General features: G+C 45.3%; 4 protein-coding genes, 1 long non-coding RNA gene and 1 pseudogene across 20 annotated transcripts; 3 read left to right on the plus strand and 3 right to left on the minus strand.

The window, feature by feature from the left end:
- The first annotated feature begins 3,642 nt into the window (after nucleotides 1-3,642).
- LOC141581800 (uncharacterized) lies at nucleotides 3,643-33,171 on the plus strand. Its single transcript, XR_012514545.1, has 3 exons — nucleotides 3,643-4,061; nucleotides 32,280-32,474; nucleotides 33,091-33,171. It is a non-coding gene; the product is annotated as an uncharacterized LOC141581800 (long non-coding RNA).
- MYH3 (myosin heavy chain 3) lies at nucleotides 19,214-69,483 on the minus strand. Of its 6 annotated transcripts, XM_074388177.1 has the most exons (43): nucleotides 69,395-69,483; nucleotides 63,063-63,116; nucleotides 49,542-49,603; nucleotides 46,636-48,531; nucleotides 45,385-45,596; nucleotides 43,251-43,394; nucleotides 42,686-42,842; nucleotides 41,457-41,484; nucleotides 40,988-41,096; nucleotides 39,656-39,748; nucleotides 38,521-38,584; nucleotides 38,343-38,441; nucleotides 36,811-36,914; nucleotides 36,585-36,723; nucleotides 35,429-35,547; nucleotides 35,196-35,345; nucleotides 33,668-33,838; nucleotides 33,259-33,565; nucleotides 33,082-33,152; nucleotides 32,429-32,516; nucleotides 32,229-32,346; nucleotides 31,718-31,841; nucleotides 31,488-31,624; nucleotides 31,145-31,400; nucleotides 30,705-30,947; nucleotides 30,447-30,623; nucleotides 30,191-30,336; nucleotides 30,020-30,110; nucleotides 29,213-29,602; nucleotides 28,960-29,086; nucleotides 27,176-27,294; nucleotides 26,808-27,004; nucleotides 26,286-26,469; nucleotides 25,464-25,629; nucleotides 25,053-25,177; nucleotides 24,215-24,523; nucleotides 23,553-23,756; nucleotides 23,351-23,476; nucleotides 21,707-21,877; nucleotides 21,511-21,615; nucleotides 21,252-21,347; nucleotides 21,018-21,155; nucleotides 19,214-20,090 (listed from the first exon to the last, which is right to left on the minus strand). In XM_074388177.1, exons 4-43 carry the CDS (start codon nucleotides 46,733-46,735, stop codon nucleotides 20,064-20,066), a joined length of 5,931 nt encoding a protein of 1,976 aa, XP_074244278.1. In that variant the 5' UTR covers nucleotides 46,736-48,531; nucleotides 49,542-49,603; nucleotides 63,063-63,116; nucleotides 69,395-69,483; the 3' UTR covers nucleotides 19,214-20,063. The 6 variants fall into 6 exon arrangements, with proteins under 6 accessions (XP_074244278.1, XP_074244277.1, XP_074244276.1 ...); XM_074388176.1 differs by having other exon boundaries at nucleotides 46,636-50,155; XM_074388175.1 differs by lacking the exon at nucleotides 69,395-69,483 and having other exon boundaries at nucleotides 49,542-50,155; nucleotides 63,063-69,222.
- On the plus strand, nucleotides 56,863-63,832 carry LOC141581932 (protein GVQW1-like; annotated as a pseudogene).
- A 98-nt stretch (nucleotides 69,484-69,581) lies between the features above and the next one.
- SCO1 (synthesis of cytochrome C oxidase 1) lies at nucleotides 69,582-86,648 on the minus strand. 2 transcript variants are annotated; one of them, XR_012514544.1, is made up of 7 exons: nucleotides 86,247-86,648; nucleotides 84,767-84,857; nucleotides 82,065-82,262; nucleotides 80,994-81,086; nucleotides 75,959-76,074; nucleotides 71,595-71,794; nucleotides 70,410-70,496 (listed from the first exon to the last, which is right to left on the minus strand). XR_012514544.1 is itself a non-coding variant. In XM_003929246.4 (6 exons), exons 1-6 carry the CDS (start codon nucleotides 86,646-86,648, stop codon nucleotides 70,362-70,364), a joined length of 1,035 nt encoding a protein of 344 aa, XP_003929295.2. In that variant the 3' UTR covers nucleotides 69,582-70,361. The 2 variants fall into 2 exon arrangements, 1 of the variants encoding a protein (XP_003929295.2); XM_003929246.4 differs by lacking the exon at nucleotides 71,595-71,794 and having other exon boundaries at nucleotides 69,582-70,496.
- ADPRM (ADP-ribose/CDP-alcohol diphosphatase, manganese dependent) lies at nucleotides 86,613-102,737 on the plus strand. 8 transcript variants are annotated; one of them, XR_012514541.1, is made up of 5 exons: nucleotides 86,613-86,691; nucleotides 91,283-91,909; nucleotides 92,831-92,947; nucleotides 96,817-98,046; nucleotides 98,172-102,737. XR_012514541.1 is itself a non-coding variant. In XM_074388180.1 (5 exons), exons 2-4 carry the CDS (start codon nucleotides 91,309-91,311, stop codon nucleotides 97,134-97,136), a joined length of 1,038 nt encoding a protein of 345 aa, XP_074244281.1. In that variant the 5' UTR covers nucleotides 86,613-86,691; nucleotides 91,283-91,308; the 3' UTR covers nucleotides 97,137-97,159; nucleotides 98,172-102,737. The 8 variants fall into 8 exon arrangements, 5 of the variants coding, with proteins under 5 accessions (XP_074244281.1, XP_039331910.2, XP_074244282.1 ...); XR_012514542.1 differs by having other exon boundaries at nucleotides 96,817-97,896; nucleotides 97,969-102,737; XR_012514543.1 differs by having other exon boundaries at nucleotides 96,817-97,896.
- TMEM220 (transmembrane protein 220) lies at nucleotides 100,028-118,740 on the minus strand. Of its 3 annotated transcripts, none has more exons than XM_039475980.2 (6): nucleotides 118,500-118,732; nucleotides 117,713-117,742; nucleotides 111,605-111,665; nucleotides 110,030-110,153; nucleotides 108,205-108,264; nucleotides 100,028-100,193 (listed from the first exon to the last, which is right to left on the minus strand). In XM_039475980.2, the coding sequence occupies exons 1-6, from the start codon at nucleotides 118,569-118,571 to the stop codon at nucleotides 100,058-100,060; spliced, it is 483 nt and encodes a 160-aa protein (XP_039331914.1). In that variant the 5' UTR covers nucleotides 118,572-118,732; the 3' UTR covers nucleotides 100,028-100,057. The 3 variants fall into 3 exon arrangements, with proteins under 3 accessions (XP_039331914.1, XP_039331912.1, XP_074244284.1); XM_074388183.1 differs by lacking the exon at nucleotides 100,028-100,193 and adding an exon at nucleotides 101,548-102,837 and having other exon boundaries at nucleotides 118,500-118,740; XM_039475978.2 differs by lacking the exon at nucleotides 117,713-117,742 and having other exon boundaries at nucleotides 118,500-118,733.
- Nucleotides 118,741-141,421: the final 22,681 nt, after the last annotated feature.

Here is a 141,421-nt window from a genome sequence, read left to right on the forward strand (position 1 = left end):
GATCTCAGCTCACCACAACCTCCACCTCCTGGGTTCAGGCAATCCTCCTGCCTCAGCCTCCTGAGCAGCTGGGATTACAGGCACGCACCACCATGCCTAGCTAATTTTTTGTGTTTTTAGTAGAGACGGGGTTTCACCATGTTGACCAGGATGGTCTCGATCTCTTGACTTCGTGATCCACCCGCCTCGGCCTCCCAAAGTGCTGGGATTCAGGTGTGAGCCACTGTACCCGGCCCAATATAATCTTTTATTTTTACTAATGATTATCAGATAATGAAGCATGGAACTGAGGTGACATTGTGAACAAAGTAATCCTAGGGCAAGATGCTCTAAGCCCCCTGTCGTGCCCGCATCAGGGCCGCTGGAGGACGCCTCAGCTGTGCGGCAGCGGCTGCGCTGGGAAAGCATCTGCTCTATAGTCAGCTAGGGAAGATGTCCAAAATGGCCGAGACGTCTCCTTCCTTGGGGGAGTGAGGAGAAAAGTCCACTCCCCCAAGCTCCTGTGGTGGGCCTGATGGCTGTCAGGGAGACCCACAGACATCCGGGGGCTTCACTGTCTCTGTGTGACGCTGCGCTTCAGCGGTCACGTTCCATGTCCACTTTCAAGTTCTGCTTCTGCACCTGGTTCCTCTTTTTCTTAGAAGACAAGAATTAGTAACAGCAACACAAATCTTAGTGACCTTGTTATTTCTCGACAAGTAGGAAAAAAGTGCTGAGCCTTAGGCTTTCTCCTCCCCTCGGCTGCTTGAGAGTCCTGGGCCCCTATATTCAAGACACGTGATTTACTTGACCCTATCACTGACCACCAATGCCTCGCCCTACCTTCCCTGCCCCTGCTTTGTACTCAGTAAAAGTCAGAACGTTCAGGCACTCGGGGCCACTGCCGGACTCCATGCTTTGGTTGGCCATGGACCCCGGGCCCAAACTCTTATTTTCTCTTTCTCGGTGTCTTGTGTCTTTCATTTCCACAGTTTCTTGTCTCCACACTTGCAGAGAGGGGCTCATGGGACCCTGTAGGGCTGGACCCTGCATGGAGAAGATTAACTCTTGGAGGTAGAGTTTTGAGAAATCCTCCAGGACCCAGTTCTCAAAGACTGGTCCCTGGACGAGTAGCATCAGTATCACCAGGGAACTCGCTCGAAATGTAAAACCTTGAGCCCCACTCCAGGCCTGAGAATCAGAACCACCTTCCAGGTAGGTTTCAGCCAACAAGCCCTGCAGAGGATTCTGGGACATGTTCAAGTTGCGAATCACTGATTCAGAGCCACGCTTGTCAAACCCCGCTGCGTCTGCCTGTCACCCGGAGATCTTGTTAGAATGCAGATTCTGACTCAGTCGCCTAGGGAGGGGTCTGAGACTCTGCAGTTCTGGCAGGCTCCCAGGTGACACAATACTGCTGGCCTTTGTAGGAGATCGGGGTCAGTGTGGTGGGAGAAGGAGCAGGCCTTCTCAAAGGTTCGGGGGAGAATAGCTGAAGGCAGCTGTTCTCTAAGCCTGAGGCAGAAGGCAAGGAGCAGGTACAAGGGAGTGTAGGAGAATTTATCTTAAACAGGCTTGTTTACTTATGTTGTCCAGGAACTGACCTTTGAACATATGCTGATGGTCGCTAAAAGGGGAACAATAAATGTTAATTACCCGCAGACTGTGTTTGCTCCATGCTTTCAGCATTGTGCCTGGACCGACTGAAAGTAAGCAGCTCCGGCTTCTCAAGGCTGCTCTTTGGCCACTAGAGCCGGACTGTCCCCTAGCTGCCCTGACACCGCTTTCCTGCGTCTGAGTACTCATTTCATCCGTAGGTCGGCCAGGGTCTGCGGGACAGACCCAGCAGGTCTTTGGAAAATTTTGTGTAGCAGGGATCTAGGCCTGTGCTTCCCAGGCAAGCTTTATGATGAAAGTCACCTGAGTACTTATGAATTATACAAGTTACCAGGTCTGTCCCCTGGAAATGCCTGTTTTGTGGATCCAGCTTCTGGCCCAAGAATCTGCTTTTTAAAACATCCACTCCAAGAGTTTACCTTTAGGCAGATCATGAGAATCACGCGGGAGCCTTTAAATGCAGATTCCCAGGGTCCAACCCAACCTACTGAATCCAAACCTCTGACAGTGCAGCCCTACATACTGATTTTTTTTTAAAAAAAGGTCAACCAGGCAGTGCTGATGCCCAGCTAGGTTTAGAGACCCTTGGAATAATAGTTCAGGCCCCTCCTTTGTCAAGTGAGAAACTGGAAACCTGGAGGGTGAGTTGCCAAAGATTATGAAAGACACTGGAAGGAAAGTTAAGACTGGAACCCAGATTTTTTCTCATTCCTACTTGAGTGTTCTTCCAGTGACTGTGTGTGTGTGTGTCTTTGAAAATACAAAGTACTGGAAATAGGAACTGTCATACAAACAAAGGTAAGTAAGACAGCGTAAGTCATGACTGCTACTCAGGCAGAGTAAAGGGAATTTTTTTTTTTTTTTTTTTTTTTTTTTTGAGTCAGAGTCTCGCTCTGTGGCCCAGGCTGGAGTGCAGTGGTGCAATCTCCGCTCACTGCAACCTCTGCCTCCCAGGTTCAAATGATTTTCCTGCCCCAGCCTCCTGAGTAGCTGGGACCACAGGCACACACCACCACACCCAGCTAATTTTTGTATTTTTAGTAGAGACGGGGTTTCACCATGTTGGCCAGGATGGTCTTGAACTCTTGACCTCATGATCCGCCTGCATCAGCCTTCCAAAGTGCTGGGATCACAGGCGTGAGCCACCTCACCCGGTAGAGGGAATTTGAAATGCCCCTAGAAAGGTGCGCAAAGGGTAGGGGTGTAACCACTGGTGGGTGAGGACGACCCAGACAGCCTGAGGTATGTTAGGATTGCAGGTGGAGGTGGCCCGGTGGGAGTAGCCAAGGGGAGCCAGGTCCGCAGGCACGCGGGAAAGGCCAAGTTCAGTATCCGTCTGAAGCAAGTGTAGTGATCGATGGGCCGGGCGAGAGCATTCACAGTGTCTGGCAGAGCAGCAATGAGTCAGAGTTGTGTTTCAAACAGGCCTGACTAAGGAGGACTAAGTTTTATTAACTAACTTGAGTGGACTCAGCTGTGATATTGTTTGTCTTGAACACTACACACTTGGGGCCAAATGGCTGGTGAGCCATGTGTACCTCAGACCACCAAATCTTTATATACCAGCCTTTAAAAGTCAAAAAGTGGTTTCAGCTAAGCCATGACATGCAGTAAGAGGCTGCCAAAATGGCTTCTTCCTTCCTCCGTAAAACTCAGTATTCAAACTGGCTTTATAACTCAGCAATACGAGATGATCGTATTAACTTTCCTTACAGAGGTGGCAAGAGCCACCCCAACAAACACACACAAAAGCCCACGTTCATCTCCACCCCCATATTTCAGACAGTGACACAAAGGCAATGGATTTCTCAGGATTACAAGGCAAGACGGAACTTGAAGAAGGCTGGGAGGAAACCGAGGTTGAATGAATGTGGACTCTGCTCAGCCCTGAGCTGGGAAGCGGTGGAAACGCCCTGAGCCCGGAAGCGGTGGAAACGCCCTGAGCCCGGAAGCGGTGGAAACGCTCTGAGCCCGGAAGCGGTGGAAACGCCCTGAGCCCGGAAGCGGTGGAAACGCTCTCAGCTGGGAAGCAGTGGAAATGTCCCTGGGCTGTGAGCCAGGAATTCAAATCCCAACCTGTAGAGCTGTTCTGGGGTTAGAATTTTGGGGTCCCTTGTTTGCTGCACCCATTCCAGGTTTGGGGCTGGCACTGCCCTTCTGACCCCTCCGTAAGGTAGGCACAGGAGAAGTAGCGGGGAGAAGAAATAGGGGTCAGAAGACACCCCCTCGAGGACTCCCTCTGCCTGCAACAGGAACTGCTGAGGTTGCAGTGCCGGCTTCCCAGAGAAAATGACCCTCATTCTCAGGCTGAGAGTGAGCCCCACGAGGCTGCGTGCCCTTGGCCATGGGAGAGCAACTGTGGCCTATCAGGTGTAATCAGTGTGTATTTACGGGTCACTCACCGCATGCAAGACCAGGATACAGCCGGGATTTACTGTGGGGCTGAAAGCAAGTCACTTAAAAAGGTAAAAATTCATGTCCTTTTATTAATCTACCTTTCAACAGGGAACATCGAATCTGAAGGCTCTCAGCCTCTGCCTGCCTTGTGGGACGGTGCTGGAAATTATCCTTGGGTTTACATAGCATTCTCTGCGAGTGGCTGCTGTTGTTTCTGTTGTCAGCACAGTCAGGTGCTGGTGTTACCAGACTTTGAGGTGGGGTGGCAAGCGAGGGCCAGCTTGTACCTGTGTGGCCTTCTCAGGAGCAGAGTGTGATTGTGAGGAGAATGTGTGCTTCAACCCTTAGCGGTGCAGAGAGGGGCACGCAGCCCAAACCTATCCCCTTCCCAGAAACCTGCAAGTTCGCTGGGTCCACCTGTGTGATGAGGCAGGCTCTGATAGCCACCGGCTGGTGGGCCGCTAGGGAAGCAGATAAGGAATTCCAGCTGGAGATAATGAATTGAAAAGCTGGCCTTTGTTTCTGGAAATGATGCCCCATTGAGGGAGCCCCTCAAAATAAATGCCTGTGTATAATACTCTGTGCTTCAGGTCTCAACACCTGCTGTCCTTGGGACAGAGACCCCAGGCCCAAAATAGGCACAGCTGCTGTGGATGCTCATCTCGCCTTCCTGGAGCCGAGGCTGCGTCATATTTGGAAATATGTCTCCCTCCGTCTCCTCCTCCCAACCTCATTCAGACCCTTAGGGCTTTAAGACGTGAGCTCTCTCCTCGTTCCATCTTCCCAATCTTTCTTGGGTATCTCTGCGTCTCCCATCCCCTGGGCATGTCATAGGCAGTTGGTAAGTGACAGATGATTGAATACATGTATAAGAAAATACAGACCTGGGCCAGGGGCGGTGGCTCAAGCCTGTAATCCCAGCACTTTGGGAGGCCGAGGCGGGTGGATCACGAAGTCGAGAGATCGAGACCATCCTGGTCAACATAGTGAAACTCCGCCTCTACTAAAAATACAAAAAAAAATTAGCTGGGCATGGTGGCGCGTGCCTGTAATCCCAGCTACTTAGGAGGCTGAGGCAGGAGAATTGCCTGAACCCAGGAGGCGGAGGTTGCGGTGAGCCGAGATCGCGCCATTGCACTCCAGCCTGGGTAACAAGAGCGAAACTCCGTCTCAAAAAAAAAAAAAAAGAAAGAAAATACAGACCTGAAATTTCGAGCAGGAAGCTCTGGCTGGCCTGGGCTTTTTGCTAAGGTGTCCTGGCTTCTCATGGCAGCACCTCTCCCCCAGGGTCTTTTCCAAGATGATCCTCTCTTTAGGCTTCTGAGCAATGTGAATTGCAAACAGCCATGCCCACTCCCCAGGCCAAGGAAACCAAGTTCAGGGCCAGGATTGCTCACAGATTTGTAAGGAACTGCTTCTGCCTTATTATTCTCCCTGTATTTATTTATTTTTATTTATTTATTTTTTTTTTTTTGAGACAGAGTGTTGCTCTTGTTACCCAGGCTGGAGTGCAATGGCACGATCTCGGCTCACCGCAACCTCCGCCTCCTGGGTTCAAGCAATTCTCCTGCCTCAGCCTCCTGAGTAGCTGGGACTACAGGCACGTGCCACCATGCCCAGCTAATTTTTTTGTATTTTTAGTAGAGATGGGGTTTCACCATGTTGACCAGGATGGTCTCGATCTCTCGACCTCGTGATCCACCCGCCTCGGCCTCCCAAAGTGCTGGGATTACAGGCTTGAGCCACCGGCGCCCGGCCTATTTATTTTTATTTTATTTTATTTTTAGTAGAAATGGGGTTTCACCATGTTGGCCAGGCTAGTCTCAAACTCCTGACCTCAGGTGATCTGCCCGCCTCAGCCTCCCAAAATGCTGGGTTTACAGGCGTGAGCCACCGGGCCTGGCCTATTCTTTTTATTACCAAAATGCGGAGTGAGAAAGTCAACATAGAAAGAATTTTCCCCAAGGGCACACAGATTGCTCCAACACTTTACTTTTCCTGCTAGGAACTCAACCCAAGAGGTGAGCTTTCTTCTGGTCTCCGACTATAAAAGCATGTCACCTGGTCGCTGTCATCCATCACGCAGGACTCCTGTGGGTTTGGTTTGGTTTGGTTCTTTCATCATTATTGTTTGGGAAGTTATATTTCCTTTATTGTCCTTGAGTGTGAGGCTCTACCTGTCTTGTCCTGTGTCGGTGACATCTCTCCATGTGCTTTTCCTAAGCTGCCCCTTATCTCAGCAAGCTCGAGTCAGGCTTCCCCAGGAAGGCGACCTAAGGGTGTCTATCATCCCCCTCCTCAATGTCCCCAGGGCTTTGGAACAAGGGCCATGTCTCATTTAATATAACACAAAGAAGACTCATCAAAGCCCAGGAGCTGGGAGTTCTTGCTCTTCACTGTCATGGAAAGCTTGAAATGTCTTAGATAAAAATAATCTGGACCATCCTAGACCCCTGGCTCCAGATGGCCTGTGGTTGGGGCAGGAGCACCTCCAGAGTGTCTCGGCGTTGCTGAGGGTAACCTGATCGCTGCTCGGATCCAGCAAGCAGCCTCAGAAGCTCCCCGCCGCTGTTGTTTTTAGCACCGGGATTATTGGTAGGGGTGTAAATAGCCATCTGTGCTCTGGGTGGCTCGCTCACCCCACATTCTTAGGCACTCTCATTTTATTAAAGCTCTCAGCTGTCGGGTGACCCAGGCCTGGAGAAATGAAAGGCTGCCCTCACCAACTGGTGGCAGGGCTGCAAATGGCAACCAATTTTCCCCCATAAGGACATGTTACTCCTATTAGAAACCACATCCCTCACATGTCCTTAAGAAGGGGGCCATCTGCCAATCATAAATCAAGATCTCATCTGTTTCAAATAAGGAGTCTACCTCCTCGCTGGCAGGCCTTTTATAGTTGACAGATCTTTTTTTTTTTTTTTTTTTTTTTATTTTGTGCATGGCCATGTATTTCTCATGTAATTAAAAAATTATAAAAGGTAATAAAAAATACTAAGAGATTTAAGACTCAATAAAAAAAATTCAGAAAGCCAGAGGTTTCTGGATAGTGTGAGGATTACAGGGAGAAAGGTAATAAATTTCATGCCTCAACACCAGAAAAAAAGAATAAAAGAGAAAAAGCAAGACTATTTATGAAAGGGAAAAGCAATTATAAATGACTCTCAATGGCCGTGTGGTGCCTCATACCTGTAATCCCAGCACTTTGGGAGGCCAAGGCTGGTGAATCATGAGGTCAGATGTTTGAGACCAGCCTGGCAGACATGGCAAAACCTGTCTCACTAAAAATACAAACAAATGAGCCGGGCATGGTGGTGCACGCCTATAGTTCCAGCTACTCAGGAGGCTGAGGCACGAGAATTGCTTGAACCCAGGCAGCAGAGGTTTCAGTGGGCCGAGGTCGTGCCACTGCACTCCAGCCTGGGGAACAGGGCAAGACTCCATCTCAATAAAAATAAAAAAATAAAATAAGAAATGGCCATTAATTTGGAGAAAGTGGGATTCCACCCAAAGAAGTGAGCCTGAAGAGAAGGCGTCCGTCATTCTTTTTGCCACCCTGTTCTGGAGCCTGTGTAGGAAAGAGCCAGTGGATATTGCAAATGACCTAAAGTTACCCAAGTTCCTACCGAATGGTCGAAGGCCCTGGGAGAGGCTCTCTGAGGATGGGGTGGGCTGGGTTGGTGGATAAGAGGTGGGTTATAGGGAAACGCCTGGAAGATGCTAACAGAAACGGTCGTCAAAGAGAAAGCGAGAAGTGTGCTTTGGGTTCTGTAAGCCCAGTTTCAGCACACCTTTCCCCGTGCTCCACCTCCTTTAGGGATTTCTCCTATTTGGCCAGCCGCTCTGGTAGAAGGTTTAATGCTTTGTAGGGTAAAGGAGTCTTAGGATCTAGAGAGAATCCCAGCTCTGCCATTTCACCTTTGAGCAAATCACTCAGTGTTTCATCTCTTCTTCATCTCTAAAGTGGGGTGACGGGTCCATCTCTTCATCACCGAGTCTGCGTGCCGAGGGCACATGTAGAGTTCAGTAAATAGTGGCTGATTTCATCCTCCTCCTCCTCCTCTCCATCGGTGGACGAGACCCCCTCCCCTGCTCGTACGGCACAGCAGCTCCTGATTTGGAATGGAATTCGTGCTTTCATTTTTCTCTTCTTAATGACGCGGCTTACATTTTCTATAGTAGTGGGCATCCGTTGTTTTATGGGATAAATGAACACTAATGACTTTGGTCATAATAGTCACTCCTAGAAAAGGAATCTTTTCATTTAGATCCTTCACAAAATCAGAGCCTAACAGAGATAATCGTGGGTCACTTCCAGCACCAAACTCCACACCCTCTCCTTTGTGGGAAATGTCACACTTTGCCAGTAAGTGGACGTGGGGCTCCCATGGCCCCAGATGTCTGCAAGTTCAGAGGCATTCCAGTTCTGCATAAAATGTATCAGGGGCCTCTTTCATTAATTCTTTAAGTCTTAAATTCTGTTAAAAAAAAAAAAAAAAAAAAGCTAACTTCAAAAATCTCTCACTCTTCCTTTCTGATCTGTACACATTTTGCTATGTGTATTTATTTATTTTTCTTTAAGCCAATTAATTAGAGCTCTTTTTTAAAAATATGTTTTCAGTAGTGAAACATTGTGTACACAACACGTAAATACATAACATATTTGTACGACCCGCAGAGACCCTTCCCAAAATAATTTAATCTGAGGAACCGTTGGGCCGAGTCCAGGTTTATTTGGGGTCTGCGGGCAACTCGAGCGGGAGAGGGAAGAGCTGCACCCAGCAGCTGCCGGAGAGGGTTTTTATAGGGGCGGCGGCCTGTTTAGGCGAGGTGTCGTGGAGTGATTGGTGGCGGTTGGACATGGGCGGAGGGGGAATATCGTGGTGTGCAAGGGTTGGCTTAGCTTTGGCGGGCTAAAGGGGGGAGATGATTGGCTTGCCTTGTTGCTGGGTAGACTGATCTCTAGAGGCGGCCTGCCGAATGTGGGTCCCGGATATGGGGGATGGGCTATCTCTACCCAACATTCCCGACTCCCTAAAAAGGAAAAAGGACGACAAGGTCATTCTGGCTACTTCCTGCTGAAGGTGGGCGGCGGAGGGGTTTGATTTCTTAGGGAGCCTGAGAAGTGGGCAGAAGGGTATAGTTTTCTGGGGAGGTTGGTGGGGGAGTGGTGTAGTTGTCCTGGGGGACAGGCGCTGGTGCGGTGTCATCGTAGTTCGGTTCCGGGAGGGGGAAGACTGGTTGTAGCATCATTTGGTTGATGGTAACTTGGGTTAGTTCTTGAAGCCGTCGCTGGAGGAACTGGAAAAGACAAGTAGCAATGAGTAGAAGAAGACAGATTATTAGTAAGGGTCCAAGTAGTGGGGATAGGAGGGTATACATGGAAGACGACCACCATGCGGAGGCCTCTGTTGAAAACTTGTAATTTTGGAGGCTGGTTTTGATTTTTTGGAGATTTTCAATTCGCGTTTCTACCAGTCCGGACTCATTGACATAGTAGTAGCATTCCTCTTGTAGGAAGATGCAGGTTCCTCCACGCTCCGCCGTAAGTAGATCCAGCGCCCTCCGATTTTGTAGGGCTACCTGGGCGACCGAGGTGATCTGTCGTTGGAGAGATGCTAGAGACGCCGCTGAGTCCTCGATGGCTGCCTGAAGTTGTGAGGAAAGGCGAGCCAGAGCTTGGAACAATGAGAATGGAACAATGCCCCTCCTCCCAACCCAGCGGCCAGCGCGGAGCCTGTAAGGGACAGGCCCACAGCCACCGGGAGGAAGGCCGCCCTTCGGGCGCGATGAGACGGAGCCAGTGGGACCTGTAGTAGGAGGAACTCGGCCGGAGGGTAGACAGTGAGCCGAGGTACTAGGGTGACTGGAAGGCATAAGAGGGTTGGAGGCTGGCTAGAGGACAGGGTTTTGGTTAGGGTGCCATTGCACCAGAAGAAAATGCCCCGTGGAGCGGTTAGGTTGGTTGAAACCTGCCTGGTGTGGTTACAATGGGAATAATTGTGGCCTAGGGAGTAGCAGGCCGGGAGCTGAGACAGGTAGAGCATAGAGGTGTACGTTAGGAATGGGAGTAAAGGGGTTAGACGGTTCCGAGGTATTACGCGGGAAAGGAACCAGTACCGCAACGAGAGGAGTTTGTCCTAGAGTGGCACACAGAAGGCAGGAGGTTAGATTAGTAAGTCCGGACTGATTGGCAAGTGCCAATCCCTCCCTGAGGAGGGCGATCCATGAAAAGGGAGTGTTGCGGGGTTGGAGCTGATTGGTTAGGACTTGTTCCTGACTTCGTATGGAAGAACGAACCTGTGCGGGGGTAAGGACATAAGTGCGCCATATGTACAGGTGTGAGGACGGGAACTGTTGTTTTGGGAAGTCGTAAAGGGCTGCTTTTTGAGGACTGGTCCATCTTTGGTCCCACGGGTTGGAAATGGTTAGAGTGAATTGGTTTTTTCCCGTTGGGGTTCCCTGGGGGTTTAATTGTGGAGTTCTGATTATAGGTGAGAAACCGTTTTTACTGTTTGGGTATGGTGGGACTTGGTCCAGGGTACAGGATGACCAGACACAGCCCAGACAAGAGTGCCAGGAAGAGGCCTTACAGCCATCAGGCTGTTTGTCGTGGAAGCAGAGTACAGGGCGGGGGACCTTGGAGTTAAAAAAGGAGGAAAAGTTGACCTGAATGGGGTGTGAGCACCCCGCAGCGGGACAGTCCGAGGTGGCTAGAAGATGATTGTGAGAGTAAGGGGAGGAGTCACAGATATGATGTGTTTTGGTATAGTTTTCAGTAAGGAAGAATCTCCAGACATACTGAGAGGAGTTAAGTTTTGGTAAGTTTGAGAGATAGAGGGCCAGTAGGAGTACACTCCCAGCGGGGAGAGGGGGAGCCATCAGGACACTTTTTTACTCGGGACAAGTGGACCCACGACGGGATTTGTGCAACTTTAATGGCTGAAGGGGTGGCGAGGATGACTGTGTAAGGGCCCTCCCACCGAGGAACTAGAGGCCTTGGGGTAAGGGTTTTTATGAGGACTGAGTCTCCGGGGGAGATTCCCTTGGAATTGGTAGGAGGATTAGAGGGGTGGGGTATGGAGGAATTTGTGTGCTCCCTGAGGAGGTTCCTGAGGAGGGTGAAGTAGGGGAGATAATTTTCCAGGGGGGTTGTGTTTGGAGGTGGAGGGGTGGATAGCAGAAAGGGGCGCCCGTAAAGGAGTTCGAACGGGCTGAGCTGTGATGAGCCCCGTGGACGTGCCCGTAACCTGGCAAGGGCTAGGGGAAGCAGGGTGATCCACGACTGTCGGAGTTCTAAGGAGAGTTTGGTGAGCTGCTCCTTGATGAGCCCGTTGGCTCGCTCTACCTTACCAGAAGATTGAGGATGGTAGGCAGCGTGGAGTTTCCACTGGATTCCTAGGGAGGTAGAGACAGCATTAGTGACTTTGGAGATAAAGGCGGGGCCGTTGTCGGACTGGATGGTAGCTGGGAGTCCAAAACGAGGGATAATGTCCTGGATCAGATGGTGGGCCACTTGGTCAGCCGACTCAGAGGTGGTAGGGAAAGCCTCTATCCATCCTGAAAAAGTGTCAACCAGGGTTAACAAATACTTAAAGTGTTTGTGTTTAGGCATATGGGTGAAATCAATCTGCCAATCCTGACCCGGTAAGAACCCGTGAAGCTGGTGGAGTTGTTGGCGGAGGTGACACACCCCTTGAGAATTGGTTTTTGCACATGTGAGACAGCTTGTGTGGACTTGGTGGATGGTTTGAGCGAGTCCGCTGGGGTGTAGCAGGGGTGTAAGGAAGTGGAGTAAGGCTTTTGGTCCGATATGGAGCGAGTTATGGATGTCCCGTATGATTGTGGTTTTTTGGGACTGGGGAAGGATAAGTAGGTTATGTTTAAAGGCCCCATCCATCTCTGAAGGCAACACCAGGGGTTTGTTGTAGGGTTTGGAGTTCGGTGTCAGAATACTGAGGATTGTAACAATGAGATAGAAAATATATTTTGGCTGGGGGTGGACAGCTTCGTGCAGTGTCCCTTGCTGTCCTATCGGCAAATGCATTACCGAGTGCCTCAGGAGACCCCGAGGACTGATGTCCCCGACAATGAATGATGGCTACTTGTTTAGGCAGTTGGATGGCCTCGATGAGGCCAGCGATAAGCTTGCCATTGATTACCGGGGTACCCTTGGTGGTGAGGAAGCCTCTTTCCTTCCAGATCATACAGTGAGAATGTGCAATAAGGAAGGCATACTTGGAGTCTGTGTAGATGTTGACGACCTTGTCTTTTGCCCATTTAAGAGCTTGGGTGAGTGCGACAAGCTCTGCCTATTGGGAGGTGGTACCTAAAGGTGGGGAGTGGGTTTCAATGACTTCAGAGTGGGTGACAACGGCATACCCAGCTGCACGAGGTTTGGAGGGACGTGAGAAAGAGCTGCCGTCTACGAAGAGGGTTACAGCTGCCTTTAGGGGGGTAGACTGTAGATCCGGTCGTGGGGACTGGGCCTCAGATAGAACCTCAGGGCAGCTATGCTCGCGGGGGGAAGCGGCGGGATCAGGAAGAAGGGTGGCCGGGTTTAGGGCAGGACAGTGGGAAAGAGTAATGTTGGGATTTTCTATAAAGAGTAAATGCATGAACTGGATCCTAGAAGGTCCCAGGTGTGGCAAGGACTGATGAGAAAGGAGTTCCTGGAGCTTATGGGGGGAGAAGACCTGAAGTGGCTGCTGCAAATTTATTTTGAGGGCTTCTGGGGTGAGAATAGCGGCTGCCTCCAGTGCCCGGAGACAAGGCTGCCACCCTTTTTCGGTGGGTCCCAGTTGTTTGGAGAGATAGGCTAAGGGAAGAAGGGTGGGGCCAACGGGCTGCGCTAAGACTCCTAGGGCCACATGAGCCCTTTCATCAGTGTACAAGTGGAAAGGGAGGGTAGGGTTTGGTAAGGCCAGGCCTGTGGAGGCGCATAGAGTTTGGAGTAAGGTGTGGAAAGCTTGTGTGACCGCGCCTGGAGAGGACAACGGTGCCTCGGGAGTGTCCGCGGCGGCTTGGTATAATGGTTTAGCCAGGAGGGCAAAGTTCGGGACCCAGTGGCGGAAGAACCCAACCATCCCCAGGAAGGAGAGTATTTCTGCTGCTGTCTGGGGCGGTTGGAGGGACCTGAGGGCCTGCAAGCGGTCAGCTGTGATAGATTTTTTTCCCAGGAGTTATTTGCAGGCCCAGGTAGGTTACAGAGGGGGTGGCTATTTGGGCCTTTTTGGGGGATACACGGTACCCCCTCGCGCCCAGAAAGTTCAGCAAGAGGGTGGTGGCCCGAACACATTCAGGGTGGCTGGGAGAGCAGACCAGCAGGTCATCAACATATTGGAGGACAACAGAAGGAGCGAGGTTGCAGTCAAGGAGGTCGGCGGCCAGAGCTTGCCCAAATAAGTGAGGGCTGTCCCTGAAGCCCTGGGGGAGGACCGTCCAAGTGAGTTGTTGAGAAAGGTCCGTGTGCGGGTCCTCCCAGGTGAAGGCGAAAATAAAGTACGAATCAGGGTGAAGGGGAATGGTGAAGAAGGCGTCCTTGAGATCCAGGACTGAAAAGAAACCAGTGTTGTGGGGGATTTTTGAGAGTAAGGTGTAGGGGTTGGGGACAACCGGGTGTATGGGGATGACGGCATCGTTGACCAGGCGGAGATCCTGGACCAGTCGATACTCTCCAGGCGGTTTGCGAACAGGGAGGATGGGAGTATTACATGGGGAGTTGATGAGGATGAGGAGGCCGCGACCTTTGAGTCTGTTGACGATGGGAGAAAGTCCAAGGCGGTGCTTCCTGGAGATGGGGAACTGGGGACGACAGAGGAATCTGGGAGAATGTTCCTTAAGGGAAATTTTGACAGGCTGGTGGTGTTTGGCAATTGTGGGTGTTTCAGTGTTCCAGACCTGGGGGTTGACGTCTGGGAGGAAGGAAAGAGAGTTTGTGGGAGTTGACGTAGGGTCAGAACTGTGGAGTAGCGCTAGGAAGCTGCAGTTGGTGATGGGAGAGAAGGTGATGTTGGCGTGGAGTTTGGCAAGAATATCGCGGCCCAACAGGGGCACGGGACAGGAAAGGATGACTAGGAAGGAATGACTAAACAAAGTGGGACCATACGAGCAAGTTAACGGAGGGGTTTGCCGTGGGACGTGGGGGGCGCCATCAATTCCCATAACAGAAACCTGGGAAGGACGAGTCTCGCCATGGTAAAAAGGAAGTACGGAATAGGTAGCCCCCGTGTCGAGTAAGAAGGAGACACTTTTACCCACTACCTGAAGCGACACCCTGGGCTCGGCAAGGGTAACCGGGGTTGAGGATCCAGGGCCTCTCTAGTCGTCTAAGAGCCCCAGCAACTCGGGACAGAAACCTCCGGAAGAATCCGACTTCCGTGCACTCTGGTCGGAGACCGGATCATCCAGGGTTGCCCCACGTGATCCAATCCCTCTGCCAAGGGCGGCTGAGGCCTTGGATGCACTGGGGCAATCCGACTTCCAGTGTCCCGTGAGTTGACAAAGGGGGCAAGGCTTAGTGGGCGGATGGGGTTGTGGGCAGTTGGAGGCCCAGTGACCCTCATTTCCGCATTTGAAGCAAGCTCCCGGGGGGGGCCGCTGACGGCCACCAGATTTCCCACCTCCTGCCAGCCGCAGAGCTGCCACCAAGGCTTGGGTTTGTAGAGTGACTTTCTGTTTCATTCGGGCCTGGCGGGCTGCCTCTGCTGCATCCTCCCGGGCGTTAAAAACTTTAAAGGCCATTTTTACCAGGTCCTGTATGGGGGTTTCCGGCCCATCTTCAACCTTTTTTAGTTTTTTTCGGATATCAGGGGCAGATTGTGAGATGAAATGGGAGGCGAGGACAGTCGCCCCATTTTGGGACACGGGGTCCAGCCGGGTAAAACGGACAAGAGCATCTTGTAAGCAGCCGAGAAAGAGAGCGGGATTTTCATCTGGCCTTTGAGTTATTTCTCTAAGTTTGTCATAGTTCACCACCTTATTGGAGACAGTATCCATGCCCCGTAGGAGATATTGGAGCATGCGGTCACGAGCTGGGATGTGAGATCCTGGCCCCTCCTGATAAATCCACTGGGGGTCTGTGCTAGGGAGAACTTCAGCTCCAGCGGGGACCTGGTTGGGGTTTATAGCATGATCCCTGTCAGCTATATGTCTAGCCGCCGCTAGAATGCGCTCATGTTCTTCTGCGGAAAGAGTGGAGGTGCAAATGACACGGATATCGTGCCATGTGAGACTATAGGCCTGAGTAAGGTACTGAAACTCCCTAATATAGGTGGAGGGATCAGCCGAGAAAGATCCAAGTCGGCGTTCGATTTGAGCCAGGTCTTGGAGGGAGAAAGGAACACGAACTCTGACGAGACCTTCTGCCCCGGCCACCTCACAAAGTGGCACCAAGACAGCCCAACCTCCGCCTCCTGGGTTCAGGCAATTCTCCTACCTCAGCCTCCTGAGTAGCTGGGATTACAGGCACGCGCCACCATGTCCAGCTCATTTTTTGTATTTTTAGTAGAGACGGGGTTTCACCATGTTGACCAGGATGGTCTCGATCTCTTGACCTCGTGATCCACCCGCCTCGGCCTCCCAAAGTGCTGGGATTACAGGCTTGAGCCACCGCACCCGGTGCCTTTTTTTTTTTTTTTTTTTTTTTTTTTTAAGACGGGGTTTCACCATGTTGGTCAGGCTGGTCATGAACTCCTGAACTCAGGTGATCCGCCCGCCTTGGCTTCCAAAGTGCTTGGATTACAGGCGTGAGCCACCGTGCCTGGCTGGCAGGTATTATTAGTACCAGGTCTCCAGTACAATTCTAAGTAAGAAGTTGCTCCTTCTAATATTGGGGGCTACAAAAAGTAAAGACAGGCAGGTTGAGAAGGAGTGCTGGTATACCGGGGAAGTTAATTTGCTTGGTTCGTCTGTGTCCTAAGTAAAGATGAGACGCACAAGTGTAGAAATTCTGAGAAAGCTGGAAATACTGATTCAGTACATGGATGAGAGGTCAGTGTTTAAAGTAGAGATTTGAAAGTTGTTTAGCCGGTGGGTGGGAACGAGTATGGACCGCAACTGGAGAACTTAAAGGGGGTGGCACCGCAACAGCAGAAGGGGAGGAGGACGAGGAAGGAGGAGGAGGAGCTGTGGGTGTGGGGGCAGAGGTAGAGGAAGTTGGGGGAGCGGGGGCAGGTCCTGCAACTGGCGGAGGCGGGGGTTTGGGGTGAGTGGGGCGGGGGCGATAGATAATCAGGCAGCTCCTCCTGCGGTTCATAAGGAGGGGGAGAGCTGACCTTGGGAGGGGTGCGAGCTAAGAGAACTTGATGAGTGGAACAGGAGGAGCAGAGGTCGGGGTGGGAACGCAAATCCCAAAAAGCCTGGACGTACGGCACCTCGCGATCCTTGCCAGTACGGCGACAAAAATTGTCTAGGTCTCGTAGGACGTTAAAATTGAAAGTACTAGTCGGAGGCCAATGTGACCGGTTATCAAGCTGGTATTGGGGCCAGGCCACTTGGGACAGAAAGATAAGCTTCTTTCGTTTGAGGATCTGGGAGTAGCCCAGCCGAGAAAAGTTGAGGAGTAAGCACCCGAGAGGGGTGTTGTTAGGAATTTGAGACTCCGTGTTCCCCATGGCGCGTGTGGCGGGACCTTCCCTTTAGCGGGATCAGGCTAGAGTGGTGTGGAAAGAGGCGTCCCGTCTGTCCCACAGCCCCTCTAGAGGGAAATAGGAAGAGTCAGAGGAGGTGTCCCCCGTCTGGCTGCCCCTATCATGTGAATGTGCGTGTGGGAAGGACCAGAGGAGGCGTCCCTCGTCTAATCACTTCCAAGGCTCCTGGAGCCTGGTTGGAGGATCTGACTCGGGCCGGCCGGCGCTTGGCGAGGGATCCGTGGAGTGGGAGACGCGAAAGGAAAGGAGGCCACCACACGCACCGCGGGGAAGATAGGCAAGCAAATGGACTTACCTTATCCGGAGCGTGGAGGCCAATTCAGAGGAAGGGGGTCGCCAGAGGGAGGGGGCCGCTGGTGGACCAGCCACCCACACCTCCCGGGTTTCGGCACCAAATGTACGACCCGCAGAGACCCTTCCCAAAATAATTTAATCCGAGGAACCGTTGGGCCGAGTCCAGGTTTATTTGGGGTCTGCAGGCAACTCGAGCGGGAGAGGGAAGAGCTGCACCCAGCAGCTGCCGGAGAGGGTTTTTATAGGGGCGGCGGCCTGTTTAGGCGAGGTGTCGTGGAGTGATTGGTGGCGGTTGGACATGGGCGGAGGGGGAATATCGTGGTGTGCAAGGGTTGGCTTAGCTTTGGCGGGCTAAAGGGGGGAGATGATTGGCTTGCCTTGTTGCTGGGTAGACTGATCTCTAGAGGCGGCCTGCCGAATGTGGGTCCCGGATATGGGGGATGGGCTATCTCTACCCAACAATATTAGCCATGCCAATAGAAGTGCAACGTATGGACTCATAAAACCTTCTTCCTCCATCATCTTAGACTTTCAGATTCTTTTTTTTTTTTTTTTTTTTTTTTTGGTGTGGGGGGTGGGGGACAGGGTTTTTCACCATGTTGGGCAGGCTGGTCTCAAACTCCTGACCTTAGGTGGTCTGCTCGCCTCGGCCTCCCAAAGTGCTGGGATTACAGGTGTGAGCCACCATGCCCGGCCTTACCAGGTTTTTTGTTTTTTGTTTTTGAGACAGTCTCACTCTGTCGATAGGCTGTAGTGCAGTGGCACAATCTCGGCTCACTGCAACCTCTGCCTCCCGGGTTTAAGTGATTTTCCTGCCTCAACCTCCCAAGTAGCTGGGACTGCAGGCACACCCCACCACGCCTAGCTAATTTTTGTATTTTTAGTAGAGACAGGGTTTCACTATGTTGGCCAGGATGGTCTCGATCTCTTGACTTCATGATCTGCCCGCCTCGGCCTCCCAAAATGCTGGGATTACAGGTGTGAGCCACCACTCCTGGCCTTTATCACGTATTTTTAAAAGATAAGGACTATCTTAGAAAACATAATCACAATATTGTGTTATACCTTAAAATTAAGAATAATCTCATATCATCATCCATATCCAGTCACTATTTAAATTTACCAATTGGAGTGTGTGTGTGTGTGTGTGTGTGTGTGTGTGTGTCTACTTTTTAACAGCCTGTTTGTGCAAAGCAGTATCCTAACAAGGTCCACACAGTGCAATTCGTGGATAGGTCTACTAGGTCTCTTTTAATCTACAGGTACCCCTTCTATTTCTTTTATACTTTCTTCTTTGCAGTTAATGTATTGAAAAAGCTAAATGATTTGTTGAGTTCCCCCACATCCTGGATTTTATTGTTTGCATCTTGTGTCTCTGTCCCCCAGATTTCCTATAAATTGGTAGTAGTCACATCTAGAGGTGTGAGCAGACTCCAGGTGGATGGAATTCTTTGTAGGTGATGGTGTGTACTTCTGTCGGGGTCACATATGCCTGGTTGTCTGTTTTTTTTGTGATGCTGGTAGCCACAGTTCACTAAGCGTTCCTAATTCTGGTGATATTTGTTACTCCATTCCTTTTTGACTTCTCATGTGGAATACCTCTGTAATGAGAAATTTCATTTGCTTTCTCTATTGCTGGCTTTCCTTGGAAGGAGTTCTACAGAGTCCTCGTAAATTCCGAGAGGACCTGAGTGACCGTAGGTCCTTGTGTCACTGGTTCTGGCCAGGGCATGGGTCAGACTTGTTCTAACTGTGGCAATCTCCTCTCGGCGACAGCCATCACCAGAAGGACATGCCATTTTTTTAGTCACAGTGTTGCCATCAAGTATTGAAAGCAAGTGATGTGGTCTTTGAGAAAAATGACTTGAAGTTACTGACAGGCCAAATCTGACATGGATAAGTTGACCCCTTTCTATTATAATGGCAAATCCCAGGAAATGCTGAACTTGGTGCTGGTAGCTGAAGAAAACACCCCTTGGCCTTTAATTTTCACCTGAATCAAACTGGGTCCCTTAAACTTCTGGAATCAAAGAAGGGAATTTGGCAGCTACTGCGAATAAATTTAATGATGACAATAAACAAAGGATCCCAGCTACAAGATGCTCTTTCTAGTAGCATGTCAACCAGGTGGTTACTTGACTTCCTGCTTTTTTTTTTTTTTTTTTTTTTAAGACAGATTCTCACTCTGTCACCAGACTGGGGTGCAGTGGCACAATCTCAGCTCACTGCAACCTCTGCCTCCCTGGTTCAAGCGATTCTCCTGCCTCAGCCTTCCAAGTGGCTGGGACTATAGGCCCACATCACCACGCCCAGCTAATTTTTGTATTTTTAGTAGAGACAGGGTTTCACTATGTTCACAAGGATGGTCTTGATCTCTTGACCTCGTGATCTGCCCACTCAAAGTGCTGTGATTACAGGCGTGAGACACCACGCCCGGCCCCTTCCCTCTTAAGGTAAAGACAAGGGTACCTTGGGTCAGGGGTGGGATTTTCTGTCGGGCAGCTTTGAAATAGTGCACATTTAGCTAAGATAACAGCTGTGATTTAGACTGAATGTTTGAAGGGTCAGCCTCTTTTGTATTCATTTGTGTATTCCTGATAGCACAGAGATTGCATGAACAGCTGCTCAACACATACTAGATTTCAGATGTATTTCCCCAGTCGAATGTGAAGAAGGGGAATGTGGACCTTCGCTTTATAACCCGATTCAACCGAGAAAGCGCTTTTCATGAACCTACCTTTGTGTTCCCTTCATGACATATTAAGAGATGACTCTTTTGAAAGGTCTTCCCTGCCACTCCCCACCAAAGCAAAGTTTAACCTGGAAGTGTTTTTCCCCCTTTTGATTTAAGTAAAAAAGCCATCTCTCCCTCTGCACATACACACGCCAATGGGATTTACCGAGCCATCTGCTTACAAACATTCTACCTCTGAGCACAGAAACCATCAAACTAGGAACTGTTTCCACACGGGAAAGAGGAAAACCAATACAGCAAAACAGCCCCAGATGGACACAAAGCAAAGTTTATCGCATGTGAAAGAGTCACGTGGACATTAGGTATCGATGGTCAGGAACCAAGAAAATATACATTTTGCATATCTTCTGTCCTGCTTCAGAAGGGCTGGCTCACTCTTCACTCTCGTGGACCACCATCTGGGAAGAAAGTAGATACCTGGAGTCAAGTCGGGTGGCAGAGATTCCCGCCCCCCACTTCTGCCGGCTGGCATCAGGGATTTGCTTGCCTACTCCAGTGGGACACAGGACACTGGACCTTGGGAAAATGCACGACTGTATACATGGAGTCACTCCATAGCCTGAGAAACTGGTCCTCCGAAAGAACAAGCCCTGAAAGCTGGACAGCTGGGCAACCCCGAACCTACTGTCTGATGTTGTGAGTTCAGTGGGCTCTGGAGGGAGCTCCTGCAGCAGCCTTCTGGTACCAGCAGGGGGCGCATGAACGTGCTCAGTGGGACCCACTCGCTCCTTTTCAGGATGGCAGGATTTTGTTTTTTGTTTTTTTAATTTGTAGTCTGGGATACATGTACAGAATGTGCAGGTTTGTTACATAGGTATGCATGTGCCATGGTGGTTTGCTGCACCCATCAACTCATCATCTAGGTTTTAAGTCCCGCATGTATTAGATATTTGTCCTAATGCTCTCCCTCCCCTCTCCCCTACTCCCCGACAGGCCCCAGGGTGTGATGTTCCCCTCCCTGTGTCCATGTGTTCTCACTGTTCAACTCTCACTAATAAGTGAGAACATGTGGTGTTTGGTTTTCTGTTCCTGTGCTAGTTTGCTGAGAATGATGGCTTCCAGCTTCATCCATGTCCCTGCAAAAAACATGATCTCATTCCTTTTCATGGCTGCATAGTATTCCATGGTGTGTATGTGCAGGATGGTGGTTTTCACTGTGACTCACAGCCTGGATCCTAGTGAAGGTACAGTCAGCTAAGTGGCTTTAAGCACTTTATCTTCCTGAGCCTGAGATTCCCCAGTTCTAAAGTAAGGGGTTCTCTGAGGTTCCTTCCAGCTCGGAAGTTTCCACAGTCCCTGGGAGCTCTGCCAAGTCAGCGCCTCACCCTGCTGGAGGTGAAGTCTCGAGTCTTAGCACGGAGCTTGTTGACTTGAGATTCTGCAATATCCGCACGTTCCTCGGCCTCCTCCAGCTCGTGCTGAGCCTTTCGGAATTTGGTGAGATGAGCATTGGCTTGTTCATCCTAAAACCAAAGAGCCCAGGCAGGTTAGGTCAGCACAGAACTCCCTGTGGGGAACAGCCTGGGCTGCGTGCCGCAGTCAGCACTGATCTCACTTACCGCCTCCTCAGCCTGCCTCTTGTAGGACTTGACTTTGACTTGCAGTTTATCCACCAGATCCTGCAATCTCAGCACATTCTTCCTGTCCTCTTCACTCTAAATGAGAAAGTGGGAATGTCACGGGAGAGGAGGGGGCAGATTGGCACACGCGCGCTCCGCTTTCTGGGCTCACGTGTTTCTTTCTGAGGTTCGGTGGAGAGTCTGGGGTGGCATTTGCACTTCACAGAGGACATGATCATGGCATTTGCCTTCCGCTTACCTGGTACGTCAGCTCCTTGACCCTCCGCTCATACTTCCTCAGACCCTTAACAGACTCTGTGTTCTTCTTCTGCTCCCCCTCAAGCTCAAACTCCAGCTCTCGGATCTGGGGGAGAGGGTGGGGAAATTAGTCTGGGGCTGGAGCATGATCAGGAGGCTGGAAAGGGCAGCACAGACAGGGTTCCTCCTGCACACACCCTCGTCTCCAGTTTCTGGATCTGCTTCTTCCCGCCCTTCAGCGCCAGCTGCTCGGCCTCATCTAGACGGTGCTGCAGGTCCTTCACCGTCTGCTCCAGGTTCTTCTTCATCCGCTCCAGGTGGGCGCTGGTGTCCTGCTCCTTCTTCAGCTCCTCCGCCATCATGGCAGCCTGAAAAGCACATGGGACTTGCTAGGATGCCGAGGAAGCTCCAGTGCCTCAGAACTGTCAAAACCCAGGGACCTCAGCGGACTAGAGACCGTGCTAAAGAAAAAGGACAATAGGTGAGCCTGTGACTGAGTACACCCTGCTGCCCTGGAAGAGTGTCAGAGCTATACCCAGTAGATAAAATAACCTAAGCAATGAGACCTTCAGGGACAGGCTGGGAAACAGTTTCTTCCCCTTCTTAAGCTGGCCTCCTTGAAACCCTCCTCTGCCCCAGGGAAATTCTTTTTTTTTTTATCAATATATATTTTCAAAAGAGCTTGAGACTTAGAGTAGTCTGACTTGATACCCAGCCTCACAGATCTGGTGATAGTGAGATTAAGGGAAGACCTCTGGAGAATTAAGGCTGTAGAGAAACAGCAAAGTCGTTTTGAGGTAAAGTTCTCCCGCCAGGCAGCAGGTGGCACCATTAGAGCTGTGGGCCACCGGGAGACAGCCTTGGAGATCCAGGAAGGGAGAAAGGTGTGGGATATTGACATCTCTGGGTCTTGTTTTCTAATTTTAATTTTTTTTTTTTTTTTTTTTGAGACGGAGTTTCGCTCTTGTTACCCAGGCTGGAGTGCAATGGCGCGATCTCGGCTCACCGCAACCTCCGCCTCCTGGGCTCAGGCAATTCTCCTGCCTCAGCCTCCTAAGTAGCTGGGATTACAGGCACGCGCCACCACGCCCAGCTAGTTTTTGTATTTTTAGTAGAGACGGGGTTTCACCATGTTGACCAGGATGGTCTCGATCTCTTGACCTCGTGATCCACCCGCCTCGGCCTCCCAAAGTGCTGGGATTACAGGCTTGAGCCACCGCGCCTGGCTGGGTCTTGTTTTCTTTCTTTTCTTTTTTTTTTTTTTTTTTTTTTTGAGACTGAGTTTCTATCTTGTTGCCCAGGATGGAGTGCAGTGGTGTGATCTCAGCTCACCACAACCTCCACCTCCAGGGCTCAAGTGATTCTCCTGCCTCAGTCTCCCAAGTAGCTGGGATTACAGGCATACACCACTAAGCCCAGCTAATTTTGTATTTGTAGTAGAGATGGGGTTTCTCCATGTTGGTCAGGCTGGTCTCGAACTCCCGACCTCAGGTGACCCACTTGCCTCAGCCTCCCAGAGTGCTGGGATTACAGGCGTGAGCCACTGCACCCAGCCAGGATCTTGTTTTCATATTTAGAATAAGTCAGATGTTGACGGAAAGACGTGCACACCTCTCCGAGCCAGGCAGAACTACTAGGATATAATCCCTTCCTGCCTTTTTTTCTTATGCTCTTCCTCTAAAGTGCAGGTGGGACCAGGAGATTTGGCGGAGATGGGAGAGCTTGGGGAGCAGAGTGTGCACCAGGTGTGTCTGGGGGAGACCCCACCTGCCTAACTGTGTGGGAACTTTAATGCAGTGCCATCCCGGCAGCCCGAGGGCAGCAGGAAGGAGAGGACTTACGTCTGTGATGGCCTTCTTGGCCTTCTCCTCAGCATTCCTGGCATCCCTGCTGGCATCTTCCACCTCACTCTGCAGCTGCATGAGATCGGTCTCCAGCTTCTTCTTGGTGTGGATGAGGCTGGTGTTCTAGGGCAAGAGGAGAGCTGTTACCCAGGTGCGTCTGAGGCTGCAACCTTACCTCTTTTCCTCTCCCTTCCCTCACCTGGGTGTGCAGCAGCTGCACCCTCTCATTGGAGTCCAGGAGCTCCTGTTCCGCCAGTTTCCGGGCCCTCTCTGTCTGCTCCAGAGTGGCCCGCAGCTCCTCCACCTCAGCCTGCAGCAGGTTGGCTCTGCGCTCCACGATGGCCAGCTGCTCCTTTAGGTCCTCCTGGCCACGGAGGGCATCATCCAGGTGGAGCTGTGTGTCCTAGCCAGAGGAAAAAGGAACGTTCTATTTGAAGTTGAGGCATTAGGACCATGAGCCTCATCTACATCTCTGAGTTTCTTTTGTTGTTGTTGTTGTTTGTTTGTTTGTTTGTTTTTTAAGACAGGGTCTTGTTCTGTGACCCAAGCTGGTGTGCAGTGGCGTGATCTCAGCTTGCTGCAACATCTGCCTCCCGGGCTCAAGCAGTCCTTCCATCTCAGCTTCCCAAGTAGCTGAGACTACAGGCTCATGCCACCATGCCTAGCTGATTTTTATATTTTTTTTATAGAGATGAGGTTTTGCTGTATTGCCCAGGCTGGTCTTGAACTCCTGGGCTCAAGCAAGCTTTTTGCCTTGGTCTCCCGAAGCGCTGGGACTACAGACGTGAACCACTGTGCCCAGCCTGCATCTCTGAGCATGTGAGGATGGAAGAGGCTTTTCCCCAAGGAGCTCTCTCAAACCTTCAGCTGTCCCTGGACACTCCGGAGGTGTTTGAGGGTCTCTGCAGCCTGGCGGTTGGCGTGGCTCAGCTGGATCTCGATTTCGTTCAGGTCCCCCTCCATCTTCTTCTTGAGGCGGATGGCTTCATTCCTGCTCCGGACCTCGGCGTCCAGGGCACTTTGCATGGTTTCCACCGTCCTCTGGTAGTTCCTCTTCAGCTGCTCGATCTCCTCATCCTTCTCAGCGATCTTTCTATCAATTTCTGATTTCACTTGCGTCAGTTCAAGCTGGATTCGGAGGATCTTGGCTTCCTCATGCTCAAGAGCAGCCTTTAGGAAACAAAACCAAATCAAATAGTGTCCATGTTGGTATAGAGCCAGCTCCACTACGTTGCAGGGTAACAAAGCTTCAGTGGAATAATCCTAAATCTAACCCTGTGATACTCACAACTCACTTTTTAAAAGTCTCAAATCTATCTTCAGTGCAGAAACAAAACTATGTTTCATTGCTTGTTGGTCTTGATTATACCGTCAACCAATAGTAATGCTTAAATCATCATATTTCTTAGGTGCGTAAAGCACTTTCTAGCTATTTTTAATTCATCTAAGATTTTGTAAAATCTCATCATTAAGCCTATTTTAATATGACAGTCTTCTCCAATAAATATAAGATAATTCACAAGGCTGATAATTCCTACTATTCAGCCTCACGGTTTTGCTGAGTGACAGGAAACGAGCAGGCATTAGGCAGAAGCAAAAATGATTTGACAGAAGCAAAATGAAGACACATCACAGAGCAGCCTGCCTCCCTGGCAGCCGCTCAGCACGACTGTGTCTGTGCCCGCCTCCCAGTGCTCACCTCTGCTTCCTCTAGAGCCAGCTGAGTATCAGCCTTTTCCAGCTCAATCTGCTTTCTTGATTTCTCCAGTTCATGGATGGTTTTACCATTTTCAGCAATTTGTTCTGTGAGATCTGCTATCTCCTCTGCCAAGAAATAAGTTTTGATTGCTTATGAGCGCCTCTGCATGGGTTTCCAGACATGCAAAGGGAACCTAGTTTTTATTATCATCCTAAGGATTCCTATTTCCTGGGGATAAGATATCGTATAGAGACAGACTAAAATGTAACCCATCAGATGGTGAACCCTTTGTGTGTGCATTATTGCACATGTGTATAGGAATCTGAATGATGAAGCCACACCCATGCCAGCATGCTCTCAGGCAATAAGAACACTAAAGGAAAAGGTTTCGGACGGTTTCGAATGGCTTACGCTCTAAGTTCTTATTTTCCCGTTTCACAGTTTCAAGCTGATCTAAGGCTTCTTCGTAGGCGTTTTTCAGTTTGAAGAGCTCCGTGCTTAAGGAGCGGGACTCCTTCAGAGATGCCTCCAGCTCTGCTTGGCTCTCCTCACACTTTGTCTTCCATTCGGCCAACACCTGTAACAGCGGGATGGACAGTCTCTCCGTTTCTGAGCTCTCCTCTAGGTTTCTAACTAAATTCTAAATAACTAAATTAAATGTAGAGTTAGGGCCACCCTTGGCATCACTTGCCTGGCTCCTTTTTATTGATTATGGGGCTAATCAAGATTTTCTTCCATAAACATACTCAAGGTAATGAGTCAGGGACAACTGCCATCTTGAAAAAGCAAATCGATCCTTCGAGAAGGAATTAGCTGGATATAATTGCCCTTTTCCTAATATGAAAATGGCCTCGTGCTTCTAAATATTTCATTAAAGCATTGGTTCCAACCAACTTAATCTGTCGTCTTGAAAGAAGGGCTTCCAGAAAGCCTCCCAGTGGGACCTCAGCTTAGACAGACCAGCAGTATCGGGAAAGGAAAAATGCTTAGGGCTGCACAACATTGTAGAAATTGGGTTGTTTCCACAGGCAACATTTGAAAGGGACCTCTACCCCCAGCCCATTCCTTCTGTTTTGCAGGTGAGGAAATTACAGTCCAGTGAAGTTCAGGCACTTGTCTGAAGGCCACACTGCTGGTGACGGCAGTCAGGCCTGGGATGCATTCCCCTCCTTCCACAGCTACTAGAAATCCCCTACATCGTGGCGTTTAGCCAGCACAGAGCGGACCCCACACCTTGTCAAAGTTTCTCTGCTTCTTGTCCAGAGCGGCAGCCAGGGAGTTGGCTCTTTCCACGTCAACCATCAGATCCTCCACCTCTCCTTGCAGCCTCTGCTTAGTCTTCTCCAGCGAAGCACATTTAGCATTCACGGCCTCAACCTGTTCCTCGGAATCTTGAAGGCGCTGAGCAAGTTTTTTCCTTAAAGAATATGAAAGAGAAGCAGCTGTTTATTTAAGTTTCCATCCACTTGAACATCACTACTCATCAAGCTGGAATCATTCATCTGTGTGAGTCAGACGCCCATGTTTTTAAATGCCTGGGAGAATTTCCTGTCTACTCCAAACCCGGGATCAATAACTGGCCTTGTGTTTAGCCAAGATCAAAGTTGTCTGTTTTAATAAAACGTGCTAACGCCAGGTCCCTCGGATGGTGCAGCACCACATTTAAAGACACATAAGATGGGGAAACATCGAGTAACGAAAACAAAATCATCGAATTGATTCCCCAGTTGTTCTAAAGCAAACAGAGCGACGCACTTGGCCTCCTCCAGCTCCTCTGTGCGCTGGATGGCGTCCGTCTCGTATTTGGTCCTCCACTGGGCAACCTCAGTGTTGGCCTTGGACAGCGCCCTCTGCAGCTCGGCTTTGCCTTCCTGCTCCTCCTCATACTGTTCCCGCAGCAGGTCGCAGTCGTGGCGGGAGGACTGCAGGGCGTGCGCCAGGGCGTTCTTGGCCTGCAGAAGTCAAAAAGAGAAGAGCACCTAATATATCTAGTACCAAGGGCATGATACAATCCAAGTTTGTTCCTTCTATCACCAGCTACTGAATGAAATTGCCTTTCATTTTTCCTCCCACAGGTGATAATCTGAAAATAAGAGCAAAGAAGCCTCCCTTCGAAGATAGACCTTGTTCTCTTCCTCCAGCTGCCTCTTGAGCTCTTCTATTTGCTGGGTAAATGCTTGCTTGCTCCTGGAAAGTTGGGATACTATGCTTTCCTTTTCTTCCAGCTGACGACTCAGCTCACCTATGTCCAGAAGGAAATACTTTTGAGTTCATTCATTCGCTCATTCACTCACCAAGTTCCTGTTACGTGTAAAGCACTGCGCTAAGATCTAGAGAGAGAGGAAATGATAAGATGGCTTTTTTCTTGAGGGAAAAGGTCTATTGTTCATGAAAAGGAAACTGAAAGCAGAACTGATAAGGATATTGTTGTAAACTACTGGAAGGTGGGACTGAATTCAGTCAAAAAAAAAATATCTGGCTGGGCATCCCAGCACTTTGGGAGGCAGAGGCAGGCGGTTCACGAGGTCAGGAGATCGAGACCATCCTAGCCAACATGGTAAAACCCCATCTCTACTAAAATACAAAAAAATTAGCTGGGCGTGGTGGTGCATGCCTGTAGTCCCAGCTACTCAGGCGGTTGAGGCAGGAGAATCGCTTGAACCTGGGCGGCGGAGGATGCCGTGAGCTGAGATCGTGCCACTGCACTACAGCCTGGGTGACACAGCAAGACTCCATCTCAAAAAAAAAAAAAAAAAAAGAATCCACTGAGAAGAACTTTAAGTGTAAACATTACCAGGAGCATCTAATAACTCCTATCAGACTTCCCCAGTGGCAGGTATTTCCAGCTGCGTGTTGACTTGTTAACAAATACTTAGAGAAATACTTAGAGCTTTGTATCTCTAGTTAGACTCTTGGGTGACTAGGGTTAGTTCAAGTTTATATGCTTCAATAGAGGTAAGAGAAAACCGTGGAATGGGGCTTTATGACTCCAGAGGTGAATGCCCCGACATGAGCGCAAAGGTGGCTACCAAAGTTCTCTTCATTGCCTTGGCTGTGACTGCCAGCCAAGGATTCATTCACCTGTGAGGATGCACCAGGGCTGGGTGGAGCCACGCTTTCTAGGCAGAAGCCCCAAATAACATTTCCTTACTCTTTGGAGGGGGGCAGAGGTGGATGGAGTTTCACTCTTGTTGTCCAGGCTGGAGTGCAATGGCACAGTCTCGGCTCACTGCAACCCCTGCCTCTTGGGTTCAAGCCATTCTCCGGCCTCAGCCTCCCAAGTAGCTGGGATTGCAGGTGCCCCACCACCATGCCCAGCTAATTTTTGTATTTCTAGTAGAGACAGAGTTTCTCCATGTTGACCAGACTGGTCTTGAACTCCTGACCTAAGGTGATCCACCCGCTTTGGCCTCCCAAAGTGCTGGGACGACAGGCGTGATCCGCCATACCCGGCCTCCCTTACATTTTTGTTATACACCAAGACCTTTAAACACTGGCCACGTTTCTCTCTTTGTTCTCAGAAACTTGGATGCACAGTGCATATCTGAATTCATGTGCAGAAAGAACTAGAAGACGATGGCTCTTAGTTTCTAGTCTCCTTTCTGCCCATCAGAGTCTGTTCAATGCAAGTCTGTATTAATTTTGAAAGAGTTTGAATGAGATGAGAGTTTGAGCCCCTTCTCATTCTGGTCTACTTTTCTCTCTCTTGTTCTTACTCAACACTCAATGTTCTCTCCCTTCGGGGTATTTCAAACGGCTCTTTCTGTGAGTTATTTACTTTCTTCTCTCCTGAAAAGATGCCTCCCTAGAGATTCTCCCCCAAACACACCCTGCCCTTGGTTTCAGCCAGCTGCGCTGCTGGGTGCCAGGAGGTTTTGGCCCTACGGGTTCCCTGCATGTGGCTCACCAGCCTCAGTCTGCAGACGGGACTTCTGCGTGGTCAGCTCGCTCAGGCACCTCTGAATCTCCTCATTCTTGCCCCTGGCCTCACTTAACTGATCCTCCAGGGTTCGGCAGATTTTTTCCAGATTTGCCTGAAGGATTCAGAAGAGGGAACAAAGTCAGTCGACAAAGTCAGGTTTGCATGACCATGGAGTCTCTCTGATGGAAGGCCTTGCGCGCCCCCCGCCCCCGCCCCCCACCCCCGCCCCTGCCATCACCTTAGATTTCGACACGCTCTCCATGCTGCTGGAGAGGTCATCAATCTCCAGCTTGAACTCGCTCTTCTCCTTCTCCAGCTTCTGCTTCACCCGCTGCAGGTTGTCAATCTGCTCCCCGAGCTCGGCCACACTGTCTGCGTGCTTCTTCCTCAGCGTGGCCACCGTGGCTTCGTGCTGCAGGGTGGCCTCCTCCAGGTCCCGGCGCAGCTTCAGGAACTCCGCCTCCCGCTTCTTGTTGAGCTCTATCTGCGTGGAGGTGACGCCTCCCGCCTCCTCCAGCCGCTCGCTCAGCTCCTCCAGCTCCCGGGCGTAATCGCTACGCTGTTTCTCGGTCTTCGCACGGGTCGCCCTCTCCGCCTCTATCTCCTCTTCCAGCTCCTCAATTCGAGCCTGTGGAGGGCAGCCATTCACCCGGCGGGCAGTCACTTCCCCACAGGGACTCTGATTGTCAAGAACAGGCTGGCTTCCCTCTCCATTAGACAAACTGAGTCTTAGACTCCCCCCAGTGAATACTGCAAATTTCCTTTCACATGAATTTTTTCTGCCCCAACATAGTAATTACCCCTGCAGTGACCAAACCAGGACATTTTCCACTCAACGAAATATTGACCTTAAACACTTTGATTATGATTTTGTCAGATGTTACAGAAAACGGTTCATCACTGCCAGGCCAGCCACGCAGAAAGGGAACCATGGGGCAGGTGGCCCCACAGTCTTGTCCACTTGCTCTAAATGGCTTACAGCAGACAGCACCCAGCTCACTGTAAGTGACCCCACACGGAAAAGAGAGATGCAAAGGCCTCCCACCTGCAACTCTTTGATTTTCTTCTGAAACTGGAGGCCCAGTGTCTGCTCATCTTCCACTTTGCTTTGAAGCTGACAATATTCAAAATCTTTCCTGTGAAGAGAAATGTAGAACGCATGAAGACAAAACACCCAGGAACTCGCAGAACGGAGGCCAGTGGCTGTGGGGCATACTTCTTGAGCCTTTCGTCCAGCTGCTGCTTGTCGTTCTCCAGATCTAATATGGACTCCTGGGCAAGCTTCAAGTCTCCTTCCAACTTCCTTTTGTTCCTTTCCAGGTCTACGCGGAGCTTCTTTTCTTGTTCTAGGGAGCTTTCCAGCTGAAAAAAAGGCACCATTTCCTTTTGGGAACAAATGCTTTGCAAGAGGACCCGTGAGAGCTCCTCCAGTCCTGGAGTTCTGGGACTTTGAATGAGCATTATTTACTTACGTCTTCCACTTGCTGTTCCAGTTTGCTCTTGATTTTGTTCAAAGAATTGACTTTGTCTTCTTCAGCCTGGAGGTCATCCAAGGTCTGCTGGTGGGCCTCTTGGAGGGCCTTCTTCTCCCGGGTTAACTTGGCAATTGTTTCATCTAACCCGGAGAGTTCCTCAGTAAGGTTTTTAACCTAAGAAGAATCCACAAGCAAGTATAAGCATAAAATTTAGTTTGCAATATATCAACCTAGATGTACCTGCAAGGAGGATACCTTGTTCTCTGTGGCATGTTTCTCCTTCTCAACCTTGGCCAGTGTCAGCTCAAGGTCGTCAATGTCTTTCTTGAGCTCTGAACATTCATCCTCCAGTTTCCTCTTCTTGGCTGTCAGCTCAGCATTGATCTCTTCCTCATCCTCAGCTCTCTCAGTCACCTCCTTGATCTTGGCCTCGAGCTGAAATTTGGCTTTGATCAGCTGATCACATCTTTCCTCAGCATCCAACAAATTTTCACTTTCCTTAAAAAGAAAAGAATAATAATTTCCTTTAATGATATAAAGTTTGTGGCATTCCAGTGTTTTGTTATATATGAAGTTCTTTATGAAGCGTTTCAACTAAAAAGCAAAAATCCCCATCAAAATCCCAGTTTTTCTAAATAAATAATCAAATCTAGAAAAGTTAAAACAAGAAATAAATACAGCTGCTAAACACATACAGCTTGTACTTGGAGCTGGAGGTCATTCTTCTCTTGGACCAGAGTCACCAGCTTCTCCTCTAGCTCCTTCCTTTTTGCCTCTGACTTGGCAAGTTCATCTTTGGTTTTCTGGAATTCCTCCTTCATGGTGGCCATCTCTTTCTCAGTCTCCGCACTCTTGAGGAGGGGCTTGATCTTGAAGAAGAGTTTCATCCATGGCCAGTGTTTGACGTTCATGAATGAGCGAATGTTGTACTGGATGCAGAAGATGGACTCCCTAAAAACAAGACCTTGCTTATTTCTGCGAGAGAACACCCGCCACCTTCCCCAGAGAGCTCACGTTTGAACAAAGACCCTGCCGGACCTCCTCTGCACCATCTTCTGGAATTCCACACGCATGAGAAACCCTCTGCACACAGCTTGTGTCCGGGTGATCAGTTTGGCCAGGCGGTCATCCCTCATCTCTTCCAGGGTTCCCAGCAAGCCAGCCTTGAAGAACACCTGATGGGGCAGAAGGGCGACACGGGTCAGTTTCCTGGAGAGGCTGTGTCTAGAAGATGGAAAGGCCAGCCTCTGTCAGAACTGATGCATTACCTTGGTGTGTCCAAATTTGTACTGAGTGTGGTCAATATCGATGGATGCCAGAAGCTTTTCACAAGCTTTCTTGCTGTCAATGAATTGTCCCTCAGGGATCGCACTGGCATTCAGCACTCGGTATCTGCATTGTAGACACGGAAATCATCACAGACTGTTGGCAAACACACAAACCTTGGAGATCATGCAGTTTGGGCCTCTCTTCCCGTAGGCAGAAGGCCAAGGTCCCGGGAGATGAAGACACCAGCTCAGAGTCCCATTGCTAGACAGCAGTCTAGAATCTAGGTCTCTTGACTCTGAGGCTGGAGCTTGTTCTGCCATTTTGTACATCTGATAAATTCCAGAGAAAAACGTGCAAGAAACAAATATGTATACCTCGGCCAAATGACGAGTCGTTCAGTTTACATGGAGGTCTATAACTGTGGGTCTTTTCATACCAGTCTTTCTCCCTCTCAAATTCCAGTGTCTGTACAGGTCATCACCACGCATATAGAACATTTTTAGTACACACCTTTGTTTAAAATCCCCATAGAGAATCCTGTTTGGGAATCCTTTCCTGCAGATACGGATGCCCTCCAGGACGCCGTTACAGCGCAGCTGGTGCAGGACAAGGCTGTGTTCCATCGCCCCTGGGAAGAGAAGCAAGATAACAGCCTTACACAGAGTTTCCTAAAAACCGAGCGCCGCCTAGAGAGCCAGCAGGTGTCTCACCTGGAGTTTTGGTTTCATTGGGAATTATACAACGCACAAAGTGAGGGTGAGTAGTTCTTAAGTTTGACATCAGCTTGTTCAGGTTTTCCTAAAAGAAAAAAAAAAATGACATTTGCCATTCTACTGGAGGTTTTTATGAAGACAGAGATCCATTGTAATGAAAATAAGATCTGTGTTTAAAATTGATCGTAAGTTCTAAAGGATAGTGAAATGATTTAGCTCTGTCTTTTCATGGTCCTGTGGCTGGAGGTCTAGGCTAGTAACTGATACAGTTGTCTTTTGTCTCCCAGTGAGCCAGGGGCTCGCCAAGTACAAAACGCTGTCTGAAGTCAACTCAGGGTATGGATCCACCGGGGGCGTGAGGTCTATTGCTGGTGTCCTATAGGAAAACTGGACAGTTTTTCCTGGAAACTCATCCCCCAGATCAGCCAACTCAGCTATCTTTGGTAAAAGATAATAGTGATATTCTCCTCCCACATTGGTTAGACCATATTTATTATCCTTTATTACCTGTCACTTCACCTCAGTAAGTGACACTAATCAGATCAAGACAACACTACTGCTCTTGAATAGGTCAAGTTTAGAATCTCAACACTGCTCATTTTGATATGACTTAAACCAGTGTAAAGCAAATAAACTTGTATTTTTCTTACCCTGAAAAGGGCAGAGACCGTTTGGAAGGAAGAACCCTTCTTCTTGGCAACTTTCTTCTTCCCACTGTCAGCTGAAAGCAATAAAGGAAGGGACTCGCTGTAGGCGAAACTAAAAGGTTTTTTGTTACCATGGGACAAATGGAGAGAGATCACATGAACACAAAGCACTCCTGTTACCATCCGCCGTGGCAAACGTGGCATAGAGGTGTGCCAGGAGCCTGTTGGAGGACTTCTGGTACAGCCCGACCACAGTCTCGTTCAGAGGGTCCTTGTTCTTCTCCAGCCAGCCCGAGACACTGTAGTCCACAGTGCCTGCATAGTGGATCAGCGAGAAGTGGGCCTCAGCCCTGCCTTTGACCACCTTGGGCTTCTGGAAGTTGTTGGACTTGCCCAGATGCTGGTCATACAGCTTGTTCTTGAAGGAGGTGTCCGTTGCCTTAGGGAACATGCACTCCTCTTCCAGGATGGAGAAGATGCCCATGGGCTGGATTGAAGGCAAGGCAGAGTGCATAGGGGTAAATATGAGCTACAGTAACAAGCAGAAGAGTCTTTGAGAAGAGCTGACTGTGGGGATGGAACAGGTTACCTTCTCGATGAGCTCGATGCAGGCAGCCAGGTCCATCCCGAAGTCGATGAACGTCCACTCGATGCCTTCCTTCTTATACTCCTCCTGCTCCAGCACGAACATGTGGTGGTTGAAAAACTGTTGCAGTTTCTCGTTGGTGAAGTTGATGCACAGCTGCTCCAGGCTGTTATACTAACAACAAAATATAATGTTTGTGTGAAGAGTTAGACTTCTTTCAGAATCAAAGACCATCAGCATTCCTCCTCATTGTCCATGCTCTTGGCAAATGCATGAATACTCTCATACAGTCACAGTCTTCAAGGCCTGCCTCAGGTCACACCTCCTCCTTGGAGTCTTCTGTAGACTTCCAGTTAGAATGTGCTTCTCCCTCTCCTGAGTTCCGCAGGCTGGGCATCGCTTGTGTACTTTATTTTGTAGTTGCTCTTGAATGTGCCATATGGACTTCTATTTCTGTCTACTAGAGACTACTGGACTACAAGCTCATCTTTTTTTCATCTGCATGTCTTGTACCTGGGAAATGCTAAATATATACTTTGATGAGTGGCTACGCAAGTCTAACACAGAACCCGTGGGATATTTATAGAAAATAGTGTGTGAGTAACTTTTCAAATTCTCTGTCTCTTTTTTTTGGCAGTCCCTAAATTAGTAATTGGATTTAATTCTTTTTTCTTTTATTCATTTGAAAATGTCCTTTAACATGCCACTTGATAGACATCTTCCTCTTTTTAAAAATAATACAAACCTGCCGGGCGTGGTGGCTCAAGCCTGTAATCCCAGCACTTTGGGAGGCTGAGGCGGGTGGATCACGAGGTCAAGAGATCAAGACCATCCTGGTCAACATGGTGAAACCCCGTCTCTACTAAAGATACAAAAAATTAGCTGGGCATGGTGGCATGTGCCTGTAATCCCAGCTACTCAGGAGGCTGAGGCAGGAGAATTGCTTGAACCCAGGAGGCGGAGGTTGCGGTGAGCCAAGATCGTGCCATTGCACTCCAGCCTGGGTAACAAGAGTGAAACTCCGTCTCAAAAAAAATAATAATAATACAAACCCAACAGGGTACAGTGGCTCACACCCATAATCTCAGCACTTTGGGAGGCTGAGGTGGATGGATCACTTGAGGTCAGAAGTTCGAGAGCAGCCTGCCCAGCATGGAGAAACTCCGTCTCTACTAAAAATACAAAAATTTGTCTGGCATGCTGGCATGCACCTGTAATCCCAGCTACTCAGGAGGCCGAGGCAGGAGAATCACTTGAACTCAGGAAGCAGAGGTCGCAGTGAGCCGAGATTGCCCCGCTGCACTCCAGCCCGGGTGACAAGGTGAAACTCTGTCTAAAAAAAAAAAAAAAAAAAAAAAAAAAAAAAAAAAAAAGTAGAACTAATACAAACCCTTGCAAAAAGTACTGCTATTCTATTCCATCCACTCTCCGTCTAGTCTCCTATAGGAAAAAAGCCACCTTGCGATCTTCCCTTGAGGATCATGAAAACCGGTTTCCCTCATATGAAGATATGAATGGAAGTCACACAAACCTCAAAGATTTCAAAGCCTGCAATGTCCAAAACACCAATGAAGTGCTGTCTTGGCAGCTTCGTGTCCAGTTGCTGGTTGATGCGGGTGACCATCCACAAGAACAGCTTTTCATAGACTGATTTTGAAAGAGCGTTCACGGCGTGATGAACCTATCCAGGGAAAGATCAGCTAATGGGTATGAAGGCAGTGGCCAGCAAGGCCCCGCACCCTTTCCCAGCCTCAAAACAGTTACCTGATCCACAGTTTGACCTTTGGTAACATACTCATTCCCAACTTTCACTCTGGGAAAGCACAAAGCTTTCAGGAGGTCCGAGGAGTTCAGGCCCATCAGGTAGGCTGTTTTGTCAGCCACTGGTGAGAAGACAAGGACAGAAATCAGAAATGGGGGAGAGCCGCTTGGAGCATCATCCAGACGTTTCAAAGCTTGGCTAAGTTCATCTCGGTATGCTGTGCGTTCCCTGTGGCTGAACCGCATATACATGGCCAAGCGAAGCTAAGGGACTCAGAGAATATGATGGACTTGATGAGAAGGCAGGGCTGGGCTTCAGAAAGCCCTGGTCATCCCTCACTGCATCTGAAATAAGACCACTTTAGTGATTCAGCAACAGCGAGTGGTAACAATAGCTGTGGGCGTCTGAGGCCCAGAAACGGTCATTCACTTCTCTGAATGGAAGAAGGATTAATCGCTTCCAATTTGTTTTTTTTTGTTTTGTTTTTTGTTTTTTGTTTTTGAGACAGTCTCACTGTGTGGCCCAGGCTGGAGTGTAGGGGTGTGATCTCAGCTCACTGCAACCTCCACCTCCTAGGTTCAAGAAACTCTCATGCCAGCCAGGCGCAATGGCTTACACCTGTAATCACAGCACTTTGAGAGCCTGAGGCAGGCAAATTATTTGAGGTCAGGAGCTTGAGACCAGCCTGGCCAACATGGTAAAACCCTGTCTCTGCTAAAAATACAAAAAATGTTAGCCAGGCATAGTGGTGTGTGTCTGTAATCCCAGCTATACAGGAGGCTGAGGAGAATCACTTGAACCCGGGCATTGCAGTGAGCCGAGGTCACGCCACTGCATTCTAGCCTGGGCAGCAGAGCAAAATTCTGTCTGACTCTCATGCCTCAGCCTCCTGAGTAGCTGGGATTACAGGCATGCACCACCATGTCTAGCTAACTTTTTTTTTTTTTTTTAGTAGAAATGGGGTTTCACCATGTTGGCCATGCTGGTCTCAAACTCCTGACCTCAGGTGATCTGGCTCCTTCAGCCTCCCAAAGCACTGGGATTACAGGTGTGAACCACTGCGCCTGAGTGGATTAATTGCTTTCAAAAGCGGCACTGAGTGACCTCAGCAGATCTGCCACCCGCTCTGGTTTGTGGCTTGCCACACTGATTTTGTACCTTCTGTGCCGTCTGGCTCCGCCTGCTCCTCTCGCTGCTTCTGCTTGAACTTCATGTTCCCATAGTGCATCACGGCTCCTGTCAGCTTGTAGAGCCCAGATTTCTCTTCTGGGGTGAAGCCCAGGATATCAATGGCACTCTGGCATGGAAAGGGCAGCACATCAGTCAGTTGGTCCTGGTGATGGAGGAGGAACACCCACCCACCCCTTCTGTTGGTTCCACCTACATCCGTAGCCAGCAGCTCCTCCGAGTCGTCTATGCTGGCCACCAGGATCTCCCCCTGGCTGATGAACGGGTAGTCGTAGGGGTTGGTTGTAATAAGCAACAGCTCTGAAATAACAAGTAGTTCCAGGAGGTCATGCAGATGCAAAGAAAAAAACCCACCCGATGGACCTGAGCTCCTGCACCCTGGGCTGGAACTTTTACCATGGGAGTCCAAGTTGAACTTAGAATTTAAAAACTTTTAGACAGGCCGGGCACGGTGGCTTGCTCCTGTAATCCCAGCACTTTGGGAGGCCGAGGCAGGCGGATCACGAGGTCAAGAGGTCGAGAACAGCCTGGCCAACATAGTGAAACCTCGTCTCTACTAAAAATACAAAGATTAGCTGGGCATAGTGGTGGGTGACCATAGTCCCAGATACTTGGGAGGCTGAGGCAGCAGAATCGCTTGCACCCAGGAGGCAGAGGCTGCAGTGAGCTGAGGTAGCACCATTGCACTCCAGCCTGGGTGACAGAGCAAGATTCCATCAAAAAGAAAAAAAAAATTTAGACAGCTCTACAATACTCAGGCTGTCATGGAAAATATAGTCCAGGGAAGACTTTTCAGTCACCCACACAATGGAGCTGAAGGACCCTAGAGAGAACCTTTAAATTCCCTTTCGTTGCATGCTAATGGTGCATTATCAGTGTCAGCTGGGAGAAGTTAATAGGGAAAACTTGCTGAATGTGGGTCAGGACAAGGGCCCACCCAGGTTGTTTGGTATAATCATAGCCTTTTTCTAAAATCTGTCGAAAGGCTGCAGCCTGTTTCCAAGTGGAAACCAGAAGGCTGAGCAAGCACAGCCAAAGAAGACAGAAAGCAGTGTGCATGGAGACCCCTGTGAGGGGCTGACCAGGGGCAGCGTGCAGTTAGTGCCTCCACGGGCTTGGCTGTTTGCTTTGGTATCACGTTCGGCCATAGGTTGTTTCTATACCAGAACAGAAGGGGGCGCCAAAGGACAGTTAGATGTTCAGTTGCTCAGAAGGTTTTTACAAACCAGAGCTTGTTACCCTCCATTTGATCAGGTTTTTCTAATTGGCATGTCACTGCCAAGATAGTCACATCCCATTTCTAAAATAAACTTTTCCTGCCCAGGTGCAGTCGCTCACGCTGGTAATCCCAGTACTTTGGGAGGCCAAGCCAGGCAAATTGCTTGAGCCCAGGAGTTCAAGACCAGTCTGGGCAACATGGTGAAACCTCATCTCTACAAAAAATACAAAAGGTAGCAGCTGGGTGTGGGGGCATGCGCCCTGTAGTCCCAGCCACTCAGGAGGCTACGGCTGAAGGATTGCTTGAACCTGGCAAGGTCAAAGTTGCAAATGAGCTGTGATTGTGCCGCTGCACTCCAGCCTGGGCAACACAGTGAAACCCTATCTCAAAGTAAATAATAAAACTTTTTCTATTGACTGTGGAGTCACCATATGTAGATACAACTCTTCTCGGTCTAGTGACCAGAGTCAAACTGCCTAAAAGGCCATCCCCATTGGTGACTTCCTCACCTATGAGCTCAGGCTTCTTGTTAGAAAGAATCTGGTAGAAGATATGGTAGCTCCTTTCAGCCTTCAGCTGGAAAGTGACTCTTGATTTTTCCAGCAGATCTGGAACACAAATGCAGGACTCTTTCAAACTGTTCCCCATCTCTCTGAGACCCCATCTAATCCTCATGGATCTACTTACAAGTTTCAATATCTGCAGAGGCCAGCTTCCCCGTGGTTCCAAAGTGGATTCGGATGAACTTGCCCTGTATGGGGTGGGATTGAGGAGGAGACCAGGTTCTACCATGGCCCGATAGTTCCCTTTGTCTCTGGGCAATGTAAACAGGAGCCCATTCCCCCTACAGTTTGAAATTAGATATGTCCTCCCGCTTCTCTCTTCTTCTCTTTCCAGTTTAGTGTTTCTTCTTATTTTTTAAAATTTTATTTATTTATTTATTGAGACACTGTCTTGCTCTGTCACCAGGCTAGAGTGCAGTGGTGTGATCTCGGCTCACTGCAATCTCCATCTCTGGGATTCAAGTGATTCTCCTGCCTCAGCCTCCTGAGTAGCTGGGACTACAGGTGCCCACCACCACGCTCAGCCAATTTTTGTATTTTTAGTGGAGACGGGGTTTCACCACATTGGCCAGGATGGTCTCCATCTGTTGACCTTGTGATCCACCTGCCTCGGCCTCCCAAAGTGCTGAGATTACAGGCATGAGCCACCATGCCCAGCCTGTCTCCTTTTATTTATCCCTTTTATTCTATGCTCAACAAAGCAACTAGAATGATTGTTTCAACGTGTAAATAATCCTATCACTCCCTGGTTTACAGAATCCCTGAGTAGCTTCCTGTTACACTCGGAATAGAATCCAGGCTTCTTCTCATGGCTCACAGCTCCCCCATGACCAGATCTCTTTCTCTCTCTTCCACCTCATCTCAGGGGACTGGCCCCCCTGCCTTCCTCCCTACAGCCACACGGACCCTCTGCAGGTGCCCTGACTGTACCAGGCCCATCCCCACATCAGGGAATGAACTGGTTCTTTCTTTATCCTCGCCGCCCCGCCACGCCCTTGTAGTTTCAAGCCAGGCTCCTTCTCATGCTGCCGTCTCAGAGAGACCTTCCCTGCCCACCCTGCCTAAAGTGAGCCTGGCTCCCAGTTCCTCTCTCACACACGCTGTTCAATGAACTTGGCCTGAATTTCTCTTTGTCTGAAATAGTCTTGAGTTGTCTCATTTCTCATCACCTGTCACCCCTGGTGACTCTTTGAGGACACACCTCTTGCCTATCTTGTGAGGCACAAAGCAAATCACCTCAGAACCAAACTCAGACTCACAAAACGGGAGGAGTTGTCGTTCCTCACAGTCTTGGCGTTCCCGAAGGCCTCCAGCAGGGGGTTGGCACTGATGATTTGGTCTTCCAGAGTCCCCTAATGCAAGAAATTGAGTGAGGACGAGGAAACATTTTGTTTGTTTGTTTGTTTGTTTTTTTGAGACAGAGTTTTGCTTTTGTCACCCAGGCTGGAGTGCAACGGTGCAATCTCAGCTCACTGCACCCTCCGCCTCCTGGGTTCAAGCGATTCTCCTGCCTCAGCCTCCTGAGTAGCTGGGATTACAGGCACGCGCCACCATGCCCAGCTAATTTTGCATTTTTAGTAGAGATGGGGTGTCTCCATGTTGGTCAGGCTGGTCTCGAACTCCCAACCTCAGATGATCCGCCCGCCTCGGCCTCCCAATGTGCTGGGATTACAGGCCTGAACCACCATGCCCGGCCTGAGGAAATTTTTTTTTTTTGTAAGCCACAAAATGACAGTAAAAATTGCTCACCCACTCTGCAACTCTGGCTTGCCCTGATAAAGCCTCACCCTCCTTGACTTTCCAATCTGAGGACCAACCAAATCAGAAGTGGTCTTACTCAAAACACTTTTGCCATTTTGTTATATTTGGCGCTACGGTTGGGTCTCTTGACTGAACATTCCTTTAACACTTCGATCCCTTGATTCTCTAGTCAGTTGTCCATATTCATTTCATACTGCTATAATACATTTGTTTCAGGATATGCTGTGATTCACTCACATTGGTATATGTGATTCTGCCATAAAAGAACACACTCTCTGCTGGGCATGGTGGCTCATGCCTATAATCCCAGCACTTTGAGAGTCTGAGGCAGGCAGACCACCTGAGGTCAGGAGTTCGAGACCATCCTGGCCAACATGGTGAAACCCATCTCTACTAATAATACAAAAATTAGCCAGGCACCGTGGCAGGCGCCTATAATCCCAGCCACCTGGGAGGCTGAGGGAGGAGAATCACCTGAACCCGGGAGGCAGAGGTTGCAGTGAGCCGAGATCGCGCCATTGCACTCCAGTCTGGGGAACAAGAGTGAGACTCCATTTCAAAACAAACAAACAAACAAGCTCTCTGAGCTGTCTGCAGATTGACCTTTATTAGTTTAGCCTTAGAGCTTTGTCTACTAAGAAATCCTGGGATCAAGTCCTACAAGATCAACTCCTCATCTAAGATGACTAGCTGTCCTTCAAGACAGTCAATCCCAGCCCGCTCTCCCTTCCCTGAAAAGGAGGAATGTGAGGACGTTTGGCTCCCCCATTCAGAGATTAAGACAATGGTTAAAAGTGGAAGCAAAGCAAGCCTTTCTCTCCCGTCCGTACCTTCATTTTGGAGTCCTTCTTCTTGGCCAGGTCCCCAGTAGCTGCAATTGTTGCAAAGTACTGGATGACCCGTTTGGTGTTCACAGTCTTTCCTGCCCCGGATTCTCCGCTGTGCAGAGTGATCAAAAGAGAGAGAAAGAAAGAAGTCTGTTAGTATCAGCAGACTTTCCAGGATGTCATACTGGGGCCTGGGCATGGTCTGAGCCACCTCTGACACACACCTACCAAACTAATGTGACAGACCACTGGAGAAGGCAGAAGCCCAGGACACAGATGCCACAGCCACTTGCTCAGTTGACCCAAGGATGGGTCATTCCATTTTTCTGAGGCCTTATGCAGACCTTCCTGCCCATCCCCAAATTGATCTTTTTATTATAGTCTTTGCTCCAAACACTTTCTAATGAAGAGAATAGAGCCAGTAGCATATTTGGTCACAGCTATGAAACCACTCTATGCCAGCGATACTTACGTGATCAGAATGGACTGGTTTTCACGATCTGCCAGAGGAAAAAATAAAATAGTTGATGGCAATATAAAAAGATTGTCGACTAGAGCCTGGGATTTCTTAGAAGACAAGCCTCCCGATTCTACTCAACTCTGAAGCAGACAGAGTTAAACTGCACAGTTTTCTTCCTTTAAATTTTTTGTTTAGCCTTAGGTGGGAATCTGAAGAGCCTCCATCTGGTTTATCTTATTTTATTTATTTTGGTTTTTTTTGAGATGGAGTTTCACTCTGTCACCCAGGCTGAAGAGCAATGGCACAATTTCGACTTACTACAACCTCCACCTCCCGGGTTCAAGTGATTCTCCTGCCTCAGCCTCCCAAGTAGCTGGGATTCCAGGCACATGCCACCACTCTGGCCTGGCTTTTGTATTATTAGTGGAGACAGGGTTTCGCCATGTTGGTCAGGCTAGTCTCGAGCTCCTGACCTCAGGTGATCTGTCTGCCTTGGGCTCCCAAAGTGCTGGGATTACAGGCGTGAGTCACCACGCCTGGTCTTTTTCATTTTATTTTAAATTGACAAATAATTATATATATATGGTATAGCGTGATTTTATATATATATACACATATATATTTGTACATATATATGTACATATATATACATATATATTTGTACATATATATATATACACACACATATATATATATGGCAGAATGATTACATCAAGTTAGTTAACAAATCCATCACCTCACATACTTTTTTTCTTGTGGAGAAAACATTTAAAATATGCTATTTTCGCCATTTCAAAATATGCAATGCATTATTACCTAGCAGAGTCCCCCTTGTGTGGGACAGATCACCAGCACAGATTCCTCCTGTCCAGCCGTATCCTTTGGTCAACATCAAGAGCCTCCTTAATGAGACTGAGACTCAGAGAGGCCAAGTCTCTACTCAGAACCAGCCAGTGGCTTCTCTTTGTATTAAGTTGAACTATATACAATGGTCAGTCTTGGGTTCTAACCTATGAAAACATCAGTTTTGCATGTTCTCACTTGCATTAAATCCAAACTCATCACCTTGGCCTGTCGGGCCCTACGTAATACGGCCTCTTTCTGCCTCTTTTGGCTCCTCCTTCCTCCTTTCCCTGTGCTAAATACCAGATGGGGACCAGCCTGGGACCCAGGGCCAGCTGCCCTGCGCCTCTCCACGCAGCCCCTGCCCCAGCACCCCATGCTTCCTCCCGGGAACTCACCGGTCAGCATGAACTGATACGCGTTGTCAGAGATGGAGAAGATGTGGGGCGGGGCCTCCTGGCGCTTTTTGCCTCGGTAGCCTTCCACCACCTCGGGGTTGTACACCGGCAGCCACTTGTAGGGGTTGACGGTGACACAGAACAGGCCTGAGTAGGTCTGTGGGAGGAAAAACACATACGTGTGTATATGCATGTCTGTGGGTATGTGAAACCCTTTGCCTTTATTCTTACCTCATGTTTCTTTGGGATAAACTTGTAAAGGGGGGAAGCTACCATTTTTATTTATAATGAGGCACTGAGACTCAAAAAGGGATGTAACCGACCCTCCCACAGTTGGTAAGTCACAGCACCCCCACGACCAAGCCTGGCCCCAGGTTCCCTGCTCTCCAGCTCCTGATCCTCCCCCCCACTCTCCTTCCTCCAGCCCCATCCACCTCTGGCTTTCTTGTCTTCTCTTCCCTGTTTGTCTTTTGTTCATCAGCCAGGCAAGCACTGATCTTCCAGAATCCCATGGCCCACCTCCCTCCCCCGCCCCCAATCACACGCCCAGGGGGAAACCACAGACATAGATCATCCAGGATGTGTAGCGGTCCTTGAGGTTGTACAGCACAGCCGGCTCGTTCAGGTGCGTCAGCATGGCCATATCCTCGATCCTGTCGAACTTGGGGGGGTTCATGGCATACACATCCTCCGGTTTGACCACCAGGGTCTAAAAGGGCAAAGTCACAGTGTTTCATAAGATTCTCTGCACATCTTGTCTGTTGCCCCCACAAGGAGACCAAGAGACTCGAGAGCTCAGAGAGAAGGGCGGAGCGCTAGAGCAAGCCCAGCTCACAGCGAGAGGAGGAAAGGCTTTGGAGTGGCTTGTGGAGGTGCTGAGGGAACGGGGTTTGTCTCTGTTACTGAGGGCTTTCTTTTTCCTCTCCAGTGGGCCTGAGGCGAGACAGACGGATGTCAGAAGTGGGAAAAGAGGATCTCTGTGGGTGGATGCGGGCGATGGTGCCTGGGACCAGGAGCCACAGGAAACTTTCAGCTGTCAGTAACACTGCCTGGACCAAAATCCAGCTCCAGCAGCTGGCTCTGTGCTGTCTGCTAGAGAAAACGACACGTATGTTCCCTGCAGTCCTGAGGCAGGGACCAAAGAGAATGAGGGGCATTGGAGCGCCAGGCTGGTGCCTGCAGATTGCCAACATTCCGAGCTCTCTGAAAGCAGCTGTCTAGTCCCCCGCCCACATCTTCCGCCTTCACCACCCAGCCCAGCATGCTTAGGAAAGAGCCCCCCAGCCGCCCACCTCACCCCTTTCCTGCCCTTTCAGGGGTCAGAGTGTTATAAGCCAGGCAAACAGCACCTTGAGAGTTCTGAGCAAAGGCAGGTGTCTCCACTTCTCTCAGCAGGAGAAACCCCCACACCCTCGGGCTTCCTGGGGCTGGAGGACCTCAGGCATTGGGGGTGGGGAGCTTGTCTTCCTCTCCCCTGCCCTGTCCTCACCTCCTTTTTCTCTGTGACCTCTTCTGAAGGATCACAGAGAAAAGGATACGTTTTCCTGGTTCTGTCTCTGGGCAGTGTGAATGGGAAACCTGCCTTTTCCCTGCCATCAAGCAGGGATTCATTCAAACCATCCCCACCAAGGGGCCCTCACTGCCTATGGTGGCCTCTTAGGCTCATCTTAGATTATCATTCACTGTGTCTAACTTCCACCTTCCCTGATGCATTAGGAGCTCATTCTTAGCTCCTTATCTGAAATACACAGAGAGCCACCTTCTGGGAGGGCCAATGCTTAGCACTGCCCGGCTGTTTTCAATGCCGTTTTCCTGCATGCCCAACCCAATGATGCTCTTTACTAGTCTCTTGCATTTTCTTTTTCCTCTTTTCCCTCCCTCCCTCCGTCCCTCCTCCCTCCCTCCCTTCTTGGGACATTTCCAGATTCTCCTGGTCTAGGTTTTAGAAACTAGTGAGGTGTAGAATTTCTCACGGCACCCCCACAATGGCTTGGGCCAGAAATGTATCGGGCTGCAGTGCTCATCACCTTCATGATACAAGGAAGCTGCTATTTCATTGAGCTTGTGGTGCCCTGGGATCCCTTACCTGTTTTCCTTACTTCCTTAGTTAGATGGTCATCGCTAGAAGAATTTGGGAGAAATCTAGGCTATCAAAGGAGGGTGTTCTAAAACATCTCTCATTAGTGTTGAACTCCCACCTCCACACCCTTGGGACGCATGGAGCTGGGCACCTCTGGCCTACAGTGAACATGGACAAAAATACCTGAAAACTAATTGTTTTTTTTTTTTTGTTTTGTTTTTTCTTTTTTTTTTTTGAGACGGAGTTTCGCTCTTGTTACCCAGGCTGGAGTGCAATGGCGCGATCTCGGCTCACCGCAACCTCCGCCTCCTGGGTTCAAGCAATTCTCCTGCCTCAGCCTCCTGAGTAGTTGGGATTACAGGCACGTGCCACCATGCCCAGCTAATGAAAACTAATTGTTTTAATCAGCCACAGCCAGCCTCTATTCCCACCCTCGAACCTGAGGCCGGTATCCACCCTGCTTTCTCTGAAGACACCTGGGAAGCCGCAGGCTACGTCGTAGGTGGCATTCCCGTGCTGGAGCCACATCTGGAGGTGGCTGGGGTTGGGCAGATGCAGACCCAAGGCAACCACAAGGACCCGTGGTGGCCAGCGGCCTGTGCAGGGTGCAGAGTCTTACCCTGCTGTCCTCAGTTTCCACGGTGACCTTCCCATCCTGAGAACTCTTGATTTTCCCTTTGGCATATTCTTCCTTTGAATCCACCACAAAGCAGTAAGTTTTGGCATCGAAGGGCTGGTTCTGAGCCTCGATCCGCTCCTTTTCTGACTTTCGGAGGAAAGGAGCGGCCATGCCGAACACTTCCATTTCACTGTCACTGCTCATGGTGTCAGCTGGAAAGCAAGCCCACCCATGAGCCCAGCTGCCCCCTTGCTGGGCGCCCGGCAGCTCCAGGCTGTCTCAGCATCTGCTCTGCCCTACTTCAGCCACCGGAGCCCTCAAAGTCAGGGTCCCAGGAACAAGGCTGTCCTCATGCTTCGAGGAGCTCCACCCAAAGAGCTTCAGTGCTAGGAAATCACATGGGCACATGTTTACTGAAGGGCGACTCTGTGCGACAGGCCTACAGCCTATAATCCAAGCTCCTCAAGCATCTGAGGCTTGCACTGGCGAAGGGACCTTAGAAGTGAGCACCCCTCTTGGGACCTCCTTTTCCTCTTCTGTGAAACCCAGGTGTTGCTGAGGGAATGTTTAAAAATAAACACCAGGCCAGTGGGGTGGCTCATGCCTCTTATCCCAGCACTTTGGGAGGCCAAGGTGGGTGGATCACCTGAGGTCACGAGTTCGAGACCAGCCTGGCCAACATGGTGGAACCTCGTCTCTACTAAAAATACAAAAAATTAGCTGGGCATGATGGCAAGTGCCTGTATTCCCAGCTACTCAGGAGGCTGAGGCAGAAGAATCGTTTACCAGGAAGGTGGAGATTGCAGTAAGTCAAGATTGCACCACTGCACTCCATCTTGGGCAACAAGAGCAAAACTCCATCTCAAAAATAAATAAATAAGCAAACAAATAAAATAAACACCATTAAAAAATAAATGTCTTCTTCAGAGTGTGCTAATGGCAAATAGCAAAGAAATTTTTGAACCATTTCAATCAAGGTGGCTTCATCCTCTCACCAGGGAACCTGCCTTTTATTTCCTTGGGTTGCTAAGAACAAAAGCAAACATCTAACATCAGCATCGGTTTGACAGTCCCCCAAATGCCACCTCCTCTCCCATCTGAACCTGTCCTTGTCTAAACGTGCTAGTTCCTCTGTCCCTCTGTCTGTCGCTTTATGGCCGGTGGGAGGAGGGAGGAACTGGCAAGCTTGGATCACCTAGAGACCTCCAACAGCCAATGGACAGGGCCCAGCTTCTCACCTGAGAGTCCTACCTGGAGGATGAGAGCAGAAAGCAGCAGCAGCCAGGAGGTCCCGGACCTGGAATAATAGGCACATACCCAACTCAGCGGCACCTGGGGTGGCTGCTTCCATGTTGAATTGGCTTCTGATGAGTTAACTCAAAAGGATAAAGGACTAATAATTTAAAGGCAGACTGGGGCCAGGCACGGTGGCTCACACCTGCGATCCCAGCACTTTGGGAGGCCGAAGCAGGCGGATCACGAGGTCAGGAGTTGGAGACCAGCCGGGCCAATACAGTGAAACCCCGTCTCTACTAAAAATATAAAAATTAGCCTGGCATGGTGGCGATCATCTGTAGTCTCAGTTACTAGGGGGACTGAGGCAGAAGACTCGCTTAAACTCAGGAGGCAGAGATGGCAGTGAGCCGAGATCATGCTACTGCATTCCAGCTGGGGCAACAGAGCGAGACTCCATCTCAAAACAACAACAACAAAAACACAGGCTGGAGGAGCAGATGGGACATGACCCACAGGTAGCCAGGCAGGGAGGAAACACCCTCAGCTGTGCAGAAATCTGGTTTCTCCCAGCCTGCAATGGCGCCTGCTTCAGTCTTCCTGCCTCCTGTTTAGAATCGGACAGCAGAGATGGCATCCCAGCTAAAAGCCTCCAGTTCCAGGGCAGGGGGAGGTCTCCTTGTCTGCGAGCAGGCAGTATCTCTGAGATTAATCTACACACAATTGCCACAACCAGGGTGGTCTTGAGAGGACAAGACACCTGGCAAATGCACAGCCCAGGTGGAGACGGTGAGGGCAGGGTAAGGCCCCAGTCCTGTCAACCCTTCCCGGGTCACAGAGACAATAGGAGAACATCAGTCATGGCATCTGGGCCCAGGGGGCATCCGAAAGAATCCTGCCAAAGAGGACACGTGGAGAGGAGGATGGGGAGAGTGGGTGGGGAAAGAGAACCCGCAGGGCCCCTGCTTGTGGAAGGTGCTGGATGCAGTGACTGACGCCTGTAATCCCAGCACTTTGGGAGGCCGAGGCGGGCAGATCACGAGATCAAGAGATCGAGACCATCCTGGCCAACATGGTGAAAACCCGTCGCTACTAAAATTACAAAAGTTAGCCAGGCATGGTGGCATGTGCCTGTAGTCCCAGCTACTCGGAAGGCTGAGGCAGGAGAATCACTTGAACCCCGGAGGTGGAGGTTGCAGTGAGCTGAGATCGTGACACTGTACTCCAGCCTAGCAACAGAGTGAGACTCCATCTCGAAAAAAGAAAAAGAAAACTCAGGAATAAGGCACCACCTTACCGAAGCCAGGCAGGGCCAGGGCACTATGCACCGGGTGTGGATGTGCTCACCAAGTGGGTGTGCTCCAAGCAGCTGAGACGGAGAAGAGGAGCCTGTGACTTACCTCCACCCACGGGCGAGCCACAGAGGGCTGGCCGCTCCCCGGGCTTTTATAGGCCGTTGCTAACCCCCGTAGCTCATTCCTTCTCTATATTTGGAAAGAGGATGAGCAGCCCCACAAGCCGAGAACCAGCTTCTTCCACCCGTATTTTGGTCGTTGCCAAGGGAAAGGGGTATAATTAGAAATGAGCAGGATCCATCACCGTTTTCCGACTGCAGGACGTCGGGAGTTTGGGATGCCTTTCTCTGAATTTGGGGCCCGTGCTCCCTCATCTGATGTGATGGGCTGGCCTCGCTGCTGGTTGAGGGGGGCGGGCAGCAGCGTGTGTTCTCAGGTGGTCATCACACCCTAAACGTGGTGTAAGCCCCTGGCTCATGTGGACTGAGGACTGAAGTCAGGCGGCTTGCTTAGAAATCTCATCACATGGAAAAATGAGTAAGACTGAGGATGAAAAGTTGAAATCCTTTTGGAATTTTGAGCAAGATTTTGTCACAGCCTTGGGTTGTCATTGCAAAACCTGTGACAGGAATAATTAATAATAATTAATAGTAATATTTCCCCTCCCCCCTTGCCCTCTTCTCCCTTCTATTCCTTCTACTCTCCTCCTTCCCCTTCTTTTCTCCTATGCAATGTTCTGTCTCGGTATCATTATTAATTTAATTATTTCTTAAGCTCTAATAGGACCAGCGAGTGCATTCGTGACAGGGAGCTATGCCGCCAGTTCGTGTTCCTGGTGACAGCTGCCCGAGGACCCGTGGCTATTAAGACGGATTACCAATTAGGAGAGACCAGCTGCTGGCCGGGATGGGGTAGGGGGGACGGTGGTGGCCTGCGGAGAAAGGGCAGACAAGGGGGGCTGTCTAACAAATGTAGTCATTTCTAAATCAGGAGTGGAAAAATAGAGCCTTAAGAGAAGAGTATGTCAGACGCTTTTGCCCATTCTCCTACTTTTTTTTTCTTGACAAATCTTTGGGAGGATGGCTGGGTGGGCATCCTGTGGCTGTTTATTCTAAATAGAACTGTTTGTCAATGTTTCCCAACTGGGAATAGAAACCACACCTCCCCAGCCCTGCACACAGCGGTACCAAGCCTAGATGTGGAGGCCACTGGGGTGTGGTCCCAGGGTGAAGGTACATGTCCAAAACACCCCTGTGCTCTGGCCCCTACACAGAGCACTTCTAGATCACCTGAGGTCGCGAGTTCGAGACCAGCCTGACCAACATAGAGAAACTGCATCTCTACTAAAAAATACAAAATTAGCTGACCATGGTTACACATGCCTGTAATCCCAGCTGCTCAGGAGGCTGAGACAGGAGAATAGCTTGAACCCGGGAGGCAGAGGTTGCAGTGAGCCGAGATTGCACCATTGCACTCCATCCTGGGCAACAAGAGCGAAACTCCATCTCAAAAAGAAATACTCCATTCAACATTTCTTTCAGTTCCCTTAAGAAAGCACCCGTTATCACGTTAGAACCGAACACAAGCTCTAGAATGCTGATGACTTCTTGCCTGGCTTTCCACACTTACCCATGGTTCCTTCCTTCTCTTCATCGGAATTCTTCATTTTCAGCAAACAAATGTAAGTAAATCTAGGAGAAAATGTTGTAGATTCCTGGAGTGTTCAGCTGTGAGGTCTTGGCAGTTTCTTTTACTCTGGATCATTCCTCCTATCTTATTTTTCAGTAATATAAACAACGTCGGACACTTTTTATGTGTCAGGCACAGAACCCAGCACCCCCAGGGAGATACTCCTGAAGAAGGTGTGGTCCCTGCCTTCAGGGAGGCGTTCATCTGTAGGGGTGAGGACGCATTCCCCCAGATGAACTGTGTGGTACCAAATCAAAGGTGATTAGTGGATCAAAAAGGCACACATGCTGATGGTGTTTGAATGAGGGGGAAACAACGTCCACCTGAACCATCTCCTTGGCTGAGCTCCCTCCTTTTCAGATGAGGAAATCGGAGGCAGCAGCCACAGAAAGCTTGCTGGAGGCTGTGGGAAGAGGGCCAGCATCTGGGATGGAGGTCAGCTCTCCAGGAGAAATCCTGGGTGGCTGGGAGGGACGGCACTCATCGCAGTCTGAGCAGCAGTTGAAAAGCTGGGTATCAGGAATCACAAGGTCTGGCCATTTGGAAACGTCTGTCTAGGAGAGGGAAGAATGGCATGGACCCCTGTAGTGGCAGGTCAGAGCAGAGGAGTTTGGAGCCTGAGTGTGGACCTCAGCTTGCCCGCTCGCACACCACGTGACGGCAGGCAGTATGCTTCTCTGAGCCTTCGTCTTCTCTATAAAATGCGGGTGACACACCTGCCTCACAGACTCGTTATGCGCATTCAGCGGGATACCCCAACGTCGGGCACACCATGCCTCACACTGTGTTTGGTCCATTGCAGGTGTTTGCCAGGTGTAAGTTTTCTTCTCTACTCAAAGACATTACAGCACAGTGTGACTGGTTTTCTTAATGAGAACCCTGAGTAAATTACACTGAATATATGTCTTATTGAGATGGGGAAGAAGAAAGAGACATATGTAATATTTAAAAAAAAAAAAATCCATCCAGCCGGGTGTGGTAGCTCACACCTGTAATCTCAGCACTTTGGGAGGCCGAGCCAGGCAGATCATTTCAGGTCAGGAGTTTGAGACCAGCCTAGCTAACATGGTGAAATGCTTTCTCTACTAAAAAAATAAAAAATAAAAATAAAAAAATAGCTGAGTGTGGTGGTGGATACCTGTAATCCCAGCTACTCAGGAGGCTGAAGCAAGAGAATTGCTTGAACCCAGGAGGCAGATGTTGCAGTGAGCCAATATTTTGCCACTGCACTCCAGCCTGGGCAACAGAAAGAGACTCCATCTTTTTTATTATTTTTTGAGATGGAGTTTCATTCTTGTTGTCCAGGCTGGAGTACAATGGTGACATCTTGGCTCACCACAACCTCCACCTCCTGGGTTCAAGCAATTCTGCCTCACCTTCCCAAGTGGCCAGGACTACAGGTATGTACCACTGTGCCTGGCTAATTTTTGTATTTTTAGTAGAGAAGGGGTTTCACCATGTTAGTCAGGCTGGTCTCGAACTCCTGACTTCAGCTGATCCGTCTGCCTCAGCCTCCCAAAGTGCTGGGATTACAGGCGTGAGCCACTGCGCCCAACCTGAGACTCCATCTTAAAAAAAAAAAATCCACCCAAAGAAAAAAATCTTAAGAGAACCTCTTGCTGCTTCAAGAGGCAGCTTCAGGAGTGAACTGGATCGTCTCTTGGAATTCCTCCTCTGATGAACCAGGGACAGATGACTTACTGGTGTATTATTAGCCGGCTTTTGGGAACAGAAGGAGCCCTTGCTCTTTCAGCCATCACACAGCCCAGGATAATCCCCACAGCCAAGGCAGAGAGCTGCATTTATCCCTTGATGGGCTGGAAAAGGTATGTATTGTGTCTCAGGAATGCAGGCCGGCTCAGCAGGCAAGAGTCGGGCAGCTGCCCTCTCCTTCCGAACGCCCGGTCACTTCCTGCCCAGCTATTTTCCTCCACCGCCGCTGTTTGATGTTCAGTCCTGAGAATGGACACCTAAGGTTCTGAGCCTCACAGCAGCATTCCCAGGGCTGCTCTCTGCCAGAGCATGAAGTCAGCCTTAGAGAGCACATGGCTCCTGGATCAAGTGCCTTCTCCATGCCCTGCTCTGATGGGGATTAGGTGTCACTGGAAATGAGGAACTCAGTTATCTTGAGCCAAGACCATTCCCTGGCCCTGAGGTGAAGGGTGGGGGTCCTAAGCCAATGCCCAGAGGCCCAAGAAGAAAGTCAAACAGAGAGAGGCCATAACTCTCTCCTTTTAGTTCAATTTGACTGTATGCACTTTCTCCAACTTTCTTTTTTCTTGTTTTTGAGACAGGGTCTCGCTCTGTCATTCAGGCTGGAGTGCAGTGGTGCGATCTTGGCTCACTACAACCTCGACCTCCCAGGTTCAAGCAATTCTTGTGCCTCAGCTTCCAAAGTAGCTGGGATTACAGGCAGGCACCACCATGCCAGGCTAATTTTTGTATTTTTAGTAGAGACAGGGTTTTGCTATGTTGGTCATGCCGGTCTCAAACGCCTGTCCTCAAGGGATCCCCCCACCTAGGCTTCCCACAGTGCTGGGGTGACAGGCAAGAGCCATTGTGACTGTCCTTCAACTTTCTATCATGAAAAATAACAAAGCATAATCAATGAACATCCGTATCTACATGCGACCACTGTCAACACCATGCCAATCTGCTTTCTCTCTTTCTCTCCCTTCTCTCTTTCTCTGTAGCTAAGTTTTAATTTGCTGTGCCGTTTGAGAGTAAGTAGTAGACATTATGCAACTTCACCCTTAAATATTCAGTATGTATCTCCTAAGAAAAAGGACAGTCTCCAAAACGCCATTGTTTTACCAAATAAAATTAACAGTAATTCTGTATCATCTGTTATGCAGTCTGCATGTAAATTTGTCCAGTTGTTCCAACAATGGTATAGCTGGGTTCTCCCTACTCCCTAAATAAAGATGGAATCTTGGTGGGCTCAGTGGCTTACGCCTGTAATCCCGGCACTTTGGAAGGCCAAGGAGGGAGGATCACCTGAGGTCGGGAGTTCGAGACCAGCCTGACCAACATGGAGAAATCCCATCTCTACTAAAAATATAAAAATTAGCTGGGCATGGTGGCAGCTGCCTGTAATCCCAGCTACTCAGGAGGCTGAGGCAGGAGAATTGCTTGAACCTGGGAGGCGGAGGTTGCAATGAGCCAAGATCGTACCACTGCCCTCCAGCCTGGGCAAAAAGCGAAATTTTGTCTCAAAAAAAAAAAGATGCAATCTTCTTTAAGGTGTTATGGTGGTTATGACTCTTTCATTTGTTTTAGTCTGGATCATTCCTTCTATCTTATTTATTTATTTTTCAGTAAGATAGACATAATTGGGGTCAGGTGCAGTGGCTCACACCTGTAATCCCAGCACTTTGGGAGGCTGAGGTGGGTGGATCACCTGAGGTCAGGAGTTCAAGACTAGCCTAGCTAACATGGTGAAACCCTGTCTCTACTAAAAATACAAAAATTAGCTGGATGTGATGGTGGGTGCCTGTAATCCCAGCTACTTGGGAGGCTGAGGCAGGATAATCCCTTGAACTTGGGAGGCATAGGTTGCAGTGAGCCAAGATCACGCCACTGCACTCCAGCCTGGGTGACAAGAGTGAGACTCTGCCTCAAAATAAAATAAAATGAAATAAACATTATTGGACATTTTATGTGCCAGACACAGAACCCAGCACTTCCAGAGAGATACAGGTGGAGACGGCCTGGTCCCTGTCTTCAAGGTGTTCGTGTCCAAGGGTGAGAAGAGGAGGATGCATTCCTCCAAATGAACTGTGTGGTACAAGGTCAAAGGTGTTGAGTGGATCAAAAAGGCACACAAGCCGATGGCCTTTGAATGAGGGAGAAAGAACATCTCACAGGACAAGGTAGCCCCAGGGAAGGAATGCAAGGGCACTCTGTGAAGAGGCATTCGTGTAGAAAGAGTGCTTGAGAAGTCAAAGCCACAGGAAGGCATCCTCAGCAAGGGGACAGGAGGGATAAAGGCGGAAGTGGGAAAGCTCGCAGAGGACCCAGGAAACAAAGCCTCCTTGGAAAGCAGTGGTACAGCAAAAGCCAAGTCGACAGACATCAGACATTGACTGATTTCTCATAAGGGTCCTTTCCTCTGGGAGGAGAAATGGGTGACTGAGGGGACACAGGGCAGGAGGGAGACTTTCTTTTGCCTTTTTTTGTTTTGAAATGGAGTCTTGCTCTGTCACCAGGATGGAGTGCAGTGGTGCGATCTCAGCTCACTGCAACCTCCGCCTCCCAGTTCAAGTGATTCCCCTGCCTCAGCCTCCTGAGTAGCTGGGATTACAGGTGCGTTGCACCATGCCCGACTAATTTTTTTTTTTGTATTCTAGTAGAGACAGGGTTTCACCATGTTGGCCAGGATGGTCATGATCTCCTGACCTTGTGATCCACCCACCTCAGCCTGCCAAAGCGCTGGGATTACAGGTCTTTTGGCTTTTTACTATTTACCTTTTTGTAACTTTTGAATTACGTGCTTGGTATACGTGTTACCTATTCCAAAAATTAACACTTTAAAAAGAGGTCTAGTATGAAAAATGCTTCTCACCGTGCAAATAAAATAAAAATGATTATACCTGCTTTCAAGAAGCATCTTATAAGTACTCATTGTCAATGCAGGAGTAGAAATTGCTAGCATGTTTTCATCTCTGCGCTGCTGAAGGTATTGTGAGCATGAGTTCATCTAAAGCTCATGTAAACTCTGCAAGGGAGGCACTATGATTAGCAACATATCCCAGAAGAGGAAAGAAAGGCACAAGAAGGGTAGAGAAACTTGCTAGGGGTATGCAGCTAGTAAGTGACTGGCCAGGATTATAATGGAGTCCAGTTTGATGTCAGAACTCTGCAGTGAACCACCTCCGTAACTATTAATATATAAGAAGAGATTAGGGGATGGACAGTTCAGGAATTATGACATGAGCTGGAAAATTTGCAAAGTTAATCAGAGTAAATTTCCTGAAAATATCAAACCTCAATCTGTAAGTGACAGGGAGAGCTGGCGCTGAATGGTGAACAAGTAAGGAGCTGATTCCACAGATGCCAGGGGGAAACCTAAGGAGAGGACTCAAGATGAGAGAGCGAGTCAGGTCCAAGACACTTGGCTGGCAAAGAGTAAATGACCTCATATCTGTGGTGGGGCAGGTGGCGGCCACCGTCGCGGGCTGCATTGAACTCAGTTGATTGATGGGACCCTTGTGGTAGGGAGCACAGAGCAACATGATTGAAGCAGAAAAGAATGATTTGAGCAGAACAGGTGAAGACAGATTCCAAGGGAAAAAATGGAAGCAGGCATGGCCCAGGACTGTGCCAGGGGATTTGGAGACAGGAATTAAAGGTAATGGATGAACCCGAATGATGCCATAGACAAGGAAGCAGATACATTAGTCTCCCAGCTATATATCAGGCATGGAAGGGAAAGATCAAAGATCACTGTGAGGTTACCAAAGGGATGAAATCAGGAGCAACTGGGACCATGATAATAGAGAATCTGGAAGAAAGGTGGCCAATATGCAGGGGAGGGGTTGATTAAAATGTAAGCCATTATTTATTGGACATTTTATGTGCCAGACACAGTACCCGGTATTTCCAGGGAGATACAGATGGAGACGGCCTGGTCGTCTCCCTTTAGTTATTTAATTTTAGTTTTTTATTTTTGAGACAGAGTCTCACTCTGTCACCCAGGCTAAGGTGCAGTGGCATGATCTCGGCTCACTGAAGCCTCTGCCTCCTGGGTTCAGGTGATTCTCCTGCCTCAGCCTCCTGAGTAGCTGCGATTACAGGCACTCACGACCACGCCCACCTAGTTTTTGTATTTTTAGTAGAGATAGAATTTCACCATGTTGGCCAGGCTGGTCTTGAACTCCTGACCTCCAGTGATCCACCTGCCTCAGTCTCTCAAAGTGCTGGGATGACAGGTGAAAGCCACTGCACTCAGCCCATAACCTTTAAGTTAACACTGAATTTTCACTGAAAGCAGTGATTTCAAACCTGGCTATCCCTTAGAATCACCTGAGGAGCCATTAAAAAGAATAAAGCGCCGGGCGCGGTGGCTCAAGCCTGTAATCCCAGCACTTTGGGAGACCGAGGTGGGTGGATCACAAGGTCAAGAGATGAGACCATCCTGGTCAACATGGTGAAACCCCGTCTCTACTAAAAATACAAAAATGTAGCTGGGCATGGTGGCACATGCCTGTAATCCGAGCTACTCAGGAGGCTGAGGCAGGAGAATTGCCTGAACCCAGGAGGCGGACGTTGCGGTGAGCCGAGATCGCGCCATTGCACTCCAGCCTGGGTAACAAGAGCGAAACTCCGTCTCAAAAAAAAAAAAGACTAAAGCTTTGTATAAATAACTGGGACATATGACCCTTTCTGGAAGAAAAGACTATAGCAACAGATAGGATAAAATCCTTAAGAATAAACTTAACAAGACGTGCAAACTTTAAACTGCTGAAAGGACACAAAAATAGACGTTCCTTGCTTTCGATAGGGTGATTCGCCATCAGATGTCAACTACCCGCAAGCTAATACATAAATTTAATGCAGTGCCAATAAAAATACCAATGCTTTCTTTTTCTGGAGCTAGAACCTTGATTTTAACTTTCGTGAATGTATGGTAAAGAAAACACTGATTAATATGGATCAATTCGGGTATCTGAAAACATAATGACTGTATCTGATTATCAGCACATTTACAGAATGACCTTCGAGTCCTAAGGTGAGATGGGGTGGGGGAATGGGAGTGGTGAGGAAGGAAAGTTCTTTTTTTTTTTTAACAGAAGAATGCGACTAATAAACATAGACTGTTAAAATTAGAAAAATTAGTATTTTGTCATCCTCAATATAAAAACCCATCCAGGCAAGGATCAACAGTAGATGCTAAAACCACTGGGTGAAGGGTCTTGGGGAAAGGATATTCACTGCCTTAAGCAGGTGATGAAACAGCACCGCTGAGAAGAGGACAGCCTTACACCTTAGCAGGATGCAAGCTGAGCTGCACAATCCTTTATGACGTTGTTTAGCCTGTGTATGGTGGCTCATGCCTGTAATCGTAGCACTTTGGGAGGCTGAGGTGGGTGAATCGCTTGAGTTCAGGATTTCAAGACCAGCCTGGGTAACAGGGTGAGCCACCATCTCTACCAAAAAAATGAAAATCAAAGCCGGTTGTGGCAGTGTGCGCTTGTAGTCCCAGCTACTTGGAAGGCTGAGCAAGAGACTTGTTTGAGCATGGAGGTGGGGGGTGGGGGTGGAGAAGGGAGAAAGGAGAGGGGGAGAGAGAGAGAGAAAGAGAGAGAGAGAGGAGAAGGGAAGCAGGAAAGGAAGGAAAGAAGAGGAAGAAAGAAGGAATCATTTAATCTGAATCTAATTAAGCCTCTAGGCACAACTTCATGTTTTCAAGAAATGAAGGCAAGTGAAGAAACCATCAGTCAAATCCAGAACGCGGGACATTCTGCAAAATACTTGCCTACATACTTCAAAATGAATCTTCTCTATCTATCTGTCTGTCTGTCTGTCTGTCTATCTCTACCTATCATTCTATTTAAATCTAGAGCCTATTTTAGGTTGAAAGAGAGCAAAGAGATAGAACAAAATATAATACATGAACAAATTTCTTTGCAGTTCTCTTTTTTCTGAGATGGAGTCTCACTCTGTTGCCCAGGCTGGAGTGCAGTGGCATGATCTTGGCTCACTGCAACCTCCGCCTCCTGGGTTCAAGCGATTCTCCTGCCTCAGCCTCCTGAGTAGCTGAAATTACAGGTGCACACCATCCCACCCAGCTAATTTTTGTATTTTTAGTAGAGACAGTCCTAGATTGAAAAGAAAGAAGAAACAATGGAAGGGAAAAAAGAACAATCTGATGAGGCATTTGGGGGATGAATTGAGGAAATTTGAATATAAACTGGATACTAAATGATGCTCATGCAATTCATTAATTTTCTTAAGTGTGTAAATAGCATTACAGTTATGAAGGAAACCATGCTTACTTATAGGATTTTTCGACTGAAATGTTTGGAGAAAGATAATACGACAAACTTCAAACAAAAAGAAAATAGACGAGTTAACATCAATAATTTTCTGATGCGTGAATTTGCTTTTCTTTTATTACAAGTGAGGTTGAACCTCATCGTACACAGTTGCTGGACATTTGTAGTTCCCTGAATAGTCTGCATATCCTTTGCCCTTTTTCTCTTAAGATGTTAATGCTTTTCTATTTTGAGAACTTTCACATAGCAAAGATTTTGGTCATCACTCTGTATATTGCGGATATTTTCCCCATTTGTTTTTTATCTCCTCTGAACCTCTCAACAATCCCAGGGGTTAGGCAGAGCAGGTGGAATTATCCCCACTTGATCTTGATTGATGGGGAAACTGTGACATAGTGGGGAATGTTTGCCCAGGGAAACAGGGCTGTGGGAAGACCTCATGCACAGGATGTCCCACTGCCCCACAGGGATGGCAGTCCCAATGGCATCATTTAAAATTATGAGACAAATAATTTTTCCCTATACAAATTAAAATTTCTTACATAGTTGAGCCTCAATATCCTCCTCTCTTACCAAAAAGAAAGGAGTTGAACTAAATGTCCTCTTAAGTCCTCTTCAGGCGTGCGGTGGCTCACGCCTGTAATCCCAGCACTTTGGGAGGCCGAGATGGGAGGATCACCTGAGCCCAGAAATTTGAGGCCAGCCCTGGCAACATAGTGAAACTTGATCTCTACAAAAAATCATCAACAACAACAACAACAACAACAACAACAACAACAACAACAAATTAGCTGGGTGTGGTAGTGCGTGCCTGTAGTCCCAGCTACTCCAGATGCTGAGGTGGGAGAGTTGCTTGAGCCTGGGAATTTGAGGCTGTAGCGAGCCACGATACCACCACTGCACTCCAGCCTGGGTGACAGAGTGAGACCCTGTCTCAAAAGGAATAAAGAAAATAAAATAAAAAGTCATCTTCAGCTGGGTGCGGTGGCTTATGCCTGTAATCCCAGCATTTTGGGAGGCTGAGGTGGGCAGATCACGAGGTCAGGGGTTCAAGAAGACTGGCCAAGATGTTGAAACCCAGTCTCTATGAAAAATGAAAAATAAAAAATAAAATAAAAGTCATCTTCAGCTCTGCTGTCTTCTGATTCTGTGATTTAAGGCACAAGAGAGATTTACTTGGATGGAAGTACTGTCTTTATCTCAAAGCATGTATGCATGTTGAAGGTGGAGTGGGGGAGTTGGCTGGGTTATCAGTGCCATGTATGACATTCTCCAGGGTGAATGTCTATGACAGCACATTACCAACAGCACTTCCTTCATAGGCTTGAGTCCTGAAATGCCTTGCTTCAACCAAAAGCAATCAAGTACACACTGTAACAATAAACTCCAGCGTTTCTGTTTCACGGCTGAAGAGTAGTAAATCAAGGGAGATACTACTTTTTCCCACAACCCCTGCAGGCATCACTAGTGGATCACAGCACACAACATTTGAGCCTGGCCACAGCTTCATAATCCTACTTAGTGCTTTATGGTAGGAAGCAAATGACTTGATTGAAATTGACCCAGGGATAAACCATCTTACTGGCACTAGACTATTTTTCCTAATGATATACATTTTTTTTCACTTTCAATTTTTTCAAGTGAAATTTACATTTGGTTGGTTTGTTTGTTTGAAATGGGGGTCTCACTGTGTTGCCCAGGCTTGTTTTGAACTCCTGGGCTCAAGCAGTCCTCCTAGTTCAGCCTCCCGAGCCACTGGGATTATCAATACATGCCACAGTGCCCAGTTAATAATGACTTTCTTACTACAAAGTTAATATATGTTCATTTAGGAAGGTTTGGAAAATAAAAATCATCCAAAAACACACCACATTATTAACTTTGTTAAGATTTGCGTATTTTTTGTGCTTATGCAAAAAGTGGGATCAAACTTTTACAGCTTACTTCTTCACTCGAAGTACATATTGGATATCTTTTCAGATCATCAAATATTAATCAATAGCTGATTTTAATGGTTCTGTGACATTCCACTTATGAATGTGCCACTGTTTTATCTGCTGTAGTTGTTCTTTTTGTTTTGTTTTATTTGGAGACGGAGTCTCCCTCTGTCACCCAGGCTGGAGTGCAGTGGCACCATCTCGGCTCACTGCAACCTCCACCTCCCAGGTTGAAGTGATTCTCCTGCCTCAGCCTCCCTGAGTAGCAAGTCTACAGGCACACACCACCACACCCAGCTCATTTTTTCTTTGTTTTTTTTTTTTTGTTTGTTTGTTTGTTTTGTTTTGTTTTTAATATTTTTAGTAGAGAGGGGTTTCACCATGTTGGCCAGGCTGGTCTTGAACTCATGACCTCAGGTGATCCACCTGCCTCAGCTCCCAAAGTGCTGGGATTACAGCCGTGAGCCACTGTGCCCAGCCTCTGCTGGATGCCCTAGAGCTGGGCATCTAGGTTGCTTTCCATTTACTATTTCCGTGATTATTACAAAAATACTTCAGTGAACAAATTCTTGTGCATATCTCTACTTCTCTCTGCTAATAAATGCATAAAGATGGAATAGCTGGCTTGCTATATATCAACAAATTGCTATCCAGAAAGAATGCCACCCTTCACGTTCCACCGCTTTCCATGGGAGAGTCCATATCACCACCATCCTTAATGCGTAACATCATTATTTTAGTGCTTTGTCAAACGGAGTCAGAAACTCCAGTTTGAATTAAATTGTTAACTAATGTATTCCTCTTTTCTGAAGCTGTTTGTGTCCTTTGTCCTGCTTTTTCTTAGGGTGCTCATCTTTTATTTCCTAATGGATTTATAAACATTGCTTATATATTGGTGGTAGTAACTCTTAGTTTTCATCAAGCCCAGCAATGGCTTACTTTATGCTTTCTGCCTTGGCTGCCATGTTCACAAAAACTATTACTATTTTAGTCTGACTTTCATGGTTCCAAGAAACAGGCTCATTCTGAACCTTCAGAGAAAGAAGGGAAGGAGACAGTGGGTATTGTAAAACTCATGTTCATTTTAAGGGAGGACACAGACTAAGAATCTAACTTGTTTCATTTCATTCATCATTGTTCCAGTATTTTTTTTTTTTGTTCCAGTATTTTTAATCATCTTGATCAGTATACTATCTGTGTTACATAGTAAAGTTTTACGTAACATGGATCTATTTCCATTCTTTTATTTCCAACTGTATCTTTCTGTTAAATGCTATGAAAGTACTACACTTTAAAAAAAACATTATGGCCAGGTGCGGTGGTTCACACCTGAAATCCCAGCAATTTGGGAGGCCAAGGCTGGTGGATCACCTGAGGTCAGGAGTTCAAGACCAGCCTAGCCAATATGGTGAAACCCCATCTCTACTAAACATACAAAAATTAGCTGGGTGTGGTGGCGGGCACCTGTGATCCCAGCTACTCGGGAGGCTGAGGCAGGAGAATCGCTTGAAACCATGAGGCAGAGGTTGCAGTGAACCAAAATTGCACCATTGCACTCCAGCCTGGGCAACAAGAGAAAGACTCTGTCTTAAAAAAAAAAAAAAAAAAAAAAAAAAATTATGGCTTAGCAACATATATTACTGTTGATAAGGTGGTCCTTCCTCCTTGCTCTTATTTTTTCAGATTTTAGAATCTTTTTGTTGAGCTATCAAAAAAAAAACAACAAAAAAAAAAACCAAAAAACAAAAAAACCCACTAATTTTTAAGTGAAGTTTACTGAGGTATATATATTACAATTCACCCTTTTAAAGTGTGCACTTCAGTGAATTTTCACAAATGTATGCAGTTCTGCAGCCACCACTAAGACACAGATCATTCACCACTTCCTAAAATTCCCTTGTGCCCCTGGCAACCATTTGCCACTGCAGTATTATTAAACCTGCATTGAAAACTTACGTTAGGAGAAAACTGACATATTTACATCGAGTCTTCTCACCAAGGAACAAACTGTCTTCTTCATTACTATCTCAACATTTTCTCCAAAATTTTACAATTTTCCTCCTCTGGATCTGAATCATTATTAAATTTACTCTATTTATTACAGATTCTGTGTGATGATTGTGAATTTTTAAAAATACAGTAGACACTGATTTTTGCATAGTTATAACTGGATGCTGACTAGATACATAAAACACTCAAAAGAGAGTAGAAGCTTAGGTGTACTACTTGGCATTTTGGTTGGGCATCATGTCTAAAAGCTGAACTATTCTTTATCTTTGGTTATTTGCATCCCAGAGGCATTCTCCAGGGTCTAATTTTTTTTTTTTTTTTTTTTTTTTGAGATGGGAGTTTTGCTCTTGTTGCCCAGGCTGGAGTGCAATGGCACAATCTCAGCTCACCACAACCTCCACCTCCTGGGTTCAAGTAATTCTTCTGCCTCAGCCTCCCAAACAGCTGGGATTATGGGCATGCACCACCAGCCTGGCTAATTTTGTATTTTTCACAGAGACAGGGTTTGTCCATGTTGCTCAAGCTGGTCTCGAACTCCTGACCTCAGGTGATCTGCCCGCCTTGGCCTCCCAAAGTACTGGGATTACAGATGTAAGCCACTGCACCTGGCCCCAGGGCCTAATTTTTTTTTTTTTTTTTTTTTTTTTTTTTTTTTCCTTTTTGGAGATAGCGTCTCGCTCTGCCACCAGGCTGGAGTGCAGTGGTGTGATCTCGGCTCACTGCAACCTTCACCTCCTGGGTTCAAGCAATTCCCCTGCCTCAGCCCCCCAGCAGCTGAGAGTACAGGCATGTGACACCACGCCCAGCTAATTTTTGTATTTTTAGTAGAGATGGGGTTTCACCATGTTGACCAGGATGGTCTTGATCTCTTGACCTCGTGATCCGGGGCCCAGTTTTTATATCCCTCGTACTCAGTCTAACATAGGTACTCAGCAATGTTGATGTAATCAATGAATCAGTGAATGACTGTCCTGTGCTCTGATCCCTCATGTTCTCCACCAGGCTTTCTGAATGTATGGGGCTGAGGCTGGTAGACGGAAAAGTGAGCCATCCAAAGGCCTGCCCTGCTTCAGGCACTAAGCACTTGCCTGTCTCCATTAGGAGTGGAATTTAATCCTTGCAGGGCTCTACGGCCCCACTTTTTTCCGTAACTAAGAGTGCCATTGCAGAGCCTGAGCTGACAAGGATATAGGCAGTTAGTCCCTCTCAGTCTATGACACTGGCCGTTCTCAGCAGCCTACTGCGGTAGGGCTGACAGAGATCAAATGATCCTCAATCTGGTTTCAACCATTTGAGAATGCTTACATGAAAGACTGCACTGAGCCCTGATAAGACCCCACAGGGTGACCAAGCAGCATCTCTCTCTGCTTTTTGATCATATTACATCAAAACTCAATGGAGAAATGCTTGGTATCCTATGCCGAATAGAAATTCTGACAGGGACCGACAGTCGTCTTTGATGAAAATTTTTAAAAATGGGGCAATTAAATAATTATCAGAAAATGGACTTTGCTTACCTGAGAGACTCTTCAAATTGTGTTTCACGGGAGCAAAATTAAATAAAGAGCTTCCTGGAAGAGGAAAGATTACCTTATTAACTTCATTATTCTTTAACATTTTCCCCTTCCCTAATGGGTAAAAATTAATAGACTCTGTGGTACAGGGGTTGGGACAGAACCAATGTGCATTAAGACTTACATGGGGATCTTGTTAAAATACAGACTGATTGAGGAGAGCTGGAGTGGAGCCTGAGACGCAGCATTTCTAGTACGTTCCCAGGTGGTGTAACACTCCCAGACCACAGACTACATTGAGTAGCAAAGCTGCAGAGGGAGTTCTAGTATTATCTTTGCTACAAGCTTGTAGATAAGAAACCACTTGGGTCCCAACACATCTGACACTGTGATGGCTGAATCACCTCAGGGTCCTCACGAAACCCTGGTGGCCAAGCCTCTTGGTATGACCTCTTGAGACCAGGAGGCTCTCACAGGCACCTGCAGAGCTCAACCTTGGCCCCTTACCTTTGCGTCATCCTTGAATGGAAAAAGGATCATGAGCTGCCAACTGTAGACCCACCCAGGAATACTTCAGATGGCTCAGGCACAGTGGTAATGTCCCTGGCTTACTCCATCAAAATGCAGTGAGCATCATCAGAGCAGTCCGGAGCTTGACTGACAATGACCAGCTGCTGTTCAACACAGCAGACGAGGAACGTGCCCACTTGCTCTTTCAGCTTGTTCCTCCGTGTCAGGGTCCCAGGGCCCTACAAGCCTCTAAAAGCCTCTGAGAGGCTGGGCGCGGTGACTCATGCCTGTAATCCCAGCACTTTTGGAGGCCAAGGCGGGCAGATCACGAGGTCAAGAGCTTGATACCATCCTGGCCAACATGGTGAAACCCTGTCTCTACTAAAACTACAAAAATTAGCTGGGTGTGGTGGCATGTGCTCGTGGTCCCAGCTACTTGAGAGGCTGAGGCAGGAGAATTGCTTGAACCCGGGGTGGAGGTTGCAGTGAGCCAAGATCATGCCACTACACTCCAGCTTGGCGGCAAAGCTAGACTCTGTTTCAAAAAAAAAAAAAGCTTCTGAGCAAACTTCTTTGCCTCTCAAAGCTGTGGCAGCTTTAGGTTCCAACCTCCAGCTTGGGGGGCACTAGAACTATGATTCCTGTCCCTTCAAGTGGGGATGAGAAGACACTGTCTCCAGGGCTTAAGGGTGGCAACCATGCTTTGTCCATACCACATCCCAGGCCTTCTCTCCTACCATCTGCCCCCACACTGCCTCCAGGCTGTCTTCCTTCAGGCCTTCTCTCGCCTGGGCAACCTGATGCTGGCATTAGCTTTAGCTTTATATCACTCTGCCCAAGCTACAGCAAGTTGCTGAGAGCTGTCCAATGCATTCTCCACATCACAGACTTGTTTTCTTTCAAGGCTGCCTTTTGCAGGGACTCTTTTCCCCTCCACTTTTCTTTTGGAGTTAGACGGTGCAAACAGTAAAAGACATAAATCTTAAGTCCAACGTTTAATACATTTTTAAGTCATCACCCAGATCAAGCTACAGCACATTTCAATAGCTCTGGAAGCTTTCCTTGCACCCGCTTCTGAATTAGTAATCATCCCAACTCCTGGCAGAGGTAAGCACTATTCTGACTTCTATTACCATGGGCTAGTTTTCCCTGTTCTCATCGCGTCATACTTCATCCTAACACAATTATTCCTGTTGTACAAATTTAAAGAAAAAAATTTTTGTACAAGTGGGTTAGTCTTTCTAATCTGGTCCAACCTGAATACCAGCACCCTATGTTTGAGAATGGGAAGAGAGGCTTGGCGGGGAGGGTTGTGTTTCTTCTTTTTTTTCAGAGTCACGCTCTGTTGTCCAGGCTGGAGTGCAGTGGCGCAATCTTGGCTCACTGCAACCTCCACTTCACAGGATCAAGCGATTTTCCTGCCTCAACCTCCTGAGTAACTGGGACTACAGGTGTGTGCCACCACGCCTGGCTAATATTTTTGTATTTTTAGTAGAGACAGGGTTTCACTTTGTTAGCCAGGATGATCTCGATCTCCTGACCTTGTGATCTGCCCACCTTGGCCTCCCAAAGTGCTGGGATTACAGGTGTGAGCCACTGCACCTTGCCAGAGGGGTGTCTTTCCCTAGGGTTGTGTCTTCCTTGAACTGGGTGCAAACAAGGACACAGTCACATGTATAACATGGAGATAATACACCTCCACAAAGAATTGTAACGTGGCTCCTTGAAATCAAAGGACCAAATTATAAACAAGTTTTCACTGACTAGCTATTTGGTGATATTAAGCAAAAACCAAACAACAACAAATCCAAGAGCAAAAACAAAAACCCTTTTGCTGTGCTGGTGAAACTACGGAGTGCAATAGCGCGATCTCGGCTCACCTCCACCTCCACCTCCTGGGTTCAAGAGATTCCCCTGCCTCAGCCTCCTGAGTAGCTGGTATTACAGTCATATGTCACCATGCCCAGCTAATTTTTGTATTTTTAGTAGAGACAGGGTTTCTTCATGTTGGTCAGGCTGATCTCGAACTCCTGACCTCAGGTAATCCATCCACCTAGGCCTCCCAGCTGGGATTACAGGTGTGAGCCATCGCACCTGGCTAACTGTGGTTGTTTGTAAAAGACAGAGTTGGTCTCTTTCAGAGGCACATGCTGGGAATGGGCTGGGATGGCAGTGGGTGAGGGTGCAGACAAAATTAGATGTTGGTAATTACTGAAGTTTGCTGATGGGTACATGAAGTTAATTAGTTAACTATTCCACTTTTTGAATAAGTTTCAAAATATCCACAACAATAACAAAAAAGAAAACTCAAGTTTTCTTTCAGTTAAATACCCACATAAATGTTCTCATGAAATAGTACACAGACTTGAGTGACTTTAAAACCCCTTATGAGGGGGGACATTAGCATCTTCACGTTGAAGATTGAAGGGAAATACCTCCAAGTATTATTTCTTGGTAGCGGAACAACAGTGATTTAAAAATTTCTTCCTTCAACTTTTCTGTATACCAAACTTTCTTTACTTAGAATATAGTATAATTATGGAAGAAGAGCCAACAAACTTTCAAATACATTGGAAAAGTGAAGAGAAAATAATTATCCCCATAAGTTCTAAAGGTGTTATTAAGAAATATGTGGCTAAAGAGGCTATTACTTTTATCTTGTTAATTAATAGAAATAACCATCCATTTCATTACAGAGTAATATAACCCCTAACTGGTAAGTAAAAAGTACACACTAGGCTGGGCATGGTGGCTCATGCCTGTAATCCCAGCATTTTGGGAGGCTGAGGCGGGCAGATCACGAGGCCAGGAGATCGAGACCATCCTGGCAAACATGGTGAAATCCTGTCTCTACTAAAAATACAAAAAATTTGCCAGGCATGGTAGCACGTGCCTGTAGTCCCAGCGACTCAGGATGCTGAGGCAGGAGAATCACTTGAACCTGGGAGGAGGAGATTGCAGTGAGCCAAGATTGCGCCACTGCACTCCAGCATGGCAAGAGAGCGAGACTCCATCTCAGAAGAAAAAAAACAAAGTACAAATGAAATGAGTAAAAAAATGCTTGCATGGTGACTGCTCTTTTAAAGATGGCTCACATACACATGTACAGAGATTTAAATTGTGCTAAATATAAAACAAGAAAGGTTTGGAAATATTTTCTTTAAAGCATAAATTTAAGAACAATAAAATCTATTTTAAAGAATCTTATACAGATGCATTTACAACTTAAAATCATTTTACTGGGTATTAGCCTCCCAACTCAGGTTTTACTGGTAGTCAGTAAATCTCACCTCTTACACTTAAGATATCAGCTGCTTCATGAACAGCCAGACACATGAAGTACATTCACGCCTACTGCATTGATAGGATTCTTTTAATTTTCAAATAAACAAATGGCGTTTTTTACAATACTAATTCTATTAAAGAGTCTAGTGAAAACACTCTAACCCACCCAGGTAAATTTACAAGACATTTCCATTGAAAGCCTTGCTTTTGATTTTCCAAGATTCACAGTTGAAAAAGTTTGCCCCACTGACATATGGCACCTCCATTATGGTTGGATTCACATAGTCACAGTAAGTGCATTATAGCAGCAAAAAAAAGAGGGAAACTACCTAGAAACTGGGGCCTGAGTTTTGCACCTTAATTCTCTGAGATTGGCCCCTTGTGCATAAACAGGGACATTTGAAAGACAACATCTCTAAGGTTCCCTTCCCCACTTCTAACATCCTGACTTCAAGTCTTTAAACTTGACACTAGAATGAAGAATAAATAAAAGGTTTCTCCAAAAGCTGCTGTTCCCTTTTTGGATCATTGCACAAGCCTTAACCTGCAACAGCTGAGAATGAAGACTCAATTTTATCTAAGAGCAAACTTACTGCAAAGGGATCCACACAAATGTTTTGTGGCTTAAAACAGATAATCTTTTTAAAGATTTGGCCTTTGAGATACTTACTCTTGTTAAATAAGAACAGTCTTTCCGTTAGTTCCTCACTTTCTTGACCAGATTCCTAGGAAAGTCATTCCAAACCAACTGCTCCTGAGTTGGTTTCTATAAACTAAATCTTGCACATGTTTATTAAGGAGCAGGCTGTTATACAAGTTTGCTAGGGCTGCCTTATCAGATTTGGTGGCTAAAACAAGACATTTATTTCCTCACAGTTCTGGAGCTTGGAAGGCAAAACTCAAGGTGTCGGCAGGGTTCTTTTTCTCTGGCAACCCCTTTCCTTGACTTGTAGATGGTTGTTTTCTCTCTGGCTTCTCATGGTCATCTCACTGTGCCTGTTGTGTTCTAATCTTCTATTTTTTTTTTTTTTTTTTTTTTTTTTTGAGACAGAGTCTTGCCCTGTCGCCCAGGCTGGAGTGCAACGGTGCGATCTTGGCTCACTGCAACCTCCACCTCTCGGGTTGAAGAGATTCTCCTGCCTCAGCCTCCTGAGTAGCTGGGATTACAGGTGCCCACTCCCATGTCCAGCTAATTTTTGTACTTTTTAGTAAAAATGGGGTTTCTCCATGTTGGTCAAGCTGGTCTTGAACTTCTTACCTCAGGTGATCCACCTGCGTTGGCCTCCCGAAGTGCTGAGATTACAGGCATGAGCCACTGTGCCCAGCCCTTTTGTTTGTTTGTTTGAGGCGGAGTCTCACTCGTCTGTCGCTCAGTCTGGAGTGCAGTGGTGCAATCTCGGCTCACTGCAACCTCTGCCTCCGACATTCAAGCTATTCTCCTGCCTCAGCCTCCCGAGTAGCTGGGATTATAGATGCCCACCACCACACCTGTCTAATTTTTGTATTTTTGGTAGAGATCAGGTTTCCTCATGTTAGCCAAGCTGGTCTTGAACTCCTGACTTTAGGTGATCCACCCAACTTAATGTCCCAAAGTGCTGGGATTATGGGCGAGAGCCACTATGCCCGACTGATCTCCTATTCTTTTAAGAACACCAGTCACATGGAATTAGGGCCAACCTAGCAGCCTCATTTTAATTTAACTACCTCTTTTAAAGACTCTATCTCCAGTTACAGTCACATTCTCAAGTACTGAGATTAGGGCTTCAATGTATAAATTTTGGGGGACATTATTCAACCTATAACTAGTATAGTTTTTTTCTTTTTCATGTACTTTCACTTTGATATAAATACTTAGGTTTAACATAAGTATTGAGAAGATAATTCAGAAACCAAAAGGCCTCTCTCATATGCAGGTAGAAACATGTGAAAAGAATTTGTTGTATAACTAGGCATTGTATTTGTTGCAGCTTAGGATTTACTGAAAACCATTCAGAGACCTTTGCCCACAGGCATCAGCTTCTAGCAAAAAGGCCAAACCCTGGCATCCAGGGTAGTTAAATTTAGAAACAAAAGCCAAGATTCTATCACTCAACAATCATTTTCTTCAATGGCTGACACACCAAAAGATGGGTCAAATTTATTTATTTTTAAATTAGTTTTAATTAACTTATGTATCTCTACATAGATATATATAGACAGAGTCTCACTCTGTTGCTCAGGCTGGAATGCAGTGGCGTGATGATAGCTCACTGCAGCCTTGAATTCCTGGGCTCAAGTGATCCTCCATTTCTGTCTCCTGAGTAGCCGGGACTACAGGCATGTGCCACCATGCCTTGCCACTTAAAAAAAAATGTTTTGTAGAGATGGGGGTCTCACTGTGTTGCCCAGGCTGGTCTTGAAGGCCTAATCACAAACAATCCTCTGGCCTTGGCCTCCCGAAGTGTTGGGATTATAGGCATTAGCCATCATGCCAAGCAAGTTATTTCCCCAGAAAACACGTTCTTAGGGCATGGTGCCCGGTCTACCAGCATCTGAGTCACCTGGGATATGTTATGGAAGCAGTTCTCTGCATCATACTGCAGACTCAGTGAATTCAGCTCTGGGTCTGGGAACCTGCAGTTCAGCGAGCATCCCATCCACCTGCCGTCTGGAGCCTGTGGGTCTCTTCCCTGAGAACTGTGTGTGGCCATCTATGCATCCACTCATCACGCATGAGAAAGATCATGCTTGTCTGAAAAGCAAAGCTGAATATACGTTTATTTTACACAAAGTACAATCCAGTATATGCAGAAAGGTACTCACCATCACAATCATGATCGATATCCTCCTATTTCCATTTAGTATGTCACTGAAAACCTGGTATATCACTTAGCTAAAAATCACATGAAAGCTCCCCTAGAGAAATCAAACTAATGTTTTTCCCCCCAAACAATAAATTTTCTCTTCATTAGTTAAATCTGATAGTGATATTCATTAATAAGGAAAACTCAAGTGTTCAAGTATCAATTCTGAATGGCAAAGACCCTAATCTGACTTACTAGCCACCAAGAACCCAGAAAAACAAAGAACTCAAGAAGAGGGAAGCAAGAGCACTAGGGACATGATCTTCTTTTCCGTGAAATTCAGTCCCACAGCTATTTGAGCAAGGGTCCAAGACAACGCAGAGCAAAGCTGCTGGGAGGGCTGTTCACAGGCAGAAACGCACCGGCTGGGCCTCTCCCTGCTCCTTCCGTGGGGTCTGCTCTTCACCGGCTGCACTTCAACTTGGTCCTCTGGTCTCACCACAGCTTCCCAGGAGACTTTGGGTTGTCATCTTTACAGTTTCAAGAATCTATTTTGGCTGAACCCAAGGGTAACATCCCCATCCAAAATAGAAATGTTCTCATGGCATGAAGGCCATTCTGTAGACCGCATGTACATACGTTTATATTTGTAAAGATATCTATGTAAGATAAAGCATCCTTCCTCTGTAGCAGGAGAATACTGCATCCGGCAACAATGCTTCGGCTAGCTCTTTTTCATGTGCGTCCTCATGTGTGTCGCAATTGAAGCAGCTATTTCTCTATTCCTCCTGTTCTGGCCAAAATAATCTACAAACTCACCATCTGGTCCAACCAAGTACATTATGATTGTGTGATCCACCTGCAGAGAAAAGGCGGGAGGATGTGACACAGATTACCAAAGTAAGTTGCTTATTTTACTGAATATATGCTGCAAGGTAAGAGAACTTTACATTAATGCTTAAATAACCTTTGTAGTATCTATTATTTATGGAACAGGCTTAAGCCTATTATAGCAAATTTCTAATAAGGGATTGTCTAAAATCTTTTGTGTCCTAGACATCTGCACTGACTATTGCTTGTGGCATCAGCTAGAACCTGAAATTCCTTTGGTTTAATCCTTAACATATTTATCCACACACTCTCTGAGAAAAGAATTCATCTTTTAAGAAACAGCTGCCGTGGGCCTTTGTAAGGCACTCAATGTTTGTGGAATAGCAATGCTTGTTGGGAAATACCTTCATTTTTGAGTAAGATATCTCCTCAGACCCTAAATATGTTACAAAAAGACATCACGTGGAATTAAGTGTTGGTGAAAAACTGCTTTCTTTAGTAAGTTCTTGGGTATATTCCTTTATGTTTTAGAAAAAACTGGTTGTCATTCATTACGACCAAAATTCTGCTTACCATACTTTATGAGAAGAAACCAGAAAAGTAACCACTAGTTTAAATAATCCATATATTTGAATAATATTTAGTTTTAATATTAGTAATTCAAATAGAAAAAGGAAAATAAACATTTTTCTCCCCAAGGATATTTTTTCCTTCTCCACTGAATAATCGTGTCTGAAATCAATCAATCACCTGGAAGGCAAATCCTTGGGAGCCATAAATGCTGCCCCCCAACCACGGAGTCATCTTAAACTCAGCATCCACATTCCCCACAAAGTCCTAAAAGGTTCCCAGCTCTGACTTTAATTTAGATTAGTCATCAGTTATTTTAGTTAGACACTTCCATAAAATCCAATCTTAAGTGAGATTTGACACTTAGAATCCTTAGAATTGACTGCAGACTTGATTGCTATTTGGAGAGGCAAAGAAAGACAGGAATGTGACTACAAATACCAAACTGGAGACATCTCCCAAATATACCCCAGCATACATTATATGTCTGTGAGGGTATTTTTTTTTTTATATACCCACATTCATAAGATAGCAAATGGAAAGAGCAATTGCCTACCCACGTAAGGAAGGAATGTACGCCAAAAGAGCACCAACAACTGGTGATTCCAAGTGCTGTAGAATAATTCACCATAGGAGCAAGAGAGGGGGTCTATGTTTCTCCACACATTTGATACAGAAATCAGAATTAAACCTCCAGTTCTCTTACTCTGTAGCTTACATCTGTCTTTCTCATGATTTCTTCCTTTTCTCTATTCTCTGTTAAAAAAAACAAATTGCAGTATATGGGGCTTATTTTCTGAGTGTTCTTAATATAAATTACTTTGTAGTACACAACAAAAATATTGTTCCACCTCTATCTGTTGTCAGGTCACTCCTCAATATTTCTTTGGGTTGTGGCAGAGCAAACTGACATTTATTCTAACATAGAGGTCTTCTAAGGTCTAGTACTTCCTTGTAGAGAAAAAGGACACTAGCATTCACTGACAAATTCTTTCACATGTCATCTTAAGCCATGAAACAGGTATTCTCCTCCACAAATGACATCACAGATTGGAAAGAGCAAATTACACAAATGCTAAGTGCCAGACCTAACTTTAAAACCTAGGATCTGTCCAGTTTCGAAGTTCACAAACTTTTATCACCATTTTGTGATAAATCACTAGTTGCCTCTAGCTCCAATTCTACTGGAGAGCAGCAACTCAGTTTTTTCGAACGTGCAAGTTACGCTTTAGTGTGATATTTTTTGAAAAGGTAATATATGCACATAGAAAAATATCCAGTAAATTTATACAATGAAAATGTTCCTCCCCCTCTTCACACCCAGAGTGCCTCAGTTCTCAGAGGGAACCAGTGCCACCAGTTCCTTCTGTGTTCTTCCAGAGAAATTCTCTGCATCTACCACATGTATATATCCACTACCATTGACTTTTTTTTTTTTTTTAAAAACACACAGGTAACAATACATTATACAGTACTTGCCTTCTCATTTAACAATATATTGGACAGTGTTCTACATTAGTTTATACACAGTACTTAAAAAAAGGTTACTGGATTTTCAGTCTTTTCCCTTTACAAACAATGCCATAGGGTATATTTGCAAGATAAAGTCCAAAAGTAGAATCTCTGGCCTAAAATGTATATCACGTTAAATATGAGAAATACTGTCAAACTGCCCTCTGAAGAGGGTGCATGAGTTTAATTCCTCTCAACAGTGCATGAGAGTGCCTGTTGTTCCAAATTCACTCCAATGGCGTATCTCCTGCTTTTCCAATTTTGACAATAAATTTTCAAATCTTCTAACCATTGCTGAGCTAATAGATGATAAATGTTACCTCATTATACAATTCACATTTCTTTTATCATGAAACTGAACATTTAGATTTGAAAGCCATTTTTTCTTTTTTGAAAAGTATTTTCTAATACCTATGTAATAATGTAGTATTGTTGTGTTTTTTATATATATATATACACACATGTATTGCAATAATGTACAGATCCACTTTTCTAAGGCGTCCCAAATGTTTGGTAAACCCAGTTCGATCAGTCTGAAGAGTCCACTCAGAAGCCAGAAGTTTACCTTCCGTTGCTGCTGTTTGAGATTAAGAAAACTTCATTCCACTACATCTCAAGATTAACCTTACTTCCTCCAGGTCCTTAAATGTTAACAGAAGTTTCCCAAACTATTCTATGGATGAAAATCTGTGACCTCAAGGGACAGAAGTCATACTAATGAAAAACCTAAGGAGCTGGAGAATGTCTCCCCCTATTGGATGGTTTAGCAAATGTACAGCAATGAATTCCTCACTGAATCTCATTGAAAGTCAAATTCTTATGGGAGTAGGCCAGTATTTCTCAAAATGGGGTCAGAAATACATTCTACAAGGTCTAAGAAGTGTCCATAAGATTTATATATTTTCATTTGTAAGATTTAAAAAAATCCATATTCTGGATTATCTGTCTTCTAAGTATAAATTTCAGTGCCCAGGCCGGTTTGCTTTGTTTATGATCTCACTGGCACCTAGCTGTCCACTGCTGTCACAGGCAGACATGAACAATACATTCTTGCCAAATCAACACTAACCAGGTAAGGCAGGCTACACAGTTCTTTAACGTCAACTTAAAATACTGTTAAAGTATTTTAAATTGAAAATGCAGAGAGACAGTTGAGTAGATATCTGATAGCAGTCTGACCAAAACCCCATTCTTTTTTCAGCAAAATCTTGTCACTGTAACTGAGTGTCTTAAATTTAAGTTTTACAGGCTGTTTATTTGTACAACTGCTTTCTGACTTAACGATTTTCTGACTCTGAGTTACGAAATCTAAGCATAAGACTAAGGAGTGTTACCTAGTTTAGGACTGTATACATTTAAACAATTTAATATAACTCATTTAACGCTGGAAATCCTACTGATGAGGTCGCCTATTCCTGCTATCATCATCAGATAAACTCAAACCCAGTTAATACAATTCTCTATAAAGAAAAAGTCTGGGAAGACCTTTTTCCATGGTTTCCTCTCTTGGCCACTGCAGCCCTCTGCTCTTCTCTCATTCTGCTAGTGGAAAACAGGAGGGTCCCTCTACTTTCCTTACGCTTAAGGTTGTAGGGAAAATGCTCATTCTTCTCCAAGGAATCCAAGTTTCCCTAATTCTACGAGGCAGCACACCTGGAAGACAAGATTACTATGCAGGCTTAATTCAGGTAAATGGGCCAGAAGTTTGCTTTTAATTTAGGCTGTAGGCTCCAGGGGCACACGTGTTCCAGGTTCAAAGGTGACAGAGAAACCATAGGGACTGTAGAGACCAAGCACTGCAGTGAGACATCCCACCCCCTCTGCATCTCACTACTGGGATGGGCCATGGGGAGCTGGTGGATCAGTGATTCAGGGTCTTACCCATCTTTCTTTCTATAAAACCAGATTCACAGCTAGAAAGACCCTTATGATCACAATGCCCAACCAATATTACAGAAAACAACAGAGTATGACAACTAAGAAAAAAACTTGAAATAATGCTAAAATACAATACTGACTTTTAATCCGAGAGGAGAAAAATGTCTAAATTGAGAAGAAAATTGGTGGACAGGGGTGGTGCTAATGCCCTTTTTCGGTGCTTCACTGTGAAACCACTGATAAGTAATAAAATAACTTGGGCATGACCCTAACTAAGGCTTCTGGACAGTGCTGATGAATATGAAGATAGTTCTTTAATATAAGAGCTACACAAGTACAACAGAATTTCTGTTCCTTGTCATTAAAAAGCACATATTAAACACCTAATTGTGCAAGACATATAGTTGATGGGCAAATAAACCATATAGAAAGTCTATCTTAGGATGAGTTATCTTTTGCTTTTCAGAATTCTCATTCAACCTAAAAATGCAGTTCTCCATGGCCTAAAACTGGTTCTCCAAAGGAGCAATTTCTGATACCTCTACACTGGGACATAGTAAGAACCAATACAATCTCCTTAAAATAAGGGTTGTTCAAATGATGGCTCCTCTTGATGTACAACATGGCACCCAAGTACCTGATCTTAAATTGTCCTAAAATCCTATGTGCCACTATAAGAGAAAAACAGGCAATTAAATTATGAGCACAATGAATATAAATTAAACAAGCATCTTTTAAAAAACATGCTTCTGGCCAGGCACAGTGGCTCATGCCTATAATCCCAGCACTTTGTGGGAGGCCAAGGTGAACAGATCACTAGAGGTCAGGAATTCAAGACCAGCTTGGCCAACAGGGCAAACCCCCATCTCTACTAAAAATACAAAAATTAGCTGGGCGTGGGGGCGCATTCCTGTAATCCCAGCTATATGAGAGGCTGAGGCAAGAGAATCACTTGAACCCGGGAGGCAGAGGTTGACATGAGCAGAGATTATACCACTGCACTCCAGCCTGGGTGACAGAGTGAGACTCTGTCTCAAAAAAATAAAAAATAAAAAAAATGCTCCTATTATCCTTTCAAATATTCAAAATTCCTAAGGAGGCTGGATGCGGTAGCTCACGCCTATAATTCCAGCACTTTGGGAGGCCAAGGCAGGTGGATCACTTGAGGTCAGGAGTTCAAGACCAGTCTGGTCAACATGGTGAACCCCTTTTCTACCAAAAATATAAAAAATAAGCTGGGTGTGGTAGTGTGCACCTGTAATCCCAGCTACTTGGGAGGCTGAGACAGGAGAATCGCTTCAATCTAGGAGGAGGTGGTTAGGTTGCAGTGAGCTGAGATTACGCCACTGCACTCCAGCCTGAACAAGAGTGAGACTTCGTCTCAGAAAAATATATATCCTAAGGAATTTGCAATAATCTAAGGTTTTCTTTCTTCTGAGAACCCAGTCAGTCACTTAAAGCTGTCTGTATGAGTATTTGGGATCTGGAAGTTGGTGCATGGGTTAAAAACCTGGGCATTTATTGACTCACTATGTAGTCTTCATCTTCGTCCTTGGGGCCAGGGCTGTAATACACTCTGTAGGCTCTGGCCACTTTATCGATCTCTTCTTTGGTGCCAGTCAAGCCAACCAGTTTGGGAGAAAATTCTAAATAAAAAATGAGAGAAACAGTGAAAAATGAGAAGCTAGTAAAACAACCATCTCTATTTCAAAAAATGTATCAGTTGTAAAGCAGGTCTACTGCCACCTTCTTCCTGTGAGTCTGCAAACATTTCTTCATGATTCAAAGGAAAACAAATTCACAAAGAGCAAATGAAAATTCTCCTTTGTAATATGTAAGTCAAATCTTTTTATGACTATCTAGTAAAGATCTGGAGGGAATATTTTCTAATTACTTAAATCACATTTTAAATTGGTTTTTAAAAAGTAGTTACATGTAATTCTGAGATATACTGAAGCTTAAAAATATTATCATAAATTAAGTACTATAATTTTTTACAGCATCATATGAGGAAAAAAGTCTACTTCACAACTCAGTTCTTATCAAGTCAAAACACCTGTATCTTATTTTCCTGCAAATAATTTCAACACTGGTATCAGGTTCTACTCTTTACTTCTGATAAAGAACTGGTCAATTAATTAATACTAATCGTTCCCAAATCGCAATCATGACAAAGTTCTGAAATAAGGGCAAATCATTCATAGCACGTATCTGCTATTAAGTTTTTGGAATTTATGTAAGTGAACTGGTAAAGGTCACTTAAAACACCTGGCTTCATCAAACTACTGAAATGACAGCCCAACATTTAACAGCAGTTCCTTCTTCTAAAGGTACAGAAGCTAATTTTTCTTCCTTGGATGAACTCATTCTAAATGATAAATTGTTCAGATACTGAAAAGACAGGCTTTTTTTCCTACTCTTGAGTAAATAAGGAGAAAGGTGAATGAAGCCTGAGTTAGTTGCACATTCAAATTTCTTTAAAAACTAAATTGCTGAAACTGCATTTTTTCTAAATACCAACTTAAAGTTTTAAAAATCTCCCCAAGATGCAACTAGTCATGATTACATCATCAATGACCATGTGCTGCTGAAAATTACCATAAAGTATGGGATTTTGTTTAGGTACAGTAGTTTAAATGTCTACTCATTTGGGGATATTATGGTTTGGTTAACAATATGCGATTTTTGTGATGTAACACATTTAAATTAAAGACTGGCTATAACTCAGTAAGTTCATAAACACCTGGTTTTTACTGCTTCATGAAATGACTATGCTATTGCCCAAATTTCTGACAAACCTGTAAACTGTAGATATAAATTCTGCTTAAGTATATGTAGTAAAAACTCTAAACTTCAAGAAGAAAACATAAACCTTTGTAACCCTGGGTTACGCAAAGATTTCTTACATACCAAACAAAAAGCACTATATTAAAACAATAAACTAATAAATTTGGACTTCATTAAAATTGAAAACTGCTGTTTGAAAGGCACTGTTAAGAGACTGAAATGATAAGCCACAAACTGGCACAAAATATTTGCAAATCACATATCTAACTTGCATCCAGAATATAAATAATATACATACATGCAAAAACAAAGAACTCTCTAAAAAGCGGTCAAAAAATATGAACTTCACTAAACGTAATACAGATGGCAAATAAAAGCGTAAAAAGAAGCTTAACCTTAAGTCATTAAGAAAATGTATGTTAACTCACAACAAGACATCACTAAGCACCTACTAGAGTGGCTAAAGTTAAAAAGATTGGCCACACCAAGAGTGGTGAGGCTGTGGAGGAGCTGGAACTCTCACATACTGCTGGCAGAAATGCAGAAATACACCACCTTGGAGAACAGTTTCTCACTGTCTTAGAAAGTTAAAATACACCTACCATAAGATCCGACCATTCCAATCCTAAGTATTTACTCAAAAGAAATGAAAGCATGTGTCCACACAAAAACGTGTACATGAATGTTCTCGGCGGCTTTATTTGTAATAGCCAATAAATGCAAAATACTCATATGTCCATTGGTGGACTATTTATTAGTCAGCAACAAAAAGGAGTGAACTATGATACACAAAAAGTGCAGACTAATCTTTATCAACAGAAAGCAGTTCTGCAGACAGGAGACTGGGGAGGGAAAATGGGAGAGATTAACACAGGGAAAGGAAAACTTTGGAGGGTAATGGTATGTTCATTCTCTTGATTGTGGGATGGTTTCAGTTACAAAAGGCAACAAATTACATACTTCAAATATCTATACTTTATTGCATGTCAATTATACCTTCATAAATGTGTTAAAAGTAATTATACATACAGCAGATCCTTCATAAAACATATTTTTAAATAATCTCAAAGTTTTAGAAGATATGTATTTGAAGGTATCATATAATAAACATAAATATAAAACTATTCTTTAGTGCTTACAGTTATTAAATCAATGTTACCATAATTAAAATTCAGATTCCTGATTTTTTCTTCATATATATATTTTTTATAGAGATGGGGTTTCACCATGTTGCCCAGACTGGTCTTGAACTCCTAACCTCAAGTGATCAACCTGCCTCGGCCTCCCGAAGTGCTGGGATTACAGGCATGAGCCACCGCTCCCAGTCCAGATTCCTGATTTTTAAGCACATATGCTGAAGAAACTTGAGTCTAGAGAAATTAAATTTGCCCACTCTCACAAGCTGAATTAGAATGTAAGCATTCACCCTCAATTCTACTACAATTTACAGTCTTTAAAAGTGCCTAACAGCTTTTAACAAATATACAAAGATGTTTGATTGAAACTCCTCCATTGAAAGTAAATGCCTTCATCAGAAGTAGGAAAAAACAGTTCTAAAATTCCTATGAAAGCACCACAGACCCCTAATAACCAAGGCAATCTTAAACAAAAAGAAGAAAGTGCAGACTAATTGGCAGGATCACACTACCTGCCTTTAAAACATATACAAAGCCATAGTAATAACCAAAACAGCAGGTACTGGCATAAAAACAGACACACAGACCAATGGAACAGAATAGAGGACCAAGAAATTAAGCCAACTGATTTCTGACAAAGGCACCAAGAACATACGCTGGGAAAGGACAGTCTCTTCAAGAAATGGTGCTGGGATTACAGGATATCCCTTTGTAGTAGAATGAAACTAGATCCTTATTTTTTACCATATACAAAAATCAAATATAAATGTAGTAAAGACAAATGGAAGACCTGAAACTACAAAATTACTAGAAGAAAACAGGGAAAATACTTCAGGACATTAGTCTGGGAAAAAATTTTATAGATAAGGTTTTGAGAGCACAGACAATAAAAGCAAAATAGACAAATTGTGATCGTATCAAAATAAAAACCTTCTGCACAGCAAAGCAAACAACAGACAGAATGAAGAGACAACCTGAAGAATGGGAGAAAATATGTGCAAACTATTCATCTGAGTGGGAAGTAATATCCAGAACACACAAGGAACTCAAACGTTTCAACAGCAAAAATACAAATAACGTTTTTTAAAAGGGCAAATGATCTAAATAGACATTTATTAAGGCATACAAATGGCCAAGAAGTACGTGAAAAATGCAGGGAAATGCAAATCAAAACCACAATTGGGTATCTCATCCCAATTTGAATATCACCAAAAATACAAAAAAATAACAAATGCTGACAATGATTCAGAGCAAAGATACCTCATACACACTGTTGATGGAAATGTAAATTAGTACAACCACTGTGGATAGCAGTATGGAGGTTCCTCAAAAAACTAAAAACAGAACGGCAATACAATCCAGGAATCTCACTACTGGGTAGATATTAAAAGGAGATGAAATCGGTATGTTGAAGAGATGTCTGCATTCCCATGTTTACTGCAGCACTATTCACAACAGCCAAGACATGAAATCCAACAATAATCAAAAGGTGCATGGATAAAGAAAATGTGGTATACCTACGTCACAGAATACTATCCAGCCATACAAAAGAATGAAATCCTGTCATTTTTGGCAATGCAGATAAGCCTGGAGGATACTATTAATATGTTAAATGAAAAAAGTCAGGCACAGAAAGATAAATACGGCATGTTCACATTTATATGTGGAAGCTTAAAAAGTTAGCTCATAGAAGTAGAGAGAAGAACTGTGGATACGAGAGGTTGGACAGGGTAGGGGAGGATAGGGACTCTGTACCCCATAAATATGTACAACTGTTACGCGTCAATTAAACAAGTTAGGTGTTTGTCACAGTAAATGTTTTATTTATTTTTAAGACAGAGTTCTTGCTCTGTTACCCAGGCTGGAGTGCAGTGGTGTGGTCTCAGCTCACTGTGACCTGTCTTCTGGGTTCAAGCAATTGTCCTGCCTCAGCCACCTTAGTAGCTGGTATTACAGGCACACAACACCAGGTCTGGCTAATTTTTGTATTTTTAGTAGAGACAGGCTTTCACCATGTTGGGCAAGCTGGTCTCGAACTCCTGACCTCATAATCCACCCACTTCAGTCTCCCAAAGTGCTGGGATTACAGGCCTGAGCCACCATGCTCAGCCTGTCAAACTTCTGACCTCATGATCCACCCACTTCAGTCTCCCAAAGTATTGGGATTACAGGTGTGAGCCACCATGCTCAGCCTGTCATAATGTTTCAAATTTTTAAACACGTGCTGAGTTCAAAACATCTTTATATTTAATTATTCATCTTTAATCTCCCAATGAACATACTTCCAGAATATGTTTGTGCTAATTTTACAAAGGAGAGAATGAGTCACAGTGCTGAATTAGAAGCAATGTAACCTTACTCTCAATTTAAGGCTCTATTAACTTAGTTGGTACATGAAGGCCAAGTTCAAATCCTTTCTCTGGCAAAATAAAAAGAGTACTGTGTCAGGAATTGAGAAACCCATTTATTATTTATGCATCGACTATCCATAGTAACAATTCCTAGCTTCAACTTTTATTTGCCCATAAAATTGGTGATAATACCATTAATCCTATTTCACAAGGCACTGTAAGGTTCAAGTGAATTGGTATTTCAAAACTCAAAGAGCTAAATAAATGTAAAGTATTATTAATAAAACACACCTTTCACATAATTTGCAATGGCTTCTTTTGTGTCCCTCTCTGGGTCAATGCTGATGAAAAGTGGAGTTAGATTTGGCAGAGTTGGAATGTTATCTGAAAGAGAGTTCAATTAGTCAGTATTCACACCCTCAGGGAAAACACAAAACCAGCAATAAGAGGAGAGTATTGGACATGCTAGACAGCTAGGCGTTTTGGAAACAGAGGAACTTTTTTTAAGAGACGGGGTTTCACCATGTTGGCCAGGCTGGTCTCGAACTCCTGACTTCAGAAGATCCACCTGCCTCACCTCCCAAAGTGCTAAGATTACAGGCATGAGCTTCCACACCCGGCCTCAGAGGGACATCTTAACATTCAGATGGAGAGAAAGAGGAAGGGGATGGGATGGCCTTTAGGAGGAGCAGACCCATATATGGTAGTATTATCTGCGGTGGATAATATAGAAGGATGCACATCCTATCAAATGCCTGCACCAGTGCATAAATGTTCTTACCCTGGATAATATCATGTGGTTATTTAACTCTTAATCCAATCCAATATCTGTAGGTTTTCTCACTCCCACTGTATCTCAAGGGCAAGAAGGTAAACTGTTAATAAGAACTGAATATCCTGAAATAATTCACTTTATGGAGGAGGCACCCTTCCTCCTTACTAGTACTAGTAAAATGCCACAGACTGCAGACCATTGCAAAGGTTCCTAATCTAATTGTCAGTCACTGGGGAAGAGGTAATGGCAGTGTCAGTGATGCAAGGCTACCATAAAGGAAGGGACACAGAAGCAGAGGTAAGGGAGACCAGGCTGACATTTTTTTAAGTGATCTAACAAATGTTAGATCAAGCTTCCTTCGGTGGAGAATAAGGTCACAGGATTCAAACTAATGGAATTTACTGCTTATTAGACTATGGAAATCTTATCAATACCACCAATTATGCCAAACAAGCCAAATGCTGAGATTTTATGTTCTTACAAATCACGTAATTGCAAAACCCCACCTAACAATAATACAAGAATGTGAAAAACATAGCAACACTAAGCAAACATATACTTTGTATAGTGAGTGATGGCTTTCTTACCTATTTCATCCACAACGTGAATCATCTTTTCTAGTTCTTCTGGACAGATATCAGGGCAATGAGTAAAGCCAAAATAAATCAATATCCACTGACCCAGGTAGTCCTTGTCAGTTTTAGGCTCCCCGGTATGAGTTGTGAGGGAAAACGGTCCCCCGAGCAAAGGCTTGCCGATGTGTCGGTTCATTTCCTTTTCTACCTCTTAAAGAGACACAAACAGACACACCAAAAAAAGAGTCAGTTTAACCAGAGGTACTCAAATACCTGACATATGGCTAGTACTATGCTAGTCACATTGGGGGCATAAAATGTGGAAAAAATAGTTTCAGTTTTCAAGCTAAAAAAATCTTTTCAGAAAAATAAGCACAAAACATCACAATAAAATCAAATGAAATGCTATGGCATGTTGTAAAAAAATTTCTTCTTTTTCAGCAACAGTTGACTCCTAAGCCATTAGGTGTCCACGCTGGGGGCAGGGAGGAGCCACAGCGGCCTGGAGCTGAATGTCTGAACCCAAGCAGGGTGCAGTGGGTGGCAGGGCACAGGGAGTCTGGTCCTGAGGGTGCTGAGGTGGTCAACTGCATGAGGAGAGGACAGTGGTGATGGGACCTTAGTTACACATATGAAATTGATGAAATACATGAATTTATTAAAGACAAAAGAGTTACAATAGGCAAGGGAGTCAACTAGTACTGGAAATAAACTGGAGGTGCTAGTGTGAGCTTCTAGCTATATAGATATACATATAAAAGAAATAAAGATGTACATAAATACATCTATTTTCTCACCATGTCCACTGAGAGGACACGGAGCAGACATACACCAAGAACCATGAGCCTAGAACCTGACTTCTAAATATCATTCTTCACTAAAAGGAAACAGCTGTTTGGAGAAATGGCTGACATCAGGGTTGCGGCAAAGAAAGTGTAAAATGAGGCTAGAACCTCTTGTGGCAAAAGGAAAGCAAAACTCAGAGAACACTGGAAACACAAAGCCTGCACAAAGGGGCTCCCACGAGTCAATCTGGGACAACTTGAGCATCAAAATAAAAAGAATATGGATTAAAACTAAATGAACACATAGCAAACAAGTCCATAGATATAAATAAATGGACAGAGTTTGATGGAGAACAGAATATGTAAGTATACGCATATAAATACAAATCACAAAAGAGCATTAATTACATGAGTAACTTTTCAGTACAAAACCTGTTAGACACATATTAGTCAAGTGATCAAACTGAGCATTATCAGTAACAGGACAACTGGTACTATGTGGTGTGTGACCAGACGCTAGGAGAACACAGCATCACTTTTGTGATGCTCCTGCCAAAGGTACACAACCTGAATGACCTGAATGAGGAAACATCAGACAAATCCAAACTAAGGGCATTCTACAAAATAACTCTCCTGTAACTGTCAAAGCTATCAAGGTCATGGGAGTCAGTTAAAGCCTGGGAAATTGCTAAAGCCTGGGAAGAAACCAAGGAGCTAACAACTGGGTACAAGGTATATGGTTCTGAAATGGATCCTTCTGCTGTGAAAGACATGAAGTAGCAAAACCTGGAAAACTGAACTCTAACCAAAACCTGAAGACTGTCTGAAGACTGAACAGTAGTAAAATATCAGTGTTAATTTTCTGATTTTGATGGTTGTATTGTGGTTATTTTGGAGAAGGTCCTTGTTTGTAGGAAATACAGCAAAAAGTATTTGGAGCTGATGAGGCAACATGTCAGTAAATAAACACTCTTGAATTATTTAGGAAGACTTTAAAGATTATTTCATAATACATTTTTTCAATAAAACAAATGTTAACATGGCACTTGAAATTCCAAACTAAAGTAAAAAAAAAAACAAAAAACCTTCTATATTCTAAAATTTTCCCGCCACAAATTTCTTAGCTTTTGTTTCTCTGTGAAACTAAAGGAACTTACTGCTAATTAGAGACTCCAAAGAACAGAAATATTTAAACAATAAAGATTTACCTAAAAGCTTCTAAACCAAATCTTAAAAGTCCTAGGATAGTCACTAAAATATAAAGTTCTTATAAACAATTTCTAAATATTTCAAGATGCTAATCCAGAGCAGTTCCTGGCATTTCCTGATCAGGCTCTCTTCACCTCCCCTTTATTAACAGGGTGTATGCAGTACCTACGCACACTATGCTCCTCGCCTCATCCCTAGGAAGCCTTCTCAAATCCCAAGCCTGGGGCTTCCTTTTGCTCTCAGAACATGCTAAGCTTCCTTCTGGCCTGGCCGAATCACATCTAGCAAAATCCTTTACTTCTTTGTCTGTTTTCCTGCCATGTGCACCTCAAAGACTCGACTGCATCTTAGTCATCTTTGTACCCTCTAGACTTCACCTTGTCCACTCAAATCTGTCCACTGTGTATCTTTTAATATTGTTAGGCAGTGGTAGCCTAGCTTGGATCCTGGAACAGATAAAAGACACTGACAGAAAAACAAGTGAAATACAAATAGAATCTGTAATGTAATTAATAGTTGGGTGCCATTTTAAATTTCTTAGTTATGTAAGGTGTTAATATTAGGGGAAGCTAGGTGAAAGGTAAATGGAATCTATGCTATCTTTGCAATTTTTTGGTAAATCTAAAGTTGTCTCAAAAAAAGCTTAAAAACAACAAAAAAGGTGGTAGTCCGTAGCCAGGAAGAACTTTATGCAGCGCTGACCAGATGATATCTACTTACCCTCTGCCTTTTTTTTCTTGATGTACTTCATTCCCGCCAGTAAAGCTCCTCCAACAGCAAATGTAATTGCTAAAGACTTCCAGGAAACAGGCTACTGGGGCAGGGATTTCAAAAATAAAAATTCTAGTAAGATGCAAACATTTAACCATATAAACTTATGACAGTGGTTTTTAATACACATATACACAGGCCATGATGTTAAATATGCAAAATGCTTCAGGGATGAGAAAATGCCCAAAGTTTCTGTGGATGCAGTTTCATCTGAAATCTGAATTACAAAGGCCCTCATCTCCAGAGGAAAGTTCCCTAAGTCAGTTTCTCTTCGCGTAAAAAAAACACCCCGCAAAAGCTCAAGCACCATAATTGTGACAATGTGTTACCCTGGCTCCAATCGTGATTTAAAAACATTAAAAACAGGACGCGGTAAGTCACGCCTGTAATCCCGGCACTTTTGGAGGCCGAAGTGGGTGGATCACCTGAGGTCGGGAGCTAATAGACCAGCCTGCCCAACACGGTGAAACCCCGTCTCTACTAAAAATATAAAAATTAGCCGGGCGTGATAGCGGGCGCCTATAAACCCAGCTACACGGGAGGCTGAGACAGGAGAGTAACTTGAACTCTGGAGGCAGAGGTTGCAGTGAGCCAAGGTCGCCCCCACTACACTCCAGCCTGGGCAACAGAGCAACCTCCATCTCAAAACAAAAAACAAAAAACAAAAACAAAAAACCACCTAAACAAAACAAACCAACAACAAAAATAATTATCTGCTTGTGCTGATAACTGAGAATACAAATAAACCACACCAAATTTGGGAGGTTAATCTAACTCTGACTTCCAGAAGTAACAAAGCCAAACTAGAAGGGGCATGTAAAAGTGGAGCTTCTTGCACACCCATTAATTCTTTGTACTCTTATTCAAGTCCCCAAATAAGGAAGATGTTGGGGAACTACGCCTAACTCATTAACCTTCCCGCAGCTCCGAAAACCCACTTCTCTTAACAGAGGATAGTGGCTCTCAAATTCTTTCTGGGTCAGAACTAGAATTCGAGAGAAACCGCCCCCCGAAAAGGCATATCCACACATAACTAAGTTCCACTTTTTGTTTCAATTTCAATGTATACATGGAACCTCTGGAGGGGGTTCAGATGACAAATTATATAAGTGTTCTGACTCCTCAATCACGGTAAACTTCAGGTTCACACCCTTAAGAAAACCCAAAACTTAATTTTTTGGCGGAAAAGCTAACATAAAATCCAAGTCCGGGCACCTAGCCACGTGGAGAGCGTGTAAGTTCTCAAGTTCTCTCTTGAGGACTGGGACTCCCGGCAAAATACGGGATGAGATTCCTTGACCCAGGTAACCCGCCCAAGCTGAGGACAACTTTAGGGGAGGCGAGGGAGTGTCTGAGGTTACGACTAAGTGAGATGTGGCCGCTAGGCTGGCGACAGCCGCGACAAGCACCGGAAGGGTTATGCACTCACCCCGGGCTTCGAGGGGCGCCAGGGGTCTCCGTGGCGCTTCTGCTCGGGCCTGGACGACCCTGGGGGTGGCGGCGTCGCCGTGCAGAGAGGCCGACTTCCCAGGGAGTAGCCAGGAAGCCCCGAGGCCCGCCACGCCGCCTCTTGCTGCGCGCAGAACTGCCTGAGAAAGACTCTCGCAGTCCCCTCGGCTGGGCCCCAGAGCTCGAAACTCCGAGGCAAGAGGCGCCAACACTGGCCACCCAGAGGCCACAGAACTCGTCCGGGGACTAGGACCGGCATCGCCACGAGCCTCGGAGACGGGTCTCCTTTGACCCGCCCCGCGACTTCCGGTAAAGTTCCGCTTCCTCCGGAAGTCGGAAGGAGCCGCTCTGTCCGTCCCGCTCGATGGTGGCGCGGTGGCATAGCTGGTAGTCAAGGGCCTTTTCAGCCTTGAGGCCGACGCACGGTAGGTAGTTCTCCTGCGGCTGGAGGCGGGTCTGGCGCGGGCTGGGCGGTGCTATGGGGCCGCGGGACCGTGGGACCGCGGAGCCCCGGGAAGGGGGTGGCCTTAGGGGTCCGGGCTGCGCGGCTGGGCCGAGGCCAGGCAGCCCCGAGCGGTGGGGGCGCCCCGCCTCATTCGCGGGGTTTTGAGCGCAGCTGGCTTCTCGCCCCGGGGACACCCCCAGCTCAGAAAACACTGCCTAGAGGCGGGCGGGACCGGGCAGCCCCCTTAACCCTACCTTGTCTGGCCAGCTTTTTCAACCTCGCCCTGCCGGCCAAGGGGAAGTGCAAGATTGCTACCTCCTTTGCATCCTTGATAACAGAAACCGACTCATTGGAACTCCCATTTTTAACTTAAAAAAAAAAATTGCTAATTAGGATGATTTGAGGAGTTAGGGTGGCCTGGAAGACTTTAAATGCCCAGCACTTCTAGTCATGTAATATCACAATGTAACCTGATTAATAAAGCAGAGCAGTGTATAAAGAAGTGTAGACGGCACGATACCCCATCCCTTAACTTAAGTCTTGCTGGGACCCAGTGTCTTAAAATACTCTCACGGACTACCTTGCTCCCTTCGAGATCTGAAGTTTGTGGATGGGTTCCTCATCTGGAACTGCTTATGTTACGTGGGTACATCCCCATATGAATGAGGCTAAGAGCATTCGTAGGTTTTTCGTTCTTGGTGAAAGTCTAACTTCATTCCGTCTGCCTTTGTTTGTGTCTCAATATCCGCAATATTAATCACTCCCTCCCCGCCACTACCTCGGTTTTGCTCTTTTTGCCCAGGCTGGAGTGCAGTGGCGCCATCTCGGTTCGCTGCAACTTCCGCCTCCTGGATTCCAGAGATTCTCCTGCCTCAGCCTCCCAAGTAGCTGGGATTACAAGGCATTCACCACCACACCCGGCTAATTTTTTGTGAACTTCTCAGCACCGTAATGTGTTTGCTTCATTTTTGTTCCAGATCCTTGCCCCTTGTGCCTAACCCCTAACCACAGACATTTCCAGCCCCAACTTTCCTTTTCTCTTTGTATAGTCTCTGCTTATAAAAGGCTTGCTCACCCTTCCTGCACCCTTAGGCTAGGAGCCTCTGTTACAATAGTTTCTCTCAACAAAGTCTCTTTTAATCTCTGGACTTCCCCTGCTGCCCCCTTCACCTTTGACAGTAGAGTGAAGGAAACATCCGTATTTCAGGGTAGAGCTACCTTATTTCACAAGTTCATATTGATGCTTGAAGGCTTTCCACCAGGAACTTCAGCCTTCTGCCAGTCTTTATTAGAAAAGTTTTATTACTATGATATTGTAGCAGCTTTTCAGCAATTAAGCATCCCTGGGTATGGGAGGCCTCAGGCAGATGCATCATTTGAGCCCAGGAGCTTGAGACCAGCCTGGGCAACATGGCAAAACCCCATCTGTAAAAACAAACAACAAAAAAGCCAGGTGTGGTGGTACATGCCTGTAAGCCAACTGTAGCTATCAGGGAGGTTGAGTTAGGAGGTCACTTGAACCCAGGAAGTTGAGGCTACAGTGAGCCATGATGCCGCTACTGTACTCCAGTCTGGGGAATGGAGCCAGACCCTGTCACAGAAAAAAAAAAAAAAACAAAAAAAAAAACAAAAAACCTCTTATGCCTAAGGTGGTTTTCACAAAATGCTGACTGCTTATCCTGTACCATGACTTGACAGGAATTTTGAGAGAAACTCTTATAAAAAGTTTTCTACATTATTCTCTTCTATAAAAATGTTGCAGGACTTTCAGTTATCTGAGGCTCATTAGACAGACAATTTTCAGATATGTAACTTAAAAATTATTTTCTTAACACGCATATAGTACTTAATGGTTTACAGAGATTTACAAAGTAATAGTTTACTGTGATCATAGCTCAGTTGAATCTCACAATAACCTGTTGAGGGTTATTTTGCTCTAGGAAGCATGAGGACTATAATTGAGTTCTGGGTCTTTAATTTCATAGCTTTTGGCGCTTCATAATACCTCTTTAAAACTTAGATAATGTCGCATATAATAAATGGTGCAGGCAAACTTTGAAAACAAAGTTCACGAAAAACTTGCCATTCTCCTTTCTATTCAAAAGCAAAATATTTCCTTAGGTCTTCTAATTTTTCCAGATTTGATTTTCTCTAAATTTTTGAATTTTTTTTTTTGAGACGGAGTCTCAAAAATGCTTAACTGTGCTGATATAGAAAGATTTAAAGTCCAAAGATAAAAATATAAACACCAGCCAAATGAAATCCAGTATTGCAATTTTAACAACAAAGTAGAATTTAAGGCAATTGTTGGAGGAAAAACAACAACTTCTTATGAATATTTTTAATTTTTTGATTTTAACTTTTTATTTTGAATTTTCTTTTTTTTTTTTTTTAGACGGAGTTTCACTCTTGTTACCCAGGCTGGAGTGCAATGGCGCAATCTCAGCTCACCGCAACCTCCACCTCCTGGGTTCAGGCAATTCGCCGGCCTCGGCCTCCTGAGTAGCTGGGATTACAGGAACACGCCACCACGCCCAGCTAATTTTTTGTATTTTTATTAGAGACGGGGTTTCACCATGTTGACCAGGATGGCCTCTGCCTCCCAAAGTGCTGGGATTACAGGCGTGAGCTACCACGCCCGGCCCTTCAATTTTCAAATATATATAAAAGCAGAGAGATTAATATAGTGAATCAGATGTACTCATCACCCAGCTTCAACAATTATCTAAACTTTATCCATGCCACACTGCAAACTATTTTTTTTTTTTTTTTTTGAGACAGAGTCTTACTGTTCCCCAGGCTAGAGTGCAGTGGGGCTATCTCAGCTCACTGCAAACCTCCACTTCCCGGGTTCAAGTGATTCTCAAAAAAAAATTTCTAGCTTCGACAATTATCTTCTACTCACTGATACATTTTGTGTCTGTATTTGGTAGATGGAGGGGGCTATTTTGAAAACATTTTCTGACGTTAGAATGCTTATTAATTCTAAGTTCCTCGCTGGAGGTGGTTTTGAGTTTTTGATCTCTCTGTTCACCAGGACCAATCTTTCTGAGCTCCCCCAACATCTCCCTGAACCATGAAAGGAAAGGCTGAACTAGCCAGGAGAGTCAATTCCCTGCCCACCTGGTTCTTTTTGCCCTGCCTTACTCACTTCTGATCCTGACTGTCTGTCCCTGAATACGTTTGTGAAAGCTGTAACGCCCCAAGTCAGAAACTTGAGCACCAACATGAAGCTCAAAGGAAATGCTCACTGGAGCATTTTGCATTTTGGATTTTCAGATCAGGAATATTCAACTGGGTCAGGCGCAGTGGCTCACACCTGTAATCCCAGCGCTTTGTGAGGCTGAGGTGGGCGGATCACCTGAGGTCGGGAGTTCAAGACCAGCCTGACCAACATGGAGAAACCTGTCTTTACTAAAAATACAAAATTAGCTGGGCGTGGTGGCGCACCCCTATAATCCCAGTTACTCTGGAGGCTGAGACAGGAGAATTGCTTGAACCCAGGAGGCAGAGGTTTTAGTGAGCTGAGTTCGCACCATTGCACTCCAGCCTGGGCAACAAGAGTGAATCTCCATCACAAAAAAAAAAAAAAAAAGGAATGCTTAACTATTAAGTATATTCCAAAATCTGAAAAAATCCGAAATCCAAAACACTTCTGGTCCCAAGCATTTTTTGGATAAAGGGACACTCAACCTGTCTAAATGGCTGCCTCCTTACCCCTAACTTTACTTTTAAAAGCTGTATGTATTCAGCACTTTGGGTCTCTTTTTTTACCCCAGAAAAAATTGCTGTTTTGAAGTGTGTGCCCCTTGGTGCTTCTCTCCACATTGCTTAACTTTCCTTAAAAATGGACAATTCTTAGGATAGCTTTTGAGTTTTTCTAAACTGAACCATGTTCCAGTGGAAGGTGTATTTGAGAGGCTTTTGGTATCAAGTGACAGAAAATGAATTTGATTTAGCTTTAAGCTCAGGAGAATTTATTGCGTCCCCCTCATCCATTACTTCAGATATAAACTGTGAGAAACTTATTTTGGGTGACCTACCCACCAAGGAAGAGAAAAGACTCATCCTGACACAAAATAATGCATCATAGGAATCTTTTACAACATACATACAATGAATGAATGTCATATATAGCTTTCCAAAAAAAAAAAAAATCTTAAAGTTTTGATAGAATTATTTGGTATTTGTGGGAGAGGGGCTTTGTGTCTGTGTATGTGTTTAAAATGAGTATGTATTTCTCAAAAATCAGCAATTATTCCAGATTTAAATTTGGCTTTATTAGCATTAGAATCCCTGTTTATTGATAGGATACTACCCTTTTATCAATTGTTACTATTCTGAAAGATAGAGACTATCATCTGTTTTACAGAAGAGAAAACAAGCATTTTAGAGGCTTAGTAATTTATACCAAAGACTGTTGGACTCTAAAGCCCATGTACTTTTTCCTGTATCAAGCTGCCTAATGAATTAACCTTTAAGTTTAATATTCTCTATCGTTTTCTTCAGTGAAATTGGGAAATTAAAATGTTTATAATTTAGTTACTATTATTATTATTTTTTTACTTTAGTTTATTTAGAAACCTGTTAGGAGGTTATGGATGATAAACCCAATCCTGAAGTCCTAAATGAGAATTCAGAGCATCTTTTCTCCTTTGGAGTTATCGCAGATATTCAATATGCTGACTTGGAAGACGGCTTTAATTTCCAAGGAACCAGGCGGCGATACTACAGACATAGTCTTCTTCACTTGCAGGGTGCCATTGAAGACTGGAATAAGGAAAGCAGCACACCCTGTTGTGTCCTTCAGCTTGGTGATATAATCGATGGATATAATGCGCAGTATGATGCATCGGAAAAGTCCTTAGAAGTTGTTATGGACACATTCAAGAAGCTTAAAGTTCCAGTTCATCATACATGGGGAAACCATGAATTCTATAACTTCAGGAGAGAGTATTTAACACACTCTAAACTTAACACAAAGTTTCTAGAAGACCAGATTGAACATCATCCCGAGACCATGCCTTCAGAGGATTACTACGCTTATCATTTTGTACCATTCCCTAAATTCCGGTTCATTTTACTTGATGCATATGACTTGAGTGTCTTGGGTGTGGATCAGTCTTCTCCAAAATACCAGCAGTGTATGAAGATATTGAAGGAGCACAATCCAAATGCGGAACTGAATAGTCCTCAAGGTGAATTATTCCTTTGAGCTGAGAATCTAATAGATTGTCTTTAAATTCTTCAACTACCTTTTATTCAGCAGGAAGATGGACAATTAAGGTAAAAGTATATTGTCACTTGTTCAGGGTCAGGATTTCTCACAAGCCTGCTCTCACATGGATTGGTTACAGTTCATTCAAGATTGAAAATCAAACAGATATTTTAAATGCCTGTTCTAGGCCAGGCACTTTTTCTAGGGCTTGCTATTCAGAGCTGTAAGCAATACTAACAATACCACTTTTTTGATGGATGGAATGGAGGGAACAAACAGTAAATGGGCAAGGCAGATGATAAATGAAACAGAAACAAGATTATTTCTACGGTCATAAGTGCTACCAAGGAAATAGAGTATGCTGTTATAGACTGTTATCGAAAAGGATTAGGGTTACTGTTTTAGATTAGGTGATCAGGGAAAGCGTCTCCAAGGAGAAGGATATTTAAGCCAAGACCTAAATGACAAGGAGGAGTCTTCCTTGGAAAGAATGGGCGTAGGGATTTAGCAGACAGAGGGAAAAACATGCAAAGGCACTAAATGGACTAAGACTAGAGCGTTGTTGAAGAGTACAGGAAAGGGCCAGTGGGGTACAAGATGATTTTGGAGTGTAAACAGGGCCAAGAATATGTAGTGGCTCAGTGGACTTAATAAGAAGTTTGCATTTTTAATATAATGGAAAGCCAGCCAAGTTAGCAGGGACTGTCAAGATTAGGAGTGAGAGGCAGTGTGATTTATTAGTATATTTTTCTAAATGCTTGTGATTTCCTATTTTAAGTTGATTGTTGCTAATCAAATATTCCTAAAGAAAAACAAGCATCCTTACATTAACTAAATTTGAATGTCCAAATGTGGGGAAAAATGACTTTTGATGGGTCTAAAATTACTGAATTCATTTCAGGACTTTCCGAGCCCCAGTTTGTCCAATTTAATGGAGGTTTCAGCCAAGAACAGCTAAACTGGTTGAATGAAGTGCTTACATTCTCTGATAAAAACCAAGAGAAGGTGGTGATTGTGAGTAAGTATTTAAATTACCTGATTACACTAACATTTTAGAGATTCGGAAAAGTTAGTCATTAAAGCATACTAACAATATTTGTGTTTCGATATCCTCCTTCTATAAAATGGACACTTTAAATGCATTTTTATTTAGAAACCACCTGAATGTAAGATGAACATTTAAGGATGAACCAAGAAAGAAACGTAAATAACAGAAACATCTTGCCATATATGGAGCCTGTGAGTTGGCCCTTTAGTTTCTAAGTCGAATTTCCTCAAATGAGGTCAGTTTATGAAGTAACTTCTTTTTTAAACATTGATATTATTTTTGAAATCACTGTAGATTCACATGCATTTGTAAGAAATAATTCAGAGCAATCACTTAGCTGTTTTGCCCCGTTTCCTCCAATGTTAATATTTTGTAAAACTTTAGTATAATATCACAAACAATATTGACATTAATACAAAAATAAAAACTCCAAAAGTTTGGCTTTTTCTAAGTTTTTTTTTTTAAAACCTTCTCTCCATAAGAGAAGCAAGAACCAAAAGGTGAAATGACTTCACCATGATAACTAAGACATAAAAATTGCCAAGAAACTTGACTCAAAATTAAAACATGTTGAATTCAGCCTGGCTAACATGATGAAGCCCCATCTCTACTAAAAACACATGAAAAAATTAGCAGGGCACGTGCCTGTAGTCCCAGCTACTTGGGAGGCTGAGACAGGAGAATCACGTGAACTGGGAGGCAGAGGTTGCAGTGAGCCGAGATCATGCTACTGTACTCCAGCCTGGGTGACAAAGCGAGACCCTGTCTCAAAAAAACAAAAACAAGAAAAACAAGCTGAATTCTAATGTGTGGAATCCAGGTTGCGATCAGCTTAATAAAGGAGACACCACACTAAACAATTTATTAGTGGAAGTCAGTACCAGGGTTTGGATCCTTTCCTTAAAGTAGGAAGCCCTGAGTTTCTTAAACTCTAATGAAGTAATTTCTAAGTGAGAAATTCAGTTCAGGCCCATACCAAATCTCAGCCTTAGAGACCAGCCTATCAGCAAAGTGGCCACCGAACAGAGGCCACTGCTACCTAGATGCAGCAAAACTGATACCACAGGGGATGTGTGGTACAGGCTCAGCTGGCAGTGAGCACTTCCCATTCTCTAGCTGTGTCTCCCACATGGTCACAAGGAAGTTAGATTTGTAGTATTTTCCTTTAGAATTGTTTTTTGTGGATACACTGCCATCAGAGATTGTAGGAATCTAGGGGTGCTTAAAATGTACATATGTGCGCGCGCATGCGTGAAAACGCATACACAGACCTGAACTTGAATCTGCAGCATGGCTGGGAGACTTGGTTTGGAGGTTGAGATTAGAGCCCTTGTTTTAGAATTAGATGGTGTGGAATAATAGTTTAGAAGGCTGGACTGAGAGCCAGAAGGACAGGATGCCATTCTGGCTCTTGTTTTTATGAACTGTGTGGTCCTGGGCAAATAGTGAACCTACAAACAGCAGTGTTCTCAATAGTGTATCTAATGAAATTATGAATATGAAACTCCTTTGAAAATGACAGGGCATTTAGAGAGATGATTAGATAAAACTATATTTCTATCTATAACTGTAGTTTTTCCTTGTTAATCTTCCACTGATGTGGTAAAAACATGTAGATGGAGCAGAAATGTTTCTGCTACCACTGGAAAACCAAGTGTCATTTAAAGGTTGGCGGAGATGCACGCCCTCGGATTGTTGGAATGATGTGACTCCTTTTGGCTCTATAATAAGTCATCTGAGAAACTAGGATACTTCTTGTGTCTGCTTTTAAGTTTTCCACTGCCAGCCTGTACTGGAGCTGAAGGGAACTAGAGATCATACAGCCAAACTGTTGAATTTTAAAGATAAAGAAATTGAAGGCCAAAGAGATTGAAGCATAGCAGAGTCATGTAGCTACTGACAGCACTGTGATTAGAATCCATGCTTTATGTCTCAGTCCCCTTTCCCATGCGATGCTGGGTTCTTCCCTTTTTTTTATTCATGGCAGTACACCTATCTAATTTAGCATCTCTGAAGTTTCTTCTACTATTTGCTGTAAGCTTAAAAACTGGAAAAGCAAACTTAACAACTGAATACTTTAAGTTTTCTTTCATAAAGTTTAAAAGTTAAAGTGTAATAGATTTCTTAACTTTCATTGTGGCTACTTCGAGGTCATCCTACCTTTTGAATTTTGGCCATGCATTTGGAAGGACAGAATTGCCATTAGCTGAGATAGAGGACACTGCAGGATGAGGGGTTTGAGTGGAGAGGACAGGTTTGGAAATGTAAGTTTCAGATGCTTACTAGACATCATTGGAGATGCTGGGTGGGCAGTTCAGACATTAGAAGTCTGAAATTCAGAATAGAGATTTGGGCTAGCTATATAAATGTGGAAATTGAAAGAGTATTTAGATAACATTTAAGGCGTGTAAATCACTAAGAGATCACCAACGCATTAGGTATGAAAAGAGAAGTCCAAGGACCAAGCATTCAGGCACTCCTGGTAAGACCTTGGGGAAATGAGAGGAAACCAGGAAAGGCGATTGGAAATTAGCGGCCATTGAAGTTAGGAAAAAAGTAGAAAGACACCACCAGGAAAAGCAGTGGTGTCTTGAGAGCCAAGTTTTTCAGAGAGAAGGGAACAACTAATTGTGTCAAATGCTGCAGGGACTTGACAGATGAGTCAGTATGGCTTCCGGATACTCACATGCCTTTGGATGCTTAGCCGTTAGGTGGTAATCAGTGCATGTAAGCACTTTTTTTAAAAAAAAACTTGTATTACAAACAGGTATTAAGCAGAAGCATGTTTAAATTTTAGAATAAAAATGAACAGTAATAGAAAAAAAGTGATTTAATGGGAAGCTGCAATGTGAGCTGTACTTCAGCGTGAGCACCATGGCCTGATGTATGGTATAGGCTCATAGATGTGTTGCCGTTAGAAATTCGAAACTCTGCTTCCATATACTTCCTGTGGACGCCAGAATAAATCTTTGTTTTAACTCAGCTTTTCATCTATAAAGTGGGTATGGCTACCTTGATACATCCCATAAATCAGTTCTGAGACATTGTTTATATAAATGACACAGGGTCCATCCCTAAACTGTTCTTTCATTCATTCATTCATTTATATTTACGTTTTTATTTTTCGAGATGGAATCTCACTTTGTCACCCAGGCTAGAGTGTGGTGGTGTGATTTTGGCTCACTGCAGCCACACCATCTCAGGTTCAAGCAATTCTTCTGCCTCAGCCTCCTGAGTAACTGGGACTACAGATACCTACCACCACGCCTGGCTGATTTTTGTATTTTTAGTAGAGACAGGGTTTCACCATGTTGTCCAGGCTGGTCCTGAACTCCTGACCTCAGGTGATCCGCCTGCCTTGGCCTCCCAAAGCGTTGGGATTACAGACATGAGCCACTGCACCTGGCCTGTTCTTTTATTTTATGTTATATAATTCTGTGGATATAACATTCATTCACATTTAAGGAAATCAGTGGGATTGGATTCCAGCACAGCATCTGCCCGATTTCTGGCTGCCTCTGCAGACTGTCCTGCATAGGACACCCTCAGTCTTCCTCGGTGTTTGGGCAACTTGAGATGATGTAGGCCTCAGAGGTTCAGGTTTTGCTTCTACAGCAGCTTGTCATGTGAACTGTCTCACCCTTCTTCCATGCTTCAGAGATGTGGCTGTAGGTGGCCTAGTGTTTTCATGGGTGTGAATTCCCTCTGGTCTCAGTTCATTTGCATAATGAGATAGCATTTTTTTTTTTCTTTTTCTGAATGCTAGCTTTTAGCCATTTATTTTTATAGAAGAGAGGTTTCTTAATTGGCTCATAACTCTTCTTTTCTTTAACTAACAGGCCATCTTCCCATTTACCCTGACGCCTCTGACAGTGTGTGTCTGGCCTGGAACTACAGAGATGCCTTGACAGTCATTTGGTCTCACAAGTGTGTGGTGTGTTTCTTTGCTGGTCACACCCATGATGGTGGCTACTCTGAGGATCCTTTTGGTGTATACCATGTCAACCTAGAAGGAGTTATTGAAACAGCTCCAGACAGCCAAGCTTTTGGCACAGTTCACGTCTATCCTGACAAAATGCTGTTGAAAGGGAGAGGCAGAGTTCCAGACAGAATTATGAATTACAAGAGAGAGGCTGGGAGTGGTGGCTCACGCCTGTAATCCCAGCACTTTGGGAGGCCGAGGTAGGTGAATCAACTGAGGTCAGGAATTCGAGACCAGCTTGGCCAACATGGTGAAACCCCGTCTCAAAAAGAAAAAAAAGCAACAGCCTTCCATTGTTAGTCTGTTTTGTTTAACGTGATAGAAAATGAGCTTTGTGTTTGTTCCCCCCCAAACAAAAAAATAAAAATGCTCAGTCTCATTGTTTAGCATTCAGCTTGCATAACAAAATGTATTCATAGTTGCAGTGTGTGTTGGTTGATAAAGTATTCAGAAATGTCATTTTGGATAACGTATCCATTGTAAGTTAGAAACACAGTAAACTAGGGAGGAGACTGAGCAGGGGTGTATAGTCCTTATAAGGGGCATATAGTCCTCATGAAGGATTTTATTTGGCGTAACCTGATTTTTTAACTTTTTACAAGGAGAATGTATTCACGTTTATTAACTATGTAACTTCAGGTTCACCATATAAGCTCAGGTACTTTTTCTGTTCACCCTGCTGTGTAACTGAGCTTTGGAGAATTTTTGCTCAGAACACCTACACGTGGATTTTTATAGGCTTGTATTCCCGTTTTGTAAACAAAATTACCAACAGTTATTTCACGGTGAGTGTGTGGCGCTCCATCCCTGTAAGAAGGGCCTTCAGAAAAGTCATGTTGTCCTCTTGTGATTCGTAGGACCAAGTGGCAGTGCAGCCGTGTGCCAGCCAGCTTGGCCTCTTTGGGTCACCATCTAGTGCTGGGTGAAGCTATAGCAGGTAAATGAATTTACGCTGACTCCCTTTGTACACTAATGGGAGATGCCTAATACCGTTTTCATATGTGCTAAGGCTTATGTGCAGAAACACTAGATGGCAAATGGGGACTACTCAGGTGTGGAGAAAGATTGATGGAGCGCCTAAAACACGGTAAGAAATAAGCGTGCCAGTTGAATACCTGGGCACTATAGGGGTATAAAGGAGTATTAGCTTTCTATGGCTGCTGTTAGAAATCAAACCTGGTGGCTTAAAACAACACATTTGTTCTCTTGCAGTCTGGAGGTCAGAAGTCTGAAATCATTTCCACTTGGCTGAAACCAAGGCGTTGGCATGGCCATGCTCCCTGAGGAGGGTCTAAAGAATCCTCTTCCAGCCTCCAGAGCTGTACTTTTGCATTCTGTGGCCCACGGCTCCTTCTTCCGTATTCAGAGCCAACAGTGTTTCATCTTCAAATCTGTCTTTACTGTCATGTCATATTCTCCACTGTCCGTAGTCAGATTTGCTTCAGCCTTTGTCTTGCAAGGACACTTGTAGTAACCTTTGGGACCCAACCAGATGATCCAGGTAACCCCCATCTCAGGATGGCTTAATCACATCTGCAGAATTTATTTTGTGATAGAAGGTAACATAGGTTCCAGGGATTAGGACGTGGATATAGTTGTTCAGCTGACCACAGAGGTGCCTATAATGTACTCCTGCACTCATAGACCTTACCATGAATTAAACAGACATCCATGATTTAAATATGTGAAATTTGTGGTCAAAGGACCAAGGGAACATGGAAGATTAATTTTGTTCAAAGGGATTGGGGATGACATGCAAAATGAAGAAAAATGGCTTGAATAAGTGGAGAAGAGTGTATCTATCAAGTAGAACAGCAAAAGCAGAGGCATCAAAAGGTATGCTGAAGTTCGAGGTGGCAAGTCATGCTGTGACGATTCACCACAAAGGTGCCAGGGTGGAGGCAGGGGACATGGCAAGAAGTATGGCAGAAAAGGATAGGCTGCGGCCATATCACGGAGAGCCTTGAATGATGAGCCAAGACTTTAACTTGCCAGATAGTATGGAGCCCTTAGAGCTTTCTGAGCTGTGTGAAGTAGAGAACAATGGAAGAAAAATGTGGAGGTGTGAAAGATTTTGGTAATACAGGCCAGGCGGGTGGCTCATGCCTATAATCCCAGCACCTTGGAGGCTGAGGTGGACGGATCGCTTGAGCTCAGGTGTTCAAGACCAGCCTGGGCAACATGGCAAAATCCCATATCCACAAAAAATTTTTAAAAATTAGTGGTGCGCACCTGTAGTCCTAGCTCCTGGGGAGGCTGAGGTAGAAGGATCACCTGAACCCTGGGAGGTCAAGACTGCAGTGAGTTGTGATCATGCCACTGCACTCCAGCCTGGGTGACAGTGAGACTGTCTTTAAAAAAAAGGGGGGGGGCTGTCACCCTGTCTTGATCCTCTATTTCAGTATGTTACCCAATCCCTGCTCCCCTCTACTTTAATCACCTGCAGCCCTTTGTAATCTTTCTGAACACTTTGTATCTTCAGAGTGCTCTTACATTATCTAGACTGATCCTTGCAACTATGTAAGTAGATCTGGCATTAGTCCTATTTTATAGATAAAGAAATACCCACCAGAGGGTTTATATCAGGCGTCCCCAAACTTTTTACACAGGGGGCCAGTTCACTGTCCCTCAGACGGTTGGAGGGCCGCCACATACTGTGCTCCTCTCGCTGACCACCAATGAAAGAGGTGCCCCTTCCTGAAGTGCGGCGGGGGGCCAGATAAATGGCCTTGGGGCCGCATGCGGTCCGCGGGCCGTAGTTTGGGGACGCTTGGTTTATATATTTGCCCAAATTAAATAGTTACAAAGGTGAGTAGTTAGAACTTGCATTTAAACTTCTGTTCTCTAGCTTTTTCCACTACATTATGACACAAGACCCTGCAGAAAGGCTTCCAGAAAATATCAGACTGTTTCTCACTTGTCCCATCCAATCTTATATCAAATAAATTGTATGCAGCCTTAAAAAGTTATTTGGAATTTTAAAAAACTCTATTAGCCCAAATTACCAGACATAAACTCCTGAAAACTGGCTTCTTCCCCTAATGTTTATAAAAATTGACTGAAAACACTTATTTTAAAAACGAAATTCTTAAATTTATTTAAATTACTGTCTTGCAATGAGCTGGCCAGGAGGATCGCATTTCCTCGTTAACAGATACATAGACCCATGAGATAAATGAGAAAAGTGTGATTACAATGGCAATGGCCAATTGAATTCTTCCATCAGCTGGATTCCTATAAAGACACAAAAATTATTATAAATAAAAATCCAATAAAAAGTATGGATTGCTTTGGAAAGAAGTATAAAGACTGACTTGATAAAACACATAGTTACATTTTAGTATGTTCTCATCTCAGTTGTTTTATAGAAATATAACTCATTAATTTGTAGAAATTATATATATGCTAAATGTAAATCCTTGTTTATATGTGTTACAAATACCTTGTCCCACTTGATGTTTTTTGAGGAACACAAGTCATTGATTAATTTGACAATGGTAAAGTTGATCTTTTCCTAATGATTTTTGAGTTCCACTTAAGAATTTCCCTCACCAAAGTCTTGAAGGTATTTTATTCTCTAGTATTAAGTTTTATCATTTTGCTTTTTTTATAACCTGTGATCCCCTTGGAATTGATTTTTATGAAAGTTGTGAAGGTAGGGGTTGTTTCACTATTTTTCCAAGTGGATATTGAATTTATCTAAGCCTATGTATTGAAAAGACTGCCTTTCTTTGCTACCTTGAAGTACCATCTTTGTCATAAGTCAAAACTACATATGTATGGATCTGTTTCTAAATTCTACTCTGTTCTGTCATATCCATTTGCCATTATATGGTTAGCCTTCCAATTATTTTGGTTTTCTTCAGTTTCTCCCATAATGTGTTATAGTTTTCTGTGTAGAGATTTTGCATATCTCTGCTAGATTTGTTCCTAGGGAGTTGAGTTTTTGAATGTTTTTATAAATGGTAATTTTTTGTTCTGTCACTTGTTACTTGCTGATAGAAATGCAGTTGATTTTTGTATCTTGATCCAGTGACCATACAAAACTCACTTATTCTAGTAATTATTTAGATTCTTTTTTATTTTCTATACATGTCACCCACAAATAATGAAAATTTTATTTCTTCTTGTCTAACCCTTGGGCATTTTATATCTTTTTCTTGCCTTATTTTACCGGCTGGGACAGTAGCTAGGATGGTGTTGAATAGAAGTGGCAATATGGCCAACCTCATCTCATTCCTGATCTCAGAAAGTTTTCAACTGTTTACCATTAAGTCTCAGGCTTTAGTGCAGATATCCTCTCTCAGGTGAAGTTCCCTTCTACACGACTTTCTGAGAGTTTTTAACATGAATGGATGTTGAATTTTATGAAATGCTATTTCTGTATGGATCTAGAAGATAACTTATTTTCTTCTTTCATTCCATTAATGTGGTGGAAAACATTGGTTGGTTTTTTTAATGTTAAACTAACTTTGCATTCCTAGAATAAACCAGACTTGGTGGTTGGGTTATACATTGCAGGATTTGACTTGCTAATGTGTTGTTTGGGAATTTTCCATCAGTGGTCATGAGTGAGATTGCCATGTAATTTCTTTCTTTCTTTCTTCTTTTTTTTTTTTTTTTTTTTGTCATGTTCTTGTCAAGTTTTGATTATCTGTCCTCATAAAATTAGTTAGGAAGTGTTTCTTTTTTTTCCTGTTATCTGGAAGTATTTATTGAAAGTTGGTATTATTTTTTTCCTTAAATGTTATGTAGACTTCTCCAGCTATAAAATTTAAATCATGAACTCAATTTCTTTAATAGTTAATGGGACCATTCTGAGTATTTCTTCTTGTGTAAATGTTGGTAAACTGTATTTTTTCATGAAATTTGTCTTATCTACTTATGATTTTTACAATACTTATTAGATACATAGTAGTATTCTTTTTTATTCCTGACATCTGTTATTTGTACTTCCTCGTGATCTTTTTTTTTCCTTTTTGTCTTGTCAGTCCTTATCAATGTCATAAATCATTTCAGATAATCAATATTTGACCTTAATTCCCTATTTTTATGTTGATTTTTTTAATTTCACTGATTTCTGTTTTTATGTTTATTTTCTTCTTTGTTTCTTTGGGGTTTAACTTGCTGTTCTTTTCCTAATTTCTTGAAATAAAAAATTCCTAACTCCTGGAAGCTTAAAAAAAATGTACTTAAGGCTGTATGTTTCCCTCTAAGCATGATTTTTAGCTGCATCTCACACTTTTTGATATATAATATTCACCTTATTCAGTTCAAAATATTTTCTAATTTCTATTGTGATTTCTTCTTTGACTCAAGTATTATTTGAAACTGTATTTCCTAACTTTCAAATATATAGGAATTGCCTAATTATCTTTTTGGTAATGATTTCTAGCTTAATTGCACTGTGGTCAAAGAACATACTCTGTAGGATTTCAGTCCTTTGAAATTCGGTGGCAATTATTTCCTGGCCAAACATACAGTCGTTTTGTAAAATACTCAATGTGCACTTGAGAAGAATGTATATCCTGCCATTATTGGTTTCTTATTGTGTGGTTAAAATCTTTTATATTATTTTTATTTTTTGTGTTTGTTAGTAACTGAGAGAAGTGTGTTAGTCTCCCAAAATGACTGTGGCTTTTTCCATTTTTCTTCTTAGTTCTGTAAATTTTTGTTGTATCTATTTGGTGGCTGTGTTATTAGGTCCATACAAATGTAGCATTGTTGTATCTTCTTGATGAACTGAACCTTTTGTCAATAAAAAGTGTCTTCTTGGGCCGGGTTTGGTGGCTCATATCTGTAATCCCAGCACCTTGGGAGGCTGAGGCAAGCAGATCACAAGGTCAAGAGATCGAGACCATCCTGGCCAATATGGTCTCTACAAAAAAAACACAAAAATTAGCTGGGCATGGAGGCACACGCCTGTAGTCCCAGCTACTCAGGAGGCTGAGTCAGGAGAATTGCTTGAACCCGGGAGGTGGAGGTTGAAGTGAGCCGAGATTGCGCCACTGCACTCCAGCCTGCTGAGAGAGTGAGACTCTACCTCACACACAAAAAAAGTGTTTTCCTTTGTCATATTAAATCTACTTTCTAATATAAAATTGGACCTGTTCTTCACACCATTACACCAGAGTAAATTCTAAACAGATCAAATATTTAAATGTACAAATGAAACCATATAGGTATTAGATGAAAACTTAGGTAAGTTACTTTACAACCTGAGAGAGAGAAGGTTTTCCTAACTGATTCCAAATTAAGAAGCAATTAAGGAAAAGAATTGAAAAGTAAAATTATATAAAATAAAAAGATAAAAAAACAAAAGACGTTTTCATGGCAAAGCCTTTGCCTAAGCAAAGTTAAAGGAAAATAACAAACTGCAAAAAAATCTTTTCAGCTTACATCACAGATGGAGCTTCTAAAAACAGAAAAGACTAACAACCTTAGAATCAGGTTAAACCTACAGTGCTCAGAGATAGACCAAGATTTTTTTATAGAAAAATAAATACAAATGGCTCTTAACCATTTGAAAATGTACTCACTTTTGCTCTTAATAAGAGAAATATAAGTTAAAACTACCTCTTTCTCAACTATCCGATGAGTAAAAATTCAAGATTTTGATAATATACTCTGTTGGCAAGGCCGTGGGGAAACAGACACTCAGCCATGGCTGGTGGGGATGCAAAATGGAGGAGCCAAATGGAGGGGAATTTGGGAGTAAATAGAAAGTTTTTTTCTTTTAGATGGAGTCTTGCTTTGTTGCCAGGCTGGAGTGCAGTGGCATGATCTTGGCTCACTGTGACCTCTGCCTCCCAGTTCTAGTGATTCCCCTGCCTAGCCTCCTGAGTAGCAGGGACTACAGGCACACGCCACGACACCCAGCTATTTTTTTTTTTTTTTTTTGTATTTTAGTAGAGACAGTTTCACCATGTTGGCCAGGAGGGTCTCAATCTCCTGACCTCATGATCCACCCGCCTTGGCCTTAACTATCTGATGAGACAGAGTCGTGCTCTGTCTGCTATCTACATAGCAGAGGACTGGGTGATTAAACTATGGAGCTATCAGAAGAATAAGAAAAGTTTTTCTGTACTATAGAATGATCTCCAGGATATAAGTGGAAAAGCAAGTGGCATACAACTGTGTACAATACACTGCCAGTTACCTAAGATAAGCAGGAATAGAACTAACTGCACACATTTGCTCCACTGAAAAATCATGGAAGGATAAACTATAAAACTGAAAAAAGTTTCCCCCATAGGGAAAGGGAAGATACAGGGTTAGGGGGCTGGAGAAGCTACATTTCTTTCTTTCTTTTTTTTTTTTCTTTCTCTTTCCACCTGGTTTTACTGGATAGATTTCTTTTAATATATCTTATTTTATAGATTTGACTTTCGAGCCATGCAGATATTTTACATAATTATAAAATAATATCAGTATATTTTCAATAGTTATCCCTAGAAATAAATGAACCTGTGTATTCAATTGGTGGCATTAGCATACAGAAAATTATGCCCAGTAATTTGAGTGTACATCCCTTAGTAGGTTATACCCTAATAAACAAAAGCAAACAAAAGAACCTGTTTTCATTAGTCATATTATTATTTTGAGATTGCGTTTGCATTGTAGAATAAATCAAATGGGTGATTATGTTGAGGTCACTGAGACTAGAGATTTTGCCATGATTAAAAGGAGATACAGATATAAAATGTCCAATAAGGTTAATAAGAACTGGTGCCTCTGAATTTGAGTAGTTAGTATATATAAACTCATAAGATACTTTTAACTTTAAATGTATACATGTACATATATATGTATCTGTGTATGCATATACCTTTATGACATATATATATAAATACATAAACATTGCAAACACTGATGATTCCAGGTCTGTGGTGTAAAACATGATCCTGGGCATAACATGTACTTTCTGGTTTAACATCTTGCATACCAGAAAGCAAGGAAGCTATCAAAGATTTACAAGGGTCATGTCAGAAAGAATTCAGGAGCCAACCTGAGTAAGTGCTACTGGCCAAAAATGGGATGGCGTGAACATCAATAAAGACAATAACTGTCATGGACTGAAACACATCAAATATGTTTAAATTGGCCAGATGCAGTGGCTCACGCCTGTAATCCCAGCACTTTGGGAGGCTGAGGTAGGCAGATCATGAGGTCAGTAGTTCGAGACCAGCCTGGACAACATGGTGAAACCCCGTCTCTACTAAAAATACAAAAATTAGCTGGGCATGCTGGTGTCCGTCTGTAGTCCCAGCTACCCAGGAGGCAGGAGAATTGCTTGAACTTGGGAAGCGGAGGTTGCAGTGATCCGAGATCCTGCCACTATACCACTCCAGCCTGGGTGACAGAGTGAGACTCTGTCTCAAAAAAAAAAAAAAGAAAAAAAAGTATGTTTAAATCCATGACTTTTTAATGGTACTAAACAAAAATAAAGAAACAAGACTCATTGGTCACCTTTGGAGAATGCCCAGGTAAGAAACAATACGTTTTAAAAACTGGTAACTAGGCTGGGTGCGGTGGCTCATGTCTGTAATCCTGGTACTTTGGGAGGCTAAGGTGGGTGGATCAGCTGAGGTCAAGAGTTCGATACCTGCCTGGACAACATGGCGAAACCATGTCTCTACTAAAAATACAAAAATTGCCTGTAATCCCAGCACTTTGGGAGGCCAAGGTGGGTGGATCACTTGAGGTTAGGAGTTTGAGACCAGCCTGGCCAATATGGTGAAATCCTGTCTCTAGTAAAAGATACAAAAATTACCTGGGAGTGGTGGCCTCCGTCTGTAGTCCTGGCTACTCAGGAGGCTGAGGCAGGAGAATTGCTTGAAAGTGGGAGGCAGAGGTTGCAGTGAGCTGAGATCGGGCCACTGCACTCCAGCCTAGGTAACAGAGCAAGACTCCGTCTCAAAAAAAAAAAAAAAGAAACACACAAAAATTATGTAGGCATGGTAATGTACACCTGTAGTCTCAACTACTTGGGAGGCTGAGGCAGGAGAATCGCTTGAACCTGGGAGGCAGAGGTTGCAGTTGCAGTGAGCCAAGATCATGCCACTGCACTCCAGCCTGAGCAACAGAGTGAGACTCTGTCTGAAAAAGAAAAGGAAAAAAAAAAAAAAAAAAAAGAAACTGGGAACTAAGGGAGAGAATTAACTTCTTTTCCTTTCATTTTCTTCTGATGATCTGTACCTTGGAGTATCCAATGGATAAACAGGCGGACATTTCTCTTTATAGACGTTTTCTAGCTAATAAACAAGTAGTGATACAATTAGAATATCACAGTTTTGCAAACCAAACCAACTAATGGATTTAGGCAATACTCATCAAAGACTATTAACATCACAGATAAGCAGCTGGGTGTTACGTATATTATGATGGGGATACATAACATCATTACTTAACATGAAGTAATCAATAATATTAATAATGCCAGAATCTCATCAAGTCTTTAGATCTAACAACCAGTTTACAGAAAATATAAGGCACAGAAGGACAAACATTTAAAACTCACAGTACTGAAGTTATTCATTTTTTGTATGATAATGGTAGAGTACTTTTTAAGCGCTTATCTTTTAGAGATACATTCTGATATACAAAGGAAACTATGATATCTGGGATTTATTTCAAAATAGTTTAGCAAGCCAGGCACGGTGGCTCATGCCTATAATCCCAGGACTTTGGGAGGCTGAAGTGGGTGGATCACTTGTGGTCAGGAGTTCAAGACCGGCCTGGCCAACATGGTGAAACCCCGCCTCTACTAAAAACACAAAAATTAGTCGGGTGTGGTGGCACATGCCTGTAATCCCAGCTACTTGGGAGGCTGAGGCAGGAGAATCACTTGAACCCAGGAAGTGGAGGTTTGCAGTGAGCTGAGATAGCCCCACTGCACTCTAGCCTGGGGAACAGTAAGACTGTCTCAAAAAAAAAAAAAAAAATAGTTTGCAGTGTGGCGTGGATAAAGTTTAGATAACTGTTGAAGCTGGGTGGTAAGTACATCTGATTCACTATATTAATCTCTGCCTTTATATATATTTGAAAATTCAAAATAAAAAGTTAAAATAAAAAAATTAAAAATATTCATAAAACATTTTTGTTTCTCTAATAATTGCCTTAAATTCTACTTTGTTGTTAAAATTGCAATACTGGATTTCATTTGGCTGGTGTTTGTGAATTTTTTTCATCTTTTGACTTTAAATCTTTCTATATCAGTATAGTTAAGGGTTATCTTTTGTAAGCAGTTTAAAGTTGGGTCTTAAATCTTTTCATATATTTTGAAAATCTTTGGCACTTAACTGAAATCTTTACATTTAATGTAATTTCTGGTATCTCTGGGTTTAAATCTGTATCTTAACATGTTTCCTATTGGTCCTCACTTTTTTTCTGTTCCCCTTCCCCTTTTCCTGCCTTCTGTACTCATTTTAATGCGATTAGTGGTGGCTCTAATCATTACAACATGAATCCTGGACTTACCGAAGTCTAATATAAATGGATACTCTTCACTTCTTCTCACACAATTAAAGAGCCTTAGAAAACTTAAATCATTCACTATTTTCCAGTTTTTATGTCACTGTTGTCATGTAATTTTATCCTAGGTATGTTTAGTTAACATTCATTGATGTGTACACACACATTCATATTGTCTTTGCTCTTCATTCTTTCCTGAATCTCCAGTCTTTCTCCTGAGATCATTTTCCGTCACCCTGAAGAACACCCTTTAGGCTGACAACTGCCTGTGACTACAATGGGCCATGTAAAAAACTACAATTTTCGTGGACAACAGTGACCATGAAACTTTTAAATAAACTATTATTAGCTTCCCTTAAGAAAAGGGAAGATTTCTTTCAAAAGATTCTCTTTTTTTGAGACAGAGTCTTGCTCTGTCACCAGGTTGGAGTGCAATGGTGTGATCTCAGCTCACTGCAACCTCCGCCTCCGTTCAAGTAATTTTCCTGCCTTGGCCTCCTAAGTAGCTGGGACTACAGGCATGTGCCACCATGCCCGACTAATTTTTGTATTTTTAGTAGAAACAGGGTTTCATCCTGTTGGCCAGGATGTTGTCAATCTCTTGACCTCGTGATCTGCCTGCCTTGTCCTCCCAAAGTGCTGGGATTACAGGCGTGAGTCACCACGCCCGGCCAGAAGGTTCCTGTTTTTACTTGCATGGCAGTATGTTCACTTACTACCTGATTTTATCAGCCTTGAAGATGTGCTTTTAACTAATGAGTTGAATACTTACTTTGAGGAACTGCAGCACAGGATCATCCACGCTGTAATAATCACCAGACCAGACAGCTCCCTATAAAATGGCATACATTTCAGATTTTGGAAGTGGCTACAAGTGAGATGCATATCATCACATTGTCTCCATGACCACCTGATAGTGCATTCTGACTGGGTGACTCTCCCTCAAGATCTATGGCATCTATGACATACTTTCAAGTCTGACCATGATTCATAAATTACTTTTTTACAGATGATTTAAAGCCATATATGAAAATAAATTTCATCTTAAAAGGCAGATATGAGATCCCCGACTATGCCCCAATTTATAAGTGGATCACCCCAAAATGAATATTTTTAAAAACCACAGATACATCACTTTTTTCAGGTCACTGGAAGAAACAGTGTAACTAAGAAAATCCCAGATTTGATCAGTCACTGTTTTTACTTTTTTTTTTTTTTGAGACGGAGTTTCGCTCTTGTTACCCAGGCTGGAGTGCAATGGCGCGATCTCGGCTCACCCCAACCTCCGCCTCCTGGGTTCAGGCAATTCTCCTGCCTCAGCCTCCTGTGTTTTTACATTTTTAAAGAGGCTTCAGTATTAGGCAGAATGAGCTCAAAGCAATACATAATCTGTGTACATCCTGCAAGAGGTTGGGTCACTTCTTAGGGGAGAGCAATGACTTGTAGTACAAATCAGACGACTAATCTGGGGTTGGGTGTATGCTTCTAGATGTATGTATTACAAGTACATATCTTTTACATAGAATAAAAAGCAATCACTTCAGCCATAGTACCACTAGAAGCCCACCCTGAGTTCACTATACCTCATGGGCTTCACCCTGGAAATGATTCAGTCCATCTGGTCTACGTTCTCAGCTATAGACCCAACCTATAGATTGGCTCTCCAGTTTTCTAAAGATTGGTGCTTATAGCAAAGAATCCCTTTTCAGTGATGTTTAACTTACAGGTCTATGAGTTTTGTTGTTGGCAGGTGTCAGTAGGGGTAGAAAAGAAAGGACCTGTTCATAGCCCATGGAGACAAGGGTGGGAGGAAGCAGAGGAAGAGGTGATAAAATAGGAGCAAGTGGGCCAGGCACAGTGGCTCACGCCTGTAATCCCAGCACTTTGGGATGCCAAGGTGAGTGGATCACGAGGTCAAGAGATCAGGACCATCCTGGCCAACATGGTAAAACCCTGTCTCTACTAAAAATACAAAAAAAAAAAAAAAAAAAATTAGCCAGGCATGGTGGTGCATGCCTGTAGTCCCAGCTACTTGGAGGCTGAGGCAGGAGAATCACTTGAACCCAAGAGGTGGAGGTTTCAGTGAGCCGAGATCACGCCACCGCACTCCAGCCTGGCAGTAGTACACACTGTTGTTTTGAGACTCCATCTCAAAAAACAAAAAACAAAAAAACAAAAAGGAGCAAGTGATCATGACAAGGAGATGATAAAAGATATACCAGGGCACGTCTAACAGGCTGACTTCAAGTACTGACCTCTGAGATGGATGATCATACTTGTAGATAAGATTCTGGCTTAAACCAGAACTGAATCAGAGGCTGACAGAGTCATCATATTATACTGGACTGAGTATTACTGTGTAATACCCTTGCTAGTGACAAGGGGGCCAAAGTCCAACGGCCTGACGGTAATATCATATAATATGTCATGGCTGCTAGTAGCCTTGATAATGAAATCTAATAGACTCATGCACAAAAAACATACATAAAGTGCCTCAGTATTTTTCCATGCCGCGACCTCACATGCCTTATACAGAAGTTTGAATGTGTTCCCGTGCATGCCCAACACCCCTCCACAGGGCAAAAGCCCCCACTCACCTGCCTTCTTCCTCATGTAAGATGTTCTGTTGTGTATGATGCATGAGGTAGTAGGCCAAGCCGACGGCCCACACCGTACAAAACAACATGTGTATTGCAGAGACGCTTTTCCAAATAGCATTACCTAAAAATAGACATTCTGATGTTAATCATGGAATCACAGCCCACAGAAAAGTGATCTTTTTGTATGTTTTGCATAGTTGGCTTTCAGAAGGACATTCAGACCCCTTAACCCCATTGCCCCCCCCTTTTTTAGGACAACACAGAGGTCATAGCAGTAATTATAAACTTCAATGGCCACTTCTTGTTTGGGTTGCTCGGCAGCTCCCCTTCCTCTGACGATTACTTTTATTTTCTTTCTTTCTTTCCTTTCTTTTCTTTCTTTCCTGCCTACCTGCCTCGCCTATCTCCCCTCCCCTCCCCTCGCCTTCTCTCCCTCCCTCCCTCTCTTTCTTTCCTTTTTTTTTTTTTTTTGACAGAGTCTTGTTCTTGTTGCCCAGGCTAGAGTGCAATGGCGTGATCTCACTGCAAACTCTGCCTCCCAGGTTCAAGGAATTCTGCCTCAACCTCCCGAGTAGCTGCAATTATAGACATGCCCCACCATGCCTGGCTAATTTTGTATTTTTAGTAGAGACAGGGTTTCACCATGTTGGCCAGGTTGTTCTCGAAATCCCAACCTCAGGTGATCCACCCATCTCGGCTTCCCAAAGTGCTGGGATTACAAGCATGAGCCACCGCGCCCGGCCCTATTACTCTTATTTTCTTTGGGGATCCACCATGCTAACACTCCCAGTCCACGTTTCCCAGCCAACTGGACTTTGGCTAGGTCAGTCAATGCATGTTATCTCCTCAGCCACAGTGATTTGGATCAGCACAAACAGACAACCAATCAAAGCCAGCAACTGCATTTTGAGACTTTGGTAGAGTGAAGAAACACAGGCTATATTCCACGGGGTGTGGTATCGTGAAGATGTGAATGGGGAGGGGCTGCAGGGCCACTGTGTGGAGCCGAAGGCTGAAGTGAGCATGACAGATGGTGGAACTGAGAGATGGAGAGAAGGGGATGTTCCCAGTCCACCAGCCTGAAGCCGGCACCACTACTCACCTTTTCAGTCAGCTGTACCAACTTTTCTTCTTAGCTCATGGTACATTTGAGTTCTTTTTCTAGTTTGTATCTAAAGGAGCCCTAACTGATGTACCTTAAAGATGTAGATGGAGTTCTAGGAGCCTATACAAGAAGCCCAGGCATCTAGGAACTAGAATTTTCCCCACCATGGTGAGACTCCTTAGTCTTTATTCTAAGACCCCTGAGAACATTCGAGCCCCACTAGGAGAAGCTATTTTAAAGAAAGTGAAGAATCTGTCCTGTCATTTCTATGAAAGATGCTGTTTTACAGCAGATCATTCTGACGTTTTCCTGAAGATGGGTGAGGATGATTAGATTTAGCCCCTCTTATTATGAGAAATGAGAAGAAAGGCCTAGACAGGTCCCTTTTACTCCTGGGAGTTGGGCAGATAGACCCGCATTATGATGAGGAAATCCAATTTGCTCCATTTAGAAAGAAAGGCTTATACCTGTGACTTGAGGGTTAAGTCCAACAAGCAGGGTCAGTACTGCAGGTATTGTGTACACCACCTGTTAGCAAACAGAGAGAAAATTACATGAGTTAAGATGTATGCCCAATACATGAGATATTCAGAGATATGTAGGAAGTAAAGAAAGATGAGATCAGTGGCTGCTGTGCTCCATGATTTGCTTCTAGGTGATGGACAAAGTGGCAGATTCTGCTTTTGTGCCACTTACCATGTCTGCCTGCAATTTTATCTACCTTCCTCCTAGACTATAGGCTATTCCAGAAGCTCATTCATCACCATCTTTTTTTTTTTTTTTTTTTTTTTTGAGACAGAGTCTCACACTGTTGCCCAAGCTAGAGTGCAATGGCTTGATCTCGGCTCACTGCAACCTCCGCCTCTTGGATTCAAGTGATTCTTCTGCCTCAGTCTCCTAAGTAGCTGGAATCACAGACAGGCACCACCATGCCTGGTTATTATTATTATTATTATTTTGTATTTTTAGTAGAGATGGGGTTTCAATATGTTGGCCAGGCTGGTTCCGAATTCCTAATCTCATGATCTACCTGTCTCAGCCTCCCAAAGTGCTGGGATTACAGGCGTGAGCCACTGTGCCTAGACTTATTCATCTTCAACCTCTAGCACTGAGCACAGAGTTTGGGTCTTAAGACACTCTAACATGCTCTGGGTTTCTCTTCATAACAACTAAATCTCCTTTTACTAAAAAAAAAAAAAAAAAAAAAAAAAAAAATTGGCCTTTCCCCACTTGCATAAAATAAAATGTTCTTTGAAAAGTAGGGCAGGAGCAGCCATGATGCTAGACAGCCCTGCTGGGCTTGACCCAGTGGACCATCCAGCCCAGTACCACATCTCTGTGAGACCACAGAAAAGTTTTCTAAGAATGCATACACAATCAGCTGTGCCCAGTAATAAGGTCAGGCTCTTCATTTTAGAAACTGCTGATAAATTGTCTGGTAATGAGAAGAGTGGCCCTAACGAGACCCTGTTCCTAAGCCTCGCTAATAGCAAGCAGACTCTAGCCAAACTTACCATTGTGCGGGCATGTGTTGTTTGGCTGGGAGCAAGTAGGGAGGGTGGGTTTATAAGAAGGATGTGGCTTTCGGGGCTTATGTCAGAGGCCATTAGCTTATTTCGAAGTTGTCAGAGGTGCACATTTAAGTGATCTGATTTTACTACACGCCTATCTTGACCCAGGGGAGAGGAAGTGTTTGGATTATAGACTCTGTTTTCATCTTTCCTATTCCGTCTCTAATGGTTATTGGAATATTGGCCCATATTGACATTTCCATGTCAGGTAATCACTCACAGGTGGACATACATCGCTGAGGATCTTATTAAAATGTAAATTATGATGATGGAGGTCAGGGGGGCACAAGTTTCTGAGTTTTGTTAGCTCTCAGGGGCTGCTGTTACTGTTGACCCAAGGACCACACTTAGAGCAGTAAGAAGTTAGTTTTCTCCCTGTGAAAAACCACGACAGCCACAGACAGAGTGTTAAACACACGCATACAAACATACACACAGGCATCATACAATATTTATTTGTGCTCTCTATAAGAAATGCTTCTCAAAAAATAATAATAAAAAGAAAAAGCCAAGCATGGTAGTTAATGCCTGTAATCCCAGCACTTTGGGAGGCTGAGACAGGAGGATGGCTTCAAGCCAGAGGTTCAAAACCAGCCTAGGCAACATGGCAAAACTCCATCTCTACAAAAAATACAGAAAATTAGTCATGCATGATGGTGTGCATGCAAAGTCCCAGTTACTTAGGAGGCTGACGCTGAGAGGGGAGGATCACCTGAGCCTGGGAGGTCAAGGCTGCAGTAAGCTGTGATTGTACCACTGTACTCCAGCCTGGGTGACAGAGTGAGACCCTGTCTCAAAAGAATCTTTTTTTCATATTATATTATATTGTATTTGTATTGTATTGTCTTCATATTGTAAACATGAACAAAACAATCTTTTAAATAATAGTTTCCCAAGCAGTTGTGACCTGTTAATCCTTTTAATCCTGTTAATGCTTTTCACTATCTTGAATGAAATTTTAAAAATCTGAGGCCAGAGAGACTGAAAATAATTGTTTGTTTCTAATACACAAGTTAAAAAATGTACAGTACAGCCAGGTGTGGTGGTGCATACCTATAATCCCAGCTACTCAGAAGGCTGAGGTAGGAGAATCACTTGAACCTGGGAGGTAGAGGTTGCAGTGACCTGAGATCACACCATTGCACTCCAGCATGGGCAACGAGAGTGAAAGTCCGTCTCAAAGAAATAATAATAATAATAATTCAAAAACCCATGCACAGTACAAATATTAATGGAATCAGCAGAACCCACTTATAATGGTCTTTTGCATTTTTGTTGGTGGATTAAAAAAAACTAAGTAGGACAGATGCGGTGGCTCATGCCTGTAATCCCAGCACTTTGGGAGGCCAAGGCAGGCAGATCATGAGGTCAAGAGATTAAGGCCATCCTGGCCAACGCCGTCTCTACTAAAAATACAAAAATTACCTGGGCATGGTGGTGCGCACCTGTAGTCCCAGCTACTCAGGAGGACGAGGCTGAAGAATCCCTTAAAAACCTGGAAGGCAGAGGTTGCAGTGAGCGGAGATCTCGACACTGCACTCCAGCCTGGCGACAGAGTGAGACTGTATTTCAAAAACCAAAACAAACAAACAAAAAAACCTAAGGATATCATAGTATTCATTTACAATATTTAGCTTAATTCAACATGTAGTCCTTGAGTACTGTGACAGTCATTCCTAATATCACTCTCCTTGTCCACCTGCCACTAAAAAAGTTGAAAAAGTCATTTTGTTTTCTCAGCTACCTCTGGACTTCTTGAAGGTAGGGGTGGTCCTGTTTTAGCAGTTAGATGGGAAGAGAAGTCTTTTAGGGTCAAGGCTGATACTCACAGCATTTGACAGTTAACATGCATGGAAACAGACCAATCAGAATGGAACCCTAAGAATATGCCATACGGGTATATACAAACTAAATAGCAGCCCTGGCCAAAGGGCTTCTTGGGAACGTTTTCCTCTCTGACAGAAGAGGAAAAAGCCCAGAAGGAAAGCTTATTTTGTTCCTGCCTTGCTTCTTCCTCCTTGGGATACTCTTTTCTGGGGATGAGATGTTTGGAGCTGCAACAGCCATTCTGTGAACATAAGAGGAGATATCACTGAATCATTAAGGATAGCAGAGAAAAAGGCAGAAAGCTCAGGTTCTTGATGACACTGTTGACTTAAACAGGTACCTCTGGACTGCTTAAGTGAGATACTCTGTATTTTAATAAACTGATGCTGGTCAAGTTTCCATTATTTGCTGACGTATGCATTCTGATACAAATATCCTCCATGAGTAAGGTGAAGCAGAGAACACAGAAATGACTCGGGCCAGCCCCCAAGGCCTCATAGTTGCTCACTGGTGCATCCACTCATTCTTGCATTCATTCAAGAGTCACTACAGGAAGGATTTCTATAAGGGATGCTCTAATGGGGTTGTTTGAAGACTACCAAGAAGAAGGAAGAATGATTCTTATCCTTGTGGGAGCCAGCACACACACAGCCAACTCTAATGCAAAGCCCAATGTGTTAGCACAACAGAAAAGGTCCAAAGGAAGAATGGCTGGAGCCTACAGGAGAAAGGCAGAGAGATTTTTTGGGTGAGACAGCATTTGCGATAGCTATTGAAGCTTGGGGAGAGTATGGTATACAGGAATTCCAGGGCAAGGCACAGTAACTGTTATTGCTGGATTAGGCTTCCGTGACCAAGCCAGGAAGGTGGGTTGGGGCCATTCTGTGGTGGGCCTTGAATCCAAGTTGGAGAGTTTCAACTTAGAGATCTTGGGATATGACAAAAGCATTTGAAGCAGAAAGTGACAAACAGGAGATGCTCTAGGAACAGAAGAGATTAGAGGCAGACAGAAGAGTTGGGAAGTGGTTCCAGGGGTCCATGTGGGAGGTAGTGGAGGGCTGAACTGTGAATGAATGAGGGAGGATGTGTACGGGGACGTGGGGTCTGTTCTTCCTATTATATCATCTGAGCATGAATGAAAAACAAAATGTACAGGTACTATATAGGTAAGCAATTGGACCTAGATTGTTTAATTTTTTTTTTTTTTTTTTGAGATAGAATTTCACTCTTGTTGCCCAGGCTGGAGTGAAAGATAAAATGTGCAGGTACTATATAGGTAAGCAATTAGACCTAGGTTGTTTAAATTTTTTTTTTTTTTTTTTTTTTTTTTTTTTTTTAGATAGAATTTCACTCTTGTTGCTCAGGCTGGAGTGCAATGGCATGATCTGGGCTGACCACAACCTCTGCCTCCCAGGTTCAAGTGATTCTCCTGCCTCAGCCTCCCAAATAGCTGGGATTACAGGAATGTGCCACCACGCCTGGCTAAGTTTATATTTTTAGTAGAGGGAGTTTCTCTATGTTGGTCAAGCTGGTCTCGAACTCCCGACCTCAGGTGATCTGCCCGCCTCTGCCTCCCAAAGTGCTGGGATTAAAGGCATGAGGCACTGCGACCAGGCGATTGTTTAATTACCTAATTTTTTAGAGATGGGGGTCTCGTTATGTTGCACAGGCTGGCCTTGAACTCCTGGGCTCAAGTGATTCTCCTGCCTCAGCCTCCTGAGTAACTGGAACTACAGGCCATGCATGCCCAGCTCAAATTTATTTTGTTTTTTGAGGGGATCTCCAAGTCACTGGTAAGGAACACAGGAATGTTAACAACGACTGAGATTCTGGACAAGGACGACTCAGAGAATGATTCTGCTGATAACAAAAATGGGTGAGTCAGGAGAAGGAGTAGATTTTGGAGGGAAAGATGCTAGGTAGGTCCTTCGGGATATTTGAGGAGCAGGGTGACATAAAGGTGAATATACACGGCAGGAGTTTTTTGGAAATTCATCATTAAGCTGGATGTCCGAGACTTGTCTGCAGGGAAATAATATTTGGAATTCAAGATAAGGACCAGGGTGCCAGGGCAAAGGCAGTTTGATTTGATTCAGAGGCATAGTGATTTGGATAAGAAATATCAGAATGTGGTTTTACTGCACTTAAAAAAAAAAGGGGGGGGGGGGTTGCGGCACATGCCTGTAATCCCTGGTTAGAATTTGGTGTTGTAATTCCAAATGCTGTCATCCTTGTTACTTCTCTGTCAATCTTATTCTAAAGCCTAAGAATAGTCTCCTTAGTGATACTATACAGTCTTGTGTATCTATATTGAGAGAAATTGAGCAAAATTCAGATATTTTAGAAGATAAAAGATACTTAGAAGATGTATGGGACAATGTCCGCCTCCTGCAAGTGGCTCAGATCAGAGCACTGCTTTTATGCAGATTGTAGGTTTTGCAGGATTTAATATTTCTTTTCTCTCTCTTTTTTTTTTTTTTTTTGAGATGGAGTCTCACTTTGTCGCCCAGGCTGGAGTGCAGTGGCACAATCTTGGCTCACTGCAACCTCTGCCTCTGGGTTCAAGCAATTCTCCTGCCTCAGCCTCCCGAGTGACTGGGGCGCATGCCACCACACCTGGCTAATTTTTGTTATTTCTTGGTGAAGATGGGGTTTCACCATGTTGCCCAGGCTGGTCTCAAACTCCTGACCTCAAGTGATCTGCCTGCCTTGGCTTCCCAGTGTGCTGAGATTACAGGTGTGAGCCACCTTGCCCAACCAGGAGTTAATACTTTCTATAAATATAAGTAACTGAATTAGCAGAACCACAGAACTTAAGCGTGCTATTTCCTGGTCAAACGTTTGCATTGAGTTTCTGGCTAGAAACTAATAAGAAACGGTTCAACTGGTCTTCCCTACTCTAGGTCCTAAAGAAAGTGTCCTCAGTTGAGCCATCTACCCAAAGGGATTACTGCAGAAAGACCTGTTTCCAGAAAGTCCGATATTGACACACACATGACATTAGAACTCTGATCCTGCATACTGATATTTTAGGAAAAAGAGTTTAACCAAGGGTTTAATTTTTAAGTTTCGAAGAAAATTAAGCAGGGAGCAGAGGTAAAGACATAAAACCCTGTGTTTTGTGCCATTCCCCAATTCTTCCAAATGGAGGAAAGCCTGGAAGAGGCTCATACTTACCACCCACAGCTCTGCATCTGGGTCATTTACCTGGAATGCCAGAACACCAAGGTGTTAGCAGACATCCTGCTGTCCTGTTCCATTCCTTTTAAATTCATTTGTTAAGTACTTTTTAAAAAAATTAATGTTTTAAGTGCCAGACAGTGCAATAGGCACGGCGGATACGAAATCTGAACAGGACATAGTCCAGTAGACGAGGATGGGTGAAGGGGTTTCTTTCTGGCTGACACAACAGATGTTTTTAACAGGCAGCCTCATGTTTTTGAAAAGCCTGCACAGGAGCTCTGGAGAGGACTCTTCAAACCCAGAATGGGTATTTTAAGGGCCCTCCACCCCCCACCCCCACCAGCCTCAAGAAATGAGGGAAATTATTATGAAGAGGGTCCCCAAGGCGACTTGAAGGGTTTTTGTCCTGCTTCGTCTCCTAGGCCCTGAGATGTGTTCTGTGCCTCCCCGGGCTGGACGTTAAGGCAGGTGTCAGGGCCGCTGCCCAGGTGTGAGGTCCCCCGGGCACTTCCACGCGCTGAACTAGCCCTTTGCAGGGTGTGAGCTCGGGAGGCGCTTGCCAGGCCGGATCCCGGGGTGTGACTCGCTTCCAGGAACACACCGCGTTTCTTAGACGCTGAAGAGGCTGGGGGTTCCCCAAGCAGAAACCCAAGTCCCGTCCTACCCATAAAGAGAGCGCCCCTGCGACTCTGCCGGCTCGCCGGTCTACACCGCCCGCCAGGCCAGGGGTGAAGCTGGGAGCCCAGCGGGTCTTCCCCCCACGACACCGCGGCCGCCTGACCTGCACGAAGGCCGCCAGCGCGAAGAAGGCGGCCATGAGCCCGTTGGAGGCCCGCCACAGAGCCGGCGCCATGGCTCGGGGAGCGCGGGGCCTAACGGCGAGTCCTGCCTCGTCCCGGCCGGCCCCTTCCTTCCGCCGAGGGCGCGAGACCCCGCCCCGGCCTCGGCCCCCAGGGGGCGCTGCGGGGGCGGCGGTCCGCGCGGGGACGGAGGCGAGGGGCGTGGCCGGAGCCGGACTCGCAGCCCCAGTCAGCCCGCCCCGAAGGCCGCGAGGGCTGGGCGGCGCGCTCGGCGTTTCGCGGGTGGGACAGCGCGTCCCGCTGGGAGCGCGGGGCCCGCCCGAGGTCGCGCGGCTCTCGGCGGAGGACGGAAGGGGCATTGGAACCCACACAGGTTCAACTCCAAAGCCTGTTTTCACTAAAGCCACCTTCGTCGTCTTTAAAGAAGAAAAAAAAAAAAAAAAGAAAAAGAAAAGGAAAAAAGGAGGGCAGGCGGGAGGGAGGACAGGGAGATAGGAAGAAAAAAAGAGAGAAAGAAAAGAAGGAAAGAAGGGGCCGGCGCACAGGCTCACGCCTGTAATCCCACCCCGACAGGGGCGGATCACCTGAGGTCAGGAGTTCGAGACCAGCGTGGCCAATGTGGCGAAACCCCGTCTCTACTAAAAACACACACAAAATTAGCCGGGCGTGGTGGCAGGAGCCTGTAATCCCGGCTACTGGGGAGGCTGAGGCAGGAGAATCGCTTGAACCCGGGAGGCGGAAGTTGCAGTGAACCCAGATTGTGCCACTCCACTGCAGCCTGGGCGACCGAGTGAGACTCTGTCTCAATAATAATAATAATAATAATAATAATAAATTGTTTTTAAATAGAGACTGTGTGTGTGTGTGCGTGTGCGTGTGCGTGTGTGTGTGTGTGTGTGTGTGTGTGTGCTGTTTAGTATTCATGCATTTCCTTACTAGCTCAGGAACTTTCAAATCCCTGTAAGCATTATGGTAATTTCTTATACGGCTCACAGCTTTTCCGCAGACAGCCTCATTTATCTTCATGGGCTTTTATTATAAAAAGATATTTACATATTGTACATATTTACAATTCTCTCCCACCACTAAAACCAACAAAATTTCCAAAATCGCTCATGAATTTCTGATGAACCGAAGACACTGAAATGTTCACTGTTCTCCCCAGTCTGTTTTCGTCTTTCCCTGTTTTGTGATTCGCCCTTCTGCTTAGTTCTTCCCCGGGGCTCATTTACACATCCATAGGCCTCATTCCTGCTGTTCTGAAGAGCCTTTATTGCTTCAAATCAGGAGCTTGTGAGCCTGTTCTCCTTTCCTTTGAGCGAAACCTCCTAAAACTGTCTAGGGTTTCTTTTTCTTTCCCTCTCAGTTTCATTCTTTTCACAAAACACTTATTTCAAGAACGTTGTCTGCTCTGTGCCTGGTGCTGGGACCAGGCGGGGAGCCTGGTGGCTGGCAGGGGGTGGGCATGCGGTGTTTGCAGAGGTGTGACTGGGACAGCGGGACCAGCACTGGGTGGAATTCCACCACTGAATCAGCCCTGGGATTGGAAACAAGCCAAGACCACCCTCGCTGTCCTTTTCCTTATGTTAGATACGGTGAACTCCAAGTTTCTCTTCCAAGAATCAGTGTGTCAGTATGCTCAGCTCTCTTATTCTTCAATTCTCCATTTCGAAGTTTAACTTCCTTGTAGTTTCAGTAAAAACCTTTTCCACCAGTTCTACTCAGTAGTTCACATCTGTTTCCCTGCCCTCCCGTGCTCTCTCCTGACTCATCTGGGTCACCTGCTCTGGTCACCTGCTTTGATCCCTGGTTACATGCTCTCACCTGCCCGGAACCGTCCTTCCCACCAAACTACCCACCCCACCACTCTGGCTTGTACCCCTGCTCTCTTTAAAATAGCCAATCTGAATTAGCTTAGACTGTGCGGTCTAACCCTAGCCAATAGGGGAATGACATAGCAGTAGGGACGACGTCCATCAGGAATAAGAACCGCTACTCCTCCCTTGCCCAGGTGTGTGTTCCATTGTTCCGTCTGTGAGCCGCACCCTTCTATAGAAGTAGATTGCCTTGCTGAGGAGATTTATATTCCAGGGCTACTTCTTTTGCGGCTCTGAAAATTTTACATGTCACACTTACATAAAAGAAAAACAGGAAAGCAGGAGTGTTAGGGACTGACTTGCATTCCCCTACACCCTCAATTCATATGCTGAAGCCCTAACTCCCAGTGCCTCAAAATGGGACTGTATTTGGAGACAGGGACTTGATAGAGATGATTAAGTTAAAATGAGGTAATTAGGGTGGGCCCTAATCCGATATGACGAGTGTCCTGATATGAAGAGGGGACAGTTACAGAGGGAAGACCACATGGACATACAGGGAGAAGATGGCCGTCTACAAGCCAAGGAGAGAGGCGTCATGAGAAACCAACCCTCCGACATCCTGGATTTGGACTTCCAGCCTCCAGAACTGTGAGAAAATAAATTTCTGTGGTTTAAGTCACCTAGTCCGTGGTACTTTGTTGGGGCAGTCCTAGCACATTAATACAGGAAATGATTATAATACCTACAAGGAAAAAATGGCATGGAAGTGCTTTTAAGCTCTTGAATGTCATATAGCTACCATGAGAGTTTTTTTTGTTTGCTTGTTTGTGGTTTTTATTTTTGAGACAGTATCATTCTGTTGCCAGGCTGGAGTGCAATGGTGCAATCTCGGCTCACTGCAACCTCTGCCTCCCAGGTTCAAGCAATTCTCCTGCCTGAGCCTCCCCAGCAGCTGAGACTACAGGTGCGTGCCACCACACCCAGCTAATTTTTGTTTTTTTTAGTAGAGACGGGGTTTCACCATGTTGGTCAGGATGGTCTCGATCTCTTGACCTTGCGATCCACCCATCTTGGCCTCCCAAAGTGCCGGGATTACAGGAGTGAGCCACCACACCTGGCCCAGCCACCATGAAGTTTTACAGTTTTCACTGCTGTTGTCTGGGACTTTTAAAGTCACCTTAGTGAATGTCTGTTGGTTTCTTCCTTTGCAGGGTTCAGTCCCCTTTCTTCTACGATCCGTGTCTTTAGTTCTGTGGGTTACCACATGCACTGTGGACCACGGGGCTGACTACACTCCCCTCCCTCTGGGAATAGGCAGGTGACTTTGGCCTGCTGCTGACCGCTGTGATTGGGTTTAGGATGGGTGTAGGATCCAAATTGCCCAGATTCAATCCTAGGACCTATATGGGACCTAAGGTTGTCAATCAGGGACAACCTCAGTTAAATTGAATTTTGGATCATCAAGGATGTGTTTCAAATGTTTGCTAAAAAGCTGGTAACCCTAGTCAGACTATTACAGAGAAGCTTTCTTTGTGCTGAATGTGTGGAGCTGGTAGAATGTGATTCTGGAGTTGTCAGGAGATAAGCCGTACAGGGAGCAAGGCTTTCCACGGGTAAGTCACTGTAGAGGAAGTAGACCTGAGATAAAGGCAGTACCTGATGGCATTGCCGGAGGCTCTGGATCCAGCCATGCCTGAAGCTGGACAAACTCACAACCAACAAAGTCTCTTCTTTACATAAGCCTGCGTGAACTGGTTCTTTGTAATTTGCAACAAAGAATGATGACTTGTAAAGTCACGATTCAATAGTTAAGGCGATGTGTGAAATCCTCTCAAACCTCCTGCTGTAGGTTTGTCCAGACTTCGCAGATACACAGAAGAGAACGCTCAGTCGGAAAAGTAATGAGAAGTATGTTGAAGTGAATCCAGTATCTCAGACAGCTCTGCTTAAAGAGTGATTTCATCTTCTTTTTTAACAAAAGGCAGTGTTACAATACTGCAGAAAAGATGAGGTTTTCAAGGGAGTAGGGTCTTGTCAAAGCCGGCTTCCCTCTGCAGAAAGGGCAGCACAAAGGACCCTTCATCCTGCTGGGCACTCCCTGGCTGCCTGATCAGTGAAGGCATCATAAGAGCAGTTGGAGGCACTGGAGCAAGGCGAGCTGGACTCACTTCTGTGCTGGATCCCGAGAATGGCTGGACATCTGTCCTCTGAGAACTTGGAAATAGAGGTGCTTGCTTGTTTCCTGTGAGTAGGGTTATTAATTCAACGATAAGAGTTGGAGAAGAGACAGGAAGCTCATAAAAAGACACAAATGCCCTCCTAGGGTCACAGGATTGAGAGAGAGAGAGAGAGAGAGAAAATGAATGCATGGAAGTATGTAAAAGAAGAATGTCAGCAAAGGGGGACTGATGGGCTCAGAGAACCAAAGTTACGTCATTCAGAAGGCGAGCGTAGACCAAGTCCATCCTTGCACAGACTGGAGAGGGTGCTTTGCTCCCCCAGATGTGGACACTCACATTTTCTTGGTCGGGCCAACCTCTGGGGGGCTGATGTGGGTTGAAAATTTCACAAGCTCAACCCTCCCCTTGCTGTGATTCCAGAAGGTCAATTTTAGAGACTTTGGCTTCCCACCTTGGTGGCCTACAGGGTGGAGAATATGTGGCTCTTCAAATATGCACACTGTATTTCAAAGTGTACATCAACAGAATGCTCCCGCCATTCTCTTTTATAAGCTTGTTTTTCTTGTAGCAGTCTCCATTATCTACTCTGGAATGTTGCGGGAGTGGAGGCTGGACAAAGTCTGAGACAGTGTCATCACCAGTGAGTGGACCCTGCCTCTGCTGGATGTCCGCAGTGTGTGTGCTGGTGTTGGTCCTAAGGTGACATATTGGGAACAAGGGCTACAAGGATCAGAAACCGCTGCCTGGGCCATCTACCTTCCTCTGTCCAGCACACCACCCCATCAGCAAAGGCCAGGCCATGCTGTCTCCAGGCTCTGCTGATTGCATGTTAAGGAAGTGTTGGAGCAGGAAAGGGTTGGAATAGGACAGTGGAGGAATTCTACTAGAGGAAGTGGGGTTATTCTACCAGGGGTCAGAGGCTTCTGCTAAAGCATTTGAAATCAGAAAAGCACCTCACCACAGCAAGGATTGATTTGCTTTCACAAAACCCAGCTGGTCTCTAGGAAGGACTCGGGTTTCTACTGTTAGCAAAACATAGCCCATGTTGTGGAAGTCTTAAAGCTTACACATATTGATTGACAATGAAAACCACTTGGCTTGAATAATGTTCCTCAAATATCCCCTTATGCCACTGGAAGGAGAATATGGTTCAATGAACCCCCTGCATGTATTTATATCCACTCTATTCTCTTAATTGGCAGGAAACACTCAGTGAGCCATTTATTCTATCCATTCACATCCATTTAGTCAAGACTTCATGGCCAGGCATGGTGGCTCATGCTTGTAATCCCAGCACTTTGGGAAGTCGAGGTGGGCGGATCATGAGGTCAGGAGTTCGAGACCAACCTGTCCAATATGGCGAAACCCTGTTTCTACTAAAAAATACAAAAATTAGCTGGGCGCGGTGGTGCATGCTTGTAGTTCCAGCTACTTGGGAGGCTGAGGCAGGAGAATCACTTGAATCTGGGAAGCAGAGGTTGCAGTGAGCCGAGATCATGCCATTGCACTCCAGCCTGGGTGACAGAGACTCTGTCATTAAAAAAAGGAATGACTTCCTATGTGTTAGGCGCTATGCTAACAACTGAGGTTGTGACTGCGAACTCAAGAGACATGGTGTTTGCCCTTGCAGAGCTTACAAGCCAAACAACAATTACACGAATAGGCAGGGGTTCCAGCCAGCAATGGTGGTGAGAGCTATGAAGACGGGAGGGCTGCTATGAGAGTGTGTGAAACCAGAGAATCTGACCTCTTCAGGGCTCCAGAAACCTCTTGAGGAGGTGGTTTTCAGGTGTCCCCTGAAAAAGATGAATGGGTGAGGACAGGTGAAGACTTAATGGACCGGTACTTAAGGCCGAGAGAGAAGTGCTTATGAGAAGACCCCAAATCCTGAAGGTCTTAAGGGCCTGGCAGGGGATGAGAGTACAGGTAGACCGAGATGAGGCTGGCGTGGTGCAGGGAAAGGGTTTGGTTTTATCCCCGGTGTGCTGAAGAGCCCCTGGAGCACTGCACGGGGAGTGCATGATGGGAGGCGTGCTTGGCCTGCCCTGTGGAGGAGGATGCACTGAGGAGAGCCCAGAGAAGAAGCAGAGACTGGCCATGAGGTGCGTGCAGTAGGCTGGGAGAGAGATGATGCTGGCCAGGGCTCGCAGGGTAGCAGTGGCTGTGGAGGAAAAGAAACACGAATGAGTGATGTTGGGGAGATAGAGTCAATCGGGCCATATGCAGGGAATAAAAGAATGCCTCCACTCCTTGTCTGATGACAAAATTAAGTTTTCGAGGCTGGGCATTATGGCTCACACCTGTAATCCCAGTGCTTTGAAGGGCTAAAGTATGAGGATCACTTGAGCCCAGCAGTTCAAGACCTCCTGGGCAAAACTCCATCTCTACAAAAAAACATACATAGCAAAACTCCATCTCTACAAAAAAAATTTAAAAATTTGTTGGGTGTGGTGGGATGTGTCTGTGGTCCTAGCTACTTGGGAGGCTGAGGCAGGAGGATTGCTTGAGCCCAGGAGCTCGAGGCTGCAATGAGCTGTGATTTATACCACTGCATTCCAGCCTGGGTGACAGAGCAAGACGCATTTAAAAAAAAAAAAAAAAAAAAAAAGAGGATTTTCAAAAAAAAAAAAGAGGATTTTCAAAATCATACATGGAAGATTACACAATAAATAAAAATAATTGATAGAAAGTAACTTAAAAAAAAAACAAAACAAGTTTTTGATCCTGCATAGCTGAGGACAGATGCAGAAGGTAGGTGAGCTCTTCAGGGAAACGGCAAAGCCCTTCCCTATGTTGCCTTTGCTCCGTCCAGAATCCCTGAGTGTCAGCCTTTGCTGGCCACTACCTGACCTCGGTTAGAGTCACCTGATCTCCTTAGATGAGACTGTGAATGCTCTTCTCCTTATACTTTTGCTTTTTTTTCCCTTTAATGTTAATTCTTAGTTTTAATCTCACAATGATGTTCCGTGTATATGTATGTGTGTTGTTCATACTCCTGGACTATACCACAAATTGCAGGAGGTAAAGACTATAACCTATTACTTTTTCCTTCTCTCCAGTAACGCCTGGTATACCTGGATATCAACAATATCCAGCGTAAGTGGGGATACATTGAAACGTTGTAGGAACGTTGCGTTTGGTGGTGGGGGATATAATGGGTAACATCCTGAGTTTACTGAGTTAGGCAATATTCCAATCGCTTCATATATATTAACTCATCTTGTGCCCACAACGAATCTGTTAGGTAGATAATACTATTACCCCATTTTAAAGATAGAGAAACAAGGGCATACCCTAGCTTTTAAGTACTTCGATTAAGAAATAGGTGAGTCAGAAATGAGACTTCTTCAAGTTCATGGTGAGGCCTCTTGCAGGTTTACGAAGGCAGTGAGTGAAGTGGGCTCTCGCTCTCTCTCATGAGAGTGGAATATTTCACTCAAAAGCTTCTCTGTTTCCATGAACTGGAGAGGGTGGAAGGGGCCCTCTGTAGACCAGGGGCTCAATTCTCCAAAGGCCAAAGGGGTGATCTTTGAGGATCTCCTTTGATGCCATTTTTCTTACATCTTAGTTGTTTGAAAGACCATTACATCTCCACTCATGCTCTTGACTTTTAGAGCCAATTTGTTGAATCTGTATTTGGAGGTAGGAGGAGAAGTTGAGTAACCTTGAAGTCATCTTCTCTGTGATCTAGACTTTCTGATTTAGACCTGGGCTGTTGGAATTGTGTGTGCCCACCAGATGGCGGAACTTTGCTGGGGATGGAGTTGTGTGGGCGTGGCACGAAGGAGGGGAGGAGGGAAGAGTGGGCTGTGCCTCCCCTTGGCTCTCCCCGGAAGCCTGTGATGTAGACTTCTGGGTGGGTACGAGGTTGGTATCAGCTTGAGTTGAAGAAGTGCAAACAGAACTTTACACTTGATTTTCGTCAATAGGCGGAGAAGCAATTCAAATAGAACTTTGTACCAGGAAATACGTATGCCCAAACAAGAAAAGCGCTAGGCTTTGCTGTGGTGCTGGCAGAGCTTAAAACTGTTTGCCACGCCCATAGTCCAGGAAATCAGATATGCTTGAGAGGAGCAATCCCTTCTAGTGTAGGAGTACTCTAAGAGTATAGCAACTATGAACTGCTGAGTATTTACTGTAAGCCCGGCTACTGCCGTTTCATCTCCTGACATCTGAAAGCCACCATAATGTCAGAATTTCTACATCTAAACTCATCTTCATCCTCCTATCCCACAAGACCTGAGCCCCTCCGGTCTCCCCCCTCCATGAATGGCACCACCACCTGTTCAAGAGCTGCTTGTATCGGCTGCCTAGGGCCGCCTTAGCCAATGATCACACTTGCCTTATAAAGAAATAAGTGAGTCAGAAATTAGACTTCTTCACGCTTGCCTTAAAACTAGAGGAATTTATCCTTTCACAGTTCTGAAGGCCAGGCATCCAAAGTTAAAGTGTCAGCAGGACTGTACTTCCCCTGAGGGCTCTTGGGTAAAGTCCTTTCTTGCTTTGACAGCTGCTGGCGGCTCTCTGTGGCCGCATGACTCCAAACTCTTCACATTACTTTCTCTGTGTCTGTCCTTCCGCTCTTCTTTATTATTATTATTATTTTTTTTTTTTGAGACGGAGTTTCACTCTTGTTGCCCAGGTTGGAGTGTAATGGCACGATCTCGGCTCACTGCAACCTCTACCTCCCAGGTTCCCGTGATTCTCCTGCTTCAGCCTCCCGAGTAGCTGGGATTACAGGAGTGCGCCACCACATCCAGCTAGATTGTTTTGTATTTTTAGTAGAGACCGGGTTTCTCCATGTTGGTCAGGCTAGTCTCAAACTCCTGACCTTAGGTGATCCACCCACCTCAGCCTCCCAAAGTGCTGGGATTACAGGTGTGAGCCACCGCGCTGGGCCTTGCTCTTCTTTTATAAGGCGGTTTATCATCAGATTCAGGACCCACCTGGACAATACAGGATGTCTCATCTTGAGATCCTCAACGTCATGTTCACAAAGACCCTTTTCCCAAATAAGGTCCCATTCACAGGTCCCAGGGGTTCCAGGGGTTAGGATGCAGGCTGGTCTTTGTGGAGTCACAGTGATCATTGTAGAAACCTGCAAGTTATTCCTGACACCTCTTCCTTCCTCCTCTCAGTCCACCACTGATTCTGGTGACTTTTCTGCTCAATAGTCCCCCATCTTTATTGCTGACAACTGGTCCCCCTCTGCGCGCAGAAACCTCCTAACTGGTTTCCCTGCATCCACTGTGTTATGGACTGAATTGTGCTCCCTCTGCACCCTCAATTTCAGATGTTGACTATTTAGAGATAGGGCCTTTCAGGAGATAATGAAGGCCAATGAGGCAATAAGGGCGGGGCCCTAATCCCACAGGGCTGGTATCCTTACAACCTTACAAGACAAGGAAGAGACTCCAGAGCTCACTCTCTCCTGGCGCACACAGAGGAAAGGCCACGTGAGGACACAGCGAGAAGAGGCATCTACAAGCCAGGAAGAGAGGCCTCAGCAGACACCAACCCTGATAGAACCTTGATCTCAAACTTAGAGCCACCAGAGCTGTGAGGAAATCAATGTTGAAGCATCCTAGTTCATAGTACTTTGGCAGCCAGAGAAGAATACTTTCTGTGCTCCCTCCCACCTGGTCTCCACGTTGCAGCCAGTGACTGTGTGAGACGCAAACCTCTAACTTCTGCTTAAGAGTCTTCTTCCCTCCTTCCCTTCTTCCCTTCCTCCCTCCCTCCTTCCCTTCCTTCCTTTTTCCCACAGATGGATCCAAGGCACTCATCTAAGCACTAGGGATATAGCAGTGAACAAAACAGGTAACTCCCACCTGTTTTTGTGTGAAGCTTGCAGTCCAGCACCCCTGGCTGCCTATGGCTCTGGGGTTCAAGACCCACATTCGAACCTGGTCTGCAAAGCCCTGCATACTCAGAGTACTGAACAGCGTGGGCAACCTCCACTGGTTCCAGCTCACCTTCCTTCTCTACCACTTCACACACACGCACACACACACACTAACACACACATGCACACACACACACGCACACACACACACTAACACACACATGCACACACACACATGCACACACCCACGCACACACACACACTCACACACACCAGGCCCTGTGGTGACACAGCCTCTTCAGTCCTTCCAAAGGGCAGTGCTCCTTCCCTCCAGAGAGCTTTCAGACACTGACTGCAGTTTCTTCTGTCTGGAAGGGTCACTCTTTGCCTACTTTGCCCTTTTTCTACTCTCAGCCTCCTTAGGTAAGCCTGTCACAGGCTCTTAGCGGCTGTTACATCTCCCTTGCAGCACTGATCACAATGACCGTTAAATAATTAACTGTACAACTAGTTGTTTAGTGTCTGTGTAACCCACAGACAGACAGCCCCATGAGGACAATGTCTCTCTCTGTTTTTGCTTCCTGCTACCTTCCCAGGCTTAGCAGGGTTGATCGCAGTGGGTTCCTATTAACTATTGTTATAGGAAACAGTAAAGGAATCAATGAACTATTTAAATCCTAAGAAGCCTCTCCCATCCGTTAGGTATTGTGCCCAGTGTATAAATGTAAAAGGAAGGTGCAGGTGCAGGGTGGTTAGGTAACTGGCCCAAGTTTACCCTCTTAGTAACAGTGGAGACTGAAGTAGAAGCCCAGAGCTTTCTGGCTGGGCATTGTGGCTCACGCCTGTAATCCCAGCACTTTGGGAGGTTGAGGTGGGTGAATCACAAGATCAGGAGTTCAAGACCAGCTTCACCAAGGTGGTGAATCCCCATCTCTGCTAAAAATACAAAAATTAGCTGGGCATGGTGGCACGCACCTGTAGTCCCAGGTACTCAGGAGACTGAGGCAGGAGAATCGCTTGAACCCTGGAGACGAAGGTTGCAGAGAGCTGAGATCACGTCACTGCACTCCAGCCTGGTGGCCTGGTGACAGAGTGAGACTATATCTCCAAAAAAGAAAGAAAAGAAAAGAAAAAAAGAAATTCAGAGCCTTCTGATTTCAAAGACCAGGCTCTAAAAAGCCACGACTCAAGCCCACTTTGCCTTAGATGTTGAGAGAATTCTTAAAAGAAAGTCACAAGCATCCTAACTAGAAAGTCATTAAAGAATGATTTTATTTTGTTAAAATAATTATTGCAATCAGCAGGCAAATGGATAAACAAATGTGATATGATTACATAATGGAATACCACTAGCAAAAAAGAGAAACCAACTACTAGTAACATGCTATTGCATCCAAGAATTGCAAAAACATGCTGACCCAAAGAAGCCAGACACAGAACACTACATGCTGTATGGCTCTATGTGAAATTCCAGAAGAGGCAAAAATATGGCTGGTGAGAGCCATTAGGTCAGTGGTTGCCTCTGGGGTGAGGCAGGAAGTGTCTGGGAAAAAGCATGAGGGAGTTTTCTGGGGCGATGGTAATGTTCTGTATCTTCACACTTGATCTTAGCCAAAAGGCCGAGAAGCAATTAATGTTCTGTATCTTATTGGAGGTTTCAGTAATGTTTGTGTATGCATTTGTCCAAATTCAGCATCCATACTCATGAGATGTGTTAATTTCTCTGTTTGCAAAGTTTATCTAAAAAACCAAACAAACCCTTAAACCAATATTGAACTCTAGTAGGTGATAGGCATGCTGAAGTGTTTGGGGGTGAAGTACACGGATATCTGCAGCTTGTTCAGAAAATAAGATGGGGTTGGACATGGTGGCTCATGCCTGTAATCCCAGCACTTTGGGAGGCCGAGGTCGGCAGATTATGGGGTCAGGAGTTCGAGACCAGCCTGGCCAATGTGGTGAAACCCCATATCTACTAACAGCACAAAATTAGCTGGGGATGGTGGTGTGTGCCTGTAATCCCAGCAACTCAGGAGGCAGAGGTTGCAGTGAGCCAAGATCCTACCACTGCACTCCAGCCTGGGTGACTCAGTCTCAAAATAAAACAAAACAAAACAAAACAAAAATAAGATGGATGCTGGTGGACAGAGGGAGCAGATGGAGAGACTCAGGGTAAAGCAAGGAGAGTAAAATGTTATATGTAGAGTCTAGTTGGGGGGGTGTATGGGTGTTCACTGCTCAAAACTTTCCAACTTTGCTGTATGTTTGAAAATTTTCATTATAAAATGTCAGAAAAAGTTCATGATCAGCCTGGCCAACATGGTAAAACCCCGTCTCTACTAAACATACAAAAATTAGCGGGGCGTGGTGATGGGTGCCTGTAATCTCAGTTACTCAGGAGGCTGAGGCAGGAGAATTGCTTGAACCTGGTGGGGGCTGAGATTGCAGTGAGCTGAGATCAAGTCACTGCACTCCAGCCTGGGTGAGACAGAGTGAGACTTAGTCTAAAAAAAAAAAAAAAAAAAAAAAAAGCCGAATATGGTAAGCTGAAAAAATGCATTTCAAAAGCAGCTGATGTTTGTGGTAATCAATCCACAATCTAAAGATGTATGATAGAAAATTATTCAGGGTGGTTTTTTTTTTTTTTTTTTTTTTTTTTTTTTTTTTGAGATGGAGTTTCGCTCTTGTTGCCCAGTGGAGTACAATGGTTCTATCTCCGCCTCCTGGGTTCAAGCATGTCTCCTGCCTCAGCCTCCTGACTAGCTGGGATTACAGGCATGCATAATGCCTGTATTTTGTATTTTTAGTAGAGGTGGGGTTTCTCCATGTTGGTCAGGCTGGTCTCGAACTCCTGACCTCAAGTGATCTGCCCCGCTGGGCCTCCTAAAGTGCTGGGATTACAGGCGTGAGCCACTGGGCCCAGCCTATTCACCGTTTGTTTGTTTGTTTGTTTTTTAAATTAGTTTAAATAGGATGCTCTGCAGGGAGGATGTGTAGGGGCCTGGAATTGGGGTTGGGAGATGCCTAATTCTTGGAGGATCTGGAAGAAGAGGCAGGTGGTGGGATCCTTTTCAGGGTAGAGAGGTTACAGAATATAAGACTGAACCATTGAGGGCAACCTCCTCCTCCCTGAGGCCTCTGGGGTGGCGGTTTGCTCTCAAAACTGGCTTGATTTATGGTCCAGCATTGTAAGTGCTGTGGCTGACATTCCTGACTTGGCAGTGAAATCGAGCCTGCGCTCTTGGGGGTGGTGGGAGGGTACTGCCCGGATGGTCTATGTGATGGCGTCAGTGGTCGAAGAAGGCTAGAGACATGGGCATCCTAATCTGGTCCCCAGTACTCACTGGTTATGTGGCCCTGGGTGTGTCACTGAGCCTCCCCTGGCCTCAGTTGCCTTATCTGTAAAACGAAGACAATCATATTTAGCTTGCAGGGTTGGTATCAGAATTATAGATGATGGCATTATCAAGGTCAGCTGTGTGTTTTCAAATCTGAGGTCAAGCCTCAGTCCCCTACTGCTCCCTTCATTGGTGGCTTGTGACACAGTTGATTGGGCCCTCCTGCTGCTCTCTGCCTAGGACATTACTCTCTCTTAGGTCTCTCCTAACCTCCCAGGCTACTCTTCCTCAGCCTCCTTTACTGAATCCTTCTCTGGTGAATCCTCCTCTGTGCCCAAATCACAAGGTGGGCTAACCCCGAGACCCAGTCCTCAGCCCTCCTTTGGGCTCTTTTTACACCCAGTCCCAGCTCCTATGCGATTTCCATTCAAACAGGTCCAAAGTCAAATCCTGGACACCCTCCCCACAACCTTTTTCTGTAAGTCTTCTCTTTATAAATGGCACCATCAATTCTCCTGGTTGTTCCAGCCAAAATCTTGGAATCATCGTTGACCTATTTTTTTTCTATTCTACACTTAATTCAACAGCAGTCTCATTGCTTCCACTTTGGAAACATATCTGCAACTGCACGACTCCTGTCCACCCTCACGGTTAGCAGCCTGACCCAAACCCTCACTCCTCTCACCTGGACGGTTACCTCTGCTGCCTAACCCAGCTCTCAGCTTCCACTCTTGCCTGCCTAGACCCTGTTTTCCTCCCAGTAACTAGAATTGTTCTTAACCTATAGATGTCATGACTCTGCTTCATCTCAAAGCTCTCGAACAGCTTCAGAATAAAATCCATGTCCCCAGGATGTTCCCAGAGCTGGACTCATGCCCCGCTTCTGTTCATTCTGCTCCAACACCGCTCACTTCCCAGCTGCCCCTCCAACAAACCAATCTGCTCCCACCCCATGACCTCTCCCTGTGCCATGCCCTCCACTGGGTTGCCCTTCCCTTGATGCCTAGAAGGCTGAATCTCCCAATGCTCTTAGATTCCTGCTCAAATTGCACTTCATCTTAGAGTCTGTCTTGACTCCTCTATCTGAAATCGCACCCTATTTCAATCTCATTCTGCTTTTTTTTTTTTTTTTTTTTAGCTTTCCTTATTGCTTGGCATGGTGTATTTATTTGCTCATTAAAACAATTCTGTGTCTTCCTACATGAACAGGAGCCACATGACAAAAGGGACTTCAAATATATTCCTTATCGCTGTATCCCCAACACCCAGGACAGAGCCTGGCGCCAGGTGGCTTGCCAATAAAGATTTGTAGGATGGATGAGTGAGTGAAAAATATGTTTCACTTAGTGCCTAGCCTAGAAAATGCACCCACAAAATGATTATTGTAGCATCGTAATGGTCCTTTATGGAGAAAATGGGCAGAATTAGAGGGAAAGTACTTGATTTTGATCTTAAAATTAAAGATCTTGAATGGAAAAATAATTAATCTTTTGGACACTTTCATTATTAGTGTGAGTCAGAGGTTGCTTTTCTGGCCTGGAAGATAGGTTATTACATGACCCAGAAATTACTACCGAGAACTATCCTGGCCAATAGTTCTGTTCTCCTGCCTAAATTCCTTCCTCACCTGATTCCAGATTCCTTGTTTCTGCCTAAAGTGCATTAGTTTCTTTTCTCCTTTCTTTCTTCCTTCCATCTTACTTTCTCTTTCTTTTTTCCTCTCTTTCCCCCCTCCCTCCTTCTCTCTCTCTCTTTCTTTCCTTCTGTATTTCTTTCTCTTTTTTCCTCTCGCTTTCCCTCCCTCCCTTCCTTCCTTCCTGTTTCTTTCTTTCTTTTTCTTTCTTTCTTTCTTCTTCTACTTTTTTTTTTTTTGGAATCAAGGTCCCACTCTATCACCCAGGCTTAAGTGCAGTGTTTCTGTCAAAACTCACTGCAGCCTTGACCTCCTGGGCTCATGTGATCCTCCTGCCTCAGCCTCTCAAGCAGCTGGGACTACAGGCACACACCACCACGCCCAGCTAATTTTTAAAATTTTTGTAGAGATGAGGTGTTGCTATGTTGCCCAAGCTGGGGCCTGTATGCATTTCTTTGAAATGACCCTGAGCATGAGCAGGCCACCACCCGGTGATTCCAGGCTACAGCTTTCCAGTGGCTTCAAGACCTTGTCTCTCTTTTTTTTTTTTTTGAGACGGAGTTTCGCTCTTGTTACCCAGGCTGGACTGCAATGGCGCGATCTCGGCTCACCGCAACCTCCGCCTCCTGGGTTCAGTCAATTCTCCTACGTCAGCCTCCTGAGTAGCTGGGATTACAGGCACACGCCACCATGCCCAGCTAATTTTTTGTATTTTTTCACCATGTTGACCAGGATGGTCTCGATCTCTTGACCTCGTGATCCACCCACCTCTGCCTCCCGAAGTGCTGGGATTACAGGCTTGAGCCACCGCGCCCGGCCAAGACCTTGTCTCTTAAAAAAATAAAAAATAAAAAATAAAAAATAAAAGCGCTGTTACACATTTCAACAAAGCGGGTTAAAAGACACTTATCAGAAGTCTGCTGAGCAGGCTTTGAAATTAGTTCTGCTTGGATATTGGACCTTCTTATCTCTGCAGACAAAGAGATACAGCCCCGTGTACCACAGGCAGGAAGTGGGCCTTTGATCTCTGTGGGAGACCTGCTTTATAGCTCTTTGAAAAATAGAATCTGTTCTGCGTAAGCGTATTTTGAGGACGTCATAGTCTCTGGAAACAAGTAGGATTCCTTTATCAGAAAGGAGATTGTAGGTTCTACAATCACAGAACAAATATACGGTGCCTACTCTGCTGACCATACGGTGACTGTTGGATGAGGTTCAAATCCTGGATGGAAAGGAGCAAAATAGAGAGAGGTGGAGATTGATACGCACACACAGGCACGCGCGCACACGCACACGCACACACGGACGTGCACACGCACACACACACACACAGACATGCGCACACACATGCACACGCACACACACGCACACAGACATGCGCACACACATGCACGCACACACACGCACACAGACATGCGCACACACATGCACGCACACACACGCACACAGACATGCGCACACACATGCACGCACACACACGCACACAGACATGCGCACACACATGCACGCACACACACGCACACAGACATGCGCACACACATGCACGCACACACACGCACACAGACATGCGCACACATGCACGCACACACACGCACACAGACATGCGCACACACATGCACGCACACACACGCACACAGACATGCGCACACACATGCACGCACACACACGCACACAGACATGCGCACACACATGCACGCACACACACGCACACAGACATGCGCACACATGCACGCACACACACGCACACAGACATGCGCACACACATGCACGCACACACACGCACACAGACATGCGCACACACATGCACGCACACACACGCACACAGACATGCGCACACATGCACGCACACACACGCACACAGACATGCGCACACACATGCACGCACACACACGCACACAGACATGCGCACACATGCACGCACACACACGCACACAGACATGCGCACACACATGCACGCACACACACGCATACACACACAGATTGTGGGGAGAGGGGGAAAGAAAAAGGGAGAGAAACAGGAAGGAGGGGAGAGAGAGGGAAAGAAGGGGAGGAAAAGGGTGGGAGAGAGAGTGAGAGAGAGACAAAGTAACTTCGAATCTGGGAGAGATGGAAAGGGTTCCAGCTGACGATGGCTGCGGGAGTTACTGTATTTCACTCCTGTACCTACCTGGTGAGCTGGCAGCTAGGGGCAGAGTAAGAGCTGCTATTTTCTTCCTTTCATTTTTCTCTTTTTAGCTTCTAGCCTATCTGGGCAAAAAATAACCTGTCACCAGCCTGGCCCAACCAGTAAGCAGTACCCTGGGATGGGCAGGGAGAGTTTGGTCCCCCGTGAGTTGTAGGAGGTTACTCTCAAATCTGAGAGGTGACATGGCTTGCCAGGATCCCAGAGCGAGTGGAGTGGGGACCTCCCTTGGAATCCTTCAGTTCAGACTCCTGAGACTCCCCTGTTTCTGCCCACACATACACAGATTTTCAGACCACGCTTCCTGCGGGGGAGGAGGGAGGCACCGAAGCAGCTGTGACTCTCGGGCCCATCTTTAATCAGAGCAGCTCTGCTTAGACTTAAAAAAAAAAAAAAGTTGAGCGGGTCGGGCGCGGTGGCTCACGCCTGTAATCCCAGCACTTTGGGAGGCCGAGGCGGGTGGATCACGAGGTCAAGAGATCGAGACCATCCTAGTCAACATGGTGAAACCCCGTCTCTACTAAAAATACAAAAAAAAAAACCTAGCTGGGCATGGTGGCACGTGCCTGTAATCCCAGCTACTCAGGAGGCGGAGGTTGCGGTGAGCCGAGATCGCGCCATTGCACTCCAGCCTGGGTAACAGGAGCAAAACTCCGTCTCAAAAAAAAAAAAAAAAAAAAAAAGTTGGCTGGGAGCAGTGGCTCACATCTGCAATCCCAACACTTTGTGAGGCTAAGGCGGGCAGACCATAAGGTCAGGAGTTCGAGACCAGCCTGACCAACATGGGGAAACACCGTCTCTACTAAAAACACAAAAATTAGCCGGGTGTGGTGGCAGGTGCCTGTAATCCTAGCTACTCAGGAGGCTGAGGCAGGAGATTGCTTGAACCTGGGAGGCGGAGGTTGCAGTGAGCCGAGATTGCGCCTGGGGAATAGATTAGGACTCTGTCTCAAAAAAAAAAAAAAAAAAAAAAAAAGTTCGTGTGTTTTTATTAACTCATACACAATTAACTTGTCTTCTGGTTTGTTGAAGCAATCAGTCAGACAACAATTTGCCACAGTAATTTTGGTCTAAGTGGCTGGCCATAAACACTCCAGTACCACATTCATCTGAAGAGCATTCCCAAAGAAGGCAAATAATTTGGCTATTCTCATCCATTTCATAGTATTTCAGGATAGCCAGTGTACCTTCTTTCTCTCATGCTTATTCTCCTTGGGAATGGTATAAGATTTCTTCCTTTTCTTAGCACCACCATGAAGTCTTAATGCAAGATGAAGAGTAGACACGTTGTGAAAATTGTAGTCAGCTGGGCATGGTGGCTGATGCCTGTAATTCCAGCACTTTGGGAGGCCGAGGTAGGGGATTGCTTCAGCTCAGGAATTCAAGACAAGCCTGGGCAACGTGGCAAAACCCTATCTCTACTAAAAATACAAAAATCAGTCAGGCATGGTGGTGTGTGCCTGTAGTCCCAGCTATGCGGGAGGCTGAGGTAGGAGGATGGATCACTTGAGCCTAGAAGGCGGAGGTTTCAGTGAGTGAGCCGAGATTGCACCACTGCATTCCAGCCTGGGTGACACAGCAAGACTCTCTCTCTTACTCCCACCATGAAGTCTTAATGCAAGATGAAGAGTAGACACGTTGTGAAAATTGTAGTCAGCTGGGCATGGTGGCTGATGCCTGTAATTCCAGCACTTTGGGAGGCCGAGGTAGGGGATTGCTTCAGCTCAGGAATTCAAGACAAGCCTGGGCAACGTGGCAAAACCCTGTCTCTACTAAAAATACAAAAATCAGTCAGGCATGGTGGTGTGTGCCTGTAGTCCCAGCTATGCGGGAGGCTGAGGTAGGAGGATGGATCACTTGAGCCTAGAAGGCGGAGGTTTCAGTGAGTGAGCCGAGATTGCACCACTGCATTCCAGCCTGGGTGACACAGCAAGACTCTCTCTCTTACTCTCTCTCTCTCTCTCTCTCTCTCGAAAGTTGTAGTCAAAGTATATCCACCTTCTTCCAGTTGCTTTCCAGCCAGATTTAAGCAATTCTCCTGCCTCAGCATCCCGAGTAGCTGGGATTACAGGCATGTAGCACCACACCCAGCTAATTTTTTGTGTTTTCATAGAGATGAGATTTCTCCATGTTGCTCAGGCTGGTCTCAAACTCCTGGCCTCAGGTGATCCGCCCGCCTTGACCTCCCAAAGTGCTGGGATTAGAGGCAAAAGCCACCGTGCCCAACCTCATAAAAATTTTTATTAAAAATCTGTATTTTGGTGGTGGTTCCACTGCAGATGGCAGATTGAAACACCAGAATTTTTTTTTTTTTTTTTTTTTTTTTTTGCATTAGGGATCTTGTAATAGGTTGACAGAAAATGCAGGGTTGAAAATACAACAGATGTAGGGTACATTCGAAAAGGTAGTCCACACTGAGAGACTGTAAAACCTGGTAACTAAGAACACAGATTCTAGAACTGAACTCCATGGGCTCAAATCTCAGCTGTGCCTCGTACGGTTTGCATTTCTTTATCTGTAAAATGGATAGATGAAGCAGTTGTACCTCCTAGGGTAGAGAGTGTTACATGAGTGGATATGTGTGAAGCACTTAGAAAATGCACTAGGAAATGTACTGGGCCAGGCACAGTGGCTCATGCCTGTAATCCCAGCACTTTGGGAGGCCGAGGCAGGTGGATCACCTGAGGTTGGGAGTTCGAGAACAGCCTGACCAACATGGAGAAACCCCGTCTCTACTAAAAATACAAAATTAGCTGGGGGTGGTGACACATGTCTGTAATCCCAGCTACTCGGGAGACTGAGGCAGGAGAATCACTTGAATCCAGGAGGCGGAGATTGCAGTGAGCCAAGATTGTGCCATTGCACTCCAACCTGGGCAAGAAGAGAGAATCTCCATCTAAAAAAAAAAAAAAAAAAAGAGAGAGAGAGAAAGAAAATGCACTGAGTAACTGCCTTTGTAACTGTTAATTCAGAGCTGGGGAACTCAGGTTAGATTAAGCAGCTGTTCCTAAATGCTAATTAAGGGAGAAGTCAACATTTCCTTCAATAACTAGTTCTATCAGTCCAATAACATTATTCTTTAATATTGATGCTTGGTCAGATTAATGAAGACGTTTTATTGGGTTAGCTCCTTTGATTGAAAGGAAGAAAACATCACTCTGGATAGCTCAAGAAACAAGTTAAATAAAACAGGGGATGTAGTGATCATTATAAGCATAATAGTGGGCAAAGAGAGGAGACAGAAATCTCAGAACAGGGTAAGAGTGTGTTCTTGAATGCAGGATCCGGTGCGGTGTGGCTCCTGGAGGTGGAACGGCCACATCCCCTTCAGTCTTCAGAAGCAGGAGCTGGTGGCTTCTTGCTGGAACAGTCCATTGTCCACTCATTCTGATGCTCCTATTTTGGGACATTGGGTGACCACTTTGGTTTTTTTTTTTTTTTTTTTTTTTTTTTTTTTTTTTGAGATGGAGTTTTGCTCTTGTTGCCCAGGCTGGAGTGCAATGGCATGATCTCAGCTCACTGCAACTTCCACCTCCCAGGTTCAAGCGATTCTCCTACCTCAGCCCCCTGAGTAGCTGGGATTACAGGTGCTTACCACCATGCCTGGCTAATTTTTGTATTTTTAGTAGAGAGGGGTTTTTGCCATGTTGGCGAGGCTGATCTCAAACTCCTGACCTCAGGTGATCTGCCCACCTCAGCCTCCCAAAGTGCTGGGATTACATGTGTGAGCCATCACACCCGGCCCAACCACTTTGTTTTAATTGCTTATGTATTGTCTGCCTTTTCCTATGAGGTGCAGTCTCAGCATGGGCAGCACCCGGCCAGTCTCCTACTGTTTGTGGGCAGAGCACCCAGCATATGGCAGTCACCCCACAAATGCTAGCTGGCTAGATGGCATGTTAGGTAGGACATGGGGAAGCTTCCTCACCCCCCACCCCTGCTTCTTTTCTTCTGTTCCCTTCTGCCCATCTCCTGTCTGTGGCCTCTCTGCCTCTTCTGCCGCATTCCCATACTGCTAGCGTCATGGTCAGATTCCCAAGAGAGAGAACCCTGCACCGGTCTAGCTTTCTTGCTGGTCTCCTAGATCGCTGATTCATTCTTCCATCCACCTGCCCATGTGTCCATCCATCTCTCTGTGTTTTGTTGCTAGTGGGTATCCGTTTTCCTTTCCCTTCTCCATTTCCTCCCATGGGCCTTTGGTGGGATTGACTCCACCCCGTATCTAGTCATTGCACTGGCCACTGGGATGGCTTCAGAGAAAGTCGTGTGCCCCAATTTAGGCTCATGAGAGAACAACTAGTTATTTATTTATTTATTTTTTTGAGGTGGAGTCTCTTTCTGTCACCCAGGTTGGAATGCAATGGCACAATCTAGGCTCACTGCAATCTCCACCTCTCAGATTCAAGCAATTCTCCTGCCTCAGTGAGTAGCTAGGATTGCAGGCACTTGCCACCACACACATGGCTTATTTATTTATTTATTTATTTTTCTTTCTTTCTTTTCTTTCTTTCTTTCGTATTTATAGTAGAGACAGGGTTTCACCATTTTGGCCAGACTAGTCTTGAACTCCTGATCTTGTGATCCACCCATCCAAAGTGCTGGGATTACAGGAGTGAGCCACTGTGCTCGGCCCTAAGAGCTCGTTCTTATCTGGACCATGTGGTGTAAGAACAAGATCTTGCCTGCCTGGATGTTCTGGGCCAACCCAAGGAGCCACACAAGATAGGAGGGAGTGAGAGACAGGTAGAGAGAGAAAGGGAGAGGTTGAATAGATACTGGATGATGTGGTTTGAGTTACTGGATCAAGTCTCATTTGAAGCCAGAACTATTTCTGAACATCCAAGATTTTTTAGTTATGACATTCCTTTAGCCAGTTTTAACTGGGTGCTGTAACTGGGTTGCTTGCAACCCAAAGGATCCTACCTGCACGCCATCTAGCCAGCTATCATTTGTGGGGTGACTGCCATGTGCTGGGTGGTCTGCCAACAAGCAGTAGTAAGCCTGGCTGGGTGCTGCCCACGCTGAGACTGCATCTTATAGGGAAAGGCAGGCGATTACATAAGCAATTAAAACAAAGTGGTCACCCCATTGTCTCCAAGCAGAGTGGCTGGTTGGATTGGCTGCATTTTTAAAAGCCAGTCTTTACATATCTTTACCTGTGCCTATGCATAGGAAAATGTTAGAGGTGTGATCTGCTGGCTTCTTTTACACTTCGCTTTGTTTTTGTAGTGAACCTTAATTACCTTAAAATCAAGAGGGTAAATGCTATTAGAATCAAAATGGTAAGTATGGTAAGCATTGTGCTGGGAGAGGTAGGGGATGCTGTTAGGAGCACTTAGCAGGGACTGGCTTTAGGCAGCTGCATAACTGCCGGGAGCAGAAGAGAAGGTTCAGTGAGGCTCCCTTATGCATAGAGACCCTTAGCAAGGCCCTGGGGGTTTCAGCTGGTCAGAGAAGCCAGACGCAGGAGCAAGGAGTCCCTGGCCCTTTCTCCAGACGTCTGGGGCGTTGGCTCCCTGATCTGGCCAGGAGCATTTCCTCAGCTCATTCCTCTGTCTTACAGTGGGGAGCTGGTTACTGGAAGGAAGCACAAAGCCCTTTCCTTTCAGGGCTCCAGCAGCTGAACATTAAGAAACCATTGCAAATACAGTAATTGCTCAGAATGAGCATTAACGTCCTATTAAAAAGAGGCTGCTGCTGTGGCTGGAACGTCTAATTCAGCAGCCATTTCCTGAGAACCATGCTAATGTGATTTGAGCTAATTCCCTCCTCGCTGCGGAGGCTCAGTCCAGAAATTTCTGAGGCCTCTGCCCTTCAGTCTTTGCAGAAGCACAAGAATTTCTCACTCCCTTTCCTGGCAGGGTGTTACAGAAGCCCAGGCAGCAAGCAATCATCCCTCGATCAGAGA

Source organism: Saimiri boliviensis, chromosome 17 (genome assembly GCF_048565385.1).
Source record: "Saimiri boliviensis isolate mSaiBol1 chromosome 17, mSaiBol1.pri, whole genome shotgun sequence".
Lineage (NCBI taxonomy): Eukaryota > Metazoa > Chordata > Mammalia > Primates > Cebidae > Saimiri > Saimiri boliviensis.

Excerpts from the sequence above, each read along its gene's own strand:
- MYH3 (XM_074388177.1), bottom strand. The coding sequence starts at position 46,735 with ATGGAAGCAGCCACCCCAGGTGCCGCTGAGTTGGGTATGTGCCTATTA. Across the intron at positions 29,603-30,019 it reads AGAAAATCAAAGAGTTGCAG|GCTCGAATTGAGGAGCTGGA; the intron begins GTGGGAGGCCTT and ends TGCCCTCCACAG. Across the intron at positions 26,470-26,807 it reads GAGGAGCTGGAGGAGGCCAA|GAAAAAACTTGCTCAGCGCC; the intron begins GTGCGTCGCTCT and ends ATATTCTTTAAG.
- SCO1 (XM_003929246.4), bottom strand. The coding sequence starts at position 86,648 with ATGCCACCGCGCCACCATCGAGCGGGACGGACAGAGCGGCTCCTTCCG. Across the intron at positions 76,075-80,993 it reads CATTGCAAATTATGTGAAAG|AATTTTCTCCCAAACTGGTT; the intron begins GTGTGTTTTATT and ends TTTTTTATTTAG. Across the intron at positions 70,497-75,958 it reads ACGAAGATGAAGACTACATA|GTGGATCACACAATCATAAT; the intron begins GTGAGTCAATAA and ends TTTTCTCTGCAG.
- ADPRM (XM_039475976.2), top strand. The coding sequence starts at position 91,309 with ATGGATGATAAACCCAATCCTGAAGTCCTAAATGAGAATTCAGAGCAT. Across the intron at positions 91,910-92,830 it reads GGAACTGAATAGTCCTCAAG|GACTTTCCGAGCCCCAGTTT; the intron begins GTGAATTATTCC and ends AATTCATTTCAG. Across the intron at positions 92,948-96,816 it reads AGAGAAGGTGGTGATTGTGA|GCCATCTTCCCATTTACCCT; the intron begins GTAAGTATTTAA and ends TTTAACTAACAG.
- TMEM220 (XM_039475980.2), bottom strand. The coding sequence starts at position 118,571 with ATGGCGCCGGCTCTGTGGCGGGCCTCCAACGGGCTCATGGCCGCCTTC. Across the intron at positions 108,265-110,029 it reads TTACATGAGGAAGAAGGCAG|GGAGCTGTCTGGTCTGGTGA; the intron begins GTGAGTGGGGGC and ends GCCATTTTATAG. Across the intron at positions 100,194-108,204 it reads CTGTGCTGCAGTTCCTCAAA|GAATCCAGCTGATGGAAGAA; the intron begins GTAAGTATTCAA and ends GTGTCTTTATAG.